The 144,179-nt window shown below is 39.8% G+C and overlaps 1 protein-coding gene and 1 long non-coding RNA gene across 6 annotated transcripts; one reads left to right on the top strand and one right to left on the bottom strand.

Annotated features, from left to right (window-relative positions):
* Window positions 1–39,538: 39,538 nt before the first annotated feature.
* EVA1A (eva-1 homolog A, regulator of programmed cell death) lies at window positions 39,539–109,541 on the bottom strand. 5 transcript variants are annotated; one of them, XM_030877688.2, is made up of 6 exons: window positions 109,283–109,541; window positions 70,586–70,618; window positions 68,686–68,808; window positions 60,511–60,629; window positions 59,148–59,319; window positions 39,539–40,819 (listed from the first exon to the last, which is right to left on the bottom strand). In XM_030877688.2, the coding sequence occupies exons 5-6, from the start codon at window positions 59,191–59,193 to the stop codon at window positions 40,446–40,448; spliced, it is 420 nt and encodes a 139-aa protein (XP_030733548.1). In that variant the 5' UTR covers window positions 59,194–59,319; window positions 60,511–60,629; window positions 68,686–68,808; window positions 70,586–70,618; window positions 109,283–109,541; the 3' UTR covers window positions 39,539–40,445. The 5 variants fall into 5 exon arrangements, with proteins under 5 accessions (XP_030733548.1, XP_030733547.1, XP_069902955.1 ...); XM_030877687.2 differs by lacking the exon at window positions 70,586–70,618; XM_070046854.1 differs by lacking the exons at window positions 60,511–60,629; window positions 70,586–70,618.
* Window positions 108,760–118,830, top strand: LOC138842912 (uncharacterized). Its single transcript, XR_011377890.1, has 3 exons — window positions 108,760–108,836; window positions 113,958–114,027; window positions 118,748–118,830. It is a non-coding gene; the product is annotated as an uncharacterized lncRNA (long non-coding RNA).
* Window positions 118,831–144,179: the final 25,349 nt, after the last annotated feature.

The following is a 144,179-nucleotide window of genomic DNA, read 5'->3' as shown; positions in this document are numbered from 1 at the left end:
ATTTGGCTAGGCTGTTGTCAGAGTTTTTCTTCAGCAATGGAATGCTTTTCTTCTAATAAAATCTACACAGAGGCCCTGTATGTAACAGAAATCACAAGAGTACTATTCTGATTGAAGTGTTAGTAGACCCTGAGCCCCAACTACTTTACTTATGCTTGAGGTCACCCTCCCCTATTTCTCCCCTTCCCCAGGAACAAAAGACAAGGCAGTGTCTTTTGAGAGTGATATCAACAATGGTTGGCTTTTTCTTTTTTGTTTCCTTGGCTTTAGGGATTTAAGCAGAGGCAGGTCTCTTTGATGTAAGTGATGTACGGGTGACAGACAAAGCTGAGTGGAAGCCTGATTTCAAACTTTCATTGATCACAGCAATTATTGTGCACTGGATAGAAAAATGTATTTTGAAGGCAGTGCAGCACTGACTAGAAAATGCCTTAGATAGGACAACATTTTAGATGGAAAAACAAGAAAAAGAAATCTTTTATTTTTCAAGGAAAGAAAAGGCAAATGAGAGATGAGACCATGACTTACAAACAAAATGTTTGCACCAGGTTGGGCTTCCACCATATGTTTCTTTGATCTTCTGTGTGTACCTGGACACTTAAACAAGTCACAATGCTAAGGGAGCAGGGCCAATCCAGCGAAGGTAAGTGAGCTGGGCCATATGATCCACAAGCAGTCACTGCCCCTTGTCTGTTACCACTCAGACAATGAAGGAATGTAATTGTTCCTACCAAATTGAGTTTGCAACACAGCTCTAACAGTTTATGAATCAAGGTTGGCAAACCATACCTTTTAGACCAATTTATCTGGGAAGAAGTTTAATGAAAAACAAGTTTATGAGGTAATTGGTTAAGAATGCATTTTTTTTCACCCCTCACTCCTCTTCCTCTTCATCCTTATGGTTTCTGTGGCAGCTGCCTTGTTCTCTTAATAGTGTGCCCTTGTGGTCGAAGATGAAACAATAGGACTGAGCATAGACCCAAGTTAGACCAGTTCAACACCTTATCCTGAATTCTAACTGATTTCTCCAGGGATGGTGATCTAATTCATGATAGGCCTGTTAGTAACTCACAAGGGTTTCTGGATTTGAAACCAAGAACATCAATTAGTTATTTTCTTGCAACTAAAGAGATAAGTATTAAAACTTCATCTCATTCTACAGTAGCTGGATGGATTAAACAAAATTTGGTACATTCACACAATGGAATAATATACCTCTGTAACAAGGAAGAAACTAGTGATACATACATCAACTTGAGTTAATCACAAAGACACTATGGCGATTGAAGGAAGCCAGTTCTCCAAATTTACATACTGTATGATTCTGCTTATATTACATTCTCAAAAAGACAAAACTATAGTGATGGAGAACATATCAGTGGTTGCCAGGGGTTATGGATGGGGGCAAAGTGTGACTGAAAAGGGATAGCATGTGATAGTTTGGGAGGTTATGAAACCGTTCTGTATCCTGATGTGATAGTGGTTACACAAATTTATATGTGCATTAAAATTCACAAAATTCATAAGTATTTTTCAAAAGAAAAAAGTTCATTTTGCTATGATACTTTTAAAAATTAAAAAAAATTAAATTATTACAAAGAAACTCTCTCACCTGCAAGGAGAAAGCAGAGATGGCTGATCTACAGAAGATAGAAAGTAGAGGCTACAACTGGTGAGGGGAGAGAAGATACGAGAGATGAACCAGGGCACTTTGAGGCCCTGCTTTTCCAGCAGGTGTGTTCTCATTCTTGGGTTCCATGAGACAATCTTATATTCCCCTTTTGTGTTTAAGCTAGTTCATCTAGGCTATTTCACTTGCAATCCAGAATCCTAATTTCTTAGGGACTGTCTGGTTAAATTTTGCATTAGCTGTTCTGGAGCTGGAGAGTAGCTTTACTCTCTATAAGTGTAGTAGTGAATGGAGAGCTACTTTACAGATAATGTCACCTCAGTATTTAAAGGTGACATTACTACTTGGATAATAAAACCCACATTCCCAATTGCTGACCCACTAAGTCCTAACCCTTTCCAAAAAGTCTCTCTCCCTAAGGTTGGCACACAACACCGGAAGTGCTCATTAAATCTAAGAAAATTAAGTGATATTTATTGTTTTACACAGTTTAGTTGACTATATGGTGGTAATTTTCACAAAACATGCCAAGAAAATTCCATGTTACTACATTGTTGGTGGAGTTTCCTTCCAAGGTGAAGGTTGAGGTGAGTGAAATCCAGAATACTTAGAGACCAGACATTCTTTTTGTCTAATCCCTAGAGTGACAAATACCTGGCATCTCCAACAAGATTATTTTTTTTTTCTCATGGAGATCTGTTCTATCTAATTCCACTAGGCAAATGCAGTGAGCATCTCCTTTATTCAGGACTGCAGTTTTCCTTGCTAGCAAAAGGGATAAAAGAGGGAACTATGCTAGGGACATTCATTCATATGATTACATCAACCATTAATAATGTTTTATTTCTCTCAGTGTGGCCAGCACTTTGCTTTAGTTTAGGAAACTAAAACTAGGATCAAGGAGATCACAACCATACAGGGAAATAGACTCTCCAATAAATATTTACATACTCGCAGCAGATCAATATTCCAAAATGACACCCAGGAAGAAGTGAAGAATTGAGGGTGGTACAGGGCAACTTCTGGGAGAAAGTGACACATGGGTTTTAAAGGATGAGAAGGAGTTTGCCATGCTTCCAAGTGGGGAAGCTGTATATACTGAGAGAACACATGCAATGCAAGGGGGCATGAAAATAGGCAGTGGATTTGGAGGCTCAAAGGAGTCTGATACATGGAGAGAGGGGAGCTGAAGAGACCAGAGGGTTCAAGGTAAAAAGCTTGGACTTTTTATCCTGAAGGAGATGAGCAACTGGGTGGAGTTTTAGACAGGCAAATGACATACACAGATTTGCAATTTAGAAATGTCATTTTGGTGGCAGTGTGGATGGCTGATGAAAATAGGGCTGAATCTAATGGGAGGAAGATAAATTGGAAGTCCTAGACTATAATCCAGGTGAAAGAATCCAGTGGTAGTATGGGCAAAATTGGGAGGATAAATTTAGAAGACAGAATTGATAATGTGTGGTGACCAATACTGTGTAGAGTTGGAAAAGAAAGAGACTAGGATGCTGCTCACATTTATGATTTGGCATTACAGGTGGACAGGGAATGATGGTGTTAAGGAACAAGAGGGAAGACAGAAGGAGGAACAAGGTGGGTAAGTTTAGGTGGGTATGAGAAACATTGAATTCAAGAGGGAAGCTCTCTCTTTCAAGACAAATAAATCAGTAGGGAGGTCTGCCATTGGAATCAGAATTTTATTTTGTCAACAGAGCAGTGCCCTGCACCATGTTTTATCTCTTGAAATTCATGTAGAAGAAACAAAGAGAGGCAGGATGAGGAACCCAGGGAATTTTTAACAGACTGAAAATTAAAGCTTTATCATCTTAAACACTCCTGGACAGCTAGTGAAAGGTGAAGCCACTCTGATTATGAGCAGCACACAAAGGTGAACACAAACTACTAAAAGAGGCTGATTATGCCCAGCTCAATGCAGCGATTTTCAAACTCAGCAATCTAACCACCCCCTGTGCATAAGATTAGATTTGGGAAAAGTTCAAAACATTTCAGAAACAGCAGAAAAGGCAAAGGTTCTCTTGACTATGAAATTTGCTCTTGGTCACCAAGATTTCGTGTAACATTAAGATCACTGTTTTAATATGAAATTTCACTTTTTACTAGAAAAAATGGGAAAGATAGGCTTTGTTAATGCCTTATTGCTCCTATTATAAACCAAAAGACAGGGGCAGCAATTCTGATAGATGGAGAAATAAATGTTTTATTTTAAATGTTGATGTTGCAAAACAGAATTCATGATTTAAAGGCAAGCATCACTAATTTATATTCTTAGGATTTATGTTATACCTCTCTTAAACAGTCTCAACTAATTAGCAAATAAAGCAATATACCTCACTTTCTTTGTAAAACACTCTGACCCACACTCAGTCTGCTCAGTTACTCTGTAAAATGTCCCCTCCCATTGAGTTGTGTACTTACAACAATGAGTATTTCTTCCTCATCTAATTCCACTTGTTATGTTATATGTGCTATAATTAAATATTCCATAATTTGACAAGTGTGACTTCATAAAGAAAATGTTTAATGCTTTAGAAAGATTCAGGACAAAGCTGCTTAATAAAAAAGAAGAAGAAGAAGAATTAGGTTGACAGAAACAACTATAAATAACCAAAAGGAAAAGCGAATCTCTAGAGAGAATATATATATAGATTCTTCGCAAGCATTTTTTGGCCTTCATTCCACTTTATAGAAGCTGAAAACTGGGAATTGCAGGTGCTTCATTCCAAGTATGAACTCAGCAAGAAATACCATGTAAAACTCTAATCACTAGACCTAAGTTTTTGAAAAGCCATAATTTTATATCAAAGATTGTCATGTGAATATATTTATTTTTTGAGTTAACACAAAATGTTTGGTAATTTTACATAAAATATGCCCTTTTGTTCTTCACCTTAATCAACATTTTGATTCTTGTCTACCTGCTGGTCCCATGACAACTATTGAGAGAGCACCTGCTAAATACTTTGCCCATTGGCTCATATAGCTTCAGTTATCATCAGAATACTGTCTCCAATACTCCAATACTTAAGACCCATTTATCAAATAGCTTATTGGCTACTTCCCTTTGTATATTTAGGGTATTAAAATAATAAACATAATATACCAAACATATACCAAAACATATTCACCCCCCACCCTCCACCTCAAAACTTCTCCCCATCCTGTGTCTCTTATCTCAGTAGACCCAACACTGTCCACATGAAGACTTCATCTCTGAATTCTTCCTAGCCCACTGTCACTAATCAATTCCTGAAGGTTGTGTGTGTATGAGAGAGAGAGGACTCCAAAATAATTTACATCTACCACACTACCACTTTTTTATTCAGGGCCAATTTAAACTCTCCTGGATTATGGCAACAAGTTCCTAATTGATCCTTCTGCTTCAATCCTGTTCCAATTCATTCTCTTTTCCACAAAGTGACCTTTCAAAAATGTAAGTGTGATCATGTTAATCCTTTGATGAATATCTTGATAAAAATTATATGGTTTCCCTTTGTTCTTATAATAAAGTCTAAACTCCTCAACGTGGTTATAAGACCCCACAAGATCTATACGCTAATTGTGGCTCCAGCCTCAGATATTACTACTCCCCTTTCACATTCTAAACACCAGCTAGAATAAACTTCTTCCCTTCTAGGAACATACGAGGCTCCCTCTTGTCTCCTGGGCTTTGAATAGATCCTTCTTGGTGCACCTTCCTGCCCTCTCCACCCCATCTCCCCCCAAAACATCTTCTCCTGGATTACTTCCACTCATCCTATAACTCTCATCCTATAACAGGCATCACATCCACAAAACACCTTTAGCACGAACCCGCGTCCCCTGCACCGGCAGGCACACTCTCAACCACTGCGCTACCAGGGAAGCCCCAGACTTCCTTTTCAATTCAGTACTCCATCTGTTCCTACAGGGAAGTTTTGTTCTTTTTATTTTGAATAAAAAAGAAAGCTGGCATTTAATCCTGCTTCTTGCTTGCTTCTATTTGACAGCAAGTTTATGAAAATTGTCCCTTTTTTTCCCCTGGCTACTAGAAAAGTGCAAGCTAAAGTCAATGCTCAGTCAAAATAACCAGATTTTCTTGGGCATTTAGTAAATTTGTTTCCTGTTCCCTCTCCTTATTTCAAACTATTTTTATTTCTACTTTAACAACTGTACTGCAATTGTTTCTATTCTTGAAAGCTGCCTTAAACTTTCTGGAAGTTTTATGTCGATATAAATTATGAATAAATAGAACTCCTGTGTCCATTTTCTCCCTCACAGCAATCTCTTAACCTTTGCCCTTACTATAGTCACATTGCCTCCTCCTTTGGCCTTTCCACAGTCTCCATAATTATCCTTTGTTACTGTTCGCTGCAGGCACCAACATACTCCTGGAACCTCTCATTCCCTTCATTTTCTCCTTGATTTCCACTTGCTGGCCTTGAAACTGGTTCCCATGCCTGCCCTGACCCCTAAGTTTAGTGTTCATTGTTCTTCCCTGGCTCTGATGCCTCAACTCTGTGTCCCAGATCTTGGCCACCATGACACCCATTCCACTTGAGTGGAATCAGAGTCACCTTTCTTTCCACAAAGGATTCCCCAAGAGAAATTGAGAACTTAGTTGAGGGGACCTAAGAAGGACTTAGTTCAAAGATCTTACACCTTGGTCCCAAACTCCAGGCAATAAAATAATTAAGGTTTCCCTTTGGATGCTGAAGAAAAAGAGGTGAAAAGTTGTGCTGAGTTTTTGTCTCTTCCAAAGATCAGGATTGAAGAATATGAGAAAGACATGGAGAAGATGAAGAACATAATTCCATTTGATAAGATGACCATTGAGGACTTGAATGAAATCTTCCCAGAAACCAAATTAGGCAAGAAGAAGTACCCCTACCAGCCTCACAAGCCAAGTGAAAATTTATAAACTCAACCCTGAGAGAAAGCTCTGGCCCTCGAATTATAAACTCTGCACATTAAAAAATAATTATATACTGCAAATAGTCATTTAAAATAATTTCAAAGAGACAGAAAGCCTGGATCAGATGGGCATTTTCTGTTAATCTTGGATGATAGATTTCTGTCTTATAAGATTCTCTAAGAGAACACCTTAGTTACCCACAAAAGGCTCTGGTAAACAATAAATAATCCAGTGTGTTGGTGCAGGGAGCATCAATAAAACATTAAAGTGAGCATTACTGGTAACTAGAATGTACTTTGGTAAGGCCTCCCTTTGTATGAAGAATATTATGAGCACATGCTGTTCCACAAACAGCAATGAGGTGTTCTACTTTAAGAAAAGATTATTAATAAATGTGTGTTATTTTGAATGTGTATTTATCTGGCTTTCCGGCGCCATTGAGTCTTCATTCTCCCTAAGACTGAACACTTGAGGGATATGTACGTAGCTCCATGGCTGTTTTTCCCCAGCTGCCAGTGATCTCTTCATCCTTGGAAGTTCTAGCACATTGTATCTTTCAGTTTTACTCTTTTCATATTATACTTTGCAAAGCAGCCATTATGTACTTTCTTATCTCCTCTGGCAGACTCAGGTAGAGGACACAATTCTCTTGCTGTCTTGAACATACTAAATACTCAGTAAATATTTGTTGAAATGATGCCAGTGGAATCTCCAAAATCTATCCCAGTGAATCTCAGGGGTAAAAAAAAAAATGGATGCTTTATAAACATTCTACTCTTTCATATATTTTTCTCATGTTAACAGAATCTTCAGATACAACCAGATGTTATTTTACTTATTTGTTCATTTGCACCAAAATAAGACATTTTCCCTCTATTGGCAACTAAAACAGCCTGGCAGAAAATAACTCACAATAATACAATTAGTATTACATCCTTGTATAGCAATAGCAACAACACCAAAATTGCCTCTGAATTTCAGAAGAGCTTTTGGATGCTAAAAGTTAACATTTAGTCACAATGCATGTGTACTGAGCACATACTAAGGAAAGGCATTGTGTTAGGAATATTGAAAAGAAATTTTTTTTTTTACCTCATAGAACTTGGAATCTAGTGGAGGACACAGACAATAAGATATTACCTGTCAAATATCCTTTAAGTACTCAATGCATAAGAGAGGTTAAACTCAATTAACAAATTGCCTGCCTCTCCATTTGCCATATGTCAAGGTTGATCCTAGGGGTTCTGTTTCATATCCAACCAGGAAACACCAGCATTCTTGCATTCTTCACACATTCAATGTTAGGCAAAAGGGAAGAGTTGGGCATCCTGCATGTCAAGATCTTTAGCAACACCTGCTGCCTTCCTGGTCTCCAGAGAAGTATTGCATATGGTCCCCATCACCTAGAAGGAACCAATTATTGAGAGCTGCAGGCATCTTGGGAAAAGGGACATTGTGGGTCATTGCACCCACATGCAAGTTGGTTCAGGAAGTTCAAAAACTGCTCACATATCTGGAGAGAACCTCCAAAAGTAGCCTTGGATTTTCATGTTTTTATATTCATACTGTTCATAGATAATTTTGAATTGTAGGGTCTATTCTAGTATGGACCCAAATTTCTGAGAAAGCCTCAGGTATTGCATGTACTGGTATTTCTTCCAAGCCCTGGAACACTACTAAGAACTCACTCCAAATTGCAGGGATTTTAAAATTAATTTTTATTGGAGTATGGTTGCCTTACAATGTTGTGTTATTTTCTATTGTACAGCAAAATGAATCAGCTACACGTATACATATATACCCTTTTGTATTTCCTTCCCATTTAGGTCACCACAGTACATTAAGTAGAGTTCCCTGTGCTATACAGTATGTTCTCATTAGTTGTCTATTTTATACATAGTATCAAAAGCATATATGTGTCAATCTCAATCTCCCAATTCCCAAATTTCAGTTTTAATCTGTGTTTTACATTCTGTTTTAATGACTTAAAGAGATGTTTTCTAAACTGTGTTTTATGGACCTCTAGTTCCAAGGTGTAGTAATTGGTGATCTCAAATTGGACATAATTTGAGAAATGTTGTATTAAGAGATATTGGTCTATTTAGTGAATAGTTTCTAGAGTGAGGACATCATTTTGAACTCTAAGAGCTGTATCTGCAACAAATGACTGGTCACCAAGGTTACCACTGTGTGCAAATTACGGAAAACATAATAGGGAGATGGATTGTTAGTCGGAGGAAGGAAATTTCATTTGAATTAAGAGGCAGGTGGAGATAAATATTCCGTTTGGTAAGGAAGTCACAGGGCTTATATGGCTGACATAAAACTCAACCTTAATAATTTTAAGAACTTTCTTCCCTTTTGTTTTTCTACCAATGGTGGCATCATTAGATTTCAGAGAGACACCTGGATAGCGGCCATTCAAAACCTGAGGTTAGCTAATGCAACTATGTCTCAACTCCCAGTTCCTTCAATCATTTACCTTCCCTTGACTTTCAGTCACATTCCACTCTACAGTTCTTCCTTCCCTGATTACAACTGAGTTCTTCCTTGGGTGCCTTTTCCAAATACTCTCTAAAACCAAAAATGTGCAATCAGCTACACTAAATTTCTCTCACAACTTTACCTCTACCTCTTGCCCAGCTTGCCTATAGGCACTCAATATATTTTGGGAGACTCTATGGTGAAGCCTAAAATTCTACCACCCAAGGAGCACAGGGCTGATAGATGTATTGGCTTCCTATTACAGCTGTGACACATTAATATTAAAAACTTGGTGGCTTAAAACAACACAAATTTATTATCTTATAGTTCTGGAGTTGAGAAGTCCAAAATGAGTCTTATGGAGCTAAAATCAAAATGTTGGCAGGGCTGGCTGTATCTGAAGACTCCAGGGGAGCATCTGTTTCCTTGCCAAGAGGAAGGCTCATTGAAACCTCTACTTCTGTCATCACATATCCTGTCTGACTTTGACCCTTCTGCCTCCCTATTAGATTGACCCTTGTGATTATATTGTCCATCCCCAGATAACTTAGAATAATATCCTATCTCAATATCCTTAATTTAATCACATCTGTAAAATCCTTTTTGCCATGTAAAGTAACATATTCACATATTCCAAGGATTTGGATGTTGATATCTTAGGATTAGGGTTAGGGTCAACCTACCACAGTTGGGGAGGAGAAAGAGTCCTGCATTACTCATATTCTCTACTGATATTTCAAGACCATTACTCTATAACAGGTGAAAGCAAACTTTTTCCATAATGGGCCAGATAGTAAATATTTTAGGATTTGTGGTCCAAGAGGCAAAATTGAGGATATTACATAGGTGCTTACATTTAAAATGTAACTATTTTAAGTTGTAAAATCAACCATTCTTAGCTTGAAAGTGGTAGGTATATAAACAGGTGATGGGCTGTATTTGGCCCATGGGTTGTAGTTTGCCAAATCCTGCTCTACAATCTCTTATAAAATACTTTCTTAGATGCTAATGCCATTCAGCTAATCGCCTCTACTTTACTTGATTTTTTACTTACAGATATCCTGGTCACTATTCAATACACATTGATGAACCACCCACTTGGAGAAGTATCCAAATAGGTAGAAACAGTCTCTTGAGTCCTGGATATGCAAAAGGCTAATTCCACAATGGAACAGCAACATCATAAAGAGAAAATATATTCCTGTTTATGCATCTCCCCTATCAAAAGTTCCTGATTCAGAAATGCATTCTTGGGACTTCCCTTGTGGTCCAGTGGTTAAGACTCCATGCTCCCAATGCAGAGGACCTGGGTTCGATCCCTGGTCAGAGAACTAGATCCCGCATGCTGCAACTAAGACCCAGTGCAGCCAAACAAACAAATAAATAAATATTTTCTAAAAATACATTCTTCACATTCAAGGAACTCACTTGGAAATACCTGATATTGCACTGAGTGGCAACAGTTTTTCCATTCCAAAGACATATATAAGACTTGGTGTAGTAACATGGTATAAAAGTCACTGTCCCTGAAAAGACCAGAGACTATGGATAAAAACACAAACTTTCAGGAATTCAAACGAAAAGTTTTAGCTCATCACTTGGTCTTTTAAAAATGTTTTTACTGAAGTATAGTTGATGTACAATATTATATGTTACAGGTGTATAATATAATGACTCACAATTTTTTAAAGTTATATTCCATTTATAGTTATTATAAAATATTAGCAAAATTACCTGTGTTGTACAATATATCCTGGTAGCTTATCTTATACATTATACTTTCTACCTCTGAGTCCCTTATCCCTTATTACCCCTCTCTCCTTCCCTCTCCCCACTGGTAACCACTAGTTTGTTCTCTATAAATATGTCTACTTCCTTTTTGCTACATTCACTAGTTTATTGTATTTTTTAGATTCCACATATAAACACCGCCTTTTCTTTTTGACTATGTGAGCTAGTTGCACCTTTCTGAGTCTGAATGGACTCCCAAATATGGGGCCTGAACTGTGGTCCAGAGAAATCTTTCTTCTTAGAAACTCAGAGGTTTCTTGTACTCTTCAAATGGGAGCTGGAAGTGTGAATCATTTTTAATTTCATTATCTTCACTGTTAGGCTCAGATCTCTGCCTACTGCCAAGAAAAAAAACAAAAAGGAACACATGGCAAAGAAAAGAGACTTTCATATGACAGTTTCCTCTCTCAGTGACTAAATGATGGTTATTCCTATAGAACAGATATTATTTTATTTTTTTAAATTTGTTTTATTGAAGTACAGTGGATTTACAATGCTGTTAATTTCTACTATACAGCAAAGTGATTCAGTTGTATATATATTTATATATACATTTTTTCATATTCTTTTCCATTATGGTTTATCACAGGATACTGAATATAGTTCCTTGTGGTATACAATAGGAACTTGTTGTTTGTCCATTCTATATATAATAGTTTGCATCTGCTAATCCCAGACTCCCAATCCATCCCTCCCTCACCTCATGCCCCCTTGGCAACCACAGGTCTGTTCTCTATGTCTGTGAGTTTGTTTCTGTTTGGAGATAAGCTCTTTTGTGTCATATTTTATTTATTTATTTATTTTTATTTTACATCTTTATTGGAGTATAATTGCTTTACAATGGTGTGTTAGTTTCTTTATAACAAAGTGAATCAGTTATACATATACATATGTTCCCATATCTCTTCCCTCTTGCGTCTCCCTCCCTCCCACCCTCCCTATACCACCCCTCCAGGCGGTCACAAAGCACAGAGCTGATCTCCCTGTGCTATGCGGCTGCTTCTCACTAGCTATCTACCTTACGTTTGGTAGTGTATATATGTCCATGCCTCTCTCTCGCTTTGTCACAGCTTACCCTTCCCCCTCCCCATATCCGCAAGTCCATTCTCTAGTAGGTCTGTGTCTTTATTCCTGTCTTACCCCTAGGTTCTTCATGACATTTTTTTTTCTTAAATTCCATATATATGTGTTAGTGTACGGTATTTGTCTTTCTCTTTCTGACTTACTTTACTCTGTATGACAGACTCTAGGTCTATCCACCTCATTACAAATAGCTCAATTTCATTTCTTTTTATGCCTGAGTAATATTCCATTGTACACATGTGCCACAACTTCTTTATCCATTCATCCGATGATGGACACTTAGGTTGTTTCCATCTCTGGGCTATTGTAAATAGAGCTGCAATGAACATTTTGGTACATGACTCTTTGAATTATGGTTTTCTCAGGGTATATGCCCAGTAGTGGGATTGCTGGGTCATATGGTAATTCTATTTGTAGTTTTTTAAGGAAACTCCATACTGTTCTCCATAGTGGCTGTACCAATTCACATTCCCACCAGCAGTGCAAGAGTGTTCCCTTTTCTCCACACCCTCTCCAGCATTTATTGTTTCTAGATTTTTTGATGATGGCCATTCTGACCGGTGTGAGATAATATCTCATTGTAGTTTAGATTTGCATTTCTCTAATGATTAATGATGTTGAGCATTCTTTCATGTGTTTGTTGGCAGTCTGTATATCTTCTTTGGAGAAATGTCTATTTAGGTCTTCTGCCCATTTTTGGATTGGGTTGTTTGTTTTTTTGTTATTGAGCTGCATGAGCTGCTTATAAATTTTGGAGATTAATCCTTTGTCAGTTGCTTAATTTGCAAATATTTTCTCCCATTCTGAGGGCTGTCTTTTGGTCTTGTTTATGGTTTCCTTTGCTGTTCAGAAGGTTTGAAGTTTCATTAGGTCTCATTTGTTTATTTTTGTTTTTATTTCCATTTCTCTAGGAGGTGGGTCAAAAAGGATCTTGCTGTGATTTATGTCATAGAGTGTCCTGCCTGTGTTTTCCTCTAAGAGTTTGATAGTTTCTGGCCTTACGTTTAGGTCTTTAATCCATTTTGAGCTTATTTTTGTGTCTGGTGTTAGGGAGTGATCTAATCTCATACTTTTACATGTACCTGTCCAGTTTTCCCAGCACCACTTATTGAAGAGGCTGTCCTTTCTCCACTGTACATTCCTGCCTCCTTTATCAAAGATAAGGTGACCATATGTGCATGAGTTTATCTCTGGGTGTGTCATATTTTAGATTCCACATATAAATGATATCATATGGTATTTCTCTTTCTCTTTCTGACTTATTTAACTTAGTGTGATAATCTGTAATTCCATCCATGTTGTTGCAAATGGCATGATTTCATTCTTTTTTATGGCTGAGTAGTATTCCATTGCATATGTATACCACATCTTTTTTATCCATTCTTCTGTCACTAGACATTTAGGTCATTTCAATGTCTTGGTTGTTGTAAATAGTGCCACAATGAACACTGGGGTGCCTGTGTTTTTTAGAATTATAGTTTTCTAAAATGGAGATTTTAAAATGCATCTAAGGATCAAATGCCTTAGATCAAGTGAGACCAAGATGATCTTGAGAGCAGGAATAATAAAAGATATCTGATGTGACTATTTTAGAGGCACACTCCCAAGGTAAAGTTTCCCTTTACTTTTTCAATTCTGAGGGGCTAGAAAATTGGTAATCAGCTTAAGAACAATCATTGTAATTTCAAGAAGGAACACTCATTCTTTATTAATTTGTAAGAATTTCGTAAGATTCTCAGTGCTGAATTGAACTTAGAAAGTGCGCTGAAAGCCTGACCACTTCTGAGATAATATAGAAGATGGGAGAGATTCAAGTTAAAAGAGAAAAGGAAATGGTTAACTGTAAAGGAAAAAATAAATGAAGGCAGATAAAGCAGACCTTCATAAACTTAAGAAAATCATCTTTGTCACAAACAAGGTTTTGAGGCTCTATAGATCAGCACACTGCAATAAGCCCTATTTCCCATTCTCTGAGACTTTGTGTTGCTTTATTAATACAAAACTATTAAGGAAGAAGCTACTATTAGACAGATCTTGCATGCAACACTGAGTATACCAAGGTGGTTAAGGTATGATACATGTGTCAGTGGCTCAAAGATTAGGCACAGACAATAACAAGTGCAGAAAAATCACATACAGTGTGAGTGCATAGGGAACAGTGGGGACACCAAGGGATATTTGACTCTCATTTGAAAAGTGGAGGCATATATTCTTATCCTAGGGTGAAAGAGCAATTTATATCTTTAAAACTTAAAAAAAATTCATGAATTTTCAAATCTACAATTGTTTAGTGATAAAATGAGGTCATGATGCAGATTTTCAAGATGACATTGCAGGCTGATACTTCTGTACTGTATTTTTCTGTTAAATCCAATATTTAAGGCAAAGAAGTAATGTATCCTAATCTATAAAGACCAATTTGGCTGTCAAACAATTAGAATATTGATACCCTTTTTCTGACCACAATTTTCAAGACGAGTCCATTTTGTGTCAATTTGTGCAATCTCAATATAGGTGAGAAGATGAGGAAATATTGAAGCAAGGTGTTTCTTTCATTTTGTGTCCTTATATTTGAGTGATGTAAATCAAGAAGTGCCAAAGAGAGATCAAGATGGCAGAGGAGTAGGAAGCAGAGTTCATCTCCTTCCATAGAAACATTGAAAATACATCTACAAGTGGAACGATTCACACAGAACAGCTACTGAGTGCCAACAAAAGACCTCAGACATCTGAAAAGACAAGAAAACACAGGACCAAAAGAAAAAGAAAAAGGAATCAAGAGGACAATCATGTGCTCCCCAACCTGAGACATTCCTCTGTTGGTAGAGATGGGGGTCAGGTGCTGAAGCTCAAACTCCGGAGCTTGGTCCCAGGGAGAGGACCAGGGTTAGGTGTGGAAAGAGCCTGAAGAGGTCAGGCTGTGGCAATTGAGGGTGTACTAGGAAGAAACCTGGGCCCACCAGAGAGGCAAGGCACAACACAAGGAGAGGAGTAGGACCACCATAAGAGCTTCTTTCCCTGTGAGTGCTCCCAGGCAACAGGACACAAATTACAGGACCTCCAGGGTGGGCACGTGTCACTGCTGCCACCTTGGGCTCCAGAGGGAGGCACTGGCCGCATCTTCCAGACCGATGGGCAGACACCAGCCCCATCCCCCACTGGCTCTGTGGAAGGTCATGGACAGCTCCTGTGATTAGGAATTCCACCAGTGGGCCACAGGACCTGCCTCTGCTGACCCAGAAAGGTGAAGACAGCTCCAGCCACTAGAAATTCTCCCAGTGAGCCCCTGAGAGTCACCAGGGCCAATTGCTGGTATACCCATAGTTAAGGCAGGACTAAGGGCAGTGGCAAAAACAGTGTACCTTGTGAACCTGCAAAATGGACGAAAGGAGACACAACAGAGCTCATTCACAGTTGAATAGCTCCAGAGGAGGAATACTCAGTGGCTTCTCTCCCAGAAGGAGTGCTCCAATCCCACCTACAGATGAGAATCACAGCTGTGAAACAGATCTGGGGGCCTCTGCTCCAACAACTAGGGATCAGACCCTGCCCCTAACAGGGCAGTGACAACAACAGAGCAAAGGGAGGCCCCACTCAATATCTAGGGTTGGCTCTGGTCACCACAAAACCAATCAAACCCCCTATCAAGGAAATAATGGCAGAAGCCTCTGGACCAACCTCATCCACCAAGGAGCAGACATCTGAAACAAAAGGAATTACGATCCTGCAGCCTGTGGAAAGGAGACCACAAACACAATAAGTTTCACAAAATGAGATGACAAAGAAATATGTTGAAGACAAAGGAGCAAGATAATAACCTACAAGAACAACTAAAGGAAGAGGAGATAGGCAATCTACCTGAAAAAGAATTCAGAGTAATGATAATAAAGATGATCCAAGATCTCGGAAATAGAATGGAGGTAAGGATCGAGAAGATACAAGTCCAACAAAGACTTAGAAGAATTAAAGAACAAACAAACCGAGATGAACAAGACAATAACTGAAATGGAAAATAAACTAGAAGGAATAAATAGCAGAATAACTGAGGCAGAAGTAGATAAGTGACCTGGAAGACAGAATTGTGGAAATCTCTGTGCAAGACAGAAAAATAATTTAAAAAAAAAGAAGAGAAATGAGGACAGTCTCAGAGTCACTGGGACACCATTATAGGCACCAACATTCGAATTATATGAGTCCCAGAAGAGAAAGTGTCTGAGAAAAGAGATGCAAAGAGATAACAGTCAAAAACTTCCCTAACATGGGAAAGGAAGTAGTCACCCATGTCTAGGAAATGCAGAGAGCCCCATACAGGATAAACCCAAGGAGGAACACATGGAGACACATGTTAATCAAACTAACAAACATTAAATGCAAAGAAAAAAAATAAAAGCAACAAGGGAAAAGCAACAAATAACATATAAGTGAATCCCCATAAGGTTATCAGCTGATTTTTTCAGCAGAAACTCTGCAGGCCAAGAGGGAGTGGCATAATATATTTAAAGTGATGAAAGGGAAAAAACTACACCAAAGAATACTCTAACAAGCAAGGTTCTTATTCATATTTGATGGAGAAATCAAAAGCTTTACAGAGAAGCAAAAGCTATGAGAATTCAGCACCACCAAACCAGATTTACAACGACTGCTACAAAAACTTCTCTAGGCAGGAAACACAAGAGAAGAGAACAAAAGAGGAAGGGAAGAAGAAAGACATACAAAAAGAAACCCAAAACAATTAAGAAAATGGAAATAGGAACATACATATCAATAATTATCTTAAATGTAAATGGATTAAATGCTCCAACCAAAAGACACAAACTGGCTAAATGGATAAAAAAAAAAAAATGACCCATATATATGCTGTCTGCAAGAGACCCACTTCAGACCTAGGGACACATACAGACTGAAAGTGAGAGGATGGAAAAAGATATTCCACACAAATGGAAATCAAAAGGAATCTGGAGGAGATATACTCATATCAGACAAAATAGGCTTTAAAATAAAGACTGTTACAAAAGACAAGGAAAAACACAACATAATGATAAAGTGTTCAATGCAAGAAGAAGATACAGCAATTGTAAATATATATGCACGCAACATAGGAGCACCTCAATATATAAGGCAAATGCTAACAGCCATGAAAGGGGAAATTGACAGTAACACAATAATAGTGGGGGACTTTAACACCCCACATACACCAAAGGACAGATCATCCAGACAGAAAATGAATAAGGAAAACACAACCCTTAAATGACACATAGACCAGGTAGTCTTAATTGATATTTATAGGACATTCCATCTGAAAGCAGCAGAATACACTTTCTTCTCAAGTGCACAGTCTCCAGGATAGATCACATCATGGGTCACAAATCAAGTCTCAGTAAATTAAAGAAAATTGAAATCATATCAAGCATCTTTTCTGACCACAATGCTATGAGATTAGAAATCAATTACAGGGGAAAAAAACCTGTAAAAAACACAAACACATGGAGGTTAAACAATATGATACTAAATAACCAATGGATCACTGAAGAAATCAACGAGGAAAAAAAAACACCTAGAGAAAAATGACAAAGAAAAAAATGATGAGCCAAAACCTATGGGATGCAGCAAAAGCAGTTATGAGAGAGAAGTTTATGGCAATACAATCTTACCTAAGAAACAAGAAAAATCTCAAATAAACAACCTAACCTTACACCTAAACAGAGAAAGAAGAACAAACAAAACCCAAAGTTAGTTGAAGGAAAGAAGTCATAAAGATCAGAGCAGATATAAATGAAATAGAGATGAAGAAAACAATAGCAGAGATCAATGAAAGTAAAAGCTGTTCTTTGAGAAGATAAAGAAAATTGATAAACCGTTAGCCAGACTCGTGAAGAAAAATAGGGAAAGGACTCAAATCAATAAAATTAGAAATGAAAAAGGAAAAGTTACAACTGACACCACAGAAATACAAAGGATCATAAGATACTATTACAAGCAATTATATGCCAATAAAATGGACAAGCTTGAAGAAATGGACAAATTCTTAGAAAAGTACAATCTTCCAACACTGAACCAGGAAGAAACAGAAGATATGAGCAGAAAAATCACAAGTACTGAAATTGAAACTGTTATTTAAAAAATTTCCAAAAAACAGAAATCCAGGACCAGATGGCTTCGCAGGTGAATTCTATCAAAAATTTAGAGAAGAGCTAACACCTGTCCTTCTCAAACTCTTCCAAAAAATTGCACAGGAAGACTCCCAAGCTCATTCTACGAGGTCACCATCACCCTGATACCAAAACCAGACAAAGATATCACAAAAAAGAAAATTACAGGCCAATATCACTGATGAACATAGATGTAAAAATCCTCAACAAAATATTAGCACACTGAATCCAACAACACACTAAAAGGATCATACACCATGATCAAGTGGGATTTATCCCAGGGAGGCAAGGATTCTTTAATATACATAAATCAATCAACATGATATGGCACATCAACAAATTGAAGAATAAAAGTCATAGGATAAGCTCAATAGATGCAGAAAAATCTTTTGACAAAATTCAACACCCATTAATAATAAAAACTCTCCAGAAAATGGGCATAGAGGGAGCCTATCTCAACATAAAAAGGCCACATATGACAAACCCACAGCAAAATCATTATCGATGGTGAAAAACTGAAGGCATTTCCCCTAAGATCAGGAATAAGACAAGGATGTCCACTCTCACCACTTTTATTCAACATAATTTTGGAAGTCCTAACCATGGTAAATAGAGAATAAAAAGAAATAAAAGGAATCCAAATTGGAAAACAAGAAGTAAAACTGTCACCATTTCCAGATGACATGATACTATACATAGAAAATCCTAAAGATTTTCTTAGGATTTTCTGAACTCCAGAAAACTACTGGAGTTCAGCAAAGAATCTGGTAAAGTTTCAGGATACAAAATTAATACACAGAAAGCTCTTGCATTCCTATATGCTAACAACAAAAGTTCAGAAAGAGAAATCAAGGAAACAAACTCATTTACCATTGCAACAAAAAGAATAAAACAGCTAGGAATAAACCTACCTAAGGAGGCAAAAACCTGTACTCAGAAAACTATAAGATACTGATGAACAATATAAAAGATGACACAAACAGATGGAGAGACATACCATGTACTTGGATTGCAAGAATCAATATTGTTAAAATGACTATACTACCCAAAGTAATCTACAGATTTAATGCAATCTCTATCAAATTACCAAAGGCATTTTTCACAGAATTAGAACAAAAAATTTTACGGTTTGTTTGGAAACACAACAGACACCGAATAGCCAAAGTGATCTTGAGAGAGAAAAACAGAGCTGGAGGTATCAGGCTCGATGACTTCAGACTATACTACAAAGCTACAGTCATCAAAACAGTATGGTACTGGCACAAAAACAGAAATATAGATCAATGGAACAACATAGAAAGCCCAGAAATGAACCCATGCACCTATGATCAACTAATGTATGATAACGGAGGCAAGACTATAAAATAGAGGAAAGACAGTCTCTTCAATAAATGGTGCTTGGAAAACTGGACAGCCACTTGTAAAACAAATGAAATTGTAGGGGGGGCTTGCCTGGTGGCACAGTGATTGAGAGTCCGCCTGTCGATGCAGGGGACACGGGCTCGTGACCCGGTCCGGGAAGATCCCACATGCCACGGAGCGGCTAGGCCCATGAGCCATGGCCGCTGAGCCTGTGCATCCAGAGCCTGTGCTCTGCAAAGGGAGAAGACACAACAGTGAGAGGCTTGCGTACGGCAAAAAAAAAAAAAAAAAAAAAAAAAAAAAAAATTGGAACACTTTTATCACTACACACAAAAATGAACTCAAAATCGATTAAAGACCTAAATGTAAGACTGAATACTATAAAACTCATAGGGAAAAACATAGGCAGAACACTCTCTGACATAAATCGCAGCAATATATTTTTTGACCCATCTCCCAGAGTAATAGAAGTAAAAGCAAAAAGCAAGGAGTGGGACCTAATTAAACTCAAAAGCTTTTGCACAGCAAAAGAAGCCATAATCAAAATGAAAAGGCAACCAACTAAATGGGAGAAAATATTTGCAAGTGATGCGACCAAGAAAGGATTAGTCTCCAAATTTTACAAGCAGCTCCTGTGACTCAATACCATAAAAACAAACAACCCAAGCAAAAAAATAGGCAGAAGACCTAAAAAGATATTTCTCCAAAGAAGACATGCAGATGGCCAAGAGGCACATGAAAATATGTTCAACATCACTCATTATTAGAGAAATGCAAATCAGAACTACAATATCACCTCACATCAGTCAGAATGGCCATCATAAAAAAGTCTACAAAACAATAAATGCTGGAAAGGGTATGAAGAAAAGGGAACCCTCCTACACTGTTGGTGGGAATGTAAATTGGTACAGCCACTGTGGAGAACAGTATGGAGGTTCCCTGAAAAACTAAAAATAGAGCTACCATATGAACCAGCTCCCACTCCTGGGCAAATATCTGGAGAAAACCAAGGTTCAAAAGGATTCATGCACCCTGATGTTCACTGCAGTGCTGTTTACAGTAGCCAAGATTTGGAAACAACCTAAATGTCTATTGACAGATGAATGGATATACATATATACAATGGAATATTACTCAACCACTAATAAGAATGAAGTAATGTTGAATCTTTTTTTTCTTAGGATCATGTTGGCTATTTGGGGCCTTTTGCCGTTTGATACATATTTTAGGTTATTTTTGCTCTGGTTCTGTGACAAGTGCCATTGATATTTTAATACAGTTTGCATTGAATCAGTAGATTGCTTTGGGTAGTATGAACATTTTAACGGTAGTATTCTTCCACTCCATGAGCACAATATATCTTTCTATTTATGTCATCTTCAAATTCTTTCATAAATGTCTTATAGTTTTCAGCGTACAGGTGATTCAAGTACTTGGTTTAATTTATTACTAGGTATAGAATTCTTTTTGATGCAATTCATAAATGGGATTTTCTTAATTTCTCTTTTTGATAGTTCATTATTAGTGTATATCAACACAACAGATTATATATATATATATATATATATAGTTTATTATCCTGCAAATTTATACTGAATTCATTATTAGTTCTAATAGTTTTGTGTGTGTGTGTGTGTGTGTGTGTGTGGAGTCCTTAGGGTTTTCTATATAAAGTATCTTGTCATCTGCAAGTAGTGACTGTTTTAATTTTCCTTTCCAATTCATCTCTTCCTTCTCTAATTGCTGTGGCTAGGACTTTGACTAATATGTTGAATAAAAGTGGCATGAGTGGGCATCCTTGTCTTATTCATGGTCTTAGAAGAAATACTTTCAGCTTTCCACCATTGAGTATCATGTTAGTTGTGGGTTTCTCATATATGACCTTTATTATGTTGAGGTATGTTCCCTCTTACACCCACTTTCTTGATAGTTTTATCATAAATGAATGTTGTATTTTGTCAAATGCTTTTTCTGCATCTATTGAAATGATCGTGTTTTTATCTTTTGTTTTGTTAATGTGGAGTCATGTTGACTGATTTGCAGATTCTGAGCCAGCCTGCATCCTTGGGATAGATCCCACTTGATCATGGTGTATGATCCTTTTAATGTATTGTTGAACTCCGTTTGGTAATGTTTTATTGAGGATTTTTGCATCTGTGTTCTTTAGGGATATTGGCCTTTAATTTTTTTTTTGTAGTGTCTTTATCTGATTTTGGTTATCATGGTAATGTTGGCCTCATAGAATAAGTTTGTAAGTTTTCCTTCCTGTTCAATATTTAGTAATAGTTTGGAAAGATAAGTATTAAATGATTTAAAATTTTATAAAATTTACCTGTGAAGTCATCTCTGGTCCTGGACTTTGGTTTGTTGAGAGTTTTTTGATTAATGATTCAATTTTATTAGTAGTGATAAGTCTGTACAGATTTTTTTCTATTTCTTAGTGATTCAATCTTGGAAGATTGTACATTTCTAGGAATTTATCTATTTCTTCTAAGTTGTCCAATATTGGTGTAGATTTGTTTGTAGTAATCTCTTGTGATCCTTTGTATTTCAGTGGTGTCAGTAGTAACTTATCCTATATCTGATTTTATTTATTTGGACCCTCTCTCTTTTTTCTTGATGAGTCTGGATAAAAGTTTATCAATTTTGATTACATTTTCTAAGAACCAGTTCTTAGTTTCATTTATTGTTTATTTTAGTCTCTATTTCATTTATTTCTACTCTGATTTTTTTTTTTTTTTTTTTTTTTTGCGGTATGCAGGCCTCTCACTGTTGTGGCCTCTCCCATTGCAGAGCACAGGCTCTGGACGCACAGGCTCAGCAGCCATGGCTCATGGGCCCAGCCACTCGGCGGCATGTGGGATCCTCCCGGATTGGGGCATGAACCCGTGTCCCCTGCATTGGCAGGCGGGCTCTCAACCACTGCACCACCAGGGAAGCCCTCTACTCTGATGTTTATTACTTCCTTCCTTCTATTAACTTTGGGATTTGTCTGTTATTTTCTTCTAGTTCCTTTAGGTGTAAGGTTAAATTATTTATTTGACATTTTTCTTGTTTCCTGAGGTAGGCCTATATTGTTATAGGCCTATATAAAATTCCCTCATAGAACTGCTTTTGCTGTGTCCCATAGAGTTTGGAACATGGTATTTCCATTTTTTTATTTGTCTCCAGGGATTTTTTAATTTCCTTTTTTATCTCTTCAGTGACCCATTTGTTGTTTAGTAGCATGTAGTTTAGCCTCCATGCGTTTGTTTTTTGCAGTATTTTTTTTCTTGTAATTGATTTCTAGTCTCATAGTGTTGAGGTTGGAAAAGATGTTCAATAAGATTTCAGTCTTCTTAAATTAACTGAGACTTGTTTTGTGGTCTAACATGTGATCTATTCTAGAGAATATACCATGTGCACTTGAAGGAAAATTCGTATTCTGCCATTTTGGGGTAGAATGTTCTGTAGATATCTATTTAGTTCATCTGGCCAAATGTGTCATTTAAGGCTAGTGTTTCCTTACTGATTTTCTCTCTGGATGATATATCCTTTGATGTAAGTGGGATGTTAAAACCCCCTACCATCATTGTATTACTGTAAATATGTCCCTTTATGTCTGTTAATATTTGCTTTATTTTGATGTGCCCCTATGTGGGTGCAAGGAAGAGCCTCTTAAGGGAAGTTGTTGGGAGCTTCCAAAGGTACCTACACTTCCTAATGTCTTCTCAGATGTTTAACTGTTAGCTACTGCTTGTCTGTGGAACCATGGAAGACCAGGGAAACTGCACCAAAAATATCCTTTCCTTGCTGTCTTCTGAGCTCCGTAAGCTATGAAACTGTGACACACACACACACACACACACACACACACAGCCTGTGAGCTGTATGGGACTTTGATCAGTGGTGAGCAATTCAGTGCACTATAATGGTACATGTGTGCTACAGTTTCATCTGGTAGAAGAAAATTAGAACAGCAACAGAGTGAAGCAGAGATGAGAGCTGAGAGAGACAAACCTTCTGATAGCATTTGAGCCTCTGGAGCCAGTTATCTCTGAAGCAAGATCCAAGTCTGCCCTTCTCAGTTATATGAATCAACAAATGTTCTTAAGTTAGATATACTTCTGTTGCAAATGAAGGTGTCTTAACACAGAAACTGGAACCAAACTGTGAGTGACAGACCTAATGTGTAGAACTGCTTAAGTCAAGATAGGAAAGTTTTCCCTATGTTTGACTAAAAATAGGAACTTCACGAACTTGGTAGAAAGGTGTCAGAATATTGGAGTGTGAACTGGGAAAGCCTGATGCCCCAAAGCCTTTCCACACACTTACACCACTGCAACCCCTGTAGCCTCTGCCTAACATGTCGGTTCCTATCCCTCCTCATTACCAGCTTTGGACACATCTTGGGGGTAAGGAAGCTCCACATTGTTATACTTTTTCTAAGAGATGTAGTTGGAGGAAGGATCAAGATGGTGGAGTAAGAGGACATGGAGCTCACCTCCCCCCACAAATACATCAAAAATACATCTACATGTGGAATAATTCTCACTGAAAACTAACTGGAAGCTCACAAAAGTACTCCTGTACAACCTAGGCTGTAAGAAAGATACACACATAATCAGTAAGAAAGGAAGAAAAACACTTGAGTTGGAACCCCTGCCCCTAGGAGGGGACTCAGAGGAAAAGGGAGATTACACAGGTGGACATCTGCCCTGGGGAGTGAGCGTTTCAAGCCACATATTAGGCATCCCAATCCTGGAGGCCTAGGCAAAAGAGATAAGCCCCCTTCCCTGCTTGAAGGACCGCTGGGACAAATAAAAGGGCTGGGGGAAGGCTGGATTTTGCTAGTGAGGAGCATGCATGCACCGGCTAGCCCCTGAGGCATGGAAGAGAGAGATCTGCTCTAGTGGTTGCCAGTTTCCTATGACTATCTTGCCATGCACCTCAGCCCAAGCCAAAGGAACACTTCAGCCTCGCTCACTCCATGCCACAGTGCAACACTGGATCTGGGGCACCCACTATGAGGGAAAAGACTCAACTACAGGACACAGAGGTGAGTTGGTCCCAGGATAGAACCTGGATGGGACAGTGGCAGCCGTTGTTGGTGTTTACTCAAGCAGCACCTCAAAAGAAGGCCAGATCTCTGATGGTGGCCACTCCAACACAGCTCACCTCCTGATACATGCCATGAGTCCACGTGGGCCCCTGCCAGCCCTGTGGAGTGGTTTCACAATAGGCCAGGGACATTGGAAATAGAGGGAAGTGATTGGTTGTGAGGGACAGAGGGGACTGGCACCTGAGGCTGCATCTGAGCAGAGCCACAGGTGCCTACATAAACAACACATCTGACCTCTGTCTGTACATGGGACCCACTTGCTTCAGCACTTCCCTATTCTGGGACAGAGTTTTCAGTATGGGGAGGGGAAAAACAGACACTTAAAGGGAACAGGACTACCTCAGGCCCGACCCTCAGGGTTTCTGATCCAGCAACTTGGGATAAGACTCCATCCATGACAGGGCAGTGATGGTCACTTAGCAGAAAAAGTCCCACTTCATACCCAGCACTGGCTTTAGATCCTCTATTTCCAGCCCTACCCCCTACCAAGGTGATAGCTGCCAGCACATCCTGAGAAAAAGGTGACTTATTTCACATCAAATCCAGCTCTTCCACCAATAGCATTAGAAGCACACAGTCTGTATAGGGACACTCCCACATAAGACACCCCTTCAAGACTGCATAGGTAACTGTTTTACCTAAACTCTTAGAGGCAAGAAAGTCAAGAAAAATGAAAAGGCAGAGGAACTACTCTCAATAGAAAGAGCAAGAGAAAAGCCCTGAAAAAATAAACAATGAAACAGAAATAAACAATTTACCAAATAAAGAATTCAAAACATTGGGCTTCCCTGGTGGCGCAGTGTTTGAGAGTCCGCCTGCCAATGAAGTGGACACAGGTTCGTGCCCCGGTCCAGGAAGATCCCACATGCCTTGGAGCAGCTAGGCCCGTGAGCCATGGCCACTGAGTCTGCATGTCTGGAGCCTATGTTCCGCAATGGGAGAGGGCACAACAGTGAGAGGCTCATGTACTGCAAAGAAACAAAAACCAAAACCCAAAAAAACATTGGTAATAAAAATGTTAACTGAATTAAGGAAAAGAATTGATGTAAACAGTGAACATTTTAACAAGGAACTAGAAAATATGATAAAGATCCAATCAGAAATGAACACCTCAGTAGCTGAAATAAAAAGCACTCTAGAAGAAATGAATGGCAGACTAAGTGATACAGAAAAACAAAGAAGTGATCTGGAAGATAGAATAATGGAAATCACTCAATCAGAACAGCAGAAAGAAAAACAAAATTTTTAAAAATAGAAAGCAATTTAAGAGATCTCTCGGATAATATTAAGCATACTAATATTCGCATTATAGGAGTCTCAGAAGAAGAGAGAGTAAGGGGATCAAAAAAGTATTTAAGGAAATTAAGGCTGAAAACATCCCAAACCTAAAGAAGAAAAGATTTCAGGCACAGGAAGCACAGAGGGTCCCAAACAAGATGAACACAAACAGATCCATACCAAGCCACATCATAATTAACTGGCAAGAGTTAAAGATAAAGATTCTAAAGGCAGCAAGAGAAAAACAAAGAATCATATACAAGAGAATCCTCATAAGGCTATCAGCTGGTTTCTGTACAAGTCAGAAGGAAGTGAAATGATATATTCAAAGTCTGAAAGGGAAAACCTTGCAACTTAGGATACTCTACCCAGCAAGACTGTCATTTAGAATAGAAGGAGAGATAAAGAACTTTCCACACAAGCAGAAACTAAAAGAGCTCATCAATACTAAACGTACCCTAAAAGAAGTGTTGAAGAGTCTTCTCTAAGTGGAAAAGAAGTAAGAATCTATAGGAAAGGGAAAATCTCACTAGAAAAGGGAAATATATAGTAAGGACTGAGGATCAACCACTGAAACAAGCCATTTTGTAGATTAAAAGACAAAAAAATTGTATAAGCAATTATAACTATAATAAACAGTTAAAGATTAAGCATGGAGATATAAAACATGGCACAAAAACACAAAATGTGGGGAAAGGGGTTAAAAATGTACCTTTTTTAGAGTTTGTTTGAACTTAAGTGACTACCAGTTTAAAACAAGCAGATATAATTATAGGTAAACATATATGAACCACATGGTAACCACAAATCAAAAACCTATAATAGATAAACAGAAACTAAAAAGAAAGGAGCACAAGCATACTACCAAAGAAAATTATCAAACCTCAAAGAAGAAAAGAAAAAGAACTACAAAATAACCAGAGAGCAAGTAATAAAATGACAATATGTACCTACCTATCAATAATTACTTTAAAGGTCAATGAACTAAATGCTCTGATCAAAAGACATATGCTGGATGACTGGATTAAAAAAAAAAGACCCTTCCATATGTGGCCTATAACAGACATCTTAGGACAAAAGACAGAGACAGACTGAAAGTGAGGGGACGGAAAAAGATATTTCATGCAAACAGAAACAACAAGAAAGCAAGAGAAGCAGTACTCACATCAGATAAAATAGACTTTAAAACAAAATCTATAATAAAAGGCAAAGAAGGGCATTATATAATGATAAAAGGATAAATACAAGAAGAGGATATAACAGTCTTTAACATATATGCACCTAATATAGGAGCACCTAATTACATAAAGCAAATGCTAACAGACATAAAGGGAGAAATTGGCAATAATACAATAATAGTAGGGGACTTTAAAACCTCACTGACATCAGTGGACAGACTATCCAGAAATCTGGACAGAAAATTAATAAGGAAAGAGTGATCTTAAATGACACAGTAGACCAACTGGATTTAATAGATATGTACAGGATATTCAATCCAAAAACAGCATAATACATATTCTTTTCAAGTGCACACCTTCTCCAGGGTAGATCACATGCTAGGCCACAAAAAAATTTCAACAAATTTCAAAGGATAGAAATTATATCAAACATTTTTTCAAACAAAAATGGTATAAAACTGGAAATCAATTACAGAAAGAAAAAACAAACATGTGGAGACTAAGCATGCTACTAAAAAACCAATGGGTAAATGAAGAAATCAAAGAGGAAATCAGAAAATACCTTGAGACAAATGAAAATGGAAACAGAACACTTCAAAATCTATGGGATGCCACAAAATCAGTTCTAAGAGGGACGTGTATAGCAATTCAGGCTTTCCTCTAGAAACAAGAAACATCTCAAGTAAACAACCTAACCTATCACTTAAAGGAATCAGAAAAAGGAAAAAAAAAAAGCCAAAGGCCAAAGTCAGCAGAAGGAAGGAAATAATAAAGATCAGAAAGGAAATAGAGATCAAAAAAGAAAAGACCAATGAAACCAAGAACTGGTTTTTTGAAAAGATAAAGTTGATAAACCTCTAGCCAGGTTCACCAAAAAGAAAAGAGAGGACTCAAACAAAATAAGAAATGAAAGAAAAATAATGACTAATACCACAGAGATATAAAAATATTACAAGAGAATACTAAGAACAGTTATAGGCCAACAAATTGGACAACCTAGAAGAACTGGACAAATTTCTAGAAATATACAACCAGCCAAGACTGAATCAAGAAGAAACAGACAATTGGAACAGACCGATTGCTACTAGTGAAATTGAATTTGTAGTAATTAAAAAAAAAACCTCCCAGCAAACAAAAGTTCAGAACCATATGGTTTCATAGAGGAATTCTACCAAACATATAAGGAAGAACTAGTACCTAACCTTCTCAAGCTAGTCTGAAAAATTGAAGAGGCCACCATTACCCTGATACCAAACCAAAGACACTACAAACAAACAAACAAAAAAAATTACAAGCCAATATCTTTGATGAATATAGATGCAAAAACCCTCAATAAAATATTAGCAAAGCAAATTCAATAATATATAAAAAGGATCATATATGATGATCAAGTGGGATTTATTCCAGGGATGGAATATTCACAAATCAATCAATGTAATACACCACGGTAACAAAAGGAAGGATAAAATCACATGATCATCTCAATAGATGCAGAGAAAGCATTTGACAAAATTCAACACCAATTCATGATAAAAACTCTCATCAAAGTTGGTATAGCAGGAACACACCTCAACATAATAAAGTCCATTTATGACAAATTCACAGCTAATATCATACTCTGGTAAAATGCTGAAAGTCTTTCTTCTAAATTCATGATCAAGATGCCCAGTCTTGCCACTCCTGTTTAACATAGTATTGGAAGTCCTAGCCACAATAATCAGACAAGAAAAAGAAATAAAAGGCATCCAAATTGGAAGGGAAGAAGTAAAACTGTCACTATTTGCAGATGACATAACACTTTATATAGAGAACCCTAAAGTCTCCACCCCAAAACTATTAGAACTAATAAATAAATTCAGCAATGTCACAGGATACAAGATTAATATACAAAAATCTGTTGTTTTTGTATGCACTAATAATGAACTATCAGAAAGAGAAAGTAAAAAAAAATCCTGTTTAAAATTGCATCAAAGAGAATAAAATACCTAGGAATAAACTTAAACAAGGAGTTAAAAGGCCTATACTCTGAAAACTATAAAACACTGATGAAGGAAATTGAATATGTTACAAAGAAATGAAAGATATCCCATGCTCTTAGATTGGAAGAATTAATAATGTCAAAAGTGCCATACTGCCCAAAGCAATCTACAGCTACAATGTGATTCCTATCAAAATACCCATGACATTTTTCACAGTATTAGAACAAATAATCCTAAAGTTCATGTGGAACCATAAAGGCCCCAAATTACCAAAGCAATCTTGAGAAAAAGAACAGAGTTGGAGGTATCATGCTCACAGACTTCAGACTATACTGCGTGGTACTGGCACAAAAACAGACATATAGATAAATGGAACAGAATAGAAGGCCCAAGAATAAACCAACACACCTACGGTCAATTAATCTATGACAAAGGAAGCAAGAATATACAATGGAAAAAAGACAGTGGTCTTCAATAAATTGTGCAGGGAAAACTGGACAGCTACATATAAAAGAATAAAATTAGAACACTTCCACACACCACATACAAAAATAAACTCAAAATAGATTAAATACCTAAATGAAAGACCATACACCATAAAACTCCCAGAAGAGAACATAGGCAGAACACTCTTTGACATAAATGATAGTAATATTTTTTGGACCTGTCTGTCTCCTACGGCAAAATAAATAAAAGCAAAAATAAACAAATAGGACCTAATTAAATTTAAAAGCTTTGGCACAGCAAAGGAAACCATCAAAAAAAAATGAAAAGACAACCTATGCAATGGGAGAAAATATTTGCAAATGATATGACTGACAAGCAGTTAACATCCAAAATATACAAACAGTTCATACAACTCAATAAAAAAAAAACCCAAACAACCCATTCAAAAAATGGGCAGAAAATCTGAATAGATATTTTTCTAAAGAAGACACACAGATAGCAAAAAGGCACGTGAAAAGATGCTTGACATCAATAATTATTTGAGAAATGCAAAACAAAAATGAGATATCACCTAACACCTGTCAGAATGGCTATCACCAAAAAGTCTACAAATAAATGTTGGAGAGAATTGGGAGAAAAGGGAACACTTGTACACTGTTGGTGGACTGTAAATTGGTGCAGCCACTATAGGAAACAGGATGGTGGTTCCTAAATAAACTAAAAATAGGACTACCATATGATCCAGCAATTCCATTCCTGGGTATATATCCAGAAAAAAATGAAAACACTAATTCGAAAAGATACATGCAGCCCAATGTTCACAGCAACACTATTAAAATAGCCAAGATATGTAAGCAACCCCAGTGCCCCTCAACAGATGAATGGATTAAGAAAAGAATAATACTCCATTATATATATATATATATATATATATATAAAACGGAGTATTATTCAGTCATAAAGGACAATAAAATTCTGCCACTTGCAGCAATGCAGATGAACCTAGAGAATATTATGTTTAGTGAAATAAGTCAGACAGAAAAGACAAATACATATAAGATAGAACTTATATGTGGAATCTAAAAATAATACATAAATGTGTATATATATACATATGTATATGTTGGAATTACATATGCGAAACAAAAACAGACTCACAGATACAGAAAACAAACCAGTGGTTACTAGAGGGGAGAGAAAAGGGGGGAGTGGCAAATTAGAGGTATGGAATTAAGAGATACAAACTACTATTTGTAAAATAGGTAAGCAACAATGATATATTGTATAGTAAAGGGAACTGCAGACATTATCTTGCAATAACTTTTAATGGAGTATAATCAGTAAAAATACTGAATCACTATGCTGTACACCTGAAACTAATGTAAACCAAGTATACTTCAATTTTAAAAAAGAGGCAGAATTGCAACCCTCTTCCCCACCTGTTGGCCCCTGCCTCTGCAGAAACTGAGAGGGGTGCACATCTGAGCAAGCTCGCCCCCCACCCCATAAGCCAAGGCCTCCTTTTGCTGTGCAGACCCCAGCATGCCTGCATGCCACCCCTGCCAGGGCCTCCTGGGAAGTCAGCCCTAGGCACCCCAGCTTGATATGGGTGTCCACCAGTGCTGGCGGGGGCTGGGTGCTAAAGGGTGGAGTTAAGAGAGTGGACCTCGGAAGACGACAGCTGTTGGCTGCATGGAGACAGCCTGAAGGGATGGGAGTGATGAGATTGGCTGCATGGGGACAGCCTGAGGAGACAGAAGTGAGGACCTCCAGGGCTGGGAATGCTCCTGGAGGAAGCGTGGTCTGCCTTGGAAGTGAGGCACCATTGTTGAGTGGCATGCAAGGGGCAGGGCTGCCATCACAGACTCTCTCCCCACACGCCAGCCCCTGCCTCCGTGGGCACATGGAAGGACTCCCATCAGAGCGAGCACACCCCAGTCTGCTGGTCTCTGCTGCCATGGGCACTAGAGGGGGATCCCAGCAGAGTGAGTGCATGCGCCCCAGTCGTGGCTGCCTTGACCCTCCCCTGCCTGAGTGAGCACGTGCCCCCCAGTCTGTTACTGCTTCTTGCCCCTCCCACCTAAGTGAGCAAGCATGCCCCAGTCAGTCCTGCTTTCACCCCCTATCACCTGGAAGGGGAACAGATGCATGAGGGTGACTCATATGCAGAGGTGGGGTCAAAAGTAAAGCTGAGCCCCAGGGGCTGTGCAACTAAGGAAGAGGAACTGAAATTTCTCCGTGCAGCTGCACAAGCTACAGACTAAACCCTCACAATTGACTTGAGAAACCCAGCATCTGTGGAGCATCTGAATGGACAAAGAGTGCTCCCACAACTGCGACCTGTTTAGCTTTAGCAGCTGTGGACTTTGGGGGCAAGTACATGTGGGAGTTGGGCCAGGACAGAGTCTGAGATGCCCCCAAAGTGGGTACAGAGAACTACCTAAAGGTCTTGTAAGGTCTCCTGGGGAGGCAAGGGTTGGCTGTGGCTCACTGTAGGGGCAAGGACACTTATAGCAGAGGCCCCAGAAACATTTTATTTATTTTTTATTTTATTAAAAATTTTTTTCTTAATTTTTATTTTTCTATGTTTTATTTTATTTTATTTTACTTTTTGTTGTCTTGTTTGGGTTTTTTTGCTTGCTTCTTTTTGCTATTTTTTAAATTTTTCTTCTGGTTTTGTTTGTTTCTTTTTGGTTTTTATCATTTTTTGTCATTTTTGTTTTTTGTTTGCTTTGCTTTGCTTCTTAGTTTGCTTTCTGTTTTGTTTTTTTTTTTACTGTTTTGGTTTTTGAGTTCTTTTGTTTGGTTGTTTTCTTCTTTTTTGTTTCTTTGATTTTTTCATTTGATTTTGTTGTTTTTCTGTTTGTATTTTTGTTTTTGTTTGGTTTTGTTTTTATTATTTGTCTTGGGTTTTGTTTGGTTTCTTTGTTTTGTTTTTTCTTGTTTGTTTTTGTTATTTGTCTTGGGTTTAGTTTGTCTCTTTGTTTTATTTTCCTTTTTTTTTTTTTTTTGTCCATGCCACTTGACTTACAGCATCCTGGTTCCCAGGCCAGGGGCTGTGCCTGAGTCCCCAGGGTGGGAGCGCCAAATCCCAGCCCCAGGGAATATTAGTCAGTGTGGTCTCTCCCAGAGGTCCCCATCTCAGCACCAAGATCTGGATCCACTGAACTGCCTGCAGGCTCCAGTGATGGACACCTCAGGCCAAACAACCAGTAAGACAGGATACAGCCCCACCCATCAGCAGACAGGCTGCCTAAATTCATACTAAGCTCACAGATACCCCAAAACACACCCCCTGTCGTGGCCCTGCCCATCAGAGGGACACAACTCAGCTCCACCCACCAGAGCACAGGAACCAGTCCCCCCCACCAGGGGGGATTATACAAGTCCCTGGACCAACCTCAACCACCAGGGAGCAGACACCAGAAGCAAGAGGAACTATGACCCTGCAGCCTGTGGAAAGGAGACCACAAACACAGTAAGTTAGACAAAATGAGATGACAGTGAAATATATTGCAAACGAAGGAGCAAGTTGAAAACCCAAAAAAACAAATAAATGAAGAGGAAGTAGACAATCTACCTGAAAAAGAATTCAGAGTAATGATAATAAAGATGATCCAAGATCTCGGAAATACAGTGGAGGCATGGACTGAGATGATACAAGAAATGTTTAATATGGACATAGAAGAACTAAAAAACAAACAAACAGTGATGAACAATACAATAACTAAATGAAAAATGAACTAGAAGGAATCAATAGCAGAATAACTGAGGCAGGAGAATGGATAAGTGACCTGGAAGACAGGATGGTGGAAATAATTGCTGAGGAGCAGAATAAAGAAAAAACAATGAAAAGAAATGAAGACGGGGATTTCCCCATCCAGTGGTTAAGAATCCACCTTCCAACGCAGGGGATGCAGGTTTGACCCCTGGTTGGGGACTATATCCCATATGCCACAGGGCAACTAAGCCCATGTGCCACAACTACTGGGCCTGCACACGACTCAAGAGCCAGTGTGCCGCAACTACTGAGCCCATGTGCTCTGGAGCCCATGCACCACAACTAGAGAGCCCGTGTGCCACAACTACTCAGTGTACGCATGCTGGAGCCCATGGACCACAACTAGAGAAGCGCGCACACCACAATGAAGAGCCCGTGTGCCACAATGAAATATCCCACGTGTCACAACTAAGACCTAATGCAGCCAAGTAAATAAATGAATAAATAAATTTTTTTTAAAAAGAAATTAGGACAGTCTCAGAGACCTCTGGGATAACATTAAATGCACCAACATTTGAATTACAGGGATCCCAGAAGAACAGAAAGAGAAAGGGTCTGAGAAAATATTTGAAGTGATTATAGTTGAAAACTCTCCTAACATGGGAAAGGAAACAACCACCCACATCCAGGAAGTGCAGAGAATCCATGACTAACCCAAGAAGAAACATGCAGAGACACATATTAATCAAACTAAAGAAAGTTAAATACAAAGAAAGAATATTAAAAGCAGCAAGGGAAAACAAACAACATAGAAGGGAATCTCCATAAGGTTATCAGCTGATTTTTCAGCAGAAACTTTGCAGGCCAGAAGGGAATGGCAAGATATATTTAAAGTGATGAAAGGGAAAAACTTACAACCAAGACTACTCTACCCAGCAAAGACCTCATTCAAAGGAGAAATCAAAAGCTTTAGAGACAAGGAAAAGTTAAGAGGATACAGCACCACTAAACCAGCTTTACAACAAATGCTAAAGGAACTTCTCTAGGTGGAAAAGACAAAAGAAGAAGAAGACCTATAAAAACAAACCCCAAACAATTAAGAAAATGTCAATAGGAGCATTCATATCAATAATTACCTTAAATGTAAATGGATTAAACGCTCCAACCAAAAGACACAGACTGGCTGAATGGATACAAGAACAAGATCTGTATATATGCTGTCTACAAGAAACCCACTTCAGACCTAGGGACACATGCAGACTGAAAGTTAGGGGATGGGAAAACGTTACTCCATGCAAACTGAAATCAAAAGAAAGCCAGAATAGCAATATCAGACAAAATAGACTTTAAAATAAAGACTGTTAGAAGAGACAAGGAGGACACTACATAATGATCAAGGGATCAGTCCAAGAAGAAGACATAACAATTCTAAACATGTTACTAAATAGTCAATGGATCACTGAAGAAATCAAAGAGAAAATCCAAAAAATACCTAAAGACAAATGACTATGAAAACACAACAATTGAAAACCTATGGCATGCAGCAAAAGCAGTTCTAAGAGGGAAGTTATAGCAATACAATCCTACCTCAAGAAACAAGGAAAAGGACTTTCATGGTGGCACACTAGTTAAGAATCTGCCTGACAATACAGGGGACATGGGTTTGACACCTGGTCCAGGAAGATCCCACAGGCTGTGGAGCAACTAATCCTGGGCACCACAACTACTGAGCCTGCACTCTAGAGCCCGCAAGCCACAACTACTGAGCCTGTGCACCACAATTACTGAAGCCTGTGTGCCCTAGAGCCCATGCACTACAACTACTGAGCCCACGTGCTGAAACTACTGAAATCCACGTACACTAGGGCCTGCATGCTGCAACTACTGAGCCCAGGTGCTGCAACTACTGAAGCCTGTGCACCTAGAGCCTCTGCTTTGCAACAAGAGAAGCAACTGCAATGAGAAGCCCACACACCACAACGAAGAATAACTCCCACTTGCCACAACTAGAGAAAGCCCGCATGCAGCAATGAAGACCCAATGCAGCCAAAAGAAACCCAAACAAACAAGAAAATTTTCAAATAAACAACTATCCTTACACCTAAAGCAACTAGAGAAAGAAGAACAAAAAAAATCCAAAGTTAGTAGAAGGAAAGAAGTCATAAAGATCAGACCAGAAATAAATGAAATGGACACAAAGAAAACAATAGCAAAGATCAATGAAACTAAAAGCTGATTCTTTCAGAAGATAAACAAAATTGATAAACCTTTAGCCAGACTCATCAAGAATAAAAGGGAGAGGATGCAAATCAATGAAATTGGAAATGAAAAAGAAGTTACAATGGACACCACAGAAATACAAAGGATCATAAGATATTACTACAAGCAATAATATGCCAATAAAATGGACAACCTAGAAGAAATGGACAAATTCTTAGAAAGATACAACCTTCCAAGGCCGAACCAGGAAGAAATAGAAAATATGAACAGACTAATCACAAGTACTGAAATTGAAACTGTGATTAAAAATCTTCCAAAAGGGACTACCTTGGTGGTCCAGTGGTTAAGAATCTTCCTTCCAATGCAGGAGACGTGGGTTCAATCCCTAGTCGGGGAACTAAGATCCCACATGCCATGGGGCAAATAAGCGCACACGCCACAACTACTGAGCCCGCATGCTTTTCTGCCACAACTAGAAAAGCCCACACACCGCAGCTACTGACCTCATGCACTCTAGAGCCTCCGTACTGCAACTAGAGAAGCCCATGTGCCAGAACTAGAGAGAAGCCCGTGTGCCACAACAAAGACCCAGCACAGACAAAATTTTAAAAAAAACCTTACAACAAACAAAAGCCCAGGGCCAGATGGCTTCACAGGAGAGTTCTATCAAACACTTATAGAAGAGCTAATACCCGTCCTTCTCAAACTCTTCCAAAAAATTACAGAGGGAGGAAGACTCCCAAGCTCATTCTATGAGGCCACCATCACCGTGATACCAAAACCAGAAAAAGCTATCACAAAAAAGAAAATTATAGACCAATATCACTGATTAACATAGACACAAAAATCCTCAACAAAATACTAATAAACCCAATCCAACAACACATTAAAAGGATCATACACCATGATCAAGTGGAATGTATCCCAGGGATGCAAGGATTCTTCAATATATGCAAATCAATCAATATGATACACCACATCAACAAACTGAAGAATAAAATCCATATGATCATCTCAATAGATGCAGAAAAAGCTTCTGACAAAATTCAACACCATTTTTGATTAAAAAAACTCTCCAGAAAGTGGGCATAGGAGAACCTATCTCAACATGAAAAGGCCACATATGACAAACCCACAGCAAACATCATTCTCAATGGTGAAAAACTGAAAGCCTTTCCTCTAAGATCAGGAACAAGACAAGGATGTCCACTCTCACTGCTTTTATTCAACGTAGTTTTGGAAGTCCTAGCCACAGCAATCAGAAAAGAAAAGGAAATAAAAGGAATCTAAGTTGGAAAAGAAGAAATAAAACTGTCACTGTTTGCAAATAACATGATACTATACATAGAATATCCTAAAGATGCTACCAGAAATCTACTGGAGTTCAGCAATGAATTTGGTAAAGTTGCAGGATACAAAATTAGTACACAGAAGTCTCTTGAATTCCTATACACTAACAGTGAAAGATCAGAAAGAGAGATTAAGGAAACAATCCCATTTACCATTGCATCAAAAAGAATAAAATACCTAGGAATAAATCTACCTAAAGAGGCAAAAGACCTGTACTCAGAAAACACTGATGAAAGTAATCAAAGATGTCACGAACAGATGGAGAGATGTACCATGTTCTTGGATTGGAAGAATCAATATTGTGAAAATGACTATACTACTCAAAGCATTCTACAGATTCAGTGCAATCCCTATCAAATTACCAATGGCATTTTTCACAGAATTAGAACAAAAAAATTTTACACTTTGTATGGAAAGACAAAGACTCCAAATAGCAAAAGCTATCTTGAGAAAGAAGAATGCAGCTGGAGAAATCAGGCTCCCTGACTTCAGATTATACTACAAAACTACAGCCATCAAAACAGTATGGTACTGGAACAAACACAGAATTATAGATCAATGGAACAGGATAGAAACTCCAGAGATAAACCCATACACCTATGGTCACCTAATCTATGACAAAGGAGGCAAGAATATACAAAGGAGAAAAGGCAGGCTCTTCAGTAAGTTGTGCTGGGAAAATAGGACAACTACATGTAAAAAAACGAAATTAGAACACTCCCTAGCACCACACACAAAAATAAACTCAAAATGGATTAAAGACCTAAATGTATGGCCACATACTATAAAACTCGTAGAGGAAATGTAGGCAGAACACTCTCTGACATAAATCACAGCAAGTTCTTTTTCAATACACCACCTAGAGTAATGGAAATAAAAACAAAAATAAATAAATGGGACTTAATTAAACGTAAAGGCTTTTGCACAGCAAAGGAACCATAAACAAAACAAAAAGACAACCTTCAGAATGGGAGAATATATTTGCAAATGAAGCAACTGACAAGGGATTAATCTCCAAAATATATAAATAGCACATGCATCTCAATATCAAGAAAACAAACAACCCAATCACAAAATGGGAGGAAGACCTAAATAGATATTTCTCCAAAGAAGACATACAGTGGCCAACAGACACATGAAAAGATGCTCAACATCACTAATTATTAGAGAAATGCAAATCAAAACTGCAATGAGGTATCACCTCACACTGGTCAGAACGGCCATCATCAAAAAATCTAGAAAAAATAAATGCTGGAGAGGGTGTGGAGAAAAGGGAACCCTCCTCACTGTTGGTGGGAATGTAAACTGATACAGCCACTATGAAGAACAGTATGGAGATTCCTTAAAAAACTAAAAATAGAGCTACTATATGATCCAGCAATCCCTCTCCCAGGCATATATCTGCAGAAAGCCATAATTCTAAAGGATACATGCAACCTGTTGTTCATTGCAGCACTATTTACTATAGCCAGGACATGGAAGCAACCTAAATGTTCATCGAGAGAGGAATGGATAAAGATGTAGTACATATATACAATGGAATATTACTCAGCCATAGAAAGGAACAAAATAGTGCCATTTGCAGAGAACTGGATGGACCAGATGATAGACTCTCATACAGAGTGAAGTAAGTCAGAAAGAGAAAAACAAATATTGTATAATATCACTTATATGTGGAACCTAGAAAAATGGTAGAGATGAACTTATTTGCAAAGCAGAAATAGAGTCACAGATGTAGAGAACAAACTTATGGTTACCAAGCAGGGGAGGGGGGTGGATGAATTGGGAGATTAGGGCTGACATATATACACTACTATGTATAAATTAGATAACAAATGAGAACCTAGTATATAGCACAGGGAACTCTACTCAGGGCTCTGTGGTGACCTAAATGGGAAGGAAATCGAAAAAAGAGCGGATATATTTATATGTATAACTGATTCTCTTTGCTGTACAGCAAAAACTAACACAACAGTGTAAAGAAACTATACTCCAATAAAAATTAATTTTAAAAAATAAAAACTTGAAAAAGTAGCACAAGCCAATATAGATGGTGTTAATCTAAAGCCCAGGGGAATGGGATGATCCCTGCACTTGTTACCAAGGGACTGAAACCACAAGGGTAAGAACCCAGATTCAGACAGGCAGATTTAACAAGACTTTTGGCAGTTGTTACTAGCCAATGAGATCACTCAAAAAGGTATAATCAAGCCAGCCATTGAGGGTTTCAAGCAAACTACTGCCTCCTTGGGAAACAGATATCTGTAACCGTTCAGTTCTTAAGACAGACTTCCAAGCCCCTATCACAGATAGTGAGTTCCCAAAGTAATAGAGTGTCCAGCTGAGGAAGTCTCCCAACCGTCTTCTCAGGTATGATGACAAAGCCAATGAACGGGGGAAATCCACTAGGAAGGCTCTGGAGCATCCAGACAGGCTGACTAAGCAACCCACTGCATGGCCAGAGAAGCGATCTGACAGACTGATAGAATGCATTATTGCCGTCTATCAGGCTGTAGGATGCTGCTTCCTCCTCTGTAACCCATTTCTAAATGTGGTTCAGCCTTGCCCCTCTTCCTTCCTTACCAACTTCCCCTCTCAGTATGAGGCCACCATATTATTTCTAGCCTTAGGTAAGTCTTCTATTCCTCTATCAGCTTAACAATCACTCAACTATACTGTAATCATAACAGAAACATACAGAAAATGAAAAGCCCCTAGGGGCCATTTCTCCATTCTCCAGTTTCTCACAATTCTCCAGCTATTTGAAGGGCCTGGCAAAAGACCATACCCAACTATATAAAAGGGCTGCTGTTTAGGGTAAGTGTAACCACAGAGATAAACATAAAACAAAAAAAGATCTTATGTAACATTTATTTTTTATCCCAACTTCATTTTGGCTTTATTCCTCACCTCCCATTCCCATTCTTTTATTAGAAATCCAAACAGGATTTTTTTTAAAACAAATTGTTTAAAATCATGATTACCTAGAGTCATAATAAAATTTTCTTCTCTCCAAAAGGGGGAAAAACACAGCTTTTATTCTTGTGCTGCATTTTCAAATGCATGTAGCATTAATTGCATGTTAATATATTCTTTATAAGCTATTTAAAATAAAACCTTCATCCTTTGAGGTTATTGACATTTTTCTAGTTCACTGACACATCTCCTATAATACATTATTCATTTTCATGAGTGAAGTGGGAACTTTAATAAAAAATAGGATTTTAATCCCTGAGGTTGCCATTGCAACACAAGATTGAAAGAATAGACCTTAAACAATATAAGCATTGATCATGCTATCTGGATCAAAATCACCTCCATAGCATGGAGTCATTTAGAAAGTTGCATTTACTGGGTTAAGTTAACCCTGCTCTTCCTAGCCCTCATGCTGTAATAATATTTCCTTTTGTAAAGAAATAACACATAGCAATGAAGTCTGCAGAAACTTCTGAGATCCTCAGAAATCAAGAGAAACCACAAGTTCCATTTCTCTAATCTCCATCCACATTGCTGGAGAAGGGTTTTCAGCACCATTCCAAGACCTGGAAAAGTTGATGAACCAACTTGTTTTTTCTACTTCTCCATAAATTTAGTAAAAAGGGAGAAATCAGTCCTCCTGGCTAGAAAATGGGAATGTCCTGCTTATTTCTGCCACCATAACCTTAGCAGAGCTGCGTTCAACTCTTTGTGCCTGCCCTCCTTGTGGAACCCTTTCTCTACCAGGCGGCTGACAGCGGGGTGTGGATTCCTGCTCCTGTCCCTAGTAGTAGCGGTTCAGGCTCCTGGTGCCAGGAACCTCGGGCTGGCCATTCATCCAAATCTCCCTGATGATGCGTTCCCGCTCCTCTAGCCGCTGGGCACGCTCCAGCTCCTCCGCTGAGGTGAAGACGTTCTTGTTCAAAGTCCTCTCGAAGCGACGATGTCTCCTGACTGAGATGTCGGATGCCGCGTAGGAGCTGCCATCCTCGCTGTCGCTGCTGTTGCTGCTGCTTTCTTGGTCCTGCAGGAACTTCTTCTGGGGATGCTGCCGGCAGTCTGTGTGGCAAGAGATCCTCATCACCAGGGCAGCTACGGTGAGGACCAGCCCGATGCACACACCAGAGACAAAGTACAGGGCTGCTCGCTCAGGATTTTCTGGAGGAGGAGGAAGAAGAGAACATTTGAGAGATGACCACTATATATGCAGAGAGCAAATATGACTCCAGCACAGGATGCACGCCTCTCACCAGACCTCAAAGCTTTGATGGTTACACATATTGCCTTTCCATGTGACAAACTGCATAATGTTTTTAAAATATAATTTTCAACAAATGGTGAATGTGGGTAAAGAGTGTATGGAATTCTCTTACTATTCCTGTAACTTAACTTCAAAATTATTTCAAAATGAAAAGTTAAAAAGAAAATATTATTTAGCATTTACTAGAAGCAAGTAACTGTGCCGTTTGCTTATACCAGAAAAATCTTTGCTTCTGAATTTGCTCCTGCAACCCCTTGAATTACCTTTTAATCATAGTTGTAGGTAACTTCTGAGATGACCCCCCACCTCTTGGTATTCATACTCTTACGCAAGCCCTTCCCTCCAAGGGCTGGACATAGTGGGCTGGACCTAGTGACTTACTTCTAACAAAAGTGATGGATGACTCGAGATCAGGTAACCCAAGACTGACTTCTAACTTACTCATGTTCTCTCTCTCTAACTTACTCACTTGCTTGCTCTGATGCAGTCAGTTCCCATGCTATGATCTGTACTACAGAGAGGACTGCATAGCGAGGAACTAAGGGTGGCCTCTAACAGCCTTCAAAGCTTGGAAGTGTATGAATATGTTTTGTGTATTTTAAATTTTATTTTGCTTAGCTGTATTTTTAAGTATTCTATTCTCATTGACATTACTTTTGTAATAAATAACGTTATTTTACTGGAATTTAAAATTTTGAAGTGAATCCTCTCCTGGTGGAGCATTGAGGTGGCCACAACCCTGGTCATGCAGTAGCCTTGTGGGACACCTTGAACCAGAGAACCCAGCTATGCCAATCCCAGATTCCTGACTTACAGAAACAGAGAGATAATTAATATGTGTTGTTTTGAGGTACAGATGGTCCCTGAGTTGCAATGGCTAGACTTATGATTTTTTAACTTTACAATTTAGTGAAAGCAATATGCACTCAAGTAGAAATTATACTTCTAATTTTAAATTTTGATCTTTCCCTGTGCTATCAATATGCAGTACAATACTCTCTTCTGATGCTGGGCAGCAGCAGTGAGCTGTACTTCCAGTCAGCCACATGATCACTTAAGCCATTCTGAACGTAGACAACCATTCAGTTTTTCACTTTCAGTACAGTAGTCAATAAATCACATGAGATATTAAAGACTTTATTAAAAAATAGGGTTTGTGTTAGATGATTTTGCCCCACTGCAGATTAATGTAAGTGTTCTGAACACATTTGAGGTAGGTCAGGCCAAGCTATGATGTTCCACAGGTTAGGTGTATTAAATGCATTTTTGTCAATATCAAAAGAAAAATCACAATCAAACAATGGGTAGAAGACCTAAATGAGCCACTTTTCCATAGAAGACCTTCAGATGGCCAAGAGGCACATGAAAAGATGCTCAACATCACTAATTATCAGAGATATAATTACATTGAGATATCACCTCACACCAGTCAGAATGGCCATCATCAAAATGTCTACAAACAATAAATGCTGGAAAGGGTGTGGAGAAAAGGGAACCCTCCTACACTGTTGGTGGGAATGTAAACTGGTACAGCTACTATGGAGAACAGTATGGAAGTTCCTTAAAAAACTAAAAATAGAGCTACCAATGAATCAGCAATCCCACTCCTGGGCATATATCTGGAGAAAACCATGGTTTGAAACGATGCATGCACCCCAATGTTCATTGCAGTGCTGCTTATAATAGCCAAGACTTGGAAGCAACCTAAATGTCCATTGACAGATGAATGGATATATATATATATATATACACACACACACACACACACAATGGAATATTAATCATTACAAAGAATGAAATAATGCCATTTGCAGCAATATGGATGGACTTGGAGATTATCATACTAAGTAAAGGTAAGTCAGACAGAGAAAAGACAAATATCATATGATATCGCTTATATGTAGAAGCAAAAAAATACGATACAAATGAGCTTATTTACAAAAGAGAAACAGACGCACAGACTTAGAAAAAAACTTATGGTTACTAAAGGGGAAAGGTAGAGGGGAGGGATAAATTGGAAGTGTGGGAATGACATATACAAATTACTATATTTAAAATAGATAACCAACAAGGACCTCCTGTATAGCACAGGAAACTCTGGTTAATATTCCACAATAACCTAAATGGGAAAAGAATTTGAAAAAGGATAGATATATGTATACATATAACTGAATCACTTTGCTGTACACCTGAATCTGATACAACATTGTAAATCAACTATAGTCCAATACAAAATAAAAATTTTTTTAAATGCATTTTTGACATGATATTTTAAATTTACAATGGGTAAGTTGAGGAAGATCTGTAATTTGCTGTGCAGCAACAGATAACTTATACAATCACAGATTGAAAGCCAGTGTGGGCATTTTTGCAAACACTCATCAGGTTAATTTGTGGGGGAGTAATTTAAGCCCTTTCGTGGTGAGAGAAGAAAATAATCATTCTGCTGATGAGTAATATACTTAGTGGGCCCAGTGATGATCCCTGTATGATGTGTTCAACAGAATGAGCGCCTCTGAATGAAGAGCTCTCACCTTCCACATGTGAGAGCACTGGGACATGCCTGGCCTTGAGTCAAAGGGCGTGGTCAATCTGACCAGACCCAAGATTGACATCAGTAAATTAGATCCATAATCTATATTCACCTGTAAGTATGAATCAAAATGTATATATTGTTTTGTGGGTTTTTAAAGAATATAAATGGAATCATATATGATTTATATTTGCTTTTTAAATTTCAGAATATATCTTAGAGAGGTTTCAACATATGTCAATAGTATTCTTTCTGACTGCTGCATATTCTTCTGTAGTATAGACATCAAAGTTTAACCTTTTCCTTGTTGATAGCATATAAATTGTTTCCTATTTTTCACTATTACAATCAATGCTAAAGTCAGTATCTTTTTGTCCTTGTATATATCTCTTTATGCACTGCAGAATTATTTCTACAGTTTAGTTAATCTAGAAACAGAACAGCTGTATCAAAGGGCTTAGGCATTTTCAGGTTTTATACGTTTCAAATTGTACCCAAAAAACGTTCTATCAGTCTGAACACAGTATACTGAACACATGTGTTTATGATCCCTCCTTCTCTCTGAAACCTCCACTGAAATGACAGTGATGTGAGTAAAATAGATACAAAGTATAGGTACAAAGAAAAGAATAGAGAAAAAAATAGAAAACACGAATAGTCCAATGTTTACTGCAAGGGAAGAAATGTACGCATATGATTGAATACAAAAAGGGACGATGTGAAATAAAAACTGTTTAAAGAAGAAAAGAGAAAACACGAAGAGTCAACATAAGAGTAGTCAACAAACAATGAAACATAGTAAAAAGGGACTGACATTAACATCATGGTAGTGTAAGACATCCTTACTTTTTGTACAACTAATGAGGTATCTATCCATAAACCACAGTGCCTCCGTGGGAATTGTGTGATCTAATATCATATGCCAAGGGACCAGGGAGAAATCTTGCTTACCTGTTCACCTGGTAATAGACAGACAAACACTGGTTTGGGCTGCAGAATCAGCAGAGCGAGCAAACCTGCCTCAACAACTCCCAGCCGTGATTGGGGAAAACCTGGAGAATGCTGACTTGGGCAAATACCCACAGATGAGAGAGAATTTGTAGAATTCCAGCCCCCTGGAGGTGATTAGAGCACACCACTGGAGGGAAAACACACACACACATACACACACACACATGAGTTTGAATGCAGCAGAGAGGGAAAGAGGAACTTTTTCAGCTTTGCCCCCTCCACAAGTTGACACAGTAACAAACTGAACTATCCCGTGGTGACCTGTCCACAGGTAAAAAGGAGAGTACAGTGTGAGTGCCCGGCTACCCCAGCTACGCTGGACGCTGCAAGAGAAACCCATTTTTCTCCAGCAACACTAGGAGTACTGGAAACAGGACCTCTATGACTGGGGGAAGGGAGAAGATCAGAAAAGGCTAATAAGAACATCAAAAGGCATTAAAGGGGCATGGTTCCTGCTGTCTGTGCTCAGGGCTTCAGCAGGAAGTCCACTCAAGAGCCCCTGGGAGAACTTCAGCCAAGGATATCCCCACCAGCTGGTGGTTACCCCCAATGCCCCAAGTACTAAACCCACACCCCCCCTCACTCTGTGGTGGCTCCTTGTTTGCACTCAGAGATTGGCAGCAGGAGTGAGCAGGGTGAATGCAGTGCTATTAGAAAAACAGACTAGTATCTGTGGGCAAGAGAGAAAACACAAACTTGAGCTGTAGTGCTACCTTCTGGAAAACAAGAGAGATTTCCAGCAGCCAGCCAGGTGAGTTGTAAGAACCGCAGAAGACATAAAAGCTTAAGAATTCTGCCACAAGAGGGAGCAAGAAGTACAGAGCAGGTGTATAAATACAAGGTCAGAGAGAACCCCAGATAGAAGAGGATCAACAAACAGTATACCCTATCTGAGAGCAACTAGTAAAGATGTGAGGAGGTGTCTGAACTACAAGAAAGAGGAAGAATCAAGAAAACACATCATCACCAAAAGATAATAATCCTTCAATAACTGAACTCAAAAGCAAAAAATCTTATAATCTAGCTGATAAAGAATTCAAAATAGCTGTTTTGAGGAAACAGTGAGCTACAAGAAACACAGAAGACAATTCAATAAAATCAGGAAAAAAATACATGTACAAAGTGAGAAATTTAGCAAAAAGTTAAAAACCATAAAAAGGAACCAAACAGAAATTCTGGAGCTGAAGAATTTGATGATTAAAATGAAAAATGAAACAGAGAGAATCTGCAGCAGGGTAGATCAAATGGAAGACAAAATAAGCAACCAGGAAGACAGTAATTTTGAAATAACCCAATCAGTGGTGAACATAGGAAAAAGAATGAAAAAGAGGGAAGAAAGTGTACATGATCTATGGGATTCAATCAAACACACAAATATAGCATAACTGGAGTTCCAGAGGAGAAGAGAGGGGCAGAAAGTATTTAAAGAAACGCTAGCTGAGAACTTCACAAACCTAGGGAGAGTCTTAGACATCCAAGTTTATGAAAGTAATAGATCATCCTACTATCTCAATGCAAAAGACCGCCAAGAACATTATAATGAAATTGTCAAAAATCAAGGAAGAAGAGAGAATCCTTAAAAAGCCAGAGGAAGAAAGATAATAAACTTACAAAGGAACCCTCATTAGGCTATCAGAGGATTTATCAGCAGAAATGCTACAGGCCAGGAGAGAGTGGAATGACCTATTCAAATTGTTGAAAGAAAAATTGCCAGCCAAGAATACTTTACCTGGCAAAATTATCCTTCAGATATGAAGGAGAAAATATGCTAATTAGTGACATGAAAACACATTAAAGTATACAACACACTGGTAAAGGTAAATATACAATAAATATACAGTTTCAGATTTAGAAAACTCTAATGCTGTACTGTGAAGCTGTGTTAACCACTTAACTACAGTATAAAGGTCAAAGGAAAAGGTACTAAAAATAACCGAAACCACTATAGTCTGTTAAAAAATACACAATATAAAAACAGGCCAATTGTGACATCAAAAATGTAAAGGGGTTAGTAAAATGGTGGAGGTTTTGTGATCAAAAAGCTTTCACCTTTCACCAATTAGTATGCTGTTAGCTGTGGGCTTGTCATATATTGCCTTTATTAAACTGCGATATATTCCTTTTTATACCCAGTTTGAGGGTTTATCATTAAAGAAAGTTGTATTTTGTCAAATGCTTTTTCTGCATCTATTGGGTTATCAAGGAAACAGGAGATGACATCACCATCTTAAAGAGATAGCTGCATTCCCATGTTTATGGCAGCATTATTCACAATAACCAAAGTATGGAAACAACCTAAGTATCTATCAACAGATGAATGGATAAAGAAAATGTGATATATATTACAGCATTATTCAGCCATAAAAGAGAAGGAGATCCTGCCATTTATAACATGGATGGACCTCAAGGGCATTATGCTAAAATGAAATAAGTCAGACAAAAGCAAATAATATATGATATCAGTAACACGTGGAATCTAAAAAAGTTGAACTCATAAAAACAGAGTAGAACCCTTGTTACCAGGGGCTGTGGGGTGGAAGAACTGGGAATATGTTGTTTAAAGGTACACGCTAGCAACTAGTAGATAAATAAGTCCTGGAGACCTAATGCACAGCATAGTCATTATAGACAACAATATTGTATTATAGACTTCAAAGTTGCTAAGACACTATATCTTAATTGTTCTCACCACAAAAAAAGAAGATAGTAATTATATGACGTGAAAGGCGTTAGCTAATGCTACAATGGTGATCATACTGCAATACAGAAATGTATCAAAGCAGCATGTTCTCACCTTAAATCTATACAATGTTCTATGTCAAATTATATCTCATTTAAAGAAAGAAAGGAAGGGAGGGAGGGAGAGAGAGAGAAGGGAGGGAGGAAGAGAAGGGAAGGGAGAAAGAATGAAAAAGAAAGAAAGAAAAAAGAAAGAAAGAGAAAGAAAAAGAAAGGAAGGAAGGAAGGAGGGAAGGAAGGAAGAAAGAAGGAAAGAAAGAATGAAAGAGAGGAAGAAAGAAAGAAAAAGTAAGAAAGAAGGAAGGAAGGAAGGAAAGAAAGAAAAAAAGAAAGAAAGAAGGAAGGAAGGAAGAAAGAAAGAAAGAAAGAAAGAAAGAAAGAAAAGAGAAAGAAAAAGAAAGGAAGGAAGGAAGGAAGGAAGAAGGAAAGAAAGAAAGAAAGAAAGAAAGAAAGCAGGGAGGGAGGGAGGGAAGAAAAGAAAGAAAGGGAGAGAGAAGGAAGCTGAAACTGAACTCTGTCCAGCCAACATCGAGCAAACAGATATTCAGCAAACACTGAGCGTATTGAGTGAGCTCTTTGCCTGGAGGAGCTTAACAGCCCAGCAGGGAAGATGGCCTTATCCGTTGCAGTACCAAAGGGAAGTCCAACTACAGAAACATGAAGAAGGATTTTTGGAAATGCAAAGGTGAGTGGAAAAGCTAAGTTCAAATATGGGAATCTGAAAAGGCTTTCTAGAAAAGATGTACAAATCCATGCTTTTACCAGGGTGGAAAACCATCAGGCAGACCTGTATTTGAAGCCTCATCTCAGACTCTTCTTTTAAACAACGATAACACTACCAACTCTGCTGAATTGTGGTAAAGATATTACAGATGACAAGCATAAAGGGATTATCCCAGATCCTGGCAACAACTGATAACTTACTCTCACTCTATTTATTTTGTTCCCCTCTCTCCCTTCCTTCCTTCCTTCCTTCCTTCCCTCCTTTCTCTCCCTCTCTCTCCCCCTTCCCTTCCCTCCCTCCCTCTCTCTCATTCCTCTATCCATCTATCTGTTTTCCTCCCTCTTTCCTTCTCTCCCTTATTCCCTTCCTTTCTTTTCTCATCCCATCTTCCCTTCCCTGTGAATTAATGTCTCTTTTTCACAACCTGCCCTCACCCCACCTATAACATAGGTTAACTTGAAGATGGTTACTGAACTGAATGTTGGAAACCACTATTCTCCCTCTAGCGTAACTAGTCCATCCTGTCCTGTCTTAACTTCCCAGATCAGAAAACATCTTTTTTTGCCTACAATTGTCTCAGACACGGATTCCCAGAGAAACCCAGTAAAAGCAACCAGAGAGGGCAAGGAGTTTTTATTGAGTCTCACTGGATCCTGAGCAGGTGACTCAGGACTGATTTTCACAGCTGATATAATTTGTGTTGTTTCTCTTCATCATTCTTTTACAAAAATCAAACTGTAGTTCTATTGTGGTTGCTTTATCTCTCTCTGTTCCAGGTCACTTCCTCTTAGGCAATGATCTAACCTGTCTTGAGGAGATCCAGATAGCTGTTAATTGACCAAGAAGCAGAATAGAGAGGGCTATTGATGGTAGTTTTCCCTCAATAAATAAAAATAAATGTATTGCTATATCTTGCTTCCTGCAGGGTCATTGTTTTCATTGGCAGGAAGAGGGCCTATGGGGAGGTCCTGGGGCTAATTTCATTTGCACCCTTGGAAGTCAGATCATGCCCAACAGACTCAGTAGGAGAGAACAGTAACACCAGTCCAGGCCAGCTCAGCTGAGGTCTGTGCAAACGTAATCTTTTCCCTGCATGGACTTTCTTGTTGGTCCTACAGCTTGCAATCCCTTGAGTGGAAAAGAAAAGATTTTAAAAAATAGGCTTTAAAGAGAACAGTGTGACTTGTGTAGAATCAGGGAGTATTCAGCACAAACTCTTCTCTGAATTCTTAAGGCACTGTGAAGATGTCTCTTTATGGGATTCTGCCCCTCCCTATAGAAAAACAAAGACTCCCATTAACAATTCTGCCTTCTCTGAAATGCTGGAGAAAGCTTCCTTCCTTCTCTTTCCAGCTCTGATTTTTTCTTCCCCAGGAAGGAGTATTGGAGAATCACTGTGCCCACTAGGCTGGCTCTGGTGCTCCTTCCTTCTGGTGCTGGTTCTCCTTTGCTTTCACTTCTTTCAGCTTCCCCTCTCTTCTCCTACTCCCCTTCTCTTGCCCCCAGGCAAAAAACACCCCAGAAGAGGCCTTTCATTATTCCACCTCATCCTAATCCACCCTACTCACTCTTCTTTACCTGCAGTGGGAAAGACCTGCAGCTCTATAGCCCAGGACTCAAGGGCAGCTAGGTAGAAGGCCCTGACACATTATCTGATCTGGCTTATTTACTGGGCAAGTTGATACTGTATTCTGATGCTTTTCTGGCTCCTTGAGTATGGAAGGGAGGAGTGTAATTAGCTCCTCCAATCTAGGCACACTTTATATAGTTGTATTATAATCAGTTATGTAACCACTATATTCCCCATACAACAGTGAGAAATTTGAGAAGAGAATCCGTATGATTCACTTTGGATTGCCACAGCATCCAGCCAGTTCTTTGCTCACGGTGCCCATCTCTTAAGTATTTATTGAATTAAATCATGAATACACAATTTCTAAAAGTTCAATTATTATATGTGGATAAATAGATATATGCCAGTAAGGATATATGCATATATATGTGACAAATGATTTATGTATAATAATACAATATTAAAAGAGTAGGGAATAGAAAAAAATCTATCAAATCACCATAATCTTACAACCTGAATATAACTACACACTATGAAGTGCAGTGAAGTGCATTTTCTTCTGTTCTTTCTTTCTCTTATATAAATTTATATTTACTTGGTTATAATCAGTTTATATACAACTTATATTTTTTTCTCTGGATATACTTTTTGTTTATTTTTAAGATGATTTTTTTAGAGCAGTTTTAGGTTCACAGCAAAATTAAGTGGAAGGTACAGAGATTTCCCATATACCTCCCAACCCCACACATGCAATAGCTTCCGCCATTATCAACATCTCCCATCAGAGCGGTACATTTGTTACACTTGGTATAATTTGGTACAATTATTATATTTGACACATGAACCTAATAGACATATAATAACCCAAAGCCCAGAGTTTATATTCGGGTTCACTCTTGGTGGTGTACCTTCTATCAGTTTCAAAAAATGTATAATAACATGTATCCATCATACACAGTATTTTCACTGCCCTAAAAATCCTCTGTGCTCCACTTATTCATTCTTTGCCCCAAGGATACACATTTCATATAATGTAAATGTCTTTCTGTATTGCTCCACAGTCTTCCAGTCAATCCTACTTAACAATGGCTGCATAGTATTCTACCCAGTGAATGCACCATAGGCTATAAAAACAGTTTCCTACCTTTGGATACTTAGGTTGTTGCAAATTTCTTTTTTAGTAAAAATGATGGAAGGAACATTTTTGTGCTTAACACTACTTCCTTTTTTGCTTGTTTGTTTCACTTACTGCTTTTATAATGGATTCTCAGAATAGAAATCTTCATGTCAAAAGGGTATATATTCTTATACCTCTTGATAGAAATTGCTAAATGAATGTTCAAAAATGGTACATTACTTTATCTTGCCAACAGCTGTGTATGAAAGTACCACTTTCACCAAACTCTCCGAAAGGGGATATTCCAACTGTTGGATTTTTTTTTATTTTATAAGTCAATAAATGATTACTTTATTCCACAAAAATTTACTGTGAGTCAACAGTGCCTTTGGCCTGGAGACATAAAGGTTCTCAGCCTTCACCAGATTCCCATATAAATAATAGAATAATAATAATAGAAAACAGAAATTACAGTACTTTCTTAAATCTCCAAATTTGTGACTATTAATTGAGTAATGTTGGTCTACTCTCCCTCATTGCTGAGACCACCTCCCTCATGCCAATCTCATAGGAAAAGTGATTCAAATTCTGGTTAAATACTACATGGTCTGCACAGCTATAGTGGCAGTTAAACATCCAAAGAATATTGGTTAAGTAAAAAAATAATCCCCCAAAACTTATTCAATGAAAAAAATTACTGTAAGCAAAGTTAAATGACAAATTGGGAAAAATATTTGAAATATGTAACAGAGACCTAATATATAAAGAGCACATAGAAAGAGCAAAAAAGACACCAATAAAGTAAATGGACCAAAAAAAGAAAAAAAAAAAATCGGGCTGGCCAAAAATTGCGTTCGTGTTTTTCCATTGCATTTTACAGAAAAACCTGTACGAACTTTTTTGCCAACCCAATATTAATAGTTCACAGAAAAGTAATGGCTCTTAAACATATGAAAAGATGCTCACCGAAAGCAGGGGTTGGCACACCATGGCTCACAAGCCAAATCTGGCCAGCTGTCTGTTTTGTTATTGGCACATAGCCATGCCCATTCATTTATGTTTTGTCTATGTCTGCTTGCATGCTACAACACAGAGTTGAGAGTTAGAATAGAAACTGTATGGCCTACAAAGCTGAGAATATTTACTATCTAGCTGTTTAAAGAAAAAGTTTCCTGACCTATGACCTAGAGAAACAAAAATTAAATAACATTTAGATATTATTTTTTATCTACCAGACTGTCAAAAATCCAACAGTTTGAAAATACTATAACAGGGTTTTCTCATACATCTTATAAGCAGTAAATCTGTGAAACTCTTTAAATGCCAATTTGGTAATACTTATCATAAATAATAATTATTGTACACTTGATCCAGCAATTCTACTTTTGAGAATTTATTCTGCAAATGCACTTGAACACGTATGTATGCCACGGTTATTTATTGCAGGCTTGTTGTCCTGTTTGAAAAGATTTGAACCATTCCCACTGGCCATGACTGGTTAAACTATGATTCATCTGTACAATGGAACAGTGTGTAGTTGTCTAAAAGAATGAGGAAGCTCTCTATACACTGATATTAAATACAATATTTTCAAAATACATTTTTTCAGTGAAAAAAGTGAAGTACAAAACAGTATATAGGATATGCTACCTGTGTATAACAGTGGGGAAGGTGAGACTGTATGCTCATATTTTCTTATATCTGCACAAAGAACTCTGGAAAGATGCAGAGAAGCCTGGTATGGATCAAATTTGGGGACTAGAAGTAGGAGACAGCTCTGGAGTAAGACCTCTTACTACATGTCATTTTGTACTGTTTGATCACTGAGCAACATTTATTCACTAACTTGTTGAGCATCTAATAGGTGCCAGGCACTATTCTAGATGCTGAGGATATGGCAGTAAATAAACGAAACACAAATCTCTGTGCTCTTGGGAGTTTACATTCTAGTAAGCTAGTAAGGAGATGGATGATAAAAAAGATAAATAAATAAAATAGGTGGTATGTTAGGTGGTGATAAGGAGAAAACAGAAAAAATAGGAAGGAAGATATGATATGTTAAATGTGTGCTGGAGGGAAGGAGGTAGACAAAGTGACCAAAAGGAATCTCACTGAGAAGGTGATTTTTAAAGAAAAATCTAAAAAGAATGGAAGAGTGAGGCTGGAGAATGTATTATCAATTCAAAACATTAAATTAAAAAGAGCAATCATTCAGCTTAATCTTTCTAACAACCTTCCTAGAAGTTATTAATGAGGTTATTATTATTAATGAGATTATCCTCATTTTAAATTGTTATATTATGATACCAAGGGGTTGCTTTCAAGTAGTTAGAACAAGAAGTGTTTACTGCTCCAATCCAAGTGCTGAGATAGAGGAAACCAAACACGTGTAGGGAGAACACATGGATGATTCTTAGGTGGATGGGCACCTAAGCCAGAGTAGGGAATAAGGGGAGAAGATGACTGAGAGAACTTTAAAGACTGGGAAGGAGTTAGCCAGTCCAAGACTGAATGGAAGAGTTCCTGGATAAGGAAATAACTGTGCAAAAGAGATGAGAAAAGGCTAGGCAGGTGGTTTAGAATAGTTGAAGTGAGGCCTTAGTCAGGGAGGACTATAATTAAATAAGAGCATGGAGAAGTCAAGGTTAGACAATAAAAGCCCTGGTAAGCCACATAAAAAACTGCATATTGGAGTACCTCAAACCATCCCTAAGTCCGTTGCCTCTTGCTTGTCTCTATTCTAGCATGTTTCCTAAACCTTGGCACGACCTACATCTTGAAAAGTTAATTCTTTGTCACAGGGGTTGTCCTATGCATTGTAGTATGTTCCTCCACCCACTAGATGATACTAGCAGCAACCCTCACCTGTTGTTATAGCCAAAAATGTGTCCAGACATAGACAGAAATCCCCCTACTGTGCAAAATCACCCCTGATTATGAACCTGGTCTGGAAGTTGAAAAGCCTAGAATTCTCATTTTTCCAGCCTCTCTTACAGCTAGAAATGGCCATATGACACAGGTCTAGCCTATGAAACATGAGATGAGGTCGGCTGGAACCTCCTTCCTTTTTCATATGTCTTTCAATCTTGAATCAAAAGGCAAGAGCAACAGCAGCCATTTTGCAGCCACGAGATGAAAAGCATAAAAAAAAGGTCATGAGAATCACAGAGAATCTGGCCCCTACATTTTTGAGCTAATGCTAGCAACCACCTACCTCCTTGTTATGTGGGTAAGATAACTCCTATGTGTTTAGGCCACCAAATTGAAGGTTTCTACTATTTGCAGCTGAAAACAACTCTAACTGTTAAACCATAAAAAAGTGTTTGGATTTTATCCTTGATACAACGAGGATCCACAAAGAGATTCTAAAAAGTAAAAAGAATTGCATCATCACAGCTACATTTTAGAAACATCGTTTCACTACAAAACACGGATTGGAGGTTGGTAGACCATAGAAAATGCCATTATGGCAAAGCAGGCAAAAACATGAATGAGCTTAAACCAACTCAGTTACAGTGGGAATAAAGTAGAAGGGAGGCATTTCAGGGACATTGAAAGGTGAAATGGACCAACTGTAAGTGATTGGATATGGGCAGTGAAGAAGATGCATCAAAGGCTAAAAATCATATTTCTAGTATAGGTGATGCCCTAGATGGTACACAAAATAAGGAGTATGTTTAATTTGCAAACAATGCTACTGATAAGGGATTAATTTCCAAAATATACAAACAGCTCATACAGCTTAATATCAAAAAAACAAAAACCCAATCAAAAAACGGGCAGAAGACCTAAATAGACATTTCTCCAAAGAAGACATACAGATGGCCAACAGACACATGAAAAGATACTCCACATCACTAATTATTAGAGAAGTGCAAATCAAAACTCTAATGAGGTATTACCTCACACCAGTCAGAATGGCCATCATTAAAAAGTCTATAAATAATAAATGCTAGAGAGAGTGTGGAGAAAAAAGAACCCTCCTACCCTGTTGATGAGAATGTTAGTTGGTACAGCCACTATGGAGAACATTATGGAGGTTCCTTAAAAAACTAAAAATAGTTACCATGTGATCCTGCAATCCCACTCTTGGGCACATATCCGGAGAAAACTCTAATCAAAAAGATATATGCACCCCAGTGTTCATAGCAGCACTATTTACAATAGCCAAGACATGGAAGCAACCTAAATGTCCACTGACAGATGAATGGATAAAGATGTGGCATATATATATACATATATATACATATGTATATATATACACAATGGGATATTACTCAGCCATAAAAAAAGAATGAAATGATGCTATTTGCAGGAACATGGATGGACCTAGAAATCATCATACTAGTGAAGCAAATCAGAAAGAGAAAGACAAATATATGATATCACTTATATGTGGAATCTAAAAAAATGATACAAATGAACTTATTTACAAAACAGAAATAGACTCACAGACATAGAAAACAAACTTATTACCAAAGGGGAAAGGTGGGGAGGGATAAATGAGAAGTCTGGGATTAACATATACACACTACTATATATAAAATAGGTAAACAACAAGGTCCTACTGTATAGCACAGGGAACTATACTCAATATCTTGTGATAACCTATAATGGAAAAGAATCTGAAAAAGAACATATATATATATTCTTTTTATATATATAAAATATATACATTCTTTTACATGTAAAAGTATATATTTAAATATATATTTTTTATACATTACATATATTATACATATAATATATATATCTGAATCACTTTACGGTATACTTGAAACTAACACAAAATTGTAAATTAACTATAGTTCAATTTTTAAAAAAGAAGCATATTTAAAGGGGACAATGTTCCATTCCAGGTCAGGTTCAATTTGAAACACTTATGGCACATCTAAGTGGTAACGTTCAGGTCATTTAGATACTCAGCTAGAGAAGTCAGAAAAGAGTAAGGCAGTGGTAATTTTACATATATATATATATATATATATATATATGTATATATTTATTTATTTATTTATATATACACACATATATATATTTCAAATTTTAAAATTTCAATAAAATAACATTACTTATTACAAAACTAATATCAATGAAGTATAGAACACTTATAAATACATCTAAGCAAAAGAGAATTAAAAATACACAGACACATACTCATACAATCCCAGCATCCAGATATAGTTTGTAGTAAAATGTGGTTATATATACATATGAATATACACACATAATGGGATTATACTGTATATGCTGTGTGGTAACAGGTTTTGTTTACTTAACAGCACATCATAAACATCTTTCTACTTAAATTAATATTCACCTACATTTTTTTTTTACTATTATAAACAGTTCTGAGATAAACTGTCTTCACAGTAAAATTTTGACCCATATCCCTAATTATTTCATTAGGATAAATTCCTAGTTGTGGAATTGCTGGCTAAATTCTATATGTAGTTTTAAGGCTTTTGACATTTGTTCCCAAATCATTTTCTAGAGAGGCTATAGCAATTTATAATCCCATCAACAATATGTGCAAGTACTCATCTCCCTACACTTTCTCCAAAATTGAAATTATAAATGTAATCGCTCAAATATTTGAGAATTTTATAAAATTAAAATGTTAACCTTGGGGGCTTCCCTGGTGGCGCAGTGGTTGAGAGTCTGCCTGCCGATGCAGGGGACACGGGTTCGTGCTCCGGTCCGGGAAGATCCCACATGCCACGGAGCGGCTAGGCCCGTGAGTCATGGCCGCTGAGGCCGAGCCTGTGCATCCGGAGCCTGTGCTCCTCAACGGGAGAGGCCACAACAGTGAGAGGCCCGCGTACCGCAAAAAAAGAAAAAAGTTAACCTCACTGTTGGTTTCATTTTGCATTTGTTTAATTGCTAGACATTGAGCTGCTTATGTTTTACCAGTAATCTGTAGTTTTTCTTTGGCAAACTGCTGATTCTTATCCTTTGTCCACTTTTCTTTTGGGACACTTATCCTTTGTTGATTTGTAAGAGCTCTTTATATATTAACTTTAACCCTTCTTCATTAATGCTGCCTTTTTTTCTTAGTTTGCATTTGCCAAATACGGGTACATTTTGATAAACAGATATTTTAAATCATACCTTGGTCAAGGTTTAAAATGGGTATTGTGAAGAATGGGAGCAAGATGTATCCAAAAGCAAATAGAAAGAATGACGCAGTATTACAAAGCCTCAGCTAAGGCCAAATTCCATGAATTTCTTAATGGTTTCAACCTGCAAAGTTGTAACAGTGTTTGGTTACTTGAGTGCAGAGGGAGAAAGGGGAGAAAGAAGGGTTTACTTAAGAGTTGGGATTTTGCCTGTTGGTTTAACCAGAAACTAGACAAAGGAATAAAGGAGTTATGTGTATTAGCAAGTGTGTTCCTGAAATGATGGACCACATGGATGAAGCAACTGATAAAGTGGAAGAAAATAGGAGCAGTTAGGAGCTGTTATCTTCACCTTCATATTTTAATTTTTTTTTATTTTTTTCTGCGGTACGCAGGCCTCTCACTGATGTGGCCTCTCCCGTTGCGGAGCACAGGCTCCAGACATGCAGGCTCAGCGGCCATGGCTCACGGGCCCAGCCGCTGTGCGGCATATGGGATCTTCCCGACCGGGGCACGAACCCGTGTCCCCTGCATTGGCAGGCAGACTCTCAACCACTGCGCCACCAGGGAAGCCCCCCATATTTTAAATTTTTTAATTCATTTCCTTTATAGTCAGGCAGTGTTCTGAATCACACTCAGAATGAATTTTTAGCCACCAAGTCTATTTACTTGATCTAATGCATTTTATTTTAGCCACTCCACTTTCCATTTCCTTTCCTTCTCTTTTTATCTCAGCCCATATTTACTTAAAAGAAGCATTATCTTCCTGCATCCTAAGCAATATTTAATTCCAGAATATGGAGTGGGAAGGAAAAAGGTTGAAGGGGAGAGAAAAACAGGGCCATGTACCCTTTCACCTTAACAAGATCATAAGACACATGGTAAACACCAGGGCATTCAATGATCACAACTCAGGGTCATCCTGGTCAAAATGGAAAGCCGCCAGGTACTTCTTGTGCTGAGTAGAGTTCCAAAGTCCAGAAGCCTGTTTGCTCTCACCCAAGGTATTTTCTTACAACAGCTTATTTGCAAGTGTCATCTGAGGCCTGGAAACTCCAGACCCCCCCTGCCACACCCCACTTCATTTTGGGGTGTCCTCACTATAGAACTGAGGAGATCATCAATTTAATTGCTTGTGAAAACATGATACCAGAGTTTCAAACATCTCTTTTCTAGCTCCAGTGTCCTTTCTCTCCAGAATAGCCTAGAAGAATGGGCAGAACTGAGATTTCTCTGATGTGTGGGTGCCCAGGTAAGGAGGCCCCAGGCACTGAACTTCCTTTGGGAGGTGAGGAGCTGACTGATGACCTGAGCCTTTGCTGATCTGAAAAGAGAGAACCCTGGACTTGAGGCATGTGAAGACTACATGCTGCATCTTGCCAACCACAAAGGAGCCAGCCAGGCTCCTGAGAAGTCCTCCTTTCTAAAATCAGGTTGCACGTCATCCAAGATGCTCTCTCAACAAAAAGCCATGAACTGCCTTTATCCTCAGCCCTAGCTAGGTTTGCCATTGTAAATAGAAGTGTCAGGTTTTGCACCTGAACTCTGAGGTCACCACATATCAAGCCTGACCAGAGAACTAGAAAGTAAAACCAGTCCCCCAGGGGAAACCTAAGCAGAACCTCAGTCCCTTCCTTTTATACAACAAACATAGACATAAGGCCAAATAAAATAAAGAAAAGCAAACTAACAAAACCTTAAAAACTCACTCAAGCAGAAGAAAATCAATTTGGTCATTCAAACTATTCAGCATTTTCATGTATTTTTTAAAATTTCAGCTTTATTGGGTATATTTAAATGACTCCTTTTATGTGAACAGCACCTGTTCTCAAGAAATGATCTTGAGGAGAAAGTCAGCCATCTTTCTAAAAGAAACAACTGTGAACCAAGGAGGGAGCAAATATCAGACTCTCCCAGACTCACATACTTTCTGTCTCCATGTCTCCCAGAAGGTTATCAAACTTCTCACACAACCCCCCAAACACAGACTACACATAAACACACACACGCACACACACACACACACACACACACACAACCTGGGAGGAGTTGAGAACCACTGCATAGAAATAATCAGGCTGAGGATACTCCATTCTGGCCTTACATATCAGAGTTAAATGCTTAATGACAGAAGCCAACAGTAGCCCCAGGCTATTTCATTCACCCGAGCCCAAAAGGAAACCAAATATTTTTCAGCAAGATAAAGCTCTTAGAACCCCCCATTTGCCAAATTAGAGAAAGCTTAAGTTTCAAACCAGAAAACGTTTCATCTCAAAACTCAGTACCACAGAGCCCCTCTGTTATGAGAGGCATTTCTCTCCTGAGTATAAGACCAGAGATGGCCACCCAGGAGATGGCTCTACCCAGCCCCAGGCCTCAGACCTGGCCCAGCTGAGACTGAACAACTACCTGAGACAAAGGAATAGGCCTCTAGGATATTGCTGAGCAAAGCCATGTCCACGAACTCGGGGATCACCAGCTCCGTGTTGTGGTAGAAGGACAGCCTCGATGTGACATCCAGAAAAGGCCTCCTGGAGATGCTTCAGCTGGATCAAGGTGGCCACCCTCCCTCTCTTCTCTTCTGTTTGGGAACACAAAGTGAGTGATGAGAACACATTCTGATTTCCTGAGGCTGTGCTCCAGGTAGCCTGGGCTCAAGAACAAAATCCAGTCCAACCTTCCCAGCCAGGGGGCTGCAAAGATCTGAGATCTTGTACTCTTTGCTCTAACAGCTTCTTGGCTTTCAAAGAAGCAGCAACTCCTTAAATCTGTTTTTCCTGGCCTTTCTCCTTTCTCTTTCCCCATCTCCTCCCAATTTCCCATTTAAACATTTCTCCCTCACCTTTCCTTGATCCTTTTTATTGCATTCTTCCCGGTTTGCCTATGAGGTTCAGTCCATCATCACTTTAATCACTGCATTTTTACCCCAAGCCACAGCCTGCTTTTCACCTGGCTCTGCTTTCCCCTGTACTGATGGCACTTGTGTACTTTGATCAGCTTGCTTCATCCCACGTATCACCAAATGTGCATTCTTGGCAATGGGTCAGAGCTGACTATTTCAGAACTCCCAAAGTGGTTCCTGTTCTAAAATGCCCCCAAGAACTTGGGAGCTCGAGGCTGCTACCTGCCCCTAGCTCCATGACTCCACCTGTGACTGTGATGGGCCAACCAAACACACATGCACTGCCACAAACGGCCCATCAAAGGAACTGATAATCAGAGTTCAGAACAGGAACTTGGGATCTCAGTATTCAGTGGCTCAGCCTCTGGCTGGGGGAGCACATTCTTTCCCCAGCTGCTGCTGCTGTTTAGAACCAGCATTATCATTATCCATTCAGTGAAGCCCTAGCAGAGAGCTGAGGATTTCAAGTGGCAGAGATCTTAATGACTCCTATTCAGTGCCACTCTATCTGAAGACAGGGAACTGAGTCACAGGGTATGGAAGGATGTCAGGTTAGGGAAAGCTAGGGAAGCAGAAGGTTCCAGTCCTTTCAGAAGAAACAGGTTCTCAGGTGGGTCACAGACATTGGTAACATGGATCACATTCAGAGGGCCTGGAGAGCTGCAATTCCATAGGTGGATGGAATGGGTCACAACAGATAAGACAACTCTCACTTTGGTGAATTCCAGTGGGCTCAGGGAAGACCAAAGCAAGAAAAGACAGACCAACCCATAGGTAGGACAGAAACAAACACAAGGTCCTTGGAGCAGCCAGAGGCCCAGATAGTGGCAGATGAGGAGTGGGCTAGCTATTGCTGAGGGACCCCTGTACCTCTGAGTCTTCAACAGCCATTTGAGTTCCTAAAAGGTGACAACTGATGATACAGGTGAAGACTTGGAACCACCACCCTGAGTTCAGAAACTGCTCTGCAGGTCTGAGGACTTCAGGACCTAGGAAGAGAGTGAAGCCACTGGAATATTTCTGAGTATATAGTAGGGCAAAGCTGTTTCAGGTCCATTCCCTCCTTTCTATCCCCACTAATCCTACTATAGTGCAAGTCTCATCATTTTATTTCTGTGAGTTTTCCAACAGTCTCCTATCTGATGCTTCTGCAAATACCTCTTCCTATTCAATCTAGCACCCACTTTTACCATCAGGGTTATCTTTTATAAAGTACAAATCTGATCACTTCACTCCATAAGTCCAACCCTTCATTAATGTTAAGAAGTTTAATCCCCATTAAACTTCTTAACACAAAACACATCCACTTTCACAATATCTGACCTCTATTTTGGCTCTTAATTCATCTCCTACCCAAGTCTACACTCTTACACATATACACAGAGATACAAGTATGCCTAATGCTTCAACAATACCAGATTACTTTCAGTTCCCCAAATACACTAAACGCTTTTATCTTTTCATGCTTTTGGTTGTGCCCTTCCTTTTGCCTAAATGTCCCTCCTCCCTGGCTAACGTTTCCTGTAAGAGGTTCTACTGTAGTCTCAAAATCCCAAAGACTTCCTTTTTTTTCAGAAATAGAAAAATCCATACTAAAATTCATATGGAATATCAAGCAATCCAAATTACTAAAACAATCCTAATAAAAAAAAACAAAGCTGGAAGTCTCACACTTCCTCATTTCAAAACGTATTACAAAGCTACAGGAATCAAAACAGTGTTGTACTTGCATAAAGACAGGCATATGGATAAATGGAATAAAACAGAGAGCCCAGAAATAAAACCTTACATATATGGTTAAATTATTTTCAACAAGAGACCATTCAATTTGGAGAGAATAGTCTTGTTGAGAAAACTGGATATCCACATGCAAGAGAATGAAGTTCAACCCTTATCTTACACCATATTAAAAAAAAAATTAAAAATGGATAAAAGACCTAAGTGGAAGAGCTAAACCTATAAAGCTCTTAGAAGAAAACATGGAGGAAGAGCTTCATGACACTGGATTTGGAAATGATTTCTTGGACTTGACACCAAAAGCACAGGCAACAAAATAAAAATAGATAAGTTGGACTACATCAAAACTTAAGACTTCTGTGCATCAAAGGATACAATCAACAGAGTGAAAAGCAACCAATGGAATGGGAGAAAATATTTGCAAATCATATATCTGATGAGGGATTAATATCTAGATTATAGAGAACTCCTACAACACAACAACAGCAAAAAACAAACAACCTGATTAAAAAATGGGCAAAGGATTTGAATAGACCTTTCTTCAAGGAAGATTCATGAATGGCCAATAAACATATGAAAAGATGCTCAACGTCACTAATCATTAGGGAAACACAAATCAAAAACACAATGAGATACGACCCCACATCCATTAGGATGGCTACTATCAAAAAAAACACAAAACAAAACAGAAAATAGCAAGTGTTGGAGAGAATTGGAGAGGAACCCTTGTACTGTTGATGGGAAGGTAAAATTGTGGAGGCACTATGGAAAACAGTGTGGCAGTTTCTCAAAAAATTAAAAATAGAATTACCATATGATTCAGCAATTCACCTCTGGGTCTACACCCAAAAGAATTGAAAGCAGGGACTTGAACAGATATTTGTACACAAATTATGATGAAGCATTATTATGGCAGCCTAAAGATAAATCAATCAAAGTGTCCATCCACAGACAAATGGATAAACAAAATGTGGTATATGCATACAATGGAGTATTACAGCCTTTTTTTTTTTAACATCTTTATTGGAGTATAATTGCTTTACAATGGTGTGTTAGTTTCTGCTTTATAACAAAGTGAATCAGTTATACATATACATATGTTCCCATATCTCTTCCCTCTTGCATCTCCCTCCCTCCCACCCTCCCTATTCCACCCTTCCAGGTGGTCACAAAGCACCGAGCTGATCTCCCTGTGCTATGCGGCTGCTTCCCACTAGCTATCTATTTTATGTTTGGTAGTGTATATATGTCCACGCCTCTCTCTCGCTTTGTCACAGCTTACCCTTTCCCCTGCCCATATACTCAAGTCCATTCTCTAGTAGGTCTGTGTCTTTATTCCCATCTTACCCCTAGGTTCTTCATGACATTTTTTTTTTCTTAGATTCCATATATATGTGTTCGCATACAGTATTTGTCTTTCTCTTTCTGACTTACTTCATTCTGTATGACAGACTCTAGGTTCATCCACCTCACTACAAATAACTCAGTTTCGTTTCTTTTTATGGCTGAGTAATATTCCATTGTATATATGTGCCACATCTTCTTTATCCATTCATCCGATGATGGACACTTAGGTTGTTCCCATCTCCTGGCTATTGTAAATAGAGCTGCAATGAACATTGTGGTACATGACTCTTTTTGAATTATGGGTTTCTCAGGGAATATGCCCAGTAGTGGGATTGCTGGGTCGTATGGTCGTTCTGTTGTAGTTTTTTAAGGAACCTCCATACTGTTCTCCATAGTGGCTGTACCAATTCACATTCCCACCAGCAGTGCAAGAGTGTTCCCTTTTCTCGACACCCTCTCCAGCATTTATTGTTTCTAGATTTTTTGATGATGGCCATTCTGACCGGTGTGAGATGATATCTCATTGTAGTTTTGATTTGATTTCTCTAATGATTAATGATGTTGAGCATTCTTTCATGTGTTTGTTGGCAATCTGTATATCTTCTTTGGAGAAATGTCTATTTAGGTCTTCTGCCCATTTTTGGATTGGGTTGTTTGTTTTTTTGTTATTGAGCTGCATAAGCTGCTTGTAAATTTTGGAGAGTAATGCTTTGTCAGTTGTTTCATTTGCAAATATTTTCTCGCATTCTGAGGGTTGTCTTTTGGTCTTGTTTATGGTTTCCTTTGCTGTGCAAAAGCTTTTAAGTTTCATTAGGTCTCATTTGTTTATTTTTGTTTTTATTTCCATTTCTCTAGGAGGTGGGTCAAAAAGGATCTTGCTGTGATTTATGTCATAGAGTGTTCTGCCTAAGTTTTCCTCTAAGAGTTTGATAGTGTCTGACCTTACATTTAGGTCTTTAATCCATTTTAAGCTTATTTCTGTGTATGGTGTTAGGGAGTGTTCTAATCTCATACTTTTACATGTACCTGTGAAATTCTGACACATGCACAACATGGATGAACCTTGAGGACATTATGCTAAGTGAAGCAAGCCAGTCACAAAAGAAGAAATATGGTATGATTCCACTTATATGAAGTACCTAGAGTAGTCAAATTCATAGACAGAAGGCAGAATGGTGGTTGTCAGGGGTTGGGAGAAGGGAGAAATAAGAAATGATTGTTTAATTGGTACAGAGTACAAAGTTTCAGTTTTGCAAGATGAAAAGTGTTCTGGACATGGATAATGATAATGGTTGCACAACAAAGTAAATGTACTTGATGCCACTGAGCTGTACACTTAAAAATGGTTAAAATAGCAAATTTTATGTTATATGTATTTTACCACAATTTTTAAAATTAATAATAATAAATATAAGATGTTGATGAGGTACAACAATGAATTTTAAAGGTTAATTTTTAAAGATTCTTTAGAGAATCCAGCAATCAAATATTGATTTTCAGTTAATAGGAATGGTAGCAGAATTATAGAGATATTAAAATTAAAGTCAAAATACTATATGATATCACTTATATGTGGAATCTAAAAAATACAACAAACTAGTGAATATAACAAAAAAGAAGACTTGCAGATATAGAGAACAAACTAGTGCATCAGTGGAGAGAGGAAGCGGGGAGGGGCAATATACAGTAGGGGATTCAGAAGTACAAACTATTATGTATAAAATAAGCTACAAGGATATCTTGTACAATGCAGGGAATATAGCCGATATTTTATAATAATTAAAAATGGAGTATAACCTTTAAAAACTGTGGGGACTTCCCTGGTGGCAGTGTGGTTAAGAATCCGCCTGCCAATTCAGAGGACACAGGTTCAATCCCTGGTCCAGGAAGATCCCACGTGCCATGGAGCAACTAAGCCCATGAGCCACAACTACTGAGCCTGCTCTCGAGAGCCCGTGAGCCACAATTACTGAAGCCTGCACACCTAGAGAAATCAAGTCTAAAAAAATAAAGAAAGAAAAAAAAGAAAAGACTAACACCTCTTGGCTCTCCATTAAAAAAACAAACAAACTGTGAATCACTATATTGTACACCTGTAATTTACAGAATATTGTACATCAACTACACTTTGATTTAAAAAATTGAAGTCAACAAAATTCTAATTTATATCAAATTATGGATATTGCTTAATTTTAAGTAAAAGATGTTATTATCTCACTTAAAAACATTGAATGTAAATAATTGTAATCTATCACATTTATAGATTAAGAGGAAAAACATATCATGTCAATGGATGCAAAAATGAGTTTGTGTAAAAATTAATAAAAATTCATGTTTTATTTAAAAAGAAAGGTCTAATGCAGTAAAGCTCCAAATCCTCCAGATTCTTTTTTTGTCTATCGAAGTATTAGAATATTTTTCTGATATTGCACCTATGATATTGCAATTGGAATTATTGGTTTACTGAAGAGACTTCTTACAAGTCCTTATTACCCTGGTACCTAGCATGGTGCCTGATGAAAGGAGGTTCTCAGTCAATTCTGGCTGGCTGAAAAACAGAAAGAGCAATTAGGCATGAGCTTTGTATGCATGAGGAAGTCCCAGAGAGTATTTCTGAACAGGTCTTAGAGTGAGCCACTTTGAAGACTAAAAGGACACCAGGGCTGACTGGCTCTGAGTGGGGTGCCAAGCAGGGTACTTCTTCAGGACTATGAAAGGACCACATGCAAGACGGAAGCTTAACCGTGGCACAGAAATTCCTCCTGCAAGTCTCTCCATGCCCCAGGCACTAATGGAGAGGGTTGCAGGAGCCAGAGGTAAAAGAAAGGGGGACAAAGAAGGCAGGCTGACGGTCAGGAAAAACCACTGCTGGTGGGCCATCCTACAGAGTGAACAGGAAAACCCCCTATGGTCCATGTAGCACAAGTCAACGTAAAGTGGGGGTCAGTACACATTTATAACTTTACTATGAAAGGGCTCTGAGGGCTATATGCTCTCTGTCTCAACTACTCAGCTTTTGCCATCATGGTGTCAAAACCACCACAAACAACCACAAAAGAATGAATGTGGCTGTGTTACAATAAAACCTTATTTTCAAAACTAGGTGGTGGACCCAGATTGGCCCACGGACCATACATAGTCTGCAGCCCTCTGGCCTAGATTCTTACTATTCAAATTATGGTACAAGGACCAGCAGGATTGACATCACTTAGGAGCTTGTTAGATCTGCATAATCCTGGGCACCCAGACCTTTGGAATCAGACTCTCATTTTGTAAGATGCCCAATAGAGTTTGCAAAATGCTCTGCCTAACTTCTGTGATCCCCTTCAGCCTGAGCACTCAGATATTATAACAGCATAGGCTTAGGAGGAGTTTCACTTAATGCATCCTTTATAAATCTGATCTAGGGTAGGAGGGCAAGTCCTTCATGAGGACACTGAGACAGAGGGCAGGACTCAGCATAGGAGATTCTGTTCAGGGCAGCTGCCAATGAGACAAGGTCTGCAGAAGTTAGATACGTGATGACTCCCAGAGCCAAACTCCCTGAGCCCTCCACTAATAGTGATGAAACTACTCCAGGTAGTTCTAGACACTCTCCACTGGTGATTTGCCCTGTAATTAAAACATTTCTGCATCTCCTACTATGATGCTTAATTTGATGACTGGCCATGGGATGTCCAGATTAAACATTATGTCTGGGTGTGTCTATGAAGGTGTTTCCAGATTAGATTAGCAATAGGTAGACTAACTAAAGTAGATTGCCCTCCCCAATATGAATGGGCATTACCCAATCCATTGAGAGCTTGAATAGAACAAAAGGCAGAGGAAGGACGAACTTGCCTCTTTCTTCCTGCCTCACTGCTGAGTTGGAGCATCACATCTCATCTTGTCTTCTCTGGCCTCAGACTGAGATTTACACCATTCGCTCTCCTGGTTTTCAGGCTTTTGGACTTGGACTGAACTACACCACTGGCTTTCCTGTGTCTCCATATTGCAAGGTTGTGTATGGCAAATCATGGGACTTCTCAACCTCTATGATTATGTGAGCTGATTCTTCATAATAATAATAATCTATTGTTATATATTTATGTAAAAAATATGTATGTTTCTGTTTCTGTTTCTCTGGAGAACCCTAATACACTTAACCAATATAAAGGTAAGAGGCATGAAGAACTCATCCACCTACAAGTGAAATTTTATGCTCTAGTCCTCAAGGAAATCCCTTATCACTGGTTAGTTCCTAAAATAATGATCCTCAACCTTGGGCAGTGTGCTCCCCAGGGTACAGTTGGTTGTCACAACTCCAGTGGAGGTTGATATTGGCATCTAGTAGGAGGCAAGGATACTGCTAAAATCCTACAATGTATAGAACAGCACCCCCACAACAAAGAACTATCTGGCCCCAAATGTTAATGCATTGAGGTTGAGAAACCCTGCTCTAGAACAAACATCATTACCTCATTGATCAACCTAAGAAACTCTCAGTGTTTGTGAACCTCATGCACATCACCATTACAGCAAGAAAGGTGTCAGAGAGAGGTCTGCTTGGCAGCTCCTAGCGGCCTTGCTCAGAACACCACAGGTCCAAGCCCTGGGCCACCAATTCAATGTTCCATGACCAGAAGTAAACAGACTCCGGGAGAACAAATCACATCAACCAAGCCCTCAAGAAAATACAACATCAGGGGACTTCCCTGGTGGCGCAGTGGTTAAGAATCCACCTACCAATGCAGGGGACACGGGTTCAAGCCCTGGTCCGGGAAGATCTCACATGCCGTGGAACAACTAAGCCTGTGCGCCACAACTACTGAAGCCCATATGCCTAGAGCCCGTGCTCTGCAACAGAGAAGGCACCTCAACAGAGAAGGCACCGCAACAGAAAGCCACCACAACAAGAGAAGCCACCGCAATGAGAAGCCCATGCACCGCAATGAAGAGTAGCCCCCTCTTGCTGCAACTAGAGAAACCCCACGTGCAGCAATGAAGACCCAATGCAAAAATAAAATAAATAAATTTATTTTTAAAAAAGAAAGAAAAAAGAAAATACAACATCAACCAATACCAGTTTATTAATTCATAACTGGAGAGCCACCTGGCATAAGATCTAGATCAGATTCTCTTCTAGACAAGTTGACCCTGGGGATTATCTTGGCTAGGGCAGAATTACAACTAAGCAGCCATATATTTTCAAAGCCAGGGTTTTCTCCCTGTGATTATCCATTGGATTAACCCCACACCGTTCTAGGGGAAAATGATGTCTAGAGAACACTCTAGGGCCAGTAAACAAGAATTGCAGCATACTTTCTTTGGACAGCACCTACTAATTCTTATACTTCTTACTCTTTGACAGCTTTTTTTCATCTATGACCCAAAGCTCCTTCACCTAATTACTGAAAATCTGTGGCACAATTGAGGAGACAGCTTCTTTCCATCACCTACCTCTCAGAATTTTGTCTTCCTGTACACATGCTGGCCTCCTGATGAAGATGACAAGCTGGCTTATAAGCACCATCTCTTAAACTGAATGACTAATTGCATGCATTGCATGCCATTTTCACTGGTTTCCATATTAGAGATAACCTATTTCCCAGTGCTGCAAATTCATATTCTCTGGAACCTTGAGTCTACCCACCTATACTGAGTGTAACCACTGGATATACAAAATGAAGTATGCCTGGTGATAGTACATTTCATCTTATATTTCAGTAGCAGCAGTGCACATCCCTGGTATATAAGCCACCATGCAGATGACTATCTCATCACACAGTGTGCAAAGGGTCATAAAAAAGTCTTATTATCAGGACTTCCCTGGTAGTCCATTGGTTAATACTCTGCACTTCCAATGCAGGGGGCGCCAGTTCAATCAACGGTCAGGAAACTAAGATCCCACATGCCACGCAGCACAGCTTAAAAAACAAAACGAAAAACAAAACAAAAAAATCTTATTATCCCCTTAGCTACCTGGGGAGAAGTGTACTCTTAAGAGTAGAGGAGTATCTGGTTAGAATGGTTCATCCTTGGAGATGCTAGTACCAGACAGTAGAGGTTCTGAAACTTGGTTGGCCTCAGTTGGCTTCTCAGGCTCTGAAAGAAGAGAAAAATGGCATAAAAAATATCAGAGAGCCATCACATGGCTGAGAGATCACATCATGCCTTAGACCTGGTGTTGTTATGAACTGCTTAGCAGAGAAACCTTGGTGGTCTTTGTCTGGACCCCTGAAGATATGAAATAGCATTCCCTGAAAGGATAAAGCCCACTGCCAGAGTTTAATCTGGAATTTGAACCAGACAGCCAGAGAAACCAATCTCCCAAGGTCAGAGCAAAAAGGGAAGCTAAGGGTAAGAAATCAAAAGATGTACGCTTCCTCTTCCCTTCTGTCAGCCAAAACCCACAAAATAGCTACAGCGGCTCCTGTGTGGCTCCTCATCAGTGAAGTTTGCAAGCCAGCCTCTCTGGAAGAGGAAGGGAGGAAATTTAGTTTCCAGATAGTAATGCCCAGATGGGCCATGAAATGAAGTCTCATGCAGCTCTGTAGGCACAAAAAACCTGGACATGCTGCCAAGTGGATTCCCACAGCCTGTATCTTCCATGGAGAAATCTCAAGGCCTCTGTTCAACCCAGCTAGAGAAGCCATCAGGGGTCTCTGAAAGACCTAGATTATACACAGCTCCTTTAGGTTGCCAGTTTCATTTAGAATTGTGTAGAAAAAAAATGAAATCAGTCACAGAGGTCCCGGAGCCCTAAGCAGTCTCCTCGCTCCATGCATACACACTCATTCATTATCACTGCTTCCTACCAGCTCCTGCAGCATCCGACTTTTGCTTATTTATTTACATCTTTACTTATCCCAGCTGCCTCTGCCTCACAAAGGATTTGTGGCATCTTCCTATCTCCATTTTACTGGTAAGGGCAAAAAAGCACAAGATCAGTAGTTCTTTAGAGACTCATTGCACCAAAGCATGGAATCAGTTCTTTGAGTCCCACTCGCTCTCCACTCTACACTAAAGAAAACCATGCAAGGACTGACCTCATTGTGGTCACATGGAGTCTGAGATGCAAAAGCTTGAAAGGAAAAATAACTCCCAGGGACTTCCCTGGGGACTTCCCTTCCCCAGCGGTTAGGACTTCGTGCGTCCACTGTGGGGGCACGGGTTTGATCCCTGGTCAGGGAACTAAGATCCCACAAGCCACGCAGCATGGCCAAAAAAGAAAAAAAAGAAAAGAAAAATAGCTCCCACCTCAGAGGATGGTAAGAGGATACACACGGCCCTGGAGAAATGACTGAGCAGAGAGAAACCCTGACTTTCTCTACAGGACTGATAAACTCCTGTGGATGACACATCCAACACGCTAGCCTACCAGCTGTGTGGCTTCCTTTGCTCCACCAACCCTCCCCTCCAACCTACTGCAGTAAACCACTTCCAAGAGCATATCCTGGACTTTAGTTTTCACTTAGAAAGGCACCACCTCTGAAGTCTGGGCTGTGAGCTCCTTAAGGGCAGGAACCACCTGGTCTCCATTCTTCTCTTTGTTCCTAGAGCCTCCCACAGTAAATGGACAAAGCCGATGTTCAGTGACTGTTGGATGAATGACTCACACTCAGAAATCCCACTCTTCAACCAGATCTTTCTGTCTTCCTACTACCCTCATCGCTACAGTCAAAGTAAATGTGCTCTCCAACCTCTCTGGTTCCTCAAGCTTCTTATACTCTCCAGCTCACCCAGTTAAGTCTCATCCTCCATTCACTTTTCTCTACACAGCCTGGCTACTATAACTACACTACACTTGGCTCTTACCAGGACCTTTCTGCTGCCCTCCCACCATCCCCAGGCCTAACCCCAAGACCACTGTAACCCTCACCTGCCAGCTTTCTTGTCCAAAGGCTAAGTGTTTCTGAAAAAAAAAATCATTCATATTAGCACCATTGTAAATGTTTGGTTTACACCCTCAGTGAGGCCCTTATATTGGTAGGAAAACTTCTAAGTCCCTTGCATTGTCCTTTCTCAATTCCAAGAGAAAATGTACCAAACCACTACCCCTTTCTTTTAGCCCCCTTCTCCATCCTCACCCTTCTTGTGCTTCCCATCTTCCCAGAGGAAACAGCAGCCAACTTACATGAACTGTAACTCCCTTCTCTTCCATTTGATCCTGACCTTCCTCCCTCATTTCTCTAAGGGAGTTTTACCTGTGCTTTTGATCAAATCTTTTCCTCCTCCTTCCTATAAGATTTCATTCCATCAGTGATTCATCCTTCTTTTACCTTTCTTGTTTGACTGATCTCCATCTCTATCTATACAGAGGTAGGCAGATAGAAAGATATACTTTACTATATATTATTCACACAGAAAGACAGAGAGAGAAGGAGAGAAAGAGAGATTATATATGTGTATAATTCTCTCTCAAGCTTGCAGTTTCTCCCTTTCTCCTTCCCTTCTCTCCCCCACCTCCTCCGTGTGTGTGTCTGTGTGTGTGTGAGAGAGAGAGAGAGGTATGTATATATGTCATATATTTACATATATACACACAAGATGTGTTTATGCAAAAAACATGCATATATGTGCACATATATGTATGTATACACACACACATGTCTTTCTTCTTCAAACATTTTCTCATTCTTTCCTAATCACTGTCAAAATCTCTCTCTTTCAATTTGCTGGTCTTATCCACAATAAACTTGCTTAATTGCCCTCACCCTTTCTAAAAAAAAAACTTTTTTTTTTTGGCTGAGTTGTGTCTTCGTTGCTGTGTGCAAGCTTTCTCCGGTGAGTGGGGGCTACTCTTCATTGTGGTGCGCAGGCTTCTCATTGCAGTGGCTTCTCTTGTTGTGGAGCATGGGCTCTAGGTGCGCAGGCTTCAGTAGTCGCAGCATGCGGGCTCAGTAGTTGTGGCTTGCAGGCTCTAGAGCACAGGCTCAGTAGTTGTGGCACATGGGCTTAGTTGCTCTGCCACATGTGGGATCTTCCTAGACCAGGGATCAAACCCGTGTCCCCTGCAGTGGCAGGTGGATTCTTAACCACTGCACCAACAGGGAAGTCCTGCCCTCACCCTTACATGACCTTCCCTTTATTCAGCCTCCCTGCTAAACTTATACTTCCTCTCTCCATTTTTTTTTTTACCATCATTCAATCCTTAGGGATCTAATGTCCCATCCTTCTCCATTTATGCTGCCTAGCACAGTGCCTGAGCACATAAGTTCTTTAAAATAAATTCTGTCATGGATATGAGTCAATGTCTTAGACACCTCTGTGATCTAGTGTTTGACTCATAGTGAATGCTTCCATTGACTGAATGAATCTAAAAATGAACAAACATGGTTAGTGAGAGAGATCTGCAACCTAGCTAAGCAAACAGAATGAAGTATAAAAGCAATGTAAGTTAAGTGGCGTGGGTGCAGATGGGAAAGAGTAATTAATTCCAATAATGGGAGAGCAGTGGGCAGAACTCATAAAAACTTCATAGAGAGGTAAGATTTAAATTGAAGCACTGAGTATTAATTTAATACAAATTATACTAATAACTCATATTTATGGGGACCTTCCTCTGTAACCAGGCAATGCTTTATGTAGAATATTTAATTTAAGAATATTAATTTATAACAATCCTGTGCTATTATTATTCCCATTTTTCAGATGGGAAAATTGAGGCACAGAGAGGTAGTGCTATACAAGATCACTCAGCTAGAAAATATTGGAGATGGAATTTAAACTCAGGCAGCCTATCTCTAGTGCTTTTAACTTCTAAACCATACTTCCCAGAGTAAAGAAATGTACTAGAGACAAAGGAATAATGTGAGGGAAGGTATATGGCATGTCTAGAGCAAGAAAGTAGGCAGAAGGATTTACTAGAAATTAAAGATGGAAAGGCAAAGTTGGAATTGGACCTTGGAGGATCTGCAGGGCCTTACAAAGGAGATGGAATTTTATTTTATGAACAATGGTATTAACAGAAGGGTGACATGGTCAGTTCTGCTTCCTAGGAAGAAAACACTGGCAGAAGCGGAGGCTATGTTGGAGAAGTCAGAGATTATAGGTTACAGTCTGAAAGACTCACTAGGGGTTAACTCAACAGTCCAGGTAAAGGATGAAAGTACCTGAAACCAAGATGGCTGAAATAAAATGGGGATGAAGCTGCTGAAGAAGTCGGCAACGCAGAAACCAAACCTAACAGGTGTAGACCAAAACAAACGAAAACAAAGCAAAAAACCACCAAATGCATGTTCTCTAGTCAAAAGACCAGTTAAGGGACAGTCTAGCAAGACAGAAAACTCTTAGACAATAACTACTCTACCCCAGCCAAACACCATAGGAAAAACTGTGGCCCCAGCTTACACCCATAACAGCAAAGGCTGAGTGGGGAGCATAGACTTCCATCCTCGAGAGACTAAAAGAAGACACCCCAACGTCTGCATCAGAGTGGCATTAGAGAAGACCAAGTAGGGAAAGGGGACTTTCATCCCAGACAGCTGGTAATGAGCCACTCTTCCTGGCAGTATCAGTGGAGAACACACAGGAAGCCTGGACTTCACCCCCACCCAGCTCCTCTCCCTCCTTGCTGGAGTAATGTAATAGGAGGCCTAGTGAAGGGTCAGGACTTTCACCAACCACCGTGGTTAGAAGCCCCACCGTCACCAACATCATTTCAGTGGAGGCCACATAGGATCTGGAACTCTCATTCTCACCCAGCAGTAATAAGAAGCCAGTCAATAGATGCCAACACCAAGATGACAGAGATGTTATAATTATCTGACAAGGATTCTAAAGCAGCCATGATAAAAAAAAACCACTTCTAATAGCAATGATGAATATGCTTGAAATGAATTTTAAAAAATGGAATGCCTCAGCAAAGAAATAGAAAGCCTTAGCAAAGAAATGGAAGATATAAAGAAAAAAATGAAAATTTTAGGATTGAAAAATATAACCAAAATTAAAAAGTAAGTAAATGAGATCAACAGTAGAGTGGAAAGGACAAAGGAAAGAATCAGTGAACTGGAAGGTAGTACAATAGAACCTACACAGTTGGGCAATAGGGAGAAAATAGATTAAAAAAAATTGAACAGAGCCTTAGGGACCTGTGAGACTATAACAAAAGATCTAACATTCGTGTCATTAGAATCCAAGGAGAGGAAAAAAACAGGCAGAAATGAAAAAGTGTTTCAAAAAATAAAGAAATAATGGCTGTAAAATCCCCCTATTTAGGAAGAGATAAAAATCTACAGATATGAGAAGCTGACCAAATCTCAAAAGGATAGACTCAAAGAAATCCATGCCAATCCAAAGGATCAAGACGGCGGAGGAGTAGAAGGACGTGGAGTTCATCTCTCCCACAAATGCATCAAGAAAACATCTACTAATGAAATAGTTCTCACAGAGCACCTGCTGAACACTAGCAGAGCACCTCAGACACCTAAAAGGGCAAGAAGAATCCCCATGTAACCAGGTAGGATGAAAGAAAGAAGAAGGGAAAAGGAAGAGGAGAGGAAGCAGGATGGGACCTGCATCCCTAGAAGGGAGCTGAAGATGAGGAGAGCTTCATGCATCTGGGGAAGCCCCCTCACCAGTGGGGAGATCACCTGGGACAGAAGGGGAGCTTCGGAGTCTTGGAGGAGAGCACAGCAACCGGTCTGTGGCAGGAAGGACAGACTGAAACCTACCCAAATGGTCCATGCCACAGCCCTGCATGCCCCAGCCTGAGACATGTGTCCATCAGGGTGGATGGGGGCTGGGTGCTAAAACGTGGGGTTTGGGGAGCAGACCCGGGAAAGGGACTGCTGTTGGCTGTGAGGAGACAGCCTGCGGGGACGGGAGTGAGGAGCTTTGCAACCTGGAATGCTCCTGGAGGAAGCCCAGACCATGATAGAGGAAAAGCGCCATCGTTGAGTGACGTGCAAAGGGCAGGGCAGCCATTGCAGTCTCTCTCCTCACATGCCGGCCCTGCCTCCACAGGCACTAGGCGGGGCTCCCGCCAGAGCAGGCTCACACATCTCCGGTCATTGCCTCCTCTGCACCTACCCCACCTGGGTAACTTGCTCGCCCCAATCGCCTGGGCGGCCCACTCACCCAGATTGCTGCCTCGGCTCCCTCCCACCTGACAGGCTCAGTGTGCTCTGGCAGCCTCAGGAGCAGAGGCTGGTGGGGGTGGCCCACACTCAGAGGTGGGGCTGAAACAACAGCTGAGCCCCAGGGGTTCTGTGACTAAGAAAGAAGAGCTGAAATCTCTCCTTGTGGCTGTGCAAATTGCGGAGTTAGACCTCCACAGACAGCTTCCTAAATTCAGTGTCTGCAGAACATCCAAATGGACAAGTGCTCCTGCAGCTGAGACGGGTCTGGCTTTAGGACCTGTGGGCTTTATGGGCACATACAGGGGATGGGCAAGGCCAGAGTCTGAGCTGCCTCCATAGCAGGTCCAGGTACACAGTTACTGCAGTCCTGAGACATGACCTCAGTGGATCTGTGATGGTGGCCTGGTGAAAACAACACGTGAGAGTCACCAGGGCCAACTGACAGCATACCCACAGTTAAGGTAGGACAGAGAGCAGTACCAACAACAGTGTACCGTGTGTGCCCACACAATGAATGAAAGGGGACACAACAGAGCACACTCACAGGTAAACAGCTACAGAGGAGGAATATTCAGTGGATTCTCTCCCAGTGGGAGTGCTCCAATCCCACCTAACTCACACCACAGATCAGAATCACAGCTAAGAAACAGATCTGGGGTCCTCTACTCCAACAAGTAGGGAGCAGAACACACCCCTGACAGGGCAGTGACCATCACAGAGCAAAAGGGAGGCTGCACTCCATATCCAGGGCAGGCTCTGGCCATGAAAACACCAGTCAAACCCCTTATTCAGGGGGATAACAGCCAGCATTCACTGAGGAAAGAGGTGGCAGTCATCCATACTAAAATCAGACCTTGGACCAAAAAAAGAAAAAAAAATATATATATATATATTTAACCAACGAAGGCTACATAAGGACATTCCCATATAAAAATAGCTCTCCAAGACAGTCTGACAGTCTGGCATCAGGAGGGAGAACTCCCAGAGCATTTAGCCTTGAAGGCCAGCAGGGCTTGAGTGCAGGAGCTCCACAGGGCTGGGGGAAACAGAGACTCCACTCTTGGAGGGCACACACAAGGTGTCAGCACAAAGCAGTACCTCCATAGGAACCTGGGATACACCTACCTAGGGGTCTTGGAGGGCCTCCTGGGGAACCAGGCATTGGCAGTAGCTCAATGTGTGGCAAGGGGACTGGTAGCAGAGGCCCCAGGGAATATGAATTGGCATGTGCTCTCCTGGAGGTCCCCATTTCGACACCAACACCTGGCTCCACCCAACAGCCTGCAGGCTCCAGTGCTGGAACAGCTCAGGGCAAACAACCAGCAGGACAGGAACACAGCACCACGCATCAGCAGACAGGCTGCCTAAAGTCATAATAAGCTCACAGACACACCAAAACACACTGCTTGACATGGCCCAGCCCATCAGAGGGACAAGACCCAGCTCCACCCAACAGAGGCAGGAACCTGGCCCTCCCACCAGAAAGCCTGCACAAGCCCCTGGACCAAACTCACCCACCAGGAGGCAGACACCAGAAGCAAGAGGAAATACGATCCTACCACCTGTGGAAAGGAGACCACAACACCATAAGTTAGAGAAAACGAGATGACAGAGGAATATGTTGCAGATGAAGGAGCTAGGTAAAAACCTACAAGAACAACTAAATGAAGAGAAGATAGGCAATCTACCTGAAAAAGAATTCAGAGTAATGATAGTAAAGATGATCCAATATCTCAGAAAAAGAATGGAGGAACGGATCAAGAAGATACAAGAAATGTTTAAGAAAGACCTAGAAGAACTAAAGAACAAACAGAGAGGAACAATACAATAACTAAAATGAAGAATACACTAGAAGGAATCAATAGCAGAATGAGGCAGAAGAATGGATAAGTGAGCAGGAAGATACAATGGTGGAAATCACTGCCACAGAACAGAATGAAGAAAAAAGAATGAAAAGAAATGAGGACTGTCTCAGAGACCTCTGGGACAACATTAAATATACCAACATTTGAATTATAGGGGTCCCAAGGAAGAAGAGAAAAAGAAGGGCCTGAGAAAATATTTGAAGAGATTATAGCCAAAAACTTCCTTAACATAGGAAAGGAAATAATCACCCAAGTCCAGGAAGTGTAGACAGTCCCATACAGGATAAACCCAAGGATAAACATGCTGAGATACATAGTAATCAAACTAACAAAAATTAAATACAAAGACAAAACATTAAAAGCAACAAATAACATATAAGGGAATCCCCATAAGGTTATCAGCTGACTTTTCAGCAGAAACTCTGCAGGCCAGAAGGGAGTGCCATAATTTATTTAAAGTGATGAAAGGGAAAAAATACAACCAAGAATACTCTACCCAGCAAGGCTCTCATTCAGATTCAACAGAGAAATCAAAAGCTTTACAGACAAGTAAAAGCTAAGAGACTTCAGGACCACCAAACCAGCTTTATGACGAATGATACAGTAACTTCTCTAGGTAAAGAAAAAAAAAAAGAGGCCACAACTAGAAACAAGAAAATCACAAATGGGAAAGCTCACTGGTAAAAGCAAACACACAGTAACAGCAGGAAATCATCCATACACAAATATGATATCAAAACCAGCAACAGTAAGAAGACAAGAGTACAAATGCAGGAAATGGGAACTGCATTTGAAATTAAGAGACCAGCAACTTAAAACAACCTTGTATAAATAAAGACTGCTATATCAAAACCTCATGGGAGGGACTTCCCTTGTGGCACAGTGGTTAAGAATCTGCCTGCCAATGGAGGGGACATGGGTTTGAGTCCTGGTCTGGGAAGATACCACATGCCACAGAGCAACTAAGCCTATGTGCCACAACTACTGAACCTGTGCTCTACAGCCCATGAGCCACAACTACTTAGCTTGCATGCCACAACTACTGAAGCCCGTGTGCCTAAAGCCCGTGCGCTGCAATAATAGAAGCCACCACGAGAAGCCCATGCACTGCAATGAAGACGAGCCCCTGCTCACTGCAACTAGAGAAAGCCCGTGTACAGCAACAAAGACCCAACACAGCCAAAAATAAATTAATTAATTAATTAAAAAAAAAACTCATGGGAAATGCAAAACAAAAAACTACAACAGATACGCACACACAAAAGAAAAAGCAACCCAAACACAGCACTAAAGATGGTCATCAAACCAAAAGAGAAGAGAGCAAAGAACAAAAGAGGAAGGGAAGAAAAAAGACCTGCAAAAACAAACCTAAAACAATTAAGAAAATGGCAATAGTAATATGCATATCAATAATTACCTTAAGTGTAAATGGATTAAATTCTCCAACCAAAAGACACAGACTCGCTGAATGGATACAACAATAAGAACCGTATATATGCTGTCTACAAGAGACGCACTTCAGACCTAAGGACACATGTAGACTGAAAGTGAGGGGATGGAAAAAGATATTCCATGCAAATGGAAATCAAAAGAAAGCTGGAGTAGCAATACTCATTTCAGACAAAATAGACTTTAAAATAAAGACTGTTACAAGAGACAAGGAAGGACATGACATAATGATCAGTGCAAGGGTTGAATGGGTTCAATGCAAGAAAAAGGCATAGCAATTCAATGCAAGAAAAAGACATAGCAATTCTAATATATATGCACCCAACATAGAATCACCTGAATATATAAGGCAATTGCTAACAGCCATAAAAGGGGAAGTCAACAGTAACACAGTAACAGTGGGGGACTTTCACCCCTCACTTACACCAAAGGACAGATCATCCAGACAGAAAACAAAGAAGGAAACACAACCCTTAAATGACACATTAGACCAGATGGACTTAATTGATATTTATAAGACATTCCATCCAAAAGCAGCAGAATACATTTTTTTCTCAAGTGCACACGAAACATTCTCCAGGACAGATCACATCTTGGGTCACAAATCAAGCCTTGGTAAATTTAAGAAAATTGAAATCATATCAAGCATCTTTTCTGACCACAATGCTATGAGATTAGAAATCAATTACAGGAAAAAACTGTAAAAAACAGAAACACATGGAGGCTAAACAATATGTTACTAAACAACCAATGAATTGCTGAAGAAATCAAAGAGAAAATCCAAAATTACCTAGAGAAAAATGACAATGAAAACACAATAATTAAAAACCTATGGGACATGGGACTTCCCTGGTGGCACAGTGGTTAAGAATCTGCTTGCCAATGCAGGGGATATGGGCTCAATCCCTGGTCTGGGAAGATCCCACGTACCATGGAGCAACTAAGCCCATGTGCCACAACTACTGAGCCTGCACACTAGAGTCTGCAAGCCACAACTACTGAGCCCACGTGCTACAACTACTGAAGCCTGCGTGCCTAGAGCCCATGCTCCACAACAAGAGAAGCCACCACGATGAGAAGCTCACACACTGCAATGAAGAATAGCCCCTGCTCGCCACAACCAGAGAAAGTGAGCAACAAAGACCCAACACAGCCAAAAATGAATTAACCAATTCATTTTTAAAAATAAACAGAACCTATGGGACACCACAGCAAAAGCAGTTCTAAGAGGGAAGTTTATAGCAATACAACTTTACCTCAAGAAACAAGAAAAATCTCAAATAAACAACATAACCTTACATCTAAAGCAGAGAAAAAGAACAAAACCCAAAGTTGGTAGAAGGAATTAAATCATAAAAATCAGAGCAGAAATAAATGAAACAGAGACAAAGAAAACAAGACAAAAGATCAATGAAAATAAAAGGTGGTTCTTTGAGAAGATAAACAAAATTGTTAACCTTTAGCCAGACTTATCAAGAAAAAAAGAGGACTCAAATCAATAAAATTAGAAATAAAAAGGAAAAGTTACAACTGACACCACAGAAATACAAAGGACCGTAAGAGACTACTATATACAAGCAACTATATGTCAATAAAACGGACAACCTAGAAGAAATGGACAAATTCTTAGAAGAGTACAAACTTCCAACACTGAACCAGGAAGAAATAGAAGATATGAACAGATCAACCACAAGTACTGAAACTGAAACTGTTAATAAAACAACTTCCAACAAACAAAAATCCAGGACCAGATGGCTTCGCAGGTGAATTCTATCAAACATTTAGAGAAGAGATAACACCTATCCTTCCGAAACTCTTCCAAAGAAATTGCAGAGGAAGGAACACTCCCAAGCTAATTTATGAGGCCACCATCACGCTGTTACTAAAACCAGACGGAGATATCACAAAAGAAGAAAATTACACGCCAATATCACTGATGAACATAGATGTAAAAATGCTCAACAAAATACTAGCAAACCAAAGCTAACCACACATTAAAAGGATAATACAGCATGATCAAGTGGAATTTATCCCAGGGATGCAAGGATTCTTCAGTATATGCAAATCAATCAATGTGATACCTCACATGAACAAACTGAAGAATAAAAACCATATGATCATCTCAATAGATGCAGAAAAAGCTTTACACAAAATTCAACATCCATTTATGTTAAAAAAAAAAATCTCCAGAAAGTGGGCACAGAGGGAATTACCTCAAAATAATAAAGGCCATATATGGTAAACCCACAGCAAACATCATTCTCAGTGGTGAAAAACTGAAAGCATTTCCTCTAAGATCAGGAATAAGACAAGGATGTCCACTCTCACCACTTTTATTCAACATAGTTTTGGAAGTCCTTTCCATGGCAATCAGAGAAGAAAAAGAAATAAAAGGAATACAAACTGGAAAAGAAGAAGTAAAATTGTCACTGTTTGCAGATGACACGATACTATATATAGAAAATCCTAAAGATGCTACCAGAAAACTACTAGAGCTTGTCAGTGAATTTGGTAAAGTTGCAGGATAAAAAATTAATACACAGAAATCTCTAGCATTCCTATACACCACAACAAAAGATCAGAAAGAGAAATTAAGGAAAAAATCCCATTTACCATTGCATCAAAAAGGATAAAATACCTAGGAATAAATCTACCTGAGAGGGCAAAATACCTATACTTAGAAAACTATAAGATACTGATGAAAGTAATCAAAGATGATACAAACAGATGGAGAGATATACCATGTTCTTAGATTGGAAGAATCAATACTGTCAAAATGACTATTCTACCCAATGCAATCTACAGACTCAATGCAATCCTTACCAAATGGCCGATAGTATTTTTCACAGAATTAGAACAAAAATTTTTACAATTTGTATGGAAACACAAAAGATGCCAAGTAGCCAAAGCGATCTTGAGAAAGAAAAACGGAGCTGAGGAATCAGGCTCCCTGATTTCAGACTGTACTACAAAGCTACAGTCATCAAAACTGTAAGGTCTGGCACAAAAACAGAAATACAGATCAATGGAACAGGATAGAAAGTCCAGAGATAAACCCATGCACCTATGGTTACCTAATCTATGAAAAAGGAGGCCAGAATATACAATGGAGAAAAGACAGTCTCTTCAATAAGTGGTGCTGGGAAAACAGGACAGCTACATGGAAAAGAATGAAATTAGAATACTCCCTAATACCATACACAAAAATAAGCTCAAAATGGATTAAAGACCTAAATGCAAGGCCAGATATTATAAAACTCTTAGAGGAAAACATAGGTAGAACACTCTATGACATAAGTTGCAGCAAGATCTTTTTTGATCCACCTCCTAGAGTAATGAAAATAAAAACAAAAATAAACCAATGGACCTAATTAAACTTAAAAGCTTTTGCACTGCAAAGGAATCCATAAGCAAAATGAAGACAACCCTCAGAATGGGAGAAAATATTTTCAAATGAAGCAACCAACATGGGATTAATCTCCAAAATATACAAACAGGTAATACAGCTCCATATCAAAAACAAACAACCCAGTTAAAAATTGGGGAGAAGATCTAAATAGACATTTCTCAGAAGAAGACATATAGATGTCCAAAAAGCACATGAAAAGATGCTCAACATCACTAATGATTAGAGAAATGCAAATCAGAACTATACCTCACACTGGTCGGAATGCCTATCATCAAAAAATCTACAACCAATAAATGCTGGAGAGGGTGTGGAGAAAAGAGAACCCTCCTACACTGTTGGTGGCAATGTAAATTGGTACAGTCACTATGGAGAACAGTATGGAGGTTCCTTAAAAAATGAAAAGCAGAGCTACCATATGATCCAGTGATCCCACTCCTGAGCATATATCCAGAGAAAACCATAATTCAAAAAGATACATGCACCCCAACGTTCACTGTGGCACTATTTACAGTAGCCAGGACATGGAAGCAACCTAAATATCCATCAACAGAGGAATGGATAAAGAAGATGTGTACATATATAGCATGCAATATTACTCAGCCATAAAAAGAACAAACTAATGCCACTTGCAGCAACACGGATGGGCATAGAGATTGTCATACTGAGTGAAGTTAGTCAGACAGAGAAAGACAGATATCACTTGATATCACATATATGTGGAATCTAAAAAAAAAAAAATGGTACAAATGACCTTATTTACAAAACAGAAATAGAGTCACAGATGTAGAAAACAAACTTACCAGGGGGAAAGGGGTGGGAGGGAAAAATTGAGAGATTGGGATTGACATATGCACACGACTATATATAAAACAGATAACTAATAAGGACCTACTGTATATTATAGGGAACTCTACTCAATACTGTGTAATGGTCTATATGGGAAAAGAATCTAAAAAAGAGCAGACATGTGTATATATATAACCTATTCACATTGCAGTACAACTGAAACTAACACAACATTGTAAATCAACTATACTCTAAAAAAATTTTAAACATCAATCAATCAATAAATAAAAATAGCTATTATCAAAAAAAAAGAGAAAGTCATCCCAAAACACATTTTAATTAAACTTCTGAAAATTAAAAACAAAGAAAGAAATCTTGAAAGCAGACTGAGCTACAGCTATAGATCCTTAGGTATAGATCAGATACAGGTCAGAAAGAAGAAAGAGAACTGTCCCTATTTGCAGATGACATGATGGTCTACATAGACCATACCAAGGAATCTAAAAACCCAAAACAAAAACAAAAAATCAAACAACAGCAACAAACCCCTAAAACTAATAAGTGAGTTCAGCAAGGTCACAGGGAAGATAAACAGAGAAAATATACAAAAATCAAGTTTATTTCTATATGCTAGTAATGAACATGTGGACACTGAAATTAAAAATACAATACCATTTACAATTGCTCAAAAAATGAAACACTTAGATATAAATGTAACATAAGATAATCAGAACTTGAATGCTGAAAACTACATAATCCTATGGAGAGAAATCAAAGATCTAAATAAATGAAAGGGGACCATGGCTGTGGATTGAAAGACTCAACATAGTGTAGATACTAATTTTCCCCAAAGTGATATACAAGTATAATGCAATTCTTATTGAAACCCCAGCCAAAAAACCCCAAAACCAACAAAAGAAAATGAAAAAACCAGCAAGATTTCTGGTAGATATAAATAAGATTATGCTAAAATTGATATAAAAATGCAATGGAACTAGAATGGTTAAAATAAGTTCAAAAAGAATAAAGTGGGAGGAATAAGTCCTCCTAATTTCAAAGCTTACTAGTATACAGCTACATCAATCAAGACTGTGTGTTACTTCTGAAAGACAGAAACATAGATCTATGGAGCAGAACAGATAACCCAGAAATAGACCCATGCAAATATGCCCAACTGATTTTTGACAAAGGTGCTTTGCAATTCATTGGAGGAAAATGGCTTTTCAACAAATGGTGCTGGAGAAACTGGACAGCCATAGGAAAGAAAGTGAACCTTGACCTAAGCCTTACATCTTATCTAAAAATTTACTCAGAGTAGATCAGAAACCAAATGTAAAACATAAAACTACAAAACTTTTAGAAAAAAAAAAGAAAATCTTTGGGATCTAGCACTAGGCAAAGAATTCTTAGACTTGACACCAAAATCACAATGCATAACAGGGCAAATTGATAACCTGGACTTCATCAAAATTAAAAACATTTTTTCTGGGTTAAGAGGATGAAAAGACAAGCTAGAGAGTGGGAAAAAATGTGCAAATCATATATCTGCCAAAGGGACTAGTATCTAGAATAGATAAAGAATCCTCAAAACTCAACAGTAAAAAAAAGCAAAGAATCCATTTAGAACAGGGATAAAGTCATGAAGAGACATTTCACCAAGGAAGATACTGAAGTAGCAAACAAGCACATGAAAAGATATTCAACATCATTAGTCACTAGGAAAATGCAAATTTAAAACAATGAGATACCACTACTCATCTACCAGAATGGCTAAACTGAAAAATAGAGACAACACCAATTGTTGACAAAGATATGGAGAAACTGGATCACTCATACACTGCTAATGGGAATGTAAAATGAAGGAGCCACTCTGGAAAACACTTTGATAGTTTCTCAAAAAACTGGATGTTGCAACTATCACAAAACCCAGCAATTGCACTAATCCTGGGCACTTATTTCCAAATAAATGAAGACTTATATTCACACAAAAACCCACACAAATATTTAAAGCAGTTTTATTTGCAATATCTAAAAACTGTTAACAACCCAAATTTCCTTCAAGGGGAGAAGGTTCAAACAACTGTGGTATTTTCATGCCACAGACCACTACTCAGCAAGAAAAAAGGAACAGATTTTTAATGTACACAACAACCGGTATAAATCTCCAGAAAATTATACTGAGTGAAAAACTCAATCCAAAAATGTTGCATATTTTATGACTTTATTTATATAACATTCTTAAAATGCCAAAATTATAGAAATGGTGAATAAATTAAATAAACGGTTTCAGGGATTAAGGAGGGATTAGAGTCAGAAAGGAAGTGAGTATAGCAATAAAAGGGCAACAGTGGGATTCTTCTGATGATGGAAATGTTCTGTATTTTGAGTGTATCATGTCAACATCCTGGTTGTGATACTGTACTATAGTTTTGCAAGAATTTATCATTGGGGAAACTGGGTAAATGGAACATGCGATCTCTGCATTATTTCTTGCAACTGCATCTAAATATAAAATTATAAACAAAAAAAGTCTAATTTAAAAAAATGTTAATGCATGATCTCCAGAGTTGTCCTGAATAATAATCTTCACATTAAAGTTTAAGAAGCACTAATCCAGAGGACTCAACCAAAATGTTAGGGAAATTCAAAATTCTTTTTCATGAGGAACAGTTGAAGAGACATAGAACATTTCATCTGGGGAAATCTTGGAGAAGGTGGTTATGAGAGTTTTCTTTTTCCAGAATATGAAGGGATTATACAGGAGAAATTCGACTCCATTCATGTGGCCGCAGGAAACAGAACACATGAGTATGTAGGGGAAAGGACACAAGCTTCAGGACTGGTCAGGCCTGAGTTTAAACCAAAGCTCTACTCTTTCCTGTCTTTAAGACTGAGCAAGTTAGTTTACCTCTCTGATCCTCTGTTTCCTCATCCTTAAAATGAGGCTAATGATTCCAGCCTCAATCCATCAACCAGCTTCTAACCAGAGAAACAGAAACTCCTTCAAGTATTTACAACTAAAGAAATTTAATGCAGGGAACTGGTTGCATGTGATAAAGATAGAAATACAGGTTGAAAGTGATAGAGAAGCTGAGATTTGAAGACTGCTACAATAGATGACAAAGTCAAGAATTTAAAGATCTTTTCAAATTGGTATGAACTTTAAAAAGAGGAAATTAGGGGCCTCCCTGGTGGCGCAGTGGTTGAGAGTCCGCCTGCCGATGCAGGGGACACGGGTTCGTGCCCTGGACCAGGAGGATCCCACGTGCCGCAGAGCAGCTGGGCCCGTGAGCCATGCCCGCTGGGCCTGAGCGTCCGGAGCCTGTGCTCCTTAAAGGAAGAGGCCACAGCAGTGGGAGGCCCGTGTACCACAAAAAAAAAAAAAAAAAAGAGGAAATTAGTTGGAGTAAGATTGTATGAGATGGGACCATAAGGTAAACCAGAGATTAGCAACAACAAGCAGAAGGCAACTGAAGGGGCAAAGGGAGGAGCCAGGGTCACCAGAAAGAATCTGGAACCATGGAGGACTCAAATAGTGGAAGCTGGAACCATGGAGATGCAGCCACTACTGGAGGAGATGCTTGAGGATAAGAGAGAGGAAGGAAATAATCTGCCTTCCTCCTTTCCTCACCCTCCAACCTCACAGGTGACTCTATTTGGCCAAACCTAGCAGGAATCCAGAGCACCCTTAAGCCTGAGAAAGGCAGCCTCCATTTAGTCCCTCCTACCCAGGGCAGAGTATGGATCAGAAGGCCAACAGGCCCAGGTTTGGCACACTCACAGGGTGTTTTTGAGGATGCAGAGCATGGTAAAATGTCTGGCACATAGTAGGTACTCAGTAAATGGTAATCCTAACTTTTATATGCCAATGCTATACAATGGGCATTTAGAAACTGCATTTTCTCATCACTTTATATCTGAGTATACAGAAACACAAGCTGGGATATTTGGCTCATGCCACATGGATTCTGCCAAGAATGCTTATTTTTTTCCAAATGAGCTACATAGCTGAGAAATGTAAAAAAAGAAACTCCTGTCCTAAAGTTTCATTGTACAAAGCAAATGTTGAATTTCCACAGCTGCTGGCGTCAGCCTATCCAGAGGAATAGTTTCAGTGAAATATTAATGTGTGAGAAAGTCACACTGGGGTAAATGCATAGTAATTCAAGCAGCATGTGCAAAATTTATTTGGTGTTGGCCGGGAATGGTTTTACTTATGTGAAGTCTTCAGAAGGAGAAGAAAGTAACTGAAGATGTTTGACGAAGTCAGTCACAGAGGCTCTGGATACTCCCAGATCCCTCCCCAGTTTCAGTTCATTTCTGAAGTCCCCAAACCATAAACACAAAGGAAGTGCCCACAGAATTGGATGATGACACTGTCAGAACCAAGGGGCAACCAGCAGCAAAAACAATCAATGTAGGAAATATCAGGACCAGCAATCCAAAGACCCAGTGTACCATGAAGGTCAGGTGTCCAGTTGTGTGGAAGGACAACCAGGGTAGGAAAGAGGAGTGATAATCTAAAGGAATGTTCAAAACTTGGGAGGCAGGATGCAAGATGCTTTCATAAAAGGTCCCAGATAGGTACAAGATGCAGACTGTGCCATGCACATGTTGGACACCTCACATTTCCTAGAAGTCACTGGTGAGATGTGGTGCTGGATTCGAAGTAGCACCTGAGAGTGGGGAGAGAACCAGGGCCCATCCCTAAGGATGATATAGGCACTGAAGATTTGACCTTGCAGAGAGAAGAACTGAGTCAACCCTATGGGCCTTAAAAATGGTCAAAATCCAGGAAGTTACCTTTAAAAACTAGCTTTCAGTCTCTGGGTTCTGTCCCTGGATATCAGAACTCTGGCAATAGCCTGGGAGCAGGGGTTTCTGTCCCAGGAGGGCCTACATGAGTGAGAACATAAGAAAGGGGACAAGAATTTGAAAAGGAGACAAACAAAAACTCGTCCTGTGAAGCAGAGCACATGGGTTGAAGATGGGCTGCAAAGTTCTCATGATCAGCTCTAGGTTGACCTATTAGGATTGATGCCCCAATATATATGCCCAGGGGATCAGAGGACCCTCTTAAGTATTTACCGCCTCAAGTCAGATAGGCCTGGGCATACCAAGGTGGGGCTGATCCTAGCTGGGAGGAGCGGGGCAGGAAGCCAGACCATTTTAACCTGAAAGGGAGTCTAGAGTACTGAGGATGGATGAGGTGGGATGGGAGTCTCCACTTGGATTTCCCAGAGATCTCTCCAGCCCAATGTGTCCTAAGTTCATTACCCCACCTAACTACTTCCAATTTTCTCTACAGTGTTCACAATATCCTGAGCCTCCCAATCACTCACACTTAAACTTGGGAGTCATCTTAGGCCCTTCCTCTCCCTTGCCCTGAAGATTCTACCTCATATCCCTTCTAACTATTTTGTGCCCATTGTCACTCACCTAACTTAAGAGTGCTTCCCTTTTCTTCTTCTCCTACCCCAAGATCATATATTGGTGCCAGACTGAGCATTCAGAAACAATGTTCTAATAATGCCACTCCTCTGTTCTAAAATCATCACCTACAGACTAAAATTCAAGTGTGAGCCTGTAAATAAAGGCCCTTCAGGGCTTCCCTGGTGGTGCAGTGGTTGAGAGTCTGCCTGCCGATGCAGGGGACACGGGTTCGTGCCCTGGTCCGGGAAGATCCCACATGCCGCGGAGCGGCTGGGCCCGTGAGCCATGCCCGTTGAGCCTGCGCGTCCGGAGCCTGTGCTCCGCAACCGGAGAGGCCACAACAGTGAGAGGCCCGTGTACAGCAAAAAAAAAAAAAAAAAAAAAAGGCTCTTCATATGTTCTTCCCAACCTACCTTTCCAACACAGCCAAAGTCCAAGCAAATGGAATCATGTTCTTCTTCATATACTTCCCACCCAGTTCTACCTCTGTGTTTTGCTCTGCTGAATGTACTTCTTCATATTAATGCATTTCTGAGTCCTACCCACCCTTCAAGATCCATGTCACATCACCTCCTGTAAGAACGTTCTCTGATTCTCCCCTCCATACATAATTGCTCCCTCTTTTGCAGCCCTGTAACCCTGTGTGCCAATCTTTTGCATATGGTAAGAGTATGCATTACATATGCATTACAATGCATTACATTGCATTACACTATGATTTCTTCAAAATTAGGGGCCTTACATCAGATTCTCCTTCATGAAGGAAGTGTAGGGAGACTCAAGAACATTGAATTTGGCCAGCTTGTAAGAAATGTAAAGAGGTTTGGGGGAATAACATTCTAAAGGAAGTCTGGAGTCATATTGTGATCCTGGAGTGATAATTAGAGGCATTTGAGAGTCATCAGCTGAAGTATAAAAATAGATGAGGTAACCCTGACAAAGTATACCAAAGGTAGAGGAAAAAGATCATGGCTGAACCCTAGCCTGCCAGCGTCAGATGGAGAAAGAAGAAACTGTCATGGAGACTGGCAGGAAGTAGTCAAACAAATCACAGCATTCATATCACACTGGGCATGAAAAGAATTTCAGCCCTAATGGTCAACAACCAACATGTGCTTGAATAATTCTGAACAAATCCTGTGTGATTTTCTCTCTAGAATTGCAAGTAGGGCAGGACATGACAGCAAACTTGTGGATCCCTAATCCAGGACATTAAAAAAGGTGACCCACTTGCCATTTTATTCTTCACCAGTATTCCTCAAGCAACTGCTTCAGTCTGTCACTAGTGGGGCCTCCCAAGACCAGTATATCTGAGGCATCTGCAAATGTGGAGAACTCACAAAAATAATGCCCTACCGAGGAACACGCAAATGGGAACAAGAAGCATTCCTGGTCATCTGATTCTTTCCCATTTTGGCCTCCCAGTCCCAAGCCGACTTCTAAATCCATTATAATTATTAAAACCAGAGCATAAGCCCAGGGACACTGAGGAAATCAGAAAGAGTAGCTCAAAAACAAGGCAGAGTCTGGAAACCCAGGGATGTCCCTCAGGGAGCCAGAGAAAATGGAAATTCTAGGTAGGGGTGTGCCAGCCTTCCTTGGCAGGAGCTGTGTAGATCCTTGAGAAGATGGATAGCTTCCACCTGAGACCTTCCTGATGGTTCCTCACCAGGGGGAGCTAGTCCATAGCCACACAGGACCTGCTTTGTGCCAATTCAATTCAATGCAAAGCAGATAAACTGCTGAGCACCTGGGAGATGAAAAGCCATGAGTCGGGCAGACATTTATCTGATGCTAACAGGGAGGCCCTCTCAAGTCAGTTCTGCAGCTTCCTTGAAACCACCATTGTCTTACACCATACTCCAATATACTGGAGTTCAATCTATTTGTTTCAAGGGTTCTACAAATGTTTGATTCAGATTACATTTTTTAAAGTATTTTTTAAACCATAAACAGATATATTCAGTGTGTGATATGCCAAACGTGAACAATCATAGAATAAAGGTTCTCTTGCCAAAACCATGAATATGTTTGAACACATTAGATATGTCATTAATGAGGAAAGCTGTAGTTCTGAAGACGTCATTAAATGATTCAGATCAATGCAAGTCTTAGGCTATAAAACTCTGGCTCAAGCATGCCATGTTCAATTAAACGTCAGGCAAGACTCAGGGATATCCACTGAGTGCATGCTCACATAAAGATATAATAGTAAACTATACAATAATAAGTGACCACATTACCTGTTGCATTGTGGCATTATTGGTATTATTACTGTTTGTTTTATTCTTAGAGTGCTTGGAAGGTTTTTATAAATCCAAATAAGACCAACTCAGCAATGCAGGGCCAGAGTGCCAGTGATGAAAATGACAACTGAAGTTTGGACTCAACATGCCAAATTAAATATTTTTTGCTGTGTTAAAGGCTTTAAGTGATTACTAAAGAGAAACAGGCACTGGAGTTTCTCACAATAGTTTTAATAACATAATTAACATCTCATAATGGCACTATATATTTCACAGAAGAATTTTCTATCAAAGGAAGACAAAAATTCGTTGAAGAACTTGTTCATCTATTCCTTTCAATTAGATTCCTTATAATTAAAGAATGCCAACAGCTGTTACATAGTATTAATGAGTCAACATTAAAACCAAATTTTCCTATATTCTTCTTTCCAGTTTCTGGATCATTTTAATCAGAGTAACCCACATCTGCAAGGTATCCTGTTTAAAAACGCTATCACTTTGAATGTCTGGCTGCCATAATTTTCTCAAGGCTGTACAGCCAATACAAAATATGTATAACTATATGTTATAAACTAAAATTATCACATAAAATAATTACATATATACAATAAAATTTTGGCTTCTTCTTTTACTCATTGATATTCCATATAAGATTTCATTTGAAGAGTATCAATGCTAAAAAAAAAATTGAAAATCACTGTGTTATTCAATACATAGGAGAAACCCAATATACTAAGCAGGAAGGAGTAAAAGAAGCAGGTCTTTTTTATCAGAACTGCAGAAACTAGGTAAGAGTTAATGTGCTTCAAGCATAACTGAGGTATAAACTTGGGGCTCAAAAAAATACTTGTTGAAATAATCACTGTAGCAGAAATGCTATGTCCCTTGCTTTTAGAATTGAGAGAGGGGGAAACTTTGGAAATGAAGAAACAGAGAAGACCATGGAAAAAGTTCTGCTTTTCCTATGAGAACCATCTTCCTGCATGCAAGTAAGTAGGACTTGCTTTGTGTGAAGCAGGACAGACCAAAGAGATGGTGGTCAATGGGTAGCCAAATGTATCCACTGACCATAAAGGCCAGCATAGCTGAAGTGTCAGCATATTGGAAAGAATGCCATGAGCTACTGCTCTGGACGTGTGGTAGAAAAAAAGTGGTGACTAGACATGATTTTGAGGGAAGGATGCCAAAGGAAAAGTACAGCCTGGAAAGCAGAAGCAAAGTCCAGTCTAGGAATCATTCATTCATTCACTTGTTTATCAATAAAGCACCTATTAACAGAGGCATGATACTAGTACTGGGGATATGAAGACAAACAAGCCTTGGTCAGTGTCTCTTTGGGGGAAAGGAGTACTGTTTCCAAAGGTAAGCACAGGGAGCGAAGAGAGGATGGTAGGGGGGCATAGTCAGCTCCCTGGAAGAGGAAGCCCCAGAGATGAGTCTCAAAGAAGAAACATGAGTTAATCAACTGGATAATGGCTGAGGATGGGGGAGGGGAACACATTAAACAGAGACAGCATTCACGTAGAAAGACAAGATTTGAGATGGAAAACTATATAGTTGGAGAAAAGCATGTGGATCAAAATGGGTGAAGGACAAAGTGAACGGAAAGGAACAGCAAGCAGATGAAGCTGTTGAAGTGACCTGGGGTGCTCTTGTCAGCACTAAGGAGACAAGGCAGACGCTATGCTGGGGATAGCACAGTATTCAGAATCCGCACACACACTTCCCTCTTCAACAGTTTCACACTATTTGCTTGTGTAGCCTCCCATGAGAACTCCGAGAGCAGAAACTGTCTTTTTCACCTTTTTCATCCTTATATCCTTGGAGCTTAGCATAGTTCCTGGAATGCAACAGGAACTCAACACTTACTGTTATATGAACACTTACTGTTAAATGAACAAAGTTCAAAGTAAGGAAAGGAGAGGCTGGAAGGACAAATGCAGTGAGTGTGGCCTAAAGAACACTGACAAGTGCAAAGGCTGAGAAGCCATCTGAAATATAATAAACTAGGAATAAACAGAAACAGAATCCCTATGTCCTAAGCAGCATATAGAGGAAGTGAACAGCAAAATGACCACAGATGAAGATAACTTAAAGTAGATGCACTCAATCACCTTGGTAAGAGGAAGGAGTCCTGAACTCTCCCTGAGAAAGGGCTGTGTTATAGGTTGAATTGTGTCCCTCAGAAAAGATATGGTGAAGTCCCAGAATGTGACCTTATTTGGAAGTAGGATCTTTACAGATGTAACCAGGTTAAAATGAGGTCATCACGGTGGGCCCTTCCAGATGACTAGTGTCCTTATAAAATGGGGAAATTTAAATGCAGACATACACAGAGGGAGGGCAATGTGGAGAGACACAAAAATGTGTCTAAAACAAAAATGTCTAAGGCTACCAGATGCCAGGGGAGAAACCTGGCACAGATACTTCCCTAGTACCTTCAGAGGGAGCATGACCCTGCTGATATCTTTTCTAGCCACCCCAACTGTGAGACAATAAATTTCTGTTGTTATAAGACATCCAGTTTGTGATACTTTTTTATGGCAGCCCTATGAAACGAATACAGGCTGGTGGTCAAAACAGATCAACAACTGTGGCAGGCACTGGTGTTTAACTCCAGCATGCATTCCTCCTTACCCCTTGCTGGAAGAGCCCCACGTTGTTTGTGTGTCTATCCTCCCTGGCCCAAGGTATGGGTCATGCAACTGATTCACTTCAATCACAGAGGTCTCTTTGCCCTTCCGTGTACCACGTGACCCAATGCTGTCCAATAGGTATCACTAAAAGGACTGCTGTATCCATCATATAATTCAGTTGTTCTAGGATATTTCTCTGTCCTGTTTGAAATATTTGATGTAGAGACTGTCTCTTACTGAACCTGGACAAGGCACTAAAGTAATGATCAGTGGTGTTACTAGACAACCTGAGGGAGAATGGTAACTGAATTGACTTCCTTGACCACAATTGTCAAGTTTGCCGTTTCAGAAGCTAATCTTGACCTCCAGGGTTTAAATCAACAAGTTCTCCCTTATCAGATATTATTACCTGAATTTGACAGTTATCTCCTGGGTGATTAGGCAGGGAATAGGACAACGTTCTAATCTAGACACTTAAATTCAGGGATTCCCTAATCCACAACCTAATACCACACTATCTTCTCCAAATTGTAACATGCAAAAATCATCAGGTTAGAACCTCAAGATGGGGTCTGAGTTTTGATTCATGTCCTTTGTCAAACACAGAAGAATAATCTCATACCTAACAGTTTTTTTCAGCTAAAACACAGCTCTAGTCCTTGTTATGCCAGCTGATTGAGAAACTTAAAGGGCTGGGTGGGTCTTAGCAGGGACTGAGAGAAGAGAGAGGAGGGAGTTGCATAGGCTTATGGAGTGGGGCTTCATGACATACCCTGAGAGGTGGGGAGAAGACTCTACATTTTAGGAATGGCACAGGCTTTGATGCCATATCCAGGTTCAATCTCAGCTCCACCATTTACCAGCTAGATGACTTTGGACAAACAACTTAGCATTTCCAAACCTCAGTTTGAAAAATAGGAAATGAAACTTAATATTCTTAAGAATTCTTAAGAATTATGCTTAATAGTCTATATCTATGCACCCAGCATAGTGTCTTGTGACCAACAGGTGACCTCCCAGGATGTGCACATGATTCTGAGTCCCAAATACAGAATGTCTACAATTTTTTTTCTTCACTGGAAGAATCACTCCACTGAGCAACAAAGAAACAACTAGACATGTTCCCATCAAATTGGTTATGTAGTCCTGTCATTTTTACCTTGGAGCATGTCACAAACCATTTCTCTTCATGGTCCCTCCTTCTTAGTTCCCCTGAATTAAAGCAATGGCTCCTAAGTGGCCTCCCTGCCTCCATTCTCTCCCCATGCTCCAGTCCAATCTCCAGTGAGCCCCAAGAATTATCATTCTAGAACAGGGATTGGTAAGCTCACAGGTAAATCAAGCCCACTGCCTGTTTGTGTCAATAAAATTTTATTGGAACAGAGCCATGCTCATTTGTTCATGTATCATCTATAATTGCTTTCACACTATAGGGGCAGAGGTGAGTAGTTGCAACAGAAACTGTATGGCCTGCAAAGCTTAAAATATTTACTATCTGATCCTTCACCAAAAAAGTTTGCTGCACCCTTGGTAATTGTTCTAGAACACTCCCCTTGGAACTCATCACTCCCTCCAGTGACTTACCTCCAAGATAAAGTCTAATCTGTGTTAGTTGGCCCTTACCAATCTTTCCTGATGCATCTCTCACTATTCCCCTACTTGAAGCCCAAACTCCTTGCTGAATGAGGGTCCTATAAACACACCAGGTTCTCTTCACGCAGAACACCACTACTCCCTTTCCACATAAAAACAAAAACAAAAAACAAAAAAAAAACAACTTCCATCTATTCTTCAAGATTCTTCTTAAATATCCCTTCCTTTATGAAGCTTTCTAGAACTGCCCCCTCAGACCTATACAAGGGTCAGGCACTCCTTCCTTGGAAACAGTATCCTACCAATAAATGGCATGTCATATACAGTAGATATGGGTCTACATATCTGTCTTCCTCACTAGACACACCCAAGCTAAACTGTCTCCTCTCTTTCCCTCCTGGAGCACCCTGTTCTTTTCCAACATAGCGCTTACCATAGTTTGTAATCATGTATTTCTTTGTGTAATTATTTCTTTAATGTCTGTCCCCTAATAAAGCGAGCTCCAAGAAGACAGGAACTAAGACTGTTGGATTCACCACCACATTACCATCACATATCCTGGAGCCAGCCACATAGTAGTTGTTCAGTCTGTTGAATGAACGAATGATTGGATGAATGAAAAAAAAAGACAGAGAGAGAGATTTTACTAATGAATCAAATATCAATGAAATAACCTAAGGAATCAGAAAGTGCTGTTGCTTTCTGAGCACACCAGATACTGCCCCTCAGACCCTTCTGGTACTCCCATGGTCCACAAGGTTGGGCATAAGCACCACTAATAGCTTTGATATGGATGTTTGGAGCATGTATACAGCCCTATTCACTCATTCTTGGGATATGTGTGGAACATTTACATAGCCCTTTCCATGAGATCAAATTCAGACCCCATGAAACTAGAATAAAGCCATATGTACATTTATATCATTGAGTCCACATTTTCACTGAAGCATACAGTGTCCTGACTATGCCCTCCTGGAGAAGGACATCCTCTACTCCTTTCTACTAGGAAAAGGTGGGCAAGACTACTACAACTTCTTCCCTCTGTCCCTAAGGACAGTGTCCTGTCTGTGCATCACACCCATACCCAGCCAAAGGCACTCCACACTATGCCTACATCCAGATGAAAGACCTGCGTGGGAAAGTTTGAGGAGGGAGTTAGGCTGGAATGATTCTTCCTTGACTCATACAGAGGGAATCTTCAAGCTCAAAATGTGACTCTTGAAAGTTTTACTGTTCATTTTTCCTAATACCTGAAGCTCAAGATCAAGCAAATAATTCAGCTGAGTTGCTGCTTCATGTGGAAAAAAATATCCCAAGGCCATTTCCTGTGTGGGCTTTCTGATTTTTGACAGTGTCTCTTTGAGAGACAGCCCCATCCATAAAGGCCTTCTGTGGAGGTGTGTGTGCATTTCACTGAGCTGTTTCCAAGAAGATTCCAACCATTCCAACCAAGGCAACTTTATGAAGTTGGCAGCCAAATCCTATTTCCAGCCTGCAGCCTCAGGGATGTCAGTTCCGTGAACGAAGAAAAAGCTGAATTTCATGTTTAAGTCAAACTTTTAACCCTCTGTGGCATCTACCTCTGGTCTGAATGACAAAAGAATCCTATGTATTAAAACACAGAGATTGTCTTTGGATCTAGATAAACACTTCTTCTCAGAGCTTGCTGGACTTGTCCTTTAAGCCTGGTAACAAACCATTCATAAGGAAATGTCAGTCTTTCCCATTATTAAGAACTGAAATTGCAGCAGCCAAATTATCTAGATTCATTTTAAGCATAGGGTTGTTGCCCTAGCAAGCCTCCTTACAAAATATGCCTTCCATTTCCTATAAAATCCAAGCAAATCTCTGTTTCCTTCTATAGATTTATCTTAATCTCCAATCACCTTTCCCTCTGCTCACAGGATCATAGGTCTCATGTCCAGTTCAAAATCAGTGTCCCCCTCTCCCGGGCTGCAGTCCTCATTTTGACCCAAATAAAACTTAACTCACACACACATACACAAAGATCAGTGTCCCCTCCCTTCCACCCACTGTGCTGTGAGTCACTTTCCTTCCTCTCAAGGCTTACTGCCACCCATCATTCTTACTACTCTGGTATCTATAGAGCAGACACCCCAATTCCACATGATTGACAGGGAGCTCTAGCACACTGTGCTCTCTTGGAATATTTCAAAGATAAATTCAGTAGATGATGTACTGTACATAAATTTGATATGGTCTGGATTTAACAACATGTGATAATGATTCATCATTGGGTACTATGAAAGAAATTTTCTCTACTCCACCTAATAAAAGCTGAAGATCTGAAACACATTTCAGGGGCTTATTTATTGAGTCCTAACCATCTACATGGAAACTGTCCAGAACATGGGGAGAGATATTAAAAATCTGTATAAAAAAGAAAAGTGAACATAGAGATACTTTCCCCAGTGTGCATAGTGCATTTGTGGCCACTCTGTGAGGCCTCCTCTGGTTCTGTCCCTCCCCATAGATATTGACAGGTCTTTTCCATCTCTAAAATGTTCCCTCTACCTAATACCTTTAGTTATCATCTTCCCTTTCTTGTTGCTTCCACAGCCAAGCATCTGGAAAGAACTGCCTATGTTTGGTATCTCTACCTACTCACCTCACATTTGGTCCTCAACCCGCCTCATCTTTCAAATTCCCCTCACCAAGTCATCAATAACTTCCTTATTCCCAAATCCATGGATATTTCTTTTCTTTTCTTAATGGATTTCCAGATAATTTGATGCTACTGATCCCTCCTTCCTGGAAACTCTTCTGTATTCCAGTCTCCCATTTCCTCCTACTTTTCTGCCCAGGTCCTACTCCTGTTGCCTTCACTAGAGCCTCTCCTTGCCCTCCCTCAGAGGTCACTGTTGCGCCCTAGTCCCCCCACTCTCAGAGGCAGTCTGGCAAAGCCATAAATAGCACAGGCTCCCAATCCTGACTGCCTTGCCTAAAATCCTAGGTCCATTACTATAGTTTAATGACCTTGGGCAAGTTACTTACTATCCCTGTGCGTCAGTTTATTCATTTGTAAAGTAGGTATAATAGTCTTCTCTGGCAATGGTTATTCAGGGCATTAATACACTTAAAATATTTACAAAAAACACATAGTACACACTCAATAAGCACTGGCCATCATAATTCCTCTTCCCATGCTTTATACTCTCCTTGAACACCATGACTTCATTACCTCTTGTTAAAAGTTTGCCCCTGAATCTTCTTTAAGACTTCTCTCCTGGATGCCAAATCTGCTAAACCATTTGCCCACTAGACATGTCTCTCTGGCTGTCCCTAAAATTCTTCAAATTCAGTTTGTCTGAAACTGAGCTCATCATCTTTTCCTGCAAATGCTTCTCCTCCTCCATAACCTCTCCTGATGAATAGCTCCACTATACTTACTCTTGGTTGCCCAGGCCAAAATCCCAGACAGTCCTAGACTCCTGCCTCTGCCCCCAAACTCCACTGCACAATCAGTCACCAAATGGTGTCAACTTTATTGCCAAAATATTTCTTGAGTCTGTGCCCAATTCTCCACTCCTATTACCAGTGTCTTAGATAGAGCCTCATTTTTTTTTCACCTAGATGATAAGTAACAATAATATTCACCACTATTTTCTCATGCCCATTATGGATCAATTACTGCAGTAGACACTTCACATACTTCATCGTCCATAGTCTTGACAGTCATCTCTCCATGAGGGAGGGGATCATCCATCCCTGTTTTCAGACTGAGAGAGACAGAAGCTCAGAGGCACTTAATAAATAGCCTAAGTTCCACAAAGATGTTATGGGGCTGCTGTGTGGACTGAGGTCGGTCTGACTCCAAACCCCAGGTCTTTTCTACTCTCTAAACTACAGTGGTGTCCTGACATGGTCTTCCTGCCACCTGTCTCATTCTTCTCCAACATCTACTGCCAGAGGGGTCTATTTCTACAATGAAACTCTGACCTAGTCTCTCCTCTGTGTGAAATCCTGTAGTAGCTCCTCCGTGCCTTCAGAGTAAAATTCAAACCCTTTAGCAAGGCTTTTCCTGGTGTGCCACTTTGCCCATTTAGAGATCCGCCTCCCTCCTCTCCAACCACGCCTACCTCTCTTCCCTTCCTGGAGCACACCTTGCCTGCTCACCTGGCCATGCTGTATTTCTCGCTGGCCCCTCTGCCTGTGATTCTCTTCTCATCAGCCTAGATGCCTCCATCTCAGCCTCCTAGATGCTCTTGGACCCACCTGCTGTCTAAGCTGAGTTTAGCTGTGCCTCCTCTGGACACACAAAGCACTCTGTCTTGCCTCTAGTGCTGAATTTTAGAGTGATGCAACAGTCATTGATTGAATGTCTACAATATGTAAGAATTCATGGTGGACTCCAGTGATTTAGGAATCAATAAGACATGTCTTGCTTTCAGAGAACTCACTTTAATGAGAGAGATGGATAGCAAAATGTCTCATTACTATCTTTGATTCCCCTGTCTGCACACTGGATTTCAGAGATTCTTGGGCAGGAAGAGTACTTGTTCATCTCTGTGTTTCCAGGGCCTAGAACTATGCCTGGCACACAAGGCAGTCGGTAAACACTAACAGCTTGAGCTAAAGAGACAAACCAAGGCCACCAAGCTATCTCTGTGAACACACAATGCCATCTACAGGCACCATCTTCACTTTCATGTGTATCTTTTCCAGACTCTAATATGTCCAAGTCATTGTTTTCTGATTTTCACGAGGTCCTCAAAGTTCACTCCAGCGAGGAAGGAAACTAATGTCAGAGGTTGTTCAGCCAAGTGGAACACAGGATAGGCGCTTCAGTAAAGTATTGTATGTGTCTCCCAATAAGAGGCCCTTCCAGCCCCTTCTCGTGGGCTGCTGTGGCCTATCTTGCCAAGATAAGTGAGTAAAAGGACAAGTCAGCCATATTTGTGTAGGTCCTTAGGGTAAGACAGGTTTGGGCAGCTCTTCTGAAGGGGGGGTCCCTGTGTAGAAACAAGACCCCCTGAAGTCAGTTCCCTCCGGCTACTGACCATCTGAGTGACACAGGCAGGAGGGCACAGGGCAAAGGGAAAAGGCTTAGATTACGGCAGGTTTTTTTGTAAAAAAGACTTCTTTCCTTCAAAAGCTTATGGTTACTTCTCTGCTGAGCAGTATTTCTGCCTCCTCTCACCTTGGAGGACAAGGTACAAGCTGTCTCGGAGATCAAAGAGGGAGCAAGAGGAGGAAGAGAGAGTTGCTGACCCCCAGAGCAGACAGCTTCTAACTGCTTCTAAGTTCTGACAAGGCAAGACCTCAGACATCAGGCAGAGGAGAGGGAAAGAGGAAAAACATGGAGGAAAAGACCACTCCCACCTGGACCACAGCAACCCACACACCTGTACTTTCCTTTGTGAAAGCTAGATTTTCTAAAAGTGTCTCTGATGATAATATGACCATCCCGACACTGTCTGAAGCAATGGTGAAGGGCTTAGAGTCTGGTGGCCTGGATCTGATCCCAGGTCTGTCTTTTAGCTGAGGGTGGGATCCTGATTCCTCCTCTGATACTGACCTCAGAGGATGGTTGTGAGGATCAATGCAATAAAGGCATACAAAACCCTTACCATGGGTTCTGGCACCCACCCCAGGTGCTCCTATTGTAACTGGCCACTGGAAACCACCTATGGGACCACTTTCTGTGGAGGAAGGATGTTCCTCAAAAGAGACCTCCCTTCTCACTGCCTCTATTCCCTGACCCCTGACTGGATTGAGTCTTCCTCTGCATCTGTATCTTCTCTGTCACAGAACTACTCCTCTGTTTTGTGCTGGTTTTCTTGTCTATCTCCCCATTCAGGCCATGAGCATCTTGAGGGTCAAGATGTGACTTTCATGCTAGGGCATTCATTCACTTGTTTATCACTTACTAAGTGTTTCCTACATGACATGGGGGTCACTAAGTGGTAAATAAATTACTGAAGTCTGGGAATGACCTATAGAATCACCTATATAAATTGTCCAGTCAACAAGCATATGTACCTATCACCTGTGGTGAGCTTTGGCAAAAGACTTTGGGATCAAAGAAAAGGACTGCAACTGTGAACGTGATTCCCAGGAAATGTATCAGTCATGACAGTTGATCTGCTAGGTCACATGCTGGATTTTATGTAAAACAGACCCAAATGATCAAGTACACTCTCACTGTCTGTCTCTGTCTCTGTCTCTGTCTCTCTGCCCCTGCTTTCTTCCTCCCTCTCTAAGTCCAGAGAAACTTAGCAATTACTTACCAATTCATACAGACTTTTGGCTGCTCTAAAGATAATGTTCAAAAGCCCAGAATCGGGAGGAGCCATCCGTACAGTTCATCAGCCAGGGTATTATCTTCCTCGTGTTTGTCTCTCTGGCGCCCAGCACAGAGCTACTTACACCACGTGTATTCCAAACTCACCCTAATTCCTCAAGATACCATCACCAGTCTAGTCTAGTCTAATCTAGATTAAATGACCCTTTCAGAACCAAACAGGATTTCACATAGAGTCAAATAATCGAGGTACATTTCACAGAACACAGCTAAAGACCTGAATAGGGTGAGATGTCTCTCCTTAGAACCAGACACACAAGCAGAACCAGCTTCATTAGGAATCTGCCTGCTGGTCAGTTAAGAGGCAGCCAAACCATGACATCAGAGGCCTAAAAAGCTAGTGCCGGGTCTGACATTCCTCTCCTGGGCTAGTTTATCTTCTGGATCAGGCTTTAAATACCTCAGTGAAAATGCAAGTGATGCCCCCAAAATCTTGAGTCAGACTTTTACTCCAGTCATTAATACCCTAGGAGAATCTGTTTCTCAGATCAGCCATCTGGTGACCCAGGAGAGAGGATAATGCCAGAGGCAGTAAGAGTCTGGTATCTGAAGGGGGAAGGCAGTGCGACAGGGGATCTGAGTGGTCTCTGATGTGTTGATGGACAGGGAAGTTCTCACTCTGCTCCATCCTCAAAAGCAGACTTACTAGAGTATTTCTGTGACCCCCCCCCCAACAAAACCTCAAGGTCTTGCACACCCAGCTAACCTCATTCCACTAAAATTTGGGAGACAACTTGCCAAAACAAGCAAACTCAGGGGGATTACAACTGTGTGAGTCAGCTGTGGAAGAAGCCAGAGTACACAAATGTGCAGGTGTTTGTGCAAGGTAGTCTGGCCTATACAGCAAGTGGCCAATGGACCAGCAAGGAAGGGGTTCGGCTTTCAAAGGCAGGGCTGCATTCAGGGAAAAAGATTTCAAGTTAGTGAAGTGATCACCTGTAACCTAGTATCCAGTGTCATGCATAACTCAGATAGGGGGTCAGTGACAGGTTCCAAACCTGGTTCCCGAAAACTCCATATGAGTCATTAAATTCTCTTAACAAGTTTTACCTTTAATATATAACAGCAGTCCCCAAATTTTTGGCACCAGGGACTGGTTTCGTGGAAGACAATTCTTCCACAGACTGGGGAAGGGGGATGACCAGTTTCTGGATGATTCAAGTGCATTACATTTATTGTGCACTTTTTTTCTATTATTATTACATTTTAATATATAATGAAATAATTATACAACTCACCATAATGCAGAATCAGTGGAGCCCTGAAGTTGTTTTCCTGCAACTAGATGGTTCCATCTGGGGGTGATGGGAGACAGTGACACCCAAAGTGTGTTGCTTATGTCCAGTCTACTCCGTAATCTTGTCTTGGTTTCTATCACTACATAAAAGCCTGCTTCACAAGGATAGGATGTTGGAAATGAAAGCAGGTTTTTCAGTGCTTTTGTGGCAAACTCAGGATATTCTGCCTTGACTTTAACCCAGAACGTATGGAGATTTGAAGTTGCCTCAAACATACTTTTAAGGTCACTGTCATTTGCGATCTCAAGAAGTTGCTCCTCTTCTAGCACGGACAAAGCTGATTCACCTGGTTTATTCACAAATGGGTCACAGATCCATTCCTTCCTAGGTCAGGGGTCTTTTGTGATTGGGAAGTAATGCTCAAACTCTTTTGAAAGATGAGATAGGTGATCATGCACCAGCTGGGAGAAAGAAGGCCCTGGCTCAGCCTCTTTCAAAATCTCTGCTAATGTTTGAAATATGTTAAACATCCCAGTGTTCACTCATCGCCCCCATAATTCCAGTTTGGCTTTGAATGCAGCCACTTTATCTGCCGACTTGAACACAGCTGTCGTCCTCCCTTGAAGTGACAGATTGAGTTCATTGAGGAGGTTGAATATGTCACACAGGTAAGCAAGTTTTGCAACCCATTCTGTGTCACTGAAATGTGCTGTCAGTGGTGACTCTTTTTCTAAAAGAAATCTCTGGAGCAGCTCTTATAACTCAAAAACTCTGGCCAGTGATCTACCTTTAGAAAGCCATCTGACTTCTGTGTATAAGAGAAGACGTGTGCGCTCTGCGTCCATCTCCTCACAAAGCTGCATGAACAGACATGAGTTAAGAGCATGTACTTTACTTATTTATTTATTTTGAGAATGAGGTCTAATTTTTTTTTAATTTTTATTTTATTTTTTTATACAGCAGGTTCTTATTAGTTATATATTTTATACATATTAGTGTATATATGTCAATCCCAGTATCCCAATTCATCCCACCCCCCACCAACCCACTTCCCCCCTTTATGTCCATGCGTTTGTTCTCTATATCTGTGTCACTGTTTCTGCCTTGCAAACCGATTCATCTGTACCATTTTTCTGGATTCCACATATATGCATTAATACACGACATTTGTTTTTCTCTTTCTGACTTACCTCGCTCTGTGGGACAGTCTCTAGGTCCATCCACATCTCTACAAATGACCCAGTTTTGTTCCTTTTTACGGCTGAGTGATATTCCATCATATGTATATACCACATTTTCTTTATCCATTCATCTCTCAATGGGCATTTAGGTTGCTTCCATGACCTGGCTATTGTAAATAGTGCTGCAATGAACATTGGGGTGCATGTGTCTTTTTGAATTATGGTTTTCTTAGGGTATATGCCCAGTAGTGGGATTGCTGGGTCATATGGTAGTTCTATTTGTAGTTTTTTAAGGAACCTCCATACTGTTCTCCATAGTGGCTGGATCAATTTACATTCCCACCAACAGTGCAAGAGGGTTCCCTTTTCATCATACCCTCTCCAGCATTTGTTGGTTGTAGATTTTCTGATGATGCCTATTCTAACTGGCATGAGGTGATACCTCATTGTAGTTTTGATTTGCATTTCTCTAATAATTAGTGATGTTGAGCAGCTTTTCATGTGCCTCTAGGCCATCTGTATGTCTTCTTTGGAGAAATGTCTATTCAGGTCTTCTGCACATTTTTGGATTGGGTTGCTTGTTTTTTTAATATTGAGCTGCATGATGTGTTTATATATTCTGGAGATTAATCCTTTGTCCGTTGATTCATCTGCAAATATTTTCTGAGGGTTACCTTTTCATCTTGCATATAGTTTCCTTTGCTGTGCAAAAGATTTTAAGTTTCATTAGGTGCCATTTGTTTATTTTTGTTTTTATTTCCATTACTCTGGGAGGTGGGTAAAATAAGATCTTGCTGTGATTTATGTCAAAGAGTGTTCTTCCTATGTTTTCCTCTTAAGAGCTTTATAGTGTCTGGTCTTACATTTAGGTCTTTAATCCATTTTGAGTTTATTTTTGTGTATGGTGTTAAGGAGTGTTCTAATTTCATTCTTTTACATGTAGCTGTCCAGTTTTCCCAGCACCACTTATTGGAGAGAATGTCTTTTCTCCATTGTATACCCTTGCCTCCTTTGTCATAGATTAGTTGGCCATAGGTGCGTGGGTTTATCTCTGGGCTTTCTATCCTGTTCCATTGATCTATATTTCTGTTTTTGTGCCAGTACCATATTGTCTTGATTACTGTAGCTTTGTAGTATAATCTGAAGTCAGGGAGTCTGATTCCTCCAGCTCCGTTTTTTTCCCTCAAGATTGCTTTGGCTATTAGGGGTCTTTTGTGTCTCCATACAAATTTTCAGATTTTTGGTTCTAGTTCTGTTAAAAATGTCAGTGGTAGTTTGATAGGGATTGCATTGAATCTGTAGATTGCTTTGGGTAGTATAGTCATTTTCACAATATTGATTCTTCCAATCCAAGAACATGGTACATCTCTCCATCTGTTTGTGACATCTTTGATTTCTTTCATCAGTGTCTTATAGTTTTTTGAGTACTGGTCTTTTACCTCCTTAGCTGGGTTTATTCCTAGGTATTTTATTCTTTTTGTTGCAATGGTAAATGGGATTGTTTCCTTAATTTCTCTTTCTGATCTTTTGTAGTTATTGTATAGGAATGCAAGAGAATTCTGTGCATTAATCTTGTATCCTGCAACTTTACCAAATTCATTGATAAGCTCTAGTAGTTTTCTGATGACAACTTTAGGATTCTCTATGTATAGTATCATGTCATCTGCAAACAGTGACAGTTTAACTTCTTCTTTTCCAATTTATATTCCTTTTATTTTTTTTTCTTCTCTGATTGCCGTGGCTAGGACTTCCAAAACTATGTTGAATAACAGTGGCGAGAGTGGACATCCTTGTCTTCTTCCTGATCTTAGAGGAAATGCTTTCAGTTTTTCACCACTGAGAATGATGTTTGCTGTGGGTTTGTCATATATGGCCTTTATTATGTTGAGGTATGTTCCCTCTATGCCAACTTTCTGGAGAGCTTTTATCATAAGTGGTGTTGAATTTTGTCAAAAGCTTTTTCTGCATCTATTGAGATGACCATAGGGGACATGTACTTTAATGTGGTTGATAATTTTAATCACATCCTGCAAAACGTTGTTAAGTTCAGGTGACATTTTTTGGCTAGCCAGCATTTCTCTATGGATGACACAGTGCATAGATTCACATTCAGAGGCAACTTCTTTGACCTGAGTAGTGAAACAAGAAAGATCTCCAGTCGTGGCAGCCACTCTGTCTGTGCATATACCAACACAAAAGGACCAATTCAGTTTTCCTTATATGTAATAATTCAAAGACTTGAATAGTTCTGCAGCTGTGGTATTGGTTGGCAACAAAAGTGCACATAACATATTCTCATGCACATCCTCCTGGAAAATATATCGCACAAAACCAAGCAATTGTTGCCTTGTTGTCAACGTCGGTAGACTCGTCAACCTGGATTGCATACCATGGTGACTCATTAATTCTCTCCAACAGTTGTGCCTCAATATCCTCTGCTATTTCATCAATTTGTCTACTTATGGTGTTGGCCGAAAGAGGAACACATGCCACCTTTTGAACTGCAGCCTCTCCTAAAAGTTCACAACAAATGTCCTTAGCAGCAGGCAGGATCAACTTTTCACCAATAGTAAAGGGCTTCTTAGCTTTAGCAATGCAGTTAGTCACTAAGAATGATGCTCTCAGTGCCGACACATTTGATGAAGTGGTGGCTTTCAATAATCGCTTCTGTTCTTTGTGTTCACGTTTGTTTCTTTTGAAAAACTCCAAAGGCTTGTCTTTTAATGCATGGTGCTTGGTCTCCACGTTTGGCTAGGGTTAGCTTGTGGACTTACCAAAACTGTGACTGAGACAAGTGTGCAGTGTGGGAAAGAGGTGTGGATGTTAGTGGTAAATAAAATAATGGGCAAGCCACACGCAGACTAAAATAAGTGTCGGATTCTGACTTAAAGCCTGCCACCAGATGCAGTTGTACTATTGAAGTACATCAACTCACTTGCCCCTATAAAGCCTGCCACCAGATGCAGCTTAATTGTCACTTGCCACTCAGTGATAGGGCTTTGATATGAGTCTGCAAGCAACTGATTTATTATGGTCTCTGTGCAGTCAAACCTCTCTGCTAATGATAATCTGTATTTGCAGCCACTCCCCAGTGCTAGCATCACCACCTCAGCTCCACCTCAGATCATCAGGCATTAGATTCTCATAAGAAGTGCACAACCTAGATCCCTCACGTGTGCAGTTCACGGTAGGGTTTGCACTCATATGAGAATCTAATGCCACTGTTGATCTGACATGAGGCGGAGCTCAGGCAGTAATGCAAGTGATGGGGAGAGGCTGTAAATACAGATAAAGCTTAGCTCGCTCGCCTGCTGTTCACCTCTTGCTATGTGGCCTGTTCCTAACAGGCCATGGACCAGTACCATTCTGTGGCCCAGGGGTTGGGGACCCCTGCCATATAACACTTGGAGAGAAAACATACTCTGCATCATCAAGTATAAGGCAAGAGACCCACCTGGTGCCATTCATCCATCCATCCCACATTCGTTGATTGATTTAACTCAGTATTTCTGTGCTAGGTGCACATTGCAAAGGGCACATGCTTAGAAAGGACAAAGCTGGAGTCAGGTAGCTCCTGACCCCTCGTCTGCACCTCTAACCTCAAGCAGGTGTGTTGATTCCATAGGCCCACCCCCAAAGAGTTAATGCCATTCTGACTGACCTGGCACACATAAAGCTCCATTTAGCATCAAGTTCATTGGTGCTGACCTAGAACTGTGACAGGAGACTGACCCCAATGTCCTGTCCCTCTGCGACTGGGTTAGGGGCAAGAAGGAGAGGGAAGGAACAGGATTGTAAAAATAATGGCACAGTCTTAGATCACAAGTGTGATGCAGTTGAAAAACCCAAGGGACTTTGGCTTTTATCAATGTACACAACAAACTCCAGCTCATATTTATGGAGCACTTACTTTATGTGGGGCACTGGTTTAAGCCCTTTACCTGCATAGTGTGAAGAGTGTGTGTTTTGCAGTTCAGATGTCTGTGTGAATACTGGCTTACCACTCATTAGCTGTGTGACTTTGGGCAAACTGCTTAGTCTCTCTGTGCCTCCATTTCTTTGCCTGGAAAATAGGGTAATACCAGTACTAACTTAATAAGGTCCTCATAAAAGTTAAATGACTAAAAATATAAAATGCTAAAATTGAGCCATGTCTTGGCACAGAGTAGCCACTCAGTACTAAGATGAACAATCATTATCCTATTAGTTAATCACACTTCTCTGCAGAGAAGGCAGACTATTTCTTCCTGTTTTGTTAATAAGGCTTTGAGAGACTGAGTCAATGTGCTCAAGGTCACAGAGTTAAGTGGCAGAACTAGGATTTGAATGCAGGCAGACTGACTCCAAAGTCAGCAAGCTTAACCACCAGCATGAGGACAGCACTGTGCTAGGTCCAGGTACAAAGAAACAAGTCAGGGGATGAACAAGAGATCCCTATACAGAACAGTAAACACTGTAAGAAAGATACACTGAAAGAAAAAATGGGGGAGGATGGCTGGTGCTAGGGTAGCAGGGAGGGACAGAACCGAACCATCTGCAGGAACTGAATAATGCTTCATCCAGCAGGGGACTTGAGCTCTAGTCTCAAAGAATAATAAGCAATTTGTCAGCCATGGAGGAAGAAGGGCATTTCAAAAAGTCAACACCTAGAATACCAGAAGAATAGTGAGTTGGGTGGAATGGAAAGTGCATACAGGAAGTGTCATAAGGTGAGGCTGGGAAGGTAAGTTGAGGCCAGTGTGAACAGGCATGTAGGCCAATGTCTGTGGTTAGATTTTATTCTGTAAGACAGTGATTCTCAAACATTAATATGCACAGGATCTACCTCTGGTGCTTGTAAAACATGTTCACATGTGCAGATTCCCATCCCTTCTGTTGGGGGGTAGGGGCAACACTTAACATGTTGACATGTTAACAGTCAAAAATGTTTCCAGACATTGCCAGATGTCATTTGGGAGGCAAAATCAAAACCCCAGTTAAGAGCCACTTCTCCCATCCCTACTTTACAGATGAGGAAATCCAGCCACAGAAAACTACAGAAAGTCCTCATCCAGGATTCAAATGCTGGAGGTCCCACTCCAGGGTCTGGGTTAGCCAACAAGCCTAATAGCCTTTTGGGGAGAAAGACTCAAGCCAGGCTTCTGGGGAAGAATTACATATTTGCTGACAGACTGGATGATGGGTAGAGGATGAAAGAGTAAGGCTCCAAGGTGAAACTTCAGAGCTTGTCACTGAATTGTGAGGATAGTAGGTACTAAATAAATCATTTGGATTTGAATAGAACCAAGACGTATTTGCTCAAAATGGAAAAAGCCTGGCTCCTCATGGTATGACCCAGCGGTAGGTGTTGGGATTCTGCTCAGACTGCATAGAGGAACTCTCTGTAGGGCTGGGTGTGGGTTGTACGGTACAAACCAGCTGATTCACAAATCCTGGCTGGGCCCCTTCCCAGGTATGTGACCCTGGTAGCGTTATTTAACCTCTGTGCGCCTCATTTTGCCCCTACTCAGAGGGGCACAGAGTAAAGTAGGGATAGGAGTCCCTACTCAGAGCCTTAATGTGAGCACTCAGGCAGTTAATAAGAGCAAAATGGCAAGCTAGCACGAAGTTTCCTCGCCTATCCTTCCAAGCCAGCCTCATTACCGTCACGCGAGTCCCCTATCCAGCGCTCCTACCCACCCCCACACCCCAATCCTTGGGAAGCCCAGTCAGAGCTGCAAGAAGCTGACCGCGTCCCTCTCCACGAGCAGAGCGTCCCCCTGAGGATTTAAGGGGCGCCAACGACTTTGTCACTCCCCAATCCGCTTTGATTTCGGGGTCCCGGGGGTCGCCAAAAGCACGCGGCCAGCTGAGTGCCTCGAAAGGTGAATGAGATTGAAGAGAGCCATGGTAATTTCGGACAGATCCGCCTCCGGCAGGCCCGGGGTCAAAGCCAGTCACTGTCGCGGGCCCGCACGCTCAGCCCCTGGTCCCAGGGGCTGAGGAGGAGAGAGGCGCTGAGATTAGGGAAGAACTCGCTCTCGGAAGCCAGGCTGCATTAGCAAGGAGCAGAGTTGTTGGGTCCAGAAAAAGGAGCCGGGGGCGGGGGGGGGCGAGGGGGCGGGGGAAGCAACAGGAAAGTAAGAGGAAGAGAGAGAGTAAAAACAAGCGCTGGGAAGCAAAGTTCCCTGGGGGACCCAGGCTACAACACCTGGCAGGGGGTCAGGAACAAAGCAGAGACTTCAGGTCAGAAGTGCTCTGGGTGTTTCCGAAGAAGGGGTGTTCCGGGCAGACCAGGGCCCGCTGGGGATGCCAGGAGCGCCTACGCCCTTAGCGCTCTCACCGGCGCCGCTTACCTTCGCCAGAGCCACCGACGCGCACTTCCGGGGTCCTTGCTCTGGGACCAGGAGCCGATCACTAAGGCGAGCACGCAACAAAGCTGTGGCCAGGCTTTGGACCGGCACTGGCGCCTCGGAAAGAAATCCCACGGGAGACACGCTGAGGCGGGCGCGGGGCGCTGGGTCTCGGCCTGGGCGCTCACGGGCAGCGGTAGTGAGCCCCGTAGACGCTGGAGAAGCACGAGTCAGTGGGAGGAAAAGCTTGTCTCATTTCCTTCGGTCTTCCCCCTCCACTCCACCCACTCCGCTCCGGACCTGCCCTCCCTGCCCCCTCCCGCCTCCCCAAGCCAGTGGCCTGTGTGGGCTCTGGAAAGACACGAAACTTCAATGGCTGCCGCAAGCGGCGCCTCCCTCCGCGTCAAGTTAGTTCTAGCTCCGGAACTCCAGCCTGACCCGCGCACTTCTATGGAAGTTTCTCCATCGGCTGTCCGCGGGCTCTTGCCTTTTCCGCTGCGGGGACGAGCCCACATTTGAAAGCAGACCTCCAAGCTGCTTCCAGCATCCATCCTCTCCTTCCTGTCCCATCACCTGCTCCGAGCCCTTTTTTTGTTGTTTGTTTTTTTGGTTTTTGTTTTGTTTTGGCCGTGCTGCAGAGCATGCGGTATCTTAGTTCCTCCCAGGAGGGATGGAAACCAGTGCCCCCTGCAGTGGAAGCTTGGAGTCTTAACCACTGGACCGCCGGGAAGTCCCTGAGCCTGCCTTTATTAAGCTACAGGAAATACTACTTACTTTGTTGAATTTGATCGACTTTTTTTTCTCCAACTGGAGAATTTAAAACCTAAAACATAATTTCGAAGGAATGTTCATTTTGATCCGAAGGAGAGCAGCTGAGGTCTTTGGCCTTACTCATTCAGAGTTGGGGTTTTCTTTCTTAAATTGAACACCTACTTTATTTAAGAGCCTGATAGGTGCTGAGCTGGGCTCTGGGAACTTAGAAAAGAACCAATAGGGCATGTTGCTCCTAGACAATCGTCATATGTAACTAGTGCAGGCAGAGAAGAGGTCCAGGGATTCTGTGGTCTCTTAAGGGATAGGTCAAGGACTGGAAGAGGTTTCCACAGAGTAAAAACGGCATGCACAGAGCCAAGGAGGAATGGGAAAGCCCCATCAGGAGGTGGTCTAGCAGGGAACACAGCCAGGATGGGGAGTGATGGTGGGTGAACATGGAAGAGAATGTTGACCAGTCTACCAAGAAAGGATAGGAGCTGCAGAGAACAGTGGGGTGGAGTTGACAAGAAATAGTGACCAAGAGCTGGTAGGGTGCAGATGAGTGGATGAAGGAAAGAGGTAATTTCCAGGCCTCTGGCTGGAGTACCTAGTGAGTGACCAGTGGATAACCAGAATCCAGAGCATCTTCTGGAGATACTATTCCAAGTGTGGTCTGGGGACTGGCAGTATTTTTTTTTTTTTTTTTTTTTGCAGTATGCGGGCCTCTCACTGTTGTGGCCTCTCCCGTTGCGGAGCACAGGCTCCGGAAGCGCAGGCTCAGCGGCCATGGCTCATGGGCCCAGCCGCTCCGCGGCATGTGGGATGTTCCCGGACCCGTGTCCCCTGCATCAGCAGGCAGACTCCCAACCACTGTGCCACCAGGGAAGCCCAGGACTGGCAGTATTAACATGAACTTGGAGCTTGATAGAAGTGGGAACTTTCCAGCCCCACTTAACCTACTGAATCAGAATCTGAATTTTAACAAGATCCCCAGATAATTCAAATGTGCATTAGAGTTTTGGAAGCACTGATCTCTGGACCACTGACTGTGTATTAGAATGACTGGATATTAGACTGTGGAGCCCTGACCATACTTTAGAAACACGTGGAGAGCTTTAAAAACCAATATGAGTGGGCTTCCCTGGTGGCACAGTGGTTGAGAGTCCGCCTGCCGATGCAGCGGACACGGGTTCGTGCCTTGGTCTGGGAAGATCCCACGTGCTGCGGAGCAGCTGGGCCCGTGAACCATGGCCGCTGAGCCTGCGCGTCCGGAGCCTGTGCTCCGCAATGGGAGAGGCCACAACAGTGAGAGGCCCGCGTACCGCAAAAAAGGAAAAAAAAAAAAAAAAAACCAATATGAGCCCCCTGGTCCCACAAATGCATATTTAATTGGTCTGGGGTAGGGCTCCAAAATCAGTATTCTCAAAATGATGTTCAGATGATCTAATGCAATTACAGTTAAGAACCACTGTTCTAGGCTTATTCAAATGCTATTTCATTTAACCTTAAAATGCACCTCTTCAGAAAGAAAAAGAACACCTATGTGTAAGTGAAAATGTAAAGACTAGTTATCTCCCTCTCATACAGAGGCAAGTGGTCTGCTGGAAAGGGCCCTTTTTTCCTAAACTAATTAGAACCAGATTCTAGCCTCAGATGCCCACTAAAGTACTGTCTGAACTTGGGGCAAGTACTCCCCTCTCAGGCCTCAGTTTTCTTATATGTAAAATGCACTCATGACCAACTCCAGATTTCACCCACAAGGTGCCATGATCAGAGCTCCTCCTAACTCTCTAGCTTTATCAGAAGGCAGATGGAAAAGTGATATTGAGAAGTGGGTTTTCCTGGTGTAACACTATTCGTACCAGCCTGGTGCAACTGTCATGCATAAACACCAGAGATCAGAGAATTGTGTGCTGAGCAAGGGCAACACACATAAGTGATGCTCGGTAAATGTGTACTAAGTATATAAATAAATACATGAATGAATAAATAACAGTCGGTGGCATAGACTTTCCATGGATTGGCCCTAACCCAGAACATATTCACTTGCTTCCTAATCTAGAGGAAGGAGTCTGAAATTTGGAAGCACTCTGACCCATGAACCTAGCTTTGGGTTTAAAACTACTACTATTAATAACTACTAACATTTGTTGAATGCCTAGTACACACCAGGCATTGGGCTAAATGCTCTGCTTAGGATAACCTCATTTCATTATAATGAAGAAGATACTGTTGAACCTCTGCTGTCCAACTGGTTTCAGGAATCACAGATATAACAGGATGAGAGCTGCCATCTAGGACAGCCTCTGCTTCTGGTTCTGCAACTGGGCATAAGTGGCCAGAGAGCCCTCTTGGGGGTCTTTGGGGTCATTCTCCAGAGACATCAACCTGAGGGAAGGGCTTTGGAGTGACTGCTCCAGGGTCCTATAGAAACCAGTGCTCCCAGAAGCTATCTAAGGGGACCTGTGGACTATTTAAGCCTTGGACAGGAACTCTTCAAAGCTACCCACTTCATGGTTGCATGTGTGTGCATTTACTGCCTTACTTACTTATAAGAGCCAAACCCGGCACCAGTCCTTTTCATGTATATTTCTCTTAACCCTCACAGCATCCTGACATGTTAAGTACTCTTGTTTTCATTTTTTATAAATGAGAAAACTGAGATGTCATGAAGTGAAAATCTGTTTGTCCCTGCAATCCAAGTTTCTCAAGTGGTACACTTTGCTACCACCACTGTCTGCATTTACCACCACCGTTTTGCCGCCACCCTGCCACTTTGATAGAAAGGAGAGTCCTCATTTCAGGTCCCATTCACTTATTACAGTTATACATCATCAAAACTCTCTGTGACCCATTTTCCCACCTGTAAAATAAGTTGTCCTTGATTGCCCTTTTAATAAGACACTATGTGTGCTTTGATCCTCCATAGCCTGAGATGAGATGACAAGAGGTAAACCATAGACTATTACGAGAAACCAAATGTAGGGGGGAGATTTATCCCAAAATGAGAGGGGCCAGTACTTCACTAATACCACAACTATCATAAAAGAGGGAATCCTCTATTTTCCATCTCTAGGGGGATATAACTAAAGCATAGCATTACATAGCATTTCAGACTTTAGATCAGATGTAAGGAGGAGCATTAAGTCCCTCTGCTAGACCGTGGCAGATGCTCAGGGGCTATCTTGTGAAGTTTCCCCTGGCTATGGGAGAGCTGGCTGGCCTTACGGCTGAAGTGGATAGGAACACAATCTGGGATTGAGATCCACAGGATAAGCCAGGCAGAAACAGAGGCAGGAGGGAGTCTGTGTGCACAGGAACAGCCTCAGCTCCAGTTATAGGCAGGGGTGGGGAATTAGAAGTGGAAGAGTGTTCATCCCAGGAAACCAGGATCTGAAGTAACTACTTCATGCCTGGGTCCAGGCCCAGGGCTGTGAACTAAGCTCTCAGTGTAAGCATTCTTGCTGATGTGTCAGCAGGCTTGGGCCTCCCTGCAGAGTGTGCAGGGCTCCCACGGCGCTGGTGGTAAGAGCAGGGCTCCACCGTCCTGCACACTGGTGTCCTGGCCAGCAGCAGGACCTCTGACTAATGGAAGAGGTCTAGTCCCCAGAGCCCCTTCATTTAACACAAAAGAGAAGTGGTAGTTTTAACCCTCAGTGGCATTTCTTCAGCAGCACTAATGTCATGATGCTGGGATTTGGTAGGAGAATCCCTAAGTCCACATCATTGCTGAACCCTATCGATCAACTTTGACAAGTACCCCAGACACATTTCTGCTGCTTCCACTTCCTAAACTCCCATTTGTGTTTGCATGACAACAATTTGATGATTTTACACAAAGCTCATTGCGGCGAATTTTTACTGGTACTGGTTTTTGCCTCAAACAAAAATATGACCCCAAACTTTGGTTATTTCCATTTTACAGATGACGAAACTAAGGCACAGCACCCAAAAGGAGGACAACAAAACAAAACTGATCTACCAACTCAACCAAGGTAAGACCTTCAGACCCCTGTGGTTTTACCCCAAAATTATGAGCCACTTAAGGTACTACACAATTCCTGCAGCGGAATATGTCCAGATATGTCCTCACCCAAAATCTTATGGCCCTGTGTAACCTGTTTATCAATGCAGTTCAGTTTAACTGCCATTTCCTGGAGACCACCTGCCCTTCACAAGGAATTGTCCTAGACGTTGTAGGTGACCTTGCTGCATGTTACACTCAATCCTAACCTGGGGAATATTTTGAAATTACAAGCTGGGCTCTAGACCAGATCAATTGAATCATAATCTCTAGGTGTGGAGCCCATTTTTTTTAACCTCTGCAGATAATTAAAATGTACAGTCAGGATTAAGAACCACTTCCGTAGGAAATGCAGAGACAAAGCCTAGGTCCTAACAGATGAGGAGTTTGCAAAGTAAGTAAGGCGCTCAGTTTAGTAATGGATGATCGCCAAAAGTCATCAGGAAAAGGAAAATATCAAAATCTCTCTCTTGACCAAAGCATGTTAAGATAATACCAAACTAACAAAAATCCCTGGATTTATCTCAGCCTTGAGCGGATAATGTCATCATCACATGGTCAAGAGTAGGAAATCTGGTTCTGTCCCAAGAAAGTACAAATGATTGAAACCAGAATTCTTGTCCCTTCTCTTATAGCACTGCTATTTACAAGAAGCAATTCAAACATCAAGCACTTATGGATTCCAGAAGTAGTAAATGATCTCTAGGAGCTCAGAGCAAGGCACTCATGTAAACCAAATAATGAAAGACAAAGGAAATTGCCTCATGGCCTGATGAGAGGCTAATGGATGCGCAGACAGAGACATCAACGTGTCACCATTAATGATGTCACTTTAGGAAAATCAGGAGGCTGAGTTTTTTTTAAAATGTTCTATCTTACAGTCATTTCATATTTATTCATCTTAACAAAAGTGAGCCTGAAAATATCGTTTAAAATATTAGGGGAAGCAGGACAATTTCTCTCTCTCTTTGCTTCTTTGTTTCTTCCTTCCTTTCATTAACCACGTGGCATTTAAATTCATTCACTTCACAATTACCTGCTGAAATGACACTAGTCGTAAGATAGTATTAGCTACTAACACCTCCTAGACACCAAAGGTTGAAGAATGCAGCACCATACATTTACAGCCAGACCTTTCACCAACTTTTTACAAGGTCTAATGGATGCCTTTAATCACCAAATAAATCAGGATTGACGGTTATGCTCTCCTTAGTTTCCAGAGGTAGATAATAAAATTAACGTTCCCAGACCTTCTCTTCCTTTTCAAAAAGCGAAGTTTTTCCTGTACAGAGGAATATAAGGGGGTGCTGGACACACTAGTCAAAAAAATTTTTAATAAAACCAGAAAGCACAGGGAACTTGAGCCACACAGCTGAGCACCCCCCCAACTGGCCCCCCAGTGTTCTAATCACCTCCCCCACCTTTCTTAAAATGTTATGTGTCCAAAAGGGATGAAATAATGAGGAAAAAGCATCAACTAAGCATGTCTTTATTCTATTGCGAAGTGGAAGCTTATCTCTCATTGAATTAATTCCTCATGGGCCCAGTCACAAGAGTAGAAATCTAAATCCTTTTGGCTCAACCACTTTACCTTGCTTGAGGCAACAGAGTAGAAATCAAAATATTTCTCTCGCCAGTTTCCTGCCCAATACAACATTACGTGTGATTAGTGATAGGTTTTTTTTTTTAATTGAGGTAAAGTTGTTTTGTGATGTTGTGTTGGTTTCTACTGTACAGCAAAGTGAAGTAGAGTCCCCTGTGCTATCCAGCAGGTTCTCATTAGTTATCTATTTTATATATATTAGTGTATATATGTCAATCCTAGAGTGAAGTAAGTCAGAGAAAAACAAATATCATATATTAATACATATATGTGGAATCTAGAAAAATGGTACAGATGAACCAGTTTGCCAGGCAGAAATAATGATAGGTTTTGAATCAAAACATATTCACCAGTTAAACCATAAACATAGCTGAGTGCAAATTTTGCTTCTTTTATTCCCTCTGTTTTCCATAGGGAGATTCTCATCCTTTTGCTGAAACCTCCTTTACTTTTTTCATCTTGGTTAACAAGGTTAAATAAGTCTGAGTATAACTTTACTAAATCATTCATACAAAACACTCTCTTTCTAACCTACAGGAAGTCGCTGTAAAACTGAGAGGTTTTAATTATAAGAAATGAGACAATGGAATCATGAAACATGGCTAGTAAAGTTGCTAATAGTTGTGCTTTAAGAAAAAGCAAGTTATGTTTCTATCCACAACTTATATGACCCTAAACAATTGTCTATAATATAAATGTCTTTTTTATATTGAAAATACCATTGACTCATTATAAAATTAAGACATTCTGCTATAAGTAACTTTAGTCCCACAACCTATTAAAAAGTACACTTCATATGTAGCAAACTACTAAAAGTCATTTTTAGAGGAATAAAAAACAGTAGAGCTCAAAATAAAGTATAAAGTTTGTGTTACAGTAGCTCAATCTAACAGCATAACTGAACTAAACTCTGAGCCTTATTCAGTACTCCTTTACGAGACTGCCTACAACTCTTCCAAATTCCTCAAAGACTTGTCTCCTGTAACTGTGAAAGGTGTGAGCTTGAGAAATTAGTAGAGTGATTTGGTCTGAAAGATAAATAGGCAAACACAGGACAAATGACAAAACATACCAAACTATACATTTCTTTGAAGACTGTGCACTAACCAGAGCAGATGGTTGAGGTAACCCTGAACTTCTTAAAACCCTACAGTACATTCATTTAATCAGCTCTCTGATTCATAAATTTCATAGTAGCAAGTTCTGGAACATGGTGTCCTTATGCACGGGTGTGCTAGATCTAATCAAACCAAATGGATGACACTCTGTTCATTACCCCAGTGCCCAAATTGGAGTGATTTCCATTCTTAAACTGATGCCAGTATCCAGCAACCAGTCAGCCTCCTGTGTCTGGACACAGCTAATGGAGTTGATGTGAACAACTACTTTGGATGTGAACAAAGAGTCTAAGATTATGGTCCCTAACAGAAGAAGAGATAATAAATGAAAAGCTGATTCATTTGTTTCAACAGAAGGTCCATACTAGGAATCCTTTAAATTAGCAAGTTTGATTAATGCATTTAAAATATGACCCATTTGATTTATGTTTAAATGGTTTACTATACTTCTCAGAAGCATAGAGTTTAGTTGTACTGAGATGTGCAGAGTAACAGCTTCCACACAGATGTATGACCTCAACCCCTTGGGCACTTGGGAGGTTTGGTCAGTCAGGGGGTTCTTCTCTGTGCTTCAAGCCTCTGCTTGCCAGACTTCTTCCCTTGCTCTCATTTCTCTTCCCTCATCTCTGATCTTCCCATTCCCTCCTTCCCTTAAATCTTGAAGATGCTTAAGCCCTCCTCATCATTTGAAATACATAAATAAATCACCCATTTATAGGTATTTTTCCATATCTTTATTTCTTTTCCAAATTTCTCAAACACATGGGTGTATTTATTATCACTTTCTCAACCTCCATTCAATTGTCAACTCACTGTAGTATGGTTTCTGACCCCCAACACACCACTGAAATTGCCCTCATTCGAGACAAAAATAGCCTCCAAATTTCAAAATCCAGTGGCTGTCCCTGAGCTTGTGTTGGTACCTCTCTGCAGTATTGTCCACCGTTGGCTACTTTCTTCTTCACAAACTCTTCTCCCTTCACTTCTGCACGTTCCCATCTCCTAGAGTCCTTCCTACCTTTGTGATCATTCCTCCTTTGTGACCTTCCTTAACTGGCTTTGATTCATAATAAATGCACATATTCACATTACTATCATCGTTTGGGGGTTGCCCACCTCTTACAGGATAGAGTCTAGACTTCTTAGCATGGGATTCAAAGCCCTTCAGGGTCAGCCTCCACCCATTCTATAACAGTCTATCATGCTTCAGCTGTATCAACCTCTTTACCGTCTCCCAAACATGTCATGCTATTTCACACTTCTGTACCTTTGTACAGAATGTTCTCAACTCCACCCCCATCCTCCACCGAGGAATTCCAGCTCATCTTTTAAGAATAAAGATGAGCAATTCTGGAAACACTTCCTTGCCTCCAAATAGAGGCAGTGCTTCCTCCTGATTCCCTGGCATCTGTGACATGTCTTCATTGTGAACTCTGCAATGTGTTTCCTCACCCGTGAGGGCAACAGGTGCTTGTTCATCTCTTTGTCTCCAGAGTTTTCACAGTGCCTAGCACCTAGTAGGTGCTACTACATGATTAGGATGCAAGAACTATCACACTTCTCTTATTTCTCTAAATAGAATTTAATTTTCCCTGAGCGCTTTACTCCCTCCATAGGGAAATTTAATCTCAGTCATTATTAGGTACTTCCCAGCGTCAGGGGTAGGTCCCTGGTGACTTGTACCATACAGAACATGCAAAGAGGGGCCTCTTCTGTCTATACTGATTACCACATCCAGGCTTATTTTCCAAGCCTGCATGGAACTAGGAGACAGGTACTTCTGAGGCCTGGGACTTAAGATTATTTTCACAGGGGTTCTCAAGGCCACAGCCTCTAATGTTTGGTTGTTTCTACTCTACCCCTCTCCCCTCCTGCCCTTCAGCAGCCCTTGTTGTGAGTGCTGTGGGAAAGCAGGGTCCAGGCATTCATACTTGATGAACACCCTCTGTAATCTTGTTCTTTCTTTACAGGGACTTCCTTAGCCTCCAGTCAGGATGTGTACCCTCAGAAACCCAAAGCTCCCACTCCAGCCCCAGCGCAATTCCCCTCAATCAGCATAGGTGACCAAAGCAAAACCAAAAAACATGGGCTTCTTCTTCTACTAGAAAGTCTGTTTGCAACCAGCAACAAAAAAGCCCCCAAAGACAAGGATCTTCCTACCTTCTTGAGGCAGAGGAGAGAAGAGCACTGACAACAAAGAGAAGAAGACACGAAAAAATTTCTCAATAAATTATCATGCCACATAACACTCAATGAATTTGTTCAATTAATTAAAAGCAGAAATGTCCATGAAGAAAACATGAATGAAATTGCTCTCCCAAAGAAAGACACCTCCACTTAGCAGGCCTCCTCACTTAGCCTAAGCCTCTTCATTGCTTCCCTGGGGATGGAGGCCTAAAATCTCTGGATCCCCGTATCTATGGCACAGGGACACCACTCACATGGCTGAGTTAATTTAAGCTGCTGACTTGGATTGCTGACATGGGCATTTGTAACAGCTGTATTAACCTACTTTCTCTCATGGTTGATTTTAATCTTTTTAAATTTTGCCCAGCCAGTGAGAAAACTGAAAGCATAGTTGAGAGGGGATGGGAGATAGAAGTTGCAGGTCATAAGCTGAGTGGTGGTTAAATCCTATGGAAGGAAGCAAACACGTGTATAATCCTTTCAGGAAAACAAGTATTACTGGAGAGGAGAAAGCTGCCAATGTAACTTTGTTCTAAGAATAAATAGCACATTTTTTCCTCAGTGTTTGCTTTTCTCTCTTTGATCCCCTTGAAGCCCTCTGGAACTGCTGACCCAGAAATTTTTCTCCCCTCTGAGGCTGGAGAGAAGGAGCCACAAACCCTCTCTTGAGATTCCTCAAATGGAGACATAAATAGGGGCTCCCAGGCAATGCTGGAGCCAAGAGGCCTATGGAAGCCTAGGATCCAGACATTTTAGTGAAGTTTAATCACCACAAATATGCCACTGTGTTTCCAAACATGCTGTCATGATACCGAGAAGCTGTTTAAAAGGGAATAATAATGGAAAGCGTCTATGACCAAGGCCACTGAGAGTCATGGGAGTTTGAAAAACAAAAAGAAAAAGCAGATCTCAAGTGGGTTAATGTTTAGCTTTAGTCCTAGGCAGTAGTAAATGTCTGCACGCAGATAAGCTGACTAGAGCATACCCTCACCGTGGGAGTTTATGATTCAAATACTCTAGAAACCACAGACCCTAGTTACATAGTTTTCCCCTTTTTTCCCAGACAGCTTCATTTCAAGGGGGTTGTAGGCAGGATGTTACCAGTGAAAGATAAGGGCCTTGGCCTCAAATAGATCTGCATTCAGTTCTGGTTTTTCTACTTACTGGTTGTAAAATAAAGCAAATTAAGTACTCGATTTCCTTGTCAGATGGGAATAATAATACTTATAGAATGGTCATCAAAAATATATGAAATGATATATGTAAACTTAGCATTGTGGTTGGCTCTAAGTGTTCAATAAATACCAATTCCCTTCCATCACTCCTCCCCACAATATAACATTCAAATCAGAAAATACTTACTAAGCACTGATCAACGCTCAAAGCCAAGACATATAAATCCCACTCAGTGGGAAACTACATACAAAATGAGTATTCAGATCTGGAAAGTGTCAAGTAACAGGTACACTCAGCCTTCCACATCCACAAGTTCCATATCTGTGGATTCAACCAACTGCAGATTGAAAATACTAAAAAAAAAAAAAAAATTCCACAATGTTCCAAAAAGCAAAACCTGAATTTGCTGCACACTCCAGCAACTATTTACATAGCATTTACATTGTATTAGGTATTATAAGTAATCTAGAGATTACACAGAAGACTATGTAATGGTCATATGCAAATACTATGCCATTTTATATAAGGGACTTGAGCCTCCAAAGATTTTGGTATCTGTGAGGGGAACCAGTCCCCTGCGGACACCAATGGATGATTGTGTGGTCATAAAACTTCACAGCAGACACTGATCAATGGCCAATCCTGACAGTCAGTCCTAGAATCCCCCAGAGGGTAGAGGTATCTGAGGGAAAACTTTATGAAGAGGGATAGGCTTGCTCTAGACAGAGAGGTAAGAAAGAATCAGACATATTTTGGAAAGCTCATAGACTTACCTTGCCTCATAGGATCTTCTTGAGTGATTTTGGGAGGTATTTGGAATGGAAATTGGGAAATGTGGTAGCTTAAATATGAGGGCAAATTCTTTGTCCCTATCCCTATCTAAGGGAGACTTTGCTGCTCCTAATTTTGAGTCTGGGCTGGTTCTGTGACTGATTAACAAACAGAATGTAGCAGAAATAATACCATGCCAGTTCTGGGCCTAGCCTTTAAGAGAATAAGTAGTTTTCACTTCCTGCTTCTTGGAACTTTTGCTTTTGAGACGCTGACTCTTTGAATCCAGCCACCATGCTGTGAGAAGTTCAAGTCATATGGAAAAGCCATTTGTAGGCTTTTTGATCAAAGCCCCAACTGAGCTCCCAGCCAACAGACAATATTAAGAACAGCCAAGTGAATGAGCCATCTTGCATATTCCAACCCAAAAAAGCCCCCAGATGACTGCAGTCAATACCACATGGAACAGGTCTACTCAATTGATCCCAGTCAACTCACAGAATTGCAAGAGATAATAAAATGGTCTTGTTGTTAGATACACATTTTAGAAGTGGTATGTTATACAATAATAGATATTCAAAACAGGAAGGGACTTGAGGGAGGCATTGAATGACAAACACCAAAGCTCACACTTTATCATTATCCTCATGATTATCACCATCATCATCATAGAAACCATTAGTAAATGATCACTATGTGCCAGACACTACATTGCAAATTTTTAATATACTTTTAAAATTTAACCTGTTTATAAACTTGTGTGGTAGGTACTATTATTCTTACTTAATAGTCAGAAAACTAAAATTTAGAAATCTTTAGAAATTTGCTCAAGATTATACAGCCAGAAAATAGTAGAGGTGGGATTCAACCAGTTACATTCTGACAGCTCTCGAACCTGCCATCTTCTTTCTGCAGGAAGAATAAGCAGTGGACATGCTGATAATCTTGGGAGATGCAAACAACTCTTCCAGCTGGGAATTGGCAACCAGTTTGAAAAACACAAGATGGCTTGACTTAAATAATTCCAGGCAAGAAAATGACAATGGACCTGACTCACACTGCACAGGGACTGTATAGGTACATAAGACATATTGAGAAGAATTAAAATGAAAAGTTTTTTTCATAAGCTTTTGTTCAGGAAAATGGAAGCCACTTGTATTAGTTATCTATTTCTGCATAATCATCTTTCCCCCAAAAACTTAGTTGCTTATAATAACAATAATCAATTATTATCTGTATCCATGGGCCAGGAATTCACACGTGGCTCAACTGGGAAATACTAGCTTGCTGTCTCTCATGAGGTTGACTGGGGTTTAAGTCATCTGAAGACTTGCTTGGAACTAGAGGGTCCATTCAAAGCAACTCACTCGCATGGCTGACAGGTTTGTGCTGGTTTTTAGTAGAAGACCTCAGTTCCTCATCAAGTGGGCCTCTCCACAGGGCTGTTTGAGTCTCCTTATGAATTGAAAACTGGCTTCTCCTAGAGCAAACTTTCCAAAGGTCAAGATGCAAGCCACAACACCTTTTCTGACCTAGCTTCAGAATTCACACACCAGCCCTTCCACCTGATTCTATGGGTTACACAGAGCCATCCCTGATTCAGTCTGGAAGGGAGGTTCACAAGCAATCTTTGGGGGCCATCTTGGAGGCTGACTACCACACTCCTTGATCTACTCCAAGTACTAAAGTTTTAAAATGGGATATTTGAGGGTTTCGTATCTGTTTGCAGGACTAGGGAGCAAAGGTCAAGCAGGCTATTTGTGACAACCTCAGCCTGCGTCACCATCATAAGAGGTTCTAAAGAGCTTACTTGGACACTGCTTCAAATATCAGAAAACTTTGAGAAATTCCTACCATGCATCTTAGCCAGAAACTATGCAGTGAGAGATTCTCTAGAGGCTACTGCTGGCTGTCTCAACTGCCTACAGTATAGTACCCAAGAAGTTCATTCAGAAGAATACCCTGAAGTTGCTGAGAGCCTCACATCTGCTTCCAGAGAGTGTGGCCCTTCCTACTCCTCTGCCTTCCAATCTTATGCAAATGCCTCGCATTGACTGATGCTACCCTGGAATCATAGAGAAAAGGGAATTCTGGGGAATGTCATTTCTAGCTTCTCCTTCTTAATGCAGGGAAGCAGGTGGTAGTATTGCTGAGCTGACCACAGATAATCCAGCTGAGACTTTGGGAAGTTTTCAGTCAACGAAACACGCATAGTTCTGTTTCAAGCATTTTGGCTTGAAATTCTCCCATCTTTCCCAGAGATAGTAAAAAACAGTTAAAAATTTTTTTTAAGTAACATAAAGTATGCTCACAAACAAGATAAACATTTCTGTGAACAAGATAGTGATGAACAGGAGCAGAAGCCATGAATCTATGGATCCAAAAATTGGCAAAGAGGGTTAGAATTCTACTCCTTTAGACATGTTATGGACTGCATGTTTATGTCCCCCAAAACTCATATGTTGAAGCCCTAATCACCAATGTGATGGCATTAGGAGGTAGAACCTTTGAGAGGTAATTAGGTTTAGATAAGACCATGAGGGTGGAGTCCTCATAATGAGACTAGTGTCCTTACAAGAAGAGAAAGAAAGAACAGAATTCACTCACCAAGAGCACACAAAGAGGTCAAGATGTAGCCAAGATAATTCTGAAATGAAGAACCTACTCCACAAGCTATATAGGTTTACTGAAAAGTAAGACAGCAAAAACAAATTACTAAGACAATAACAGCCTATAAATGGACAAATAGACCAATGGGATAGAATAAAGAGCCCAGAAATAGACCCAAGTATAAATGAGTCCTTGGTATAAAGTAGAGGGGGCATTATAAATCATTGGGGGAAAGATGGGCTATTTAATAAGTGGAACTGAGACAACTTGATTTCCATATGGAAATTTCCAAATCTGGAAAATGCCATTGAATATCCACCTAACACCATTAAAAAAATAAATTCCAGATTGATTGAAAAAATAACAGTATCTAAAGTGGTAATGAAAGTAGGGCATTTAGCATCAAACCTGCACATACCACTCGCTCAGTGAAAAGTAGTGATGATGATAATGATAATGATTATGATGATGATGGTGATGGTGATTTTTAAGCATTGAGGGAGAATGCAATAGTGAGGGACTGTGAAATATTTATCAATAGTTGTTCCAGACTAATTTCATGTACTACTTAATTTGGGTTATTAAGCTGATAAACCAAGGAAATACCATTAACCCTAATCTGTCTTCAGTTTCTTAAGCAGAGTCTTTGATTATATCATGTTTGGCAGAGTCTTTCACTGTATCATAATGTTTGTATTCAAAATAATATCATGTTATCTATGAGGAGGAATCTTTTGTCTGTGAGCAATCATACCAAGCCCCTAAATTTGGGTCAGTCTTGAGGGTAGCCAGAGTGTTTATGATCAAAGTGCTGCTTTGTTTATTGATGGTTTGTATCAATTCATAATAAAGACCTTTATACGTTTAACCCTCCAAAGAATTGAGATCATCTTGACAGATTGGGAAATCCGTATTTTGTTGAAGATAATAACTGTATGACTTTCATTATCACCCCCCCCCCCTTAGGAGAACATTTTACTTTGACTTAATCTCTCCCTGAGAGAAATTAAATACCAAAGAATAAGATTTTATTAGGTAAGGCTGAGCTTTGGAGAACCACAGCCATTGTAACATAGAGATTTTTTTTTCACTGTTTACTCCCATTGAGAATGCATGGGTTAAGACTAGGGTAAATAATCCATGCATTTTATTTCATTTGAATAGGGAATATTCAAATTCTATTATTTATGTCATAAACATTTCCTCATATTAAAACCAAATTTTTATTTGGTGTTAACAATTTATTTGAATAGACATTCAGTCAAGAAAGATACAGCTGCCTAAGGATGTATGAGAATCATGGGCTGTGTCAAAAGCCAAGTGTTGAAGATGGAATGTACTTTGTGTTGGTGAGACATTTTTAAAAAGTTATTAATTTGTTATTTATTTTTGGCTGCATTGGGTCTTTGTTTCTTTGCCCCTTGGAGGGAGGGGGGTGCTGGGAGGCTACTTTTACATTGCGGTTGCGCGGGCTTCTCATTGCGGTGGCTTCTCTTGTTGCGGAGCATGGGCTTTAGGCACGCGAGCTTCAGTAGTTGTGGCTCCTGTGGTCTAGAGCTCAGGCTCAGTAGTTGTGGCGCACAGGCTTAGTTGCTCCGCCGCATTTGGGATCTTCTCAGACCAGGGCTTGAACCCATGTCCCCTGCACTGGCAGGTGGATTCTTAACCAATGTGCCACCAGGGAAGCCCTTGGTGAGACTTCTTGAGTGTTGATCCAGTTCTAGACAGCAAATGACCAGTGAAGTTCTGACAAGCTACAAGCAGTCAGAGCTATGAAACCTTGCCAAATATCATATAAGGAACCAGATCATATGAGGAACCAGATCATAGAAGGAAAAGTCAAGGGGCTCTTAATGACTAGACTGAAGAAAAAAAATGTGTAAGGAACATGATAATATATTCAGATATTTAAAGGAGGAAAACTAAGACTCAAGAATCCCACCCACAACAAGGTTGTCATTTATGACTCAGTAAGAGGAAGACATTGTGAGCTAAGCAAGGATCCAGAAAACACATAACTCAGCTCCCTTTCTGAATAAGCTACTGTCACCATTTTCTAAAATCTGAACCCTAAAAACAATATGGTATCCTGGATTGTGTCCTAGAACAGAAAAAAGACATGAGTGAAAAATGGGGAAATAAAATACTGAAAAAGTCTATATTTTAGTTAATGTATGGCACCTATGTCAATTTCTTAGTTTTGTTAAATGTACCATGGTTATGTAAGAGGTTTATTCAGATTTCCCTGTTTTTCTCCTTTAAACATTTGAAATTTATGTTGGAGAGACTTCCGGAATTTTGAGTCTAGTTCTAGGCAGCAAACTACCAACCTAAGAAAATAATTTTAAAAATCCATAAGCACAAAGATGTTCATTACATCATTATGTGCACTCATGAGCATTTGGAAACAAAATGTTCAACAATATAGGAGTTGTTAAATTATGGTACATCTCTATTATTAAATGTCTTAAAGCCATTACAAATGTTTATGAAGTTTGTATTAACATGAGGAAATGTTTATATTGTAATATGAAATTTGCAATGTGGATACAAATCTGAGTTGTAGCCCTAACTACTACACAATTTAAGTGTATAGAAAAAATTAGGAAAAAAAAACCTCTCAAAACTAATGCACATTTTCTCTGGATATTGTGGTTTTTTCTCTATTTTCTAGCTTTGTCTAATAGATGTATAATACTTTTGTGATAAAAAATTCATAAAAAGATTTGAACTAGTTCCATTATATATAACAGTTTAGAAGTCAACTTCTCTTCTCACTCCTCCAGGCTTTGCCTAACTATAGAATGTTAAAGGACTGAGAATGAAAGTCTTAAAATTGCCCAGCATAAAATAAGTTATAAGGATTTTTTTAAGAACATGAACGATGGCTTAATCCATTAGAGCTGGAAAAAAATTGTCTACATGCTTCTAAGCAGTCACAAATGGCTTAGAGGCAGGAGGGCCAGCAAGATAGAAATGTGTGCCAAAGATATCTCAACTGGAGATGAGTGTTCCACATCTAAAGTAAGAAAGCAAAGCTAGAGACAGAGGAGTTAGAATCTGTCACAGACCCTGGACAAAAAAAACCCCAAAAATTATATCTTAGTGTACACAATGTTCGTAAAATAAATAAGGCAATAATCCAAGCTAAAAAGCATATACTTACAGATGACATTTATCCGGAACAAAGATTTAGGTTTCATTATCAAAAATGCTTCATGCAACCGTCAAATACAGAGCACGGAAAATCCAAGTTAGGGAGCTGAAATGCCACAGACAAAACTCTGAACACAAAGTATACAGGGATTGTGTTGTGGAGAGCTTTTGCTTGGACGAGCCAGTCAACCACTCTCTATGAGGGTCCCTCACAGAATGCTGATGAAAACAATCTCATGCAGAAAGATGAAAGAGAGTATCATCCCTTTTACATGGGAAAAAAGTAGTCTGGCCAGATGATACCAGTGCCTGTGCCCATCTAGCACAACTATCCTTGGGTATTTAGGAATCCAGAAACTGTTGCAGACACTAGCCATAAGTCAGTAACCCTCCAAAGGCACCCCGTCCAGCTGGGCATTTCATTTTTCCAATGATGGGCCACTTATATGTGTGAACTGTTTATAAATTTCATAGTCTGTTTGCTGTCTGTTGCTAGCCCCAAATTTGGGCTTTTTAGCTTTAATACCAAAGCAAATCAAAACACATTTTGATAAATGTTGTTTCTATAAAACATTTATAGGCCTGTTACTGGTCTCATTTCAATTTTGTCCCTGTTAATTATAGAACTGGTACCAAGAGCCTAAGTTGTTATCAAGCCTTTGGAATATATTCATAGTTTAGTCTAGTATGCATATCCTTGTCTCCAAAACTCCAGGAGTATGACTTCTTCCCAGTGGATACAACGTACTTTTAACAGTCAAACTGTTAGAGCTAATCTTCATCATTTCTGAAGATCCTGATACTTCCATTCTAAGAATTGCTACAGAAACTTAAAGAATGACTTGTATGCACTAAAAAAGTCTGGGACTGGGACTTCCCTGGTCGTCCAGTGGTAAAGAATCCGCCTTCCAATGCAGGGTATGCAGGTTCGATCCCTGGTTGGGGAACTAAGATCCCACATGCCACAGGGCAACCAAGCCCATGTGCCACAAATTCTGAGCTTGCTCACCTCAATGAGAGAGCCCGCCACAAACTACAGAGCCCACGTGCCCTGGAGCCTGCACACCACAGCTAGAGAGAGAAAACCCACACACCACAACTAGAGAGAAGCCCACGTCCACAATGAAAGATCCTGCATGCCTCAACAAAGATCCTGCATGCCTCAACAAAGATGCCAACTAAGACCAGATGCAGCCAAAAGAAAGAAAGAAAGAAGAAAGAAAGAAAGAAAAGAAAGAATTTTTTAAAAAAGAATACAGAATATTTAAAAATAAATAAATAAACTCCTGTGAGGATGAAATGAGAGAATCCATAAAAAAAATCTGGGACTAATACAGTGAATTCATTTCCATCAAATATTTTTAATTTCCATGCATCTGTATTCTTACTGAACTCAAGGCAGTTTGATAAAAGAAAATATGTCTAGTTTGAATCTAAATACCTTCACTTCCTTCAACAAATGAGAGGTACTCTTGACTTTTTCCCCTTGCAGTTTAAAGGTTAATGTGTTTGAATGTCATGTCATTTCACCAAGGATGAAAAATTCTCCCAGCCATTGAAAGATGAATAAATAGGGTCTCTTAGGGGTAATATTCTTTTTTCAAAATTCTGGATCCAAGAACAAAGTCCAGTAAAACTCCTCTGACTATATTTAATAACATAAACTTCTATTCTCTGTTTCAACTTATTTAAGTATCTCTCAATGTTTAGTCTTAAAGAAAATTCAGCCTTGCTCACTTTTTCTTATCATGTAAGAAAACTGATACAAACACTCATAGGAGAAAATTTCCTGATAGAAGATTAATGAAAGCTGGGGACAACCACATTCTCTGTTAACATAAATGTAGATGCCAGTTCTACTTTTCATTGTAATGGCCCATGAGAACTAAATTTTTCCAGGGTATTGTGTATATTGGTAAAGAGCAAAATGCAGTAGGTGTCACACCAGGATCAAATAACACACTGACTGAAACTCACTGAGATGATTAATCTTTCTGATCCTTTCCCATTCTTATAGGTCCCTTGGCTCTCATAGAGAGCCTGGGTTCCTGAAAGTGAGGGAGACAGAAAGGAAAAATTAAGAGCTGTTTGCCAAGGCCCACAATCCTGCTCAGCGGACCAGAAATCAGGAAAAAAATTACTAAAACCTGGGATACAGATAGGATTGGATTGAAGAAGAAAACCACAACCAAAATGCATACAGGCAGCTACGAAAGGTGAAGCAAAGACAAGGCACAGCCTACCAGGAGGAGTAGGTAGAGAAGGAGCGATCCAGGAATCACTAACTGGGTTAGTATCTAAGGTTCCACACTAAGAGCCATCAGGTTTGTGGAATCCTTCCTCTCCTTCCACCTTCCCATCTTCCCACCCATTCGTCTTACTTGGACTGATCTACTTGGATCAGGCAGCAGATGACAGAGCTGTCTGCACTCAGAGATGAGCAATGAGCATGTGTGCTTGGACAGAAAAACAGACTTGCCTTGGGCAACTCACAGCCCCTTGCAAGTATGAGGAGCTCTCCTGCCTAAGAGTCTATCAGAGTAACATACCTGGCAGCAATTTGCTTCTGCCTAGGCTCACTTTATGCACACTAGACTACAAGCACAGCAGCATGCAATGCCCCTCTCTCCTTCCTCTCACCTATCCTATGCAGGCTTGCAAACAAGAATGCATGCATAGCCGTTAAAAGGGAAAAAAAATACAAAGAATCGTTCACAATCACAAATCATTAAACATTTGAGGAAAGCTAACACCATTAAAAAGAGGTGCCAAACTCAAGGAATAGAAGAACTTGACTAATGGAAAACAGAGGTAATGGGGCAAGCAGGAAAACAGCCACAAAGTTAAAAGAGACATACTCAGAGAAAATAATTGCAATGAATATGACCTACAAAGGAGAGTATGCAGAATATATAAAGAACTGCAATAAATCAATGAGAAAAAGATAATCCAATAGGAAAGTGAGAAAAGATTGTAAAGAAGTAATTTACAGAAATAAAAATATAAAAACAGTTTAATCTCACTATTAATTGGAGAAATGGAAATTAAAATGAAAGATCACTTTTGTCTTCAAGAAGTTTCTTAATGTAGAATTTTGGCAAAAATAGGGGGAAATGGCTTTTCTTATGTAATGATGCAGCCACTTGAAGGGAGATTGAGGAGAATCCATTAAAATGAAAGTTCCAAAACAAAATGAGGTACATACATACAATAAAATATTATTCAGCCTTAAAAAGGAAGGAAATTCTGACAAACACTTCAACATAGATGAACACTGAAGACATATGACAAGTGAGATAAGCCAATAACAAAAGGACAAATAATGTATGATTCCACCCAAACGAGGTACTTAGAGTAGTCAAATTCAGAATCAGAAAGTAGAATGGTCATGGTCTGGGAATTAGGGTAGGGGGAAATGGGTTTAATGTGTAATAGATACAGAATTTCAATTTTCCAAGATGAAAAAATTTCCGTGGATAGATTGTGGTGATGGTTACACAGTATGTGAATGAACTTAATGCTACTGAAAATGGTTAAAATTGTAATGTTGTGTATATTTTACCACATTTTTAAAATAATATTTTTTAATAAAATAAAATGAAAGCTTTGACAAAACTATTACATTTTCCTGTGTCGACTCTAAGTCAACATTCACATATGTGCACAAAGTCACATATATGAAGATGTTTGTGGTCACACTATATATAATACAAAATCTGAGAAATAACCTTAGTGTTTTAAATAGGGAAATTATTAAATGTACTATGTCAAATCCACATTATAGAAAATAATGAGATTTCTCTATTTATACTGACTTGAATAACTCTCTAAGATATGTTAAGTGAAGAAAGCAATTTGCAGACAGTATGTACAACAAATTCCATGTATGTAAAGTAAATTAAAACACACAAAAATGCTATATAATTTTGAAGGTACATTTATTATGTATAAATATGTGTATAAAAATTTAAAGACATGCACATAAAATTAGTAACAGCAATCCACCCTGGGAAGGAGAATGGGAAATGGGATGTGGCAAAGAGGGATTTCAACATTATTTGCAATATTTGAATTATTAACAGAATATATACACATTACTTGAATAAATTGTTAGAACTTCTAAATTCAGAAGCTAAATTCAAGTATAGATCAAGTAGGGAGAGACTTAATTACTTGTTAAATAATAAAGAAAACCTACTACCCAGGATACCAGAAAGAATTGGTGACTATTTTTGCAAACAAGATGAAAGAAAGCATCCCCTCATTTTATGTTCTTTTTCTAAGGAAAAGAATAATAATCAATAACAAGTCACAGCTGCATAGATGCAGCCCCACATGCTGGCTCAGGAGACAAAGTAACACTTCCTCCCTTTGAATATCAGGGCTCTCAACTTCTCTACCACAATGTGAGAGAAAAATGATGTCTGAAAATAGTCTTAATATAGAGCACACTATTGCTGGGTTTAGAAAACCTACACTCATTCACTGACAGAGACATTATCTCACACCAGCAGCTTTTCAGAAAAATCAGGAAACATGCCTTGTAAGACAGCCTTTTAAAAAGACAATATTTCACATAGTATTTGAAACATTTAAGTAGAATCTTCTATGATTTAGTTTATGCCCCAGCATTCATAATTATCAGAGTCCCATGGAATAGGCAAACAAAAGCCATAACCTTTCAACAGGTAACATCATGTTCTCAGTACCTACTGTCTGTTCTGAGAATAGACAGGTCCCTGACAAGTTTTCTGGGAGGAAAAGTGTTCGTTCATGCAAGAATGGGAATAGAACTTTGTAATTAATGTCTTTAAAGTGGAAAAACATAAAAATTCAAATTGGTTATAGAGTATGCTTCTAACCAGTAAACATAAGAGAGAGGAGGCTTCAGAGTGATAAGCCTACCATTTCTGGCTATACCAATCAGACTAGTCTGGGTTATGCTACAATAACAAACATCAACAAACCTTGTAGGGTAAACAAGGAGGTTCTGTATATCATTGTCACTCAGGAGCCCGTGTTGATAGAACAACCACCATCCGGAACATTGCAACTCATAATGCAGATGAAAAGAGAATTCTGGAGGGTCTTGGACTTGTAATAAAATGTGCTGGCCCAAGAGTGACACACATCTTCTGTTCATTTGCCAGAGGTATTTATTTGGTTCTATTCAATTGCAGGGGCCAGGAAATGCAATCCTATTATATGCCAAGAAAAGGAGAGAGCCTCTTCAAATAAATATTTGGCAAACAACACTAATGACTAATTAGTCCCTTCCTTTTATTTACACACATTAGCCTGGTCCAGGGTCATCAGAAACATCTACACTGAGGATCCTAGGCCAACACCAAGTTAAATGAAGGGTAACTATGCTAAGAACTTGGCCTCAGATTGGCTTAACCAGGAAGTAGGAATAACTCATTCTGCCCAGGAATCTTAATACAAATAGAAAAATTCCAGAAATGCCTAGTTTAGGATAATCTGTGCATGTCAGTGATGCTGGGACATTTCTCCAAATTGCTCATGCATAAATCATGATTGATGGTTTCCAAAGCTGGCTGATCATCAGAATCACCTGGGAAGCTTTAAAAAATAGAAATGTCACACACTTAAGGATTCTAATTCAATATACAACTGGGATGGGCCTCAAGAATCTATATACTTAAGCCCCAGATCCCAGGGATTCTCATGATCATTAGGTTTGGTGACTTTTGCTGAAGACCTGCAATCATCGAGCATTCCTCATGCAGGGTAATGCACCAGTTTTTCCAGATTCACAGACCACTGCGACTGGTGAGTGGTCTGCATGACCCAAAGGGAGACAGTGAGCACTAGTGTGAAAGAAACATTGGCTGAGGGTCAGAGCACCTTCTTCTGATTATCTATTGCTACATAACAAACCATCCCAAACTTAGTGCCTTAAAATAGCAACAAGCATTTAATTTTCTCATAAATCTGCATTTGGGGCAAGGCTATGCAGAGATGGCTGTTCTTGTTCCATGAGTTTTCAGCAGAAGACACTTGACTGGAGCTAGAGGATCCACTTCCAAGTTGGCACAAAATGCTGACTGTCACCAGGCACTGTTGACCAGGGGCCTCAATTCCTCTCCTATGTGTCTCTATGGGGTTATTTGGGCTTCCTCAAAGCATGACATCTGTGTTCAAAGTGTCCATGTTCACAGAGCAGGAAGTGGAAGCTGCTAGCCTCTTAAAACCTGAGTCCAGAAACTGGCACAGTGTCACTTAGGCAGCTTTCTATTAGCTAAGCAGTCACAGAGCCTGTCCAGATTCATGGGGAGGGATATAGTTCTCACTCACAATGGGAGAAGTGTCAAAGAATTTGTAGTTATCTTTAATCTGCCATAGTCCTTGCTCTGCCTTTTCGGCCTCTGGCTTCTCACCTGTGAAATCAGAGTCAAACTGGATTATCTTTGGGGGCCCTGTCAATCCCCATAGGTTATGAGTTATGTTCTGATGCATAATTCACTAATTGAAAAAAGGGGCTCAGTCTGTGAGTCCATGTCCTTTGTAGGCCTGCACGTGGTGACAGCTGAACTCAGCCCAGAAGACATGCAGAGCTCACAGGGTAGTGATGACACTGGGTACGCAGGCTCTGCTGCATTTCTTGTTAAATTCAGTTATTTTTCTCCCCAAAGCCAAAGTTGTATCCTAATTCCTGGAACATGACAGCAGGCCCCCTGAGGGCTTTCTAACTGTCCACATCATTCTTGTCCCCTCTCTTGGTCTAAACTTGCTGAGTAGACAAGAAATTTCAACAAGAAATTGGCAAAGCTCACGAGTACGATGAAGGGCTTCAATGAGTAGACTCTAGTTCCAGACAGCCTGGGTTCAAACACCCCTAACATGAGTCAAGATGGTCAGCACAAGAGTCCCTTGCAGACACTTACACTCTGACCCTTCCTTCTCAGTCATCTCTTGCATGGGATCCTCTGGCCCTTGCAGCTCCATAACCTTGACTTTCCCAAGGTTTCTCTTCTCAGGCCACTTACGTATTTGCTGTGATTACTTCATGCTGTCTCTTTGCTGGTATATTCTATTTAAAGATATGTAGACCAAGACTCTCCCCTGAACCCTCTATTGAGGCGCCTCCTGGACACCTCCACCAAAGGTCCCACCACCCTTTAAATTCAGTGTAATGGGTTGAATTGAGTCTCCCAAAAATATGTTTTGCAGTCCTAATGCCCAGTACCTGTGTATGTGACCTTATTTGGAAATAGGGTCTTTGCACATATAATCAGGTTAAGATGAGGTTGGTAGGGGGGGTCCTAATCAAATATGACTAGTCCTTATAAGAAGAGGAAAATTCCATATGAAGATAGAGACACACAGGGAGAAGTTCATTTGATGGCAGAGGCAGAGATTAGAGCTGCAAGCCCAGGAACACTGAAGATTGAGAGCAACCACCCGGAAACTAAGAAGAGGCAAGAAAAGAAGGATCCTCCTCTACAGCCTTTGGAGGGAGCATGGCCCTGCTGACCATCTTGATTTTGGTCTTCCAGCCTCCAGAACTGTGAGAGAGTAAATTTCTGTTGATTTGAGCCATGCAGTTTTTGAACTTAAGCCCTAGGAGATGAATACTCTCAGCACGATCCAAACTGAGCTTGTTTTCTACCTTTCTCAGACTTGCTTCTCCTCTGATATTTCTTGTGATATTTCTGAAGTTGCCAAATCAGAAATTTGAGGGGTCACTTTGACTTTTGACCACTCCAGCCCATCAAACACTGAGTCATGTCAACTTGACCTCCTTAGTACTTCACCAATCCGTCCCCTTTGAAGGCTAGTCTCTGTTGTGGTTCAGCCCAGATTACTTCTCCAATAGAAGGTTGTAGTAACCTCCTTTCTGTCGCACTCCTGGCCAGTCTCCCCTTATCTGATGATTATCTCCTGCCCCAAACTTCGTATCTGTCAGTATGATCTAAAACCTCTCATATCACACTCCTGCTTAAAATCTTCCTCAGTAGTTTCCCATGTAAACTTTAAACTCATGTGCATGGCCAAGCAGAGACCTTCATCAATATAGCTGCTTCCATTTATGATATTTCTTATACTCCTTTTCCCAACCTGAACTTTAAACTCAAGCAGCACCAAATCTACTGAAGTATTTCAGAATATGTTTTGCTCTTTCATGCCTCTGTGCTCTTGAAGGGGCTGGTTCTTGGGCCAGAAACATCACTCCATCCTCTTATTTTCCTGGTAAATGTCTATTTATCCTTCAAATCTCTGGTTAAATGTTTCCTCACTTATGAAATCTTCCAGACTTTCTCCAGGTAACTTTAGGTAGCTTATGTTCCCTCTGTCCTATAACAATAATCATCTCTTTCTTTTATAAATGGGCTGTTTACATGCCTGTCTCTCCATCATGCAATTTTGAGAGCACAGACTATGTTTTCTCCTTTGTATCTCTAGTGCCTGACATTCATTCATTTTGTTCTTCTTTCCTTTATTTATTCAACAAATATTTATTGTGTTTAGTACCTACAATGAGCTAGACAAGGCACTGGGGACACCATGACAAAAGCTATTCCTCCATTCTTGGTACTTACCATCTAGTGGGGATAAAACTAAGTAAACAGGCAATACAGCAATACCATCAGGGACATAGGTGCAAGGAGCTATAGGACCTGTAAGGTGGGTACTTTGCCCAGTCTCAGGGATTCCCATGGGAAGTGAGATCCAGGTATATAGGAGGGAATAGTGCTGCCAAGAATGCTCCTGGTCCTGCACAGCTGGAGAACAGAGGAGAAAGAGCAGAATAAAGGGGAAAAATGCTGGTGCTGTAGGCAGACATCAGATTCCAGGGTCCTTGTGAGTCCATTAAAGAGAGTGGACTTTAACCTGAGGGCCCAGTGAGTCATAGAAATATTTTAAGCACTTTGTCCTTTTTTTCACTTTAAAAGTGCCTTTAGGGCTTTCCTGGTGGCACAGTGGTTGAGAGTCCGCCTGCCGATGCAGGGGACACGGGTTCGTGCCCCGGTCTGGGAAGATCCCACATGCTGTGGAGCATCTGGGCCTGTGAGCCATGGCCTCTGAGCCTGCGCATCTGGAGCCTGTGCTCCACAACGGGAGAGGCCACAACAGTGAGAGGCCCACATACCGCAAAAAATAAATAAATAAAAAAAATTGCCTTTAACCAATTCCTTTTAATTAAAAAAGCAAAAACATGATTCTTGTAAAAAGCAGACCAACCAAAAGTATAGAAACAATAAGATAAAAATCACTCCCTCTCATTCATATTACCTGAGGGAATTTATGCTGTTAAGCCATACTTGTCCAAGCTGTTATAAATACATGCAAACCCAGAACAGGCATGAGTCTTGAACTTTATTTGCTTATTCAACTTTTTTACAAAAATGCAATTATGGTATACACATTTGAAAAAAACTTGATTTTGCACTTAATATATTAACATTTCGCCATGTGAATATGTTGATAGATCTAACTTATTTATTCTTTGTGATAGTTACATAATATCCCACAGCGTGGAGGCACCAAGTTTATTTGGCCATTTTATCATTAACGGATATTTTGCCACAGCAAACAGTACTTCCATAAACACCCCTGTCATATATTCTTAGGTACTGGTACTTTTATATCTACTGAAATGACAGCTTAAAATGGGGCTGCTGAAACAATGCAACCAACAAGAGATTAATCTCCAAAATATGGAAACAGCTCATACAGCTCAATATAAAAAACAAACAAACAACCTAATCAAAAAATGCTCATATCTAAATAGACTTTCTTCAAACAAGACATACAGGTGGCCAACACACACATGAAAAGATGCTCAATATCACTAATTATTAGAGAAATGCAAATCAAACTACAATAAGGTATCACCACACATAGGTCAGAATGGCTATCATCAAAAAGTCTACAAATAATAAATACTGGAGAGGGTGTGGAGAAAAAGGAACCCTCCTACACTGTTGATGGGAATGTAAGTTGGTTCAGTCACTATAGAGGTTCCTTAAAAAACTAAAAATAAACTACTATATGATCCTGCAAACCCACCCCTGGGCATATAACCACAGAAAACCATAATTTGAAAAGATACTTGCACACCAATGTTCATTTATAATAGTCAAGATATGGAAGCAATCTAAATGTCCATCAACAGATGAAAGGGTAAAGAAGATGTGGTATATATATGTACAATGAAATATTACTCAGCCATAAAAAAGCACAAAATAATGCCATTTGCAGCAACATGGATGGACCTAGAGATTATCATACTAAGTGAAGTAAGCCAGACAGAGAAAGACAAATATCATATGATGTTGCTTGTATGAGCAATCTAAAAGAAAAATGATACAAATTAACTTATATACAAAACATAAATAGACCCACAGACTTAGAAAACAAACTTATAGTTATCAAAGGGGAAGGGAGGGAGGGATAAATTAGGAGTTTGGGATTAACATATACACACTACTATACATAAAATAAATAACCAACAAAGACCTACTGTATAGCACAGAGAACTATGCTCAATATTTTGTAATAAACTATAAGGGAAAAGAATCTGAAAAAGAGAGCAGAAGCAAGAAACATTACAATCTTGCAGCCTGGGGAACAAAAAACACATTCACAGAAAGATAGACAAGATGAAAAGGCAGAGGGCTATGTACCAGATGAAGGAACAAGATGAAACCCCAGAAAAACAACTAAAAGAATTGGAGATAGGCAAACTTCCAGAAAAAGAATTCAAAATAATGATCGTGAAGATGATCCATGTCCTCAGAAAAAGAATGGAGGCAAAGATCCAAAAGATGCAAGAAATGTTTAACAAAGACCTAGAAGAATTAAAGAACAAACAAAAAGAGATGAACAATACAATAACTGAAATGAAAACTACACTAGAAGGAATCAATAGCAGAATAACTGAGGCAGAAGAATGGATAAGTGACCTGGAAGACAGAATGGTAGAATTCACTGCTGCAGAACAGAATAAAGAAAAAAGAATGAAAAGAAATGAAGGCAGCCTAAGAGACCTCTGGGACACCATTAAACGCAACGACATTTGCATTATACGGGTCCCAGTAGGAGAAGAGAGAGAGAAAGGACCCGAGAAAATATTTGAAGAGATTATAGTCAAAAACTTCCCTAACATGGGAAAGGAAATAGCCACCCAAGTCCAGGAAGTGCAGAGAGTCCAATACAGGATAAACCCAAGGAGAAACACGCTGAGACACATACTAATCAAACTGGCAAAAAATAAGACAAAGAAAAATTATTAAAAGCAGCAAGGGAAAATGACAAATAACATACAAGGGAACTCCCATAAGGTTAACAGCTGATTTCTCAGCAGAAACTCTACAAGACAGAAGGGAGTAGCATGATATACTTAAAGTGATGAAAGGGAAAAACGTACAACCAAGATTACTCTACCCGGCAAGGATCTCACTCAGATTCAATGCAGAAATCAAAAGCTTTACAGACAAGCAAAAGCTGAGAGAATTCAGCACCACCAAACCAGCTCTACAACAAATGCTAAAGGAACTTCTCTAACTGAGAAATATAAGAGAAGAAAAGGACCTACAAAAACAAACCCAAAACAATTAAGAAAATGGTCATAGGAACATACATGTAGATATTTACCCTAAATGTGAATGGATTAAATGCTCCAACCAAAAGACACAGGCTTGCTGAATGGATACAAAAACAAGGCCCACATATATGTTGGCTATAAGAGACCCACTTCAGACCTAGGGACACATTCATACTGAAAGTGAGGGGATGGAAAAAGATATTCCATGCAAATGGAAATCAAAAGAAAGCTGGAGTAGCAATACTCATATCAGATAAAATAGACTTTCAAATAAAGAATGTTACAAGAGACAAGGAAGGACACTACATAATGAACAGGGGATCAATCCAAGAAGAAGATATAACAATTATAAATATATATGCACCCAACATAGGAGCACTTCAATACATAAGGCAACTGCTAAGAGCTATAAAAGAGGAAATTGACAGTAACACAATAATAGTGGGGAACTTTAACACCTCACTTACACCAATGGACAGATCATCCAAAATGAAAATAAATAAGGAAACAGAAGCTTTAAATGACACAATAGACCAGATAGAATTAAATGATATTTATAGGACATTCCATCCAAAAACAGCAGATTACACTTTCTTCTCAAGTGTGCATGGAACATTCTCCAGGCTAGATCATGTCTTGGGTCACAAATCAAGCCTCAGTAAATTTAGCAAAACTGAAATCATATCAAGCATCTTTTCTGACCACTACACTAGGAGATTAGAAATGAATTACAGAGAAAAAACCGTAAAAAACACAAACACATGTAGGCTAAACAATATGGTACTAAATAACCAAGAGATCACTGAAGGAATCAAAGAGGAAATAAAAAAATACCTAGAGACAAATGACAATGAAAACACGGCCATCCAAAACCTATGGGATGCAGCAAAAGCAGTTCTAAGAGGGAAGTTTATAGCTATACAAGCCTACCTTAAGAAACAAGAAAAATCTCAAATAAACAATCTAACCTTACACCTAAAGGAACTAGAGAAAGAAAAACAAACAAAACCCAAAGTTAGTGGAAGGAAAGAAACCATTAAGATCAGAGCAGAAATAAATGAAATAGAAACAAAGAAAACAATAGCAAAGATCAATAAAACTAAAAGCTGCTTCTTTGAGAAGATAGACAAAATTGATAAACCATTAGCCAGACTCATCAAGAAAAAGAGGGAGAGGACTCAAATCAATAAAATGAGAAATGAAAAAGGAGAAGTTACAACAGACACTGCCGGAATACAAAGCATCTTAAGAGACTACTACAAGCAACTCTATGCCAATGAACTGGACAACCTAGAAGAAATGGACAAATTCTTAGAAAGGTATAACCTTCCAAGACTGAACCAGGAAGAAACAGAAAATATCAACAGACCAATCACAAGTAATGAAATTGAAACTGTGATTTAAAATCTTCCAACAAACAAAAGTCCAGGACCAGATGGCTTCACAGGTGAATGCTATCAAACATTTAGAGAAGAGCTAACACCCATCCTGCTCAAACTCTTCCAAAAAAATTGCAGGGGAAGGAATACTCCCAAACTCATTCTATGAGGCCACCATCACCTGATACCAAAACCAGACAATGATACTACAAAAAAAGAAAATTACAGACCAACATCACTGATGAATATGGATGCAAAAGTCCTCAACAAAATACTAGCAAACAGAATCCAACAACAGATTAAAAGGATCATACACCATGACCAAGTGGGATTTATCTCAGGGATGCAAGCATTCTTCAATATAAGCAAATCAATCAATGTGATACACCATATTAACAAATTGAAGAATAAAACCATATGATCCTTTCAATAGATGCAGAAAAAGCTTTTGACAAAATTCAACACCCATTTATGATAAAAACTCTCCAGAAAGTGGGCGTAAAGGGAACCTACCTCAACAAAATAAAGGCCATATATGACAAGTCTACAGCAAACATCATTCTCAATGGTGAAAACCTGAAAGCATTTCCTTTAAGATCAGGAACAAGACAAGGATGTGCACTCTCACCACTGTTATTCAACATACTTTTGGAAGTCCTAGCCATGGCAATCAGAGAAGAAAAAGAAATAAAAGGAATACAAACTGGAAAAGAAGTAAAACTGTCACTGTTTGCAGATGACATGATACTATACATAGAGAATCCTAAAGATGCCATCAGAAAATTACTAGAGCTAATCAATCAATTTGGTAAAGTTGCAGGATACAAAATTAATGCACAGAAATCTCTTGCATTCCTATACACTAATGATGAAAAATCTGAAAGAGAAATTAAGGAAACACTCCCATTTACCACTGCAACAAAAATAATAAAATACCTAGGAATGAACCTACCTAGGGAGACAAAAGACCTGTATGCAGAAAAATATAAGACACTGATGAAAGAAATTAAAGATGATACCAACAGATGGAGAGATATACCATGTTCTTGGATTGGAAGAATCACTACTGTGAATATGGCTGTACTACCCAAAGCAATCTACAGATTCAGTGCAATCCCTATCAAATTACCAATGGCATTTTTTACAGAACTAGGACAAAAAAATCTTAAAATTTGTATGGAGACAAAAAAGACGCCAAATAGCCAAAGCAGTCCTGAGGGGAACAAACGGAGCTGGAGGCATCAGACTCCCTGACGTCAGGCTATACCATAAAGCTACAGTAATCAAGACAATACGGTACTGGCACAAAAACAGAAACATAGATAAATGGAACAAGATAGAAAGCCCACAGATAAACCCACGCACCTATGGTCAACTAATCTATGACAAAGAAGGCAAGGATATACAATGGAGAAACGACAGTCTCTTCAATAAGCTACGAAATAAGCTATGAAAACTGGACAGCTACATGTAAAAGAATAAAATTAGAACACTCCCTGACAGCATACACAAAACTAAATTCAAAATGGATTAGAGACCTAAATGTAAGACCGAACACAGTAAAACTCTAAGAGGAAAACATAGGAAGAACACTCTTTGACACAAATCACAGCAAGATCTTTTTTGATCCACCCCTAGAGTACTGGAAATAAAAACAAAAATAAACAACTGGGACTTAATGAAACTTCAAAGCTTTTGCACAGCAATGGAAACCATAAACAAGACAAAAAGACAACACTCAGAATGGGAGAAAATATTTGCAAACAAATCAATGGACAAAGGATTAATCTCCAAAATATATAAACAGCTCATGCAGATCAATACTAAAATAAAAACAACCCAATTCAAAAATGGGCAAAAGACCTAAATAGACATTTCTCCAAAGAAGACATACAGATGGGCAAGAAGCACATGAAAAGCTGCTCAACATCACTAATTATTAGAGAAATGCAAATACAATGAGGTATCACCTCAAACCAGTTAGAATGGGCATCATCAGAAAGTCTACAGACAGCAAATGCTGTTGTTGAGAGGGTCTGGTGAAAAGGGAACCCTCTTGCACTGTTGGTGGGAATGTAAATTGATACAGTCATATGGAAAACAGTGTGGAAGTTCCTTAAAAAATTAAAAGTAGAATTACCTTATGATCCAGCAATCCCAATACCGGGCATATACCCAGAGAAAACCATAATTCAAAAAGACACATGCACCCCAATGTTCATTGCCGCACTATTTACAATAGCCAGGTTATGGAAGCAACCTAAATACCCATCGACAGATGTATCGATAAAGAAGATGTGGTACGTCAAAGCTACAGTAATCAAGACAGTATGGTACTGGCACAAAAACAGAAAGATGGATCAATAGAACAGGATAGAAAGCCCAGAGATAAACCCATGCACATATGGTCACCTTATCTTTGATAAAGGAGGCAGGAATGTACAGTGGAGAAAGGACAGCCTCTTCAATAAGTGGTGCTGGGAAAACTGGATAGGTACATGTAAAAGTATGAGATTAGATCATTCCCTAACACCGAACACAAAAATAAGCTCAAAATGGATTAAAGACCTAAATGTAAGGCCAGACACTATCAAACTCTTAGAGGAAAACACAGGCAGGACACTCTATGACATAAATCACAGCAAGATCCTTTTTGACCCACCTCCTAGAGAAATGGAAATAAAAACAAAAATAAACAAATGGGACCTAATGAAACTTCAAAGCTTTTGAACAGCAAAGGAAACCATAAACAAGACCAAAAGACAACCCTCAGAATGGGAGAAAATATTTGCAAATGAAGCAACTGACAAAGGATTAATCTCCAAAAGTTATAAGCAGCTCATGCAGCTTAATAACAAAAAAACAAACAACCCAATCCAAAAATGGGCAGAAGACCTAAATAGACATTTCTCCAAAGAAGATATACAGACTGCCAACAAACACATGAAAGAATGCTCAACATCACTAATCATTAGAGAAATGCAAATCAAAACTACAGTGAGATATCATCTCACACCAGTCAGAATGGCCATCATCAAAAAATCTAGAAACAATAAATGCTGGAGAGGGTGTGGAGAAAAGGGAACCCTCTTGCACTGTTGGTGGGAATGTAAACTGATACAGCCACTGGGGAGAACAGTATGGAGTTTCCTTAAAAAACTACAAATAGAACTACCATATGACCCAGCAATCCCACTACTGGGCATATACCCTGAGAAAACCATAATTCAAAAAGAGTCATGTACCAAAATGCTCATTGCAGCTCTATTTACAATAGCCCGGAGATGGAAACAACCTAAGTGTCCATCATCGGATGAATGGATAAAGAAGATGTGGCACATATATACAATGGAATATTACTCAGCCATAAAAAGAAACGAAATTGAGCTATTTGTAATGAGGTGGATAGACCTAGAGTCTGTCATACAGAGTGAAGTAAGTCAGAAAGAGAGAGACAAATACCGTATGCTAACACATATATATGGAATTTAAGAAAAAAAAACATCATGAAGAACCTAGGGGTAAGACGGGAATAAAGACACAGACCTACTAGAGAATGGACTTGAGGATATGGAGAGGGGGAAGGGTAAGCTGTGACAAAGTGAGAGAGAGGCATGGACATATATACACTACTAAACGTAAGGTAGATAGCTAGTGGGAAGCAGCCGCATAGCACAGGGAGATCAGCTCTGTGCTTTGTGACCGCCTGGAGGGGTGGGATAGGGAGGGTGGGAGGGAGGGAGACGCAAGAGAGAAGAGATATGGGAACATATGTATATACATATAACTGATTCATTTTGTTGTAAAGCAGAAACTAACACACCATTGTAAAGCAATTATACTCCAATAAAGATATTTAAAAAAAAGATGTGTTACGTATATACAATGAAATATTACTCAGCCATAAAAAGGAAAGAAATTGTTCATTTGTTGAGATCTGGATGGATCTAGAGACTGCCATGCAGAGTGAAGTAAGTCAGAAAGAGGAAACAAATATCGTATATTAATGCATATATGTGGAACCTAGAAAAATGGTACAGATGAACTGGTTTGCAGGGCAGAAATTGAGACACAGATGTAGAGAACAAACGTATGGACACCAAGGGGGGAAAGTGGTGTGGGGGTGGGGCGGGTGGTGTGATGAATTGGGTGATTGGGATTGACATGTATACACTGATGTGTATAAAATTGATGACTAATGAAAACCTATTGTATAAAAAATATAAAATTCAAAAAAAAAGATAGTGCTTACAAAAATAAAATTTAAAAATTTTTTTTTAAGTATGTAAACATACTGTGTCCATTCCTGACATCTAGCCTATTCCTTTGAGAAATTCAATCATGTACCAAAACATATTTTTTGATGACAATAATTTATCTTAAATTTTAATATTTGGTAAGGTAAATATCCCTTATTTTCTTTTTTAAAATTATCTGTCAGACTCTACAAGTACTCTATTACAATGTCCCACTTTAATTATGCTTTTTAATTAAATGCATCTATGTTTCAAAGAGGATGTGATTAAGAGAATCTCAGCGAATCTCGGATGG

Source organism: Globicephala melas, chromosome 12 (genome assembly GCF_963455315.2).
Source record: "Globicephala melas chromosome 12, mGloMel1.2, whole genome shotgun sequence".
Lineage (NCBI taxonomy): Eukaryota > Metazoa > Chordata > Mammalia > Artiodactyla > Delphinidae > Globicephala > Globicephala melas.
The sequence above is the reverse complement of the archived record's forward strand: the minus strand, read 5'-3'. Positions and strand labels throughout refer to the sequence as shown.

Coding starts and splice junctions, on each gene's coding strand:
- EVA1A (XM_030877688.2), bottom strand. CDS start 59,193: ATGGCTTTGCTCAGCAATATCCTAGAGGCCTATTCCTTTGTCTCAG. Junction 40,820..59,147: donor GGCCTATTCCTTTGTCTCAG/GTAGTTGTTCAG, acceptor CTCCTCCTCCAG/AAAATCCTGAGCGAGCAGCC.